General features: G+C 43.5%; 3 protein-coding genes and 1 pseudogene across 9 annotated transcripts; 1 reads left to right on the forward strand and 3 right to left on the reverse strand.

Moving 5' to 3' along the window:
• Positions 1-4,900: 4,900 nt before the first annotated feature.
• Positions 4,901-25,461, reverse strand: HGS (hepatocyte growth factor-regulated tyrosine kinase substrate). Of its 5 annotated transcripts, none has more exons than XM_083148724.1 (22): positions 25,236-25,461; positions 21,492-21,576; positions 21,154-21,229; positions 19,300-19,392; positions 18,809-18,932; positions 17,183-17,235; positions 16,746-16,814; positions 16,438-16,562; positions 15,884-15,962; positions 14,942-14,998; positions 14,449-14,547; positions 11,803-11,898; positions 11,654-11,692; positions 11,422-11,568; positions 9,568-9,781; positions 9,231-9,403; positions 8,535-8,675; positions 7,863-8,040; positions 7,649-7,776; positions 7,218-7,328; positions 6,480-6,579; positions 4,901-6,364 (listed from the first exon to the last, which is right to left on the reverse strand). In XM_083148724.1, the coding sequence occupies exons 1-22, from the start codon at positions 25,270-25,272 to the stop codon at positions 6,288-6,290; spliced, it is 2,301 nt and encodes a 766-aa protein (XP_083004850.1). In that variant the 5' UTR covers positions 25,273-25,461; the 3' UTR covers positions 4,901-6,287. The 5 variants fall into 5 exon arrangements, with proteins under 5 accessions (XP_083004850.1, XP_083004848.1, XP_083004849.1 ...); XM_083148722.1 differs by having other exon boundaries at positions 6,484-6,579; positions 25,236-25,458; XM_083148723.1 differs by having other exon boundaries at positions 6,484-6,579; positions 9,568-9,778; positions 25,236-25,454.
• ARL16 (ARF like GTPase 16) lies at positions 25,250-37,757 on the forward strand. Its single transcript, XM_083148727.1, has 5 exons — positions 25,250-25,541; positions 33,027-33,082; positions 34,150-34,266; positions 36,728-36,843; positions 36,999-37,757. The coding sequence occupies exons 1-5, from the start codon at positions 25,481-25,483 to the stop codon at positions 37,162-37,164; spliced, it is 516 nt and encodes a 171-aa protein (XP_083004853.1). The 5' UTR covers positions 25,250-25,480; the 3' UTR covers positions 37,165-37,757.
• Positions 37,758-42,603: 4,846 nt separating this feature from the next.
• Positions 42,604-77,298, reverse strand: LOC146008911 (uncharacterized). Of its 3 annotated transcripts, XM_083148730.1 has the most exons (7): positions 76,960-77,286; positions 76,218-76,851; positions 74,946-75,069; positions 73,184-73,221; positions 71,251-71,380; positions 50,888-51,058; positions 42,605-44,506 (listed from the first exon to the last, which is right to left on the reverse strand). In XM_083148730.1, exons 3-7 carry the CDS (start codon positions 75,039-75,041, stop codon positions 43,796-43,798), a joined length of 1,146 nt encoding a protein of 381 aa, XP_083004856.1. In that variant the 5' UTR covers positions 75,042-75,069; positions 76,218-76,851; positions 76,960-77,286; the 3' UTR covers positions 42,605-43,795. The 3 variants fall into 3 exon arrangements, with proteins under 3 accessions (XP_083004857.1, XP_083004856.1, XP_083004855.1); XM_083148729.1 differs by having other exon boundaries at positions 76,218-77,286; XM_083148731.1 differs by lacking the exon at positions 50,888-51,058 and having other exon boundaries at positions 42,604-44,506; positions 76,218-77,298.
• Positions 77,299-130,735: 53,437 nt separating this feature from the next.
• LOC146011690 (5S ribosomal RNA) lies at positions 130,736-130,854 on the reverse strand (annotated as a pseudogene).
• Between the last annotated feature and the right edge of the window lie 642 nt (positions 130,855-131,496).

The raw sequence follows: 131,496 nt of genomic DNA on the forward strand, positions 1-131,496 counted from the left end.
AAGAGCTGTCCTTTGCCATAATTATTGCTTATGTTAGATCATATGCGATAATTATGTTAGTGGTAGCCAGCGATGGGCGGCAGTAAGGGGGCGCGGATGTTAGAGCATCCACCCCACCGTAGGATCAGCATGCTGGAAGGGGACAGGTGCAAGAACATCTATGACAGTTTTCCCTCCATCTGTATATTCTGTAGAGTTTCATTAGGATTAGATTAGGATGCAACAATATAAGCACTTTTATTATAGCATGCATAATGATTTGTTTCCTACATGCAGCTTGTGCCTGTGTGTTTTAGGCAATTTGTGTAATGTGACCTTCACCATCCATTGTGTCTTTCAGTTACAAGTGGTTTCTCTCAAGCTGGGTACACACTATACCAGGACTGGCCAATCTGTGGGTCACCAGCTGTTGTGATACTACAAATCCCAACATGCATTGCCACCATTTCACTAATAGGGAATGCTAAAACTGTGGCAAGGCATGCTGGGATGTGTAGTTTCACAACAGCTGGAGAGCCACAGGCATGTACTATACAATATATTGGAGAATGTTACAAGCTGCAACAACTATCATATAGTGTGTACCTACAAGTCCACAATTTGTGGTTGTATCCTTACATCTGATACATATGCTGCACATTACATAGGACAATGTCACAGGTAACGGGGTGTGCGCTACATTGGTCATATTACAATATATTGGGTCCTCGTACAGCATCAATTAGCATGTATGGTGATGGGATCTATCATTAAATCTCATTGCATCATCATTCAGCTTTATTGTTGAGCCAAACAACAGCACAAATCTGCAGAGCCCCCAGCTGTATTATCATTATTTGAGTGAAAGTAGCTTAAATGTAGTTGTTCAGATGATATATGTGAACAATACTACCTTGGGTAAATACACTGTATCTGTATACACTAAGTAAATCTAAATGGGTTCGGTCTTCAAAGGCTCAATGTGGATGCAGGCTTCTGGAGCTATACAGTCCTCAAATGTGTTTGTTGGGATAAATTGTAGCAGCAGCAATAATACGATAATGTAGAAGGAGGAGTCACGCTCACTGCTGTATTACTGATCCAAACAGTGTCCAAGGACACATTATCGAACCATCTCTGACACCATCAGCCGGGTGTTTAGCCCATGGGGTAACGCAAGTCAGGCAGAACAAAACCTACCTAGAGGCTAGGAAAATCGCTGTCCGCTGACAGAGGTCCTTACCTTGTCCCTCCCCTATAGCAGTGGCGATATGCCTCGGTTTGGAAAAATGAAAACCAGCACTACCCAAATTCAGCATCAGACTGAGTCTCATGAAACATCACAGACCTGTACTGCAGATGCGCAGTACAGGTCTAGCGCATGTCTTTTGCTGCATGAGCCACTAGTCCATCCACAACCAAGTGTGGGCAGACTGTTGGCCATTCAATGAGTTTATAACTTTTGATCCGCTTTTTGTTTTAACTTTATTTCTATCCTCACTCAGCCTCATTACCTACTTTCTTCCTCTATGGTAATATAACTATAGCACATTGTACATTGTGACATTATCCCCACCCCAATGTATACCTTGACGGCGATAGCCAGAGTGCTAATGGAGTCATTAACAACAACTGATCCAGCACAACAGTTCTAACAGTAAGCACCACTCTCATATTTGTATTTGTTTCTTAAAATAAAAAGTATTGGGGATTACTTTAATGTACCTCGGATTCTTCTATTTTTGTATGTTTTTGTAATAGTTTCAGAACTTCCACCAAAATTGAATCAAAGACAAACAGATTAAAATAATGATTTAATTTATTGGTTATAGTCTGTTAAACCAATTACCTGGCAACAAGATTACATGTCCAACAGACCGATAATAGCGGCTTCATCTCGTCAATATACTGTTAAATTATTGTCCCAATTAGGTGATAAAACCTACTGATAACCAAAGGGAAGAAAATAGGCTTTTTATATACCTACCACTAAACACTTTTCTCTGAGTCCATAAGGGATACTGAAGATTCACTTAGTACTATGGGGTCCAAAGGAGCCTGTGCACATAAAAGGCTGTACTGCCTCCTCCCACAGCTCAATCTAGGTAAAACTGTGCCCTAAGGAGGAAGACATACTTGAAAGAAGGAAACTTAAGATACAAGTGATGAGACAAATTACCCAACACACCTTTCATAACTGAAAACAACAAGACAAGTTTTAACTCTACCTGCAGAATAGCGAACCACCGAGGAGAGTGCCCAGTATCCCTTATGGACTTCGAGAAAAGGATATTTTCTTGATTATCCATAAGGGATACTGGGGATTCACTTAGTACAATGGGGATGTCCCAAAGCTTCCACAACGGGTGGGAACAAGGTGAGACTGTTGCAGCACCACCTGCCCAAACTGGGTATCCTCTTTGGCCAGGGTATCAACCCTGTAAAACAGAACAAACATGTTCTTCCCAGACCAAGTAGCAGCTCTGCAAAGTTGTATGGCTAAGACTCCACAAGCAGCTGCCAAGAAGGAGTCCACAGATCTAGTTGAGTGGGCCTTAATCGAATTCGGAACAGGCAAAGCTGCTGCAGAATACGTTTACTGAATAGTCAATAATTTCCCGCAAGCAATTGACGGCTTTAAAGCAGGACAATCCCTTTGGTGAGCGTCCTACAACACAAAAAGAGAGTCAGACTTTCTAGTCCCAGACATCCTTTTAAGATAAATCTTTAAAGCACAAACAACAATAAAAAATGTAGGGATGTCCAAGGAACCAGACCGAGCTGGAACCACAATCGGCTGGGTAAGGTGAAATGCCGAAACCACCTTCGGCAAAAACTGCGGCCAAGTCTTGAGCTCTGCTCTGTCCTTGAAAAACTTCAAATAGGGGGACTTACAAAACAAAGCCCCCAATTCGGAGACCCATCTAGGTGAGGCAAAGGCTACAAGCATAGCCACTTTCCCCGTAAGGAACTTATCCTCAACGGAGTCCAACAGCTCAAACTAGGAGGACTGCAAAAAGGTCAATACATTCGACAGGTCCCACGGAGCCATGGGTGGCATGAAAGGAGGCTGGATGCGCAGAACACCTGATAAAAAAACATCTGAACCTCCAGAACCAAAGCCAACTTCTTCTGAAAGAAGACGGACAAGGCTTATATCTGTACCTTGATGGACATTAAAAATGTCCATTTTAGGACTGACAACTGCCAGCCAACCTTCACGCAATGATTTAAAATAAAAATTAAAAGATATGACAATTTAGCATTGAAAAATGTTGGTTGGTTTATTTTGTAAAATATTTTAAAAAAAAGTTATATTCAGTGCTCAAAGCACACATGCAGAAATGCAAGTGCAGAAATCACCCATGTGCTCCCCCCAGCCCCCTTCCCCTGCAGACCAAATCTCCCATGTGCTCCCCCTAGCCCTACCTGGATATCCCAACCAAGGAGTTCAAATTTCATCTGTGTTGGATGTTGCCCTGTCATTGCGGGTTGTGAAGGACAGTTCAAGCTTCAGTTTCCCAAAAATGTAGGCCAGGAACTATGTTCATGTCATTACAGTATTTGCAGGTTTTTAAGTGTATTGAAGTTATATTTTAAGATATACATGTACATACCTTACTTATAGCTGTGCTCCCCTTCAAGTTCTGAACGGTCTGTTTTATGTTTTTCACATACATTTATTCCAGAAGAACACAAATAACCCTAACCCTAATCTGGGAGGTATGGTATGGTGTGTTCCACTTCCTTGGGTGTTCTATATAGCTGGCCCTGTGCAGAGAACACATTTTCAGACAGTTCAGCTGTATTTGTACAGCAAAATGTGTACAGGGATGGTTCATTTGGATTCTTAATTTGTTCATCACTACATTATCCTTTTGGTTATAGCACTTACTTTACATGACTCTCACCCTAGTCTTCTATCACTATATAAGCCTGTTACAAGTATTCTGCATTTATAGATGACAAGCAACTATACCTCTAATCCTGGATATCCAGCTGCTTCTCTGCCATCTCCTCGTGGACGTCTGAGCACCCTCTGAAGCTCAACATAGGCAAAACATCATCTTTCCTCCAGCCAAAGTCTCCACCCCCCCCCCCCCCCCCCATGTCTCAGTAACCTTCGACAGCACCATCATCTCCCCCGTTCCAGACCTCTGCTACCTGAGTGTTATTCTTCACACTTGCTCTCCTTTGCCCCTCATTTAAAATCACTGGCTCAATCCTGTCTGTTCCAGTTTCATTGCTTGCGTCAGGCCTTATTTCTGGTTTATTAATGGTGTTTTTAAACACAATTACCAAATATATATATATATATATATTTACAGTATATGGCAGATCAACAGTTTTATATTTTGTTATTTACCGTATAGGTTTTATAAATGTGCAATTTATGCTAACTAAGGTGGACACCTATTTTACAGTTATCTGACAGTTTAAATAAAGTTATATATTATAGAATTAATGCTTGTCTGGTGAATGTGAATTCAGCCTATGATACACTGGGACAACTAGCGCTCTCCTTACCTGCCGCCTCATGTCGTGGCAATCCCTGCCATGCTCAATTCTTGCCTTCAGGCCTCCTTCACTGGTAAGAAATCTCCATATGTTTTTTTTTTTTAAAGCGGCAATCATTTACACTGCAAAACCAGTTTGATTTGGCAGTGTAAATGATTGCAGCTTAAAAAAAACCCTGGAGATTTTTTACCAAATCTCACTTTCTGAATCTCTCATCCTATTAAATTTCACCCAATATCTCAAACTTAAATGGTGGCAGATAAAAACGATTACGGAAAGGAGAGGAAACAGAAACTTCACATACTGCAGTTGACTTTATACAAACATATTCTAAGATCATGGATATCTGCAAGTAAGTGTAATTTCTACATAAAACCACTATGTTTGAATAACAAGAGTAATCAAAGTTTGAAACTTATTTATTGTCACTAATCAAATAGGTTAATACAAGCAAGAATCCTGTGGTGCAAACAGTTCCTCACCTTCACAGTTTACAAGCACATAAAGCAGCCAAACACGCCAAGGGACATCTGGAATGATAGGTTAGCCCGAGATCATACCAGTGCTCAATTTAACACCTTCACTGCCATCACAACACCGGAATTTGCAGTACAACTTTGACATACATATTTTTCATATACATTTAAAATAGACTAACTCTTAATCACTGAGCAAAAAGCCAAACAACTGAGAGACTGGCTTCAATGTTAATTGTAAATTGTTGGCGTAGTAATGTTGGGTTCTACAGTAAGATTTCACACCAGGACAGTCTTTATGGATTCCAATGTTCAAACAGGGACAGATGCAGGAAAGCAAATGTTAGCTGCAACTCCACCACTCACAAAACATAGCCAACAACCATGGTGGACATCCTCTAATCAGAAAGGCCATATACACATATCCCACTCTGGTAAGTTAAATGCTTTGCTGAAACAGACTTATGTGTTCCAGAACTTAATATGAGAATTAGACTAAAATATATTAGTCCATAGACTAAAGCATATATGTTAGAAGTAATAAAATAGCCAGACTGTATTACACATACATAGTGACAGTTTGTGATGTTTGTGACTTGTCTGTCTTGTCACCCAAGTGCTGCTGCACAGTTATTGCGTGACATGCATTGCATCATATTAACCTTCTGTCATTTATAACAGTTTGAGCAAAATATTAGCTTGTTAATATATGGCTTGCAGACTACAAACTTAATGTAAGCTTTGGATGGGAGTTTATGCCTTTTTAAAGTTAATATATATTTTGCCCATTGTCAGAGGCCTTTTAACCTCTATGCATAAGAGCAGGGCAAGGTGTAACAAAGATGGTTTCCAGAAAGTGACAATGCACTAGATTAAACATGATGGAATGTCCTTTGACTTAACACAGGAACACCAAAAAGTAATGAAGGCAAAATGTATCAAATTATGATCTAAACAGGATTTCCACGGGAATACTGGTTGCCATTAATCTTCTTGTGGTAGATCTCTTCTACGTATGAAGTCAGGGACTATGGAGAGAGACTGCTTATGGACAGTACTATAATAAACAGGTGTGCTACAAATACATTACAATGTTGGTTGAAAGCAGCATGGCAGTAGCCAGCTCCGGTGATCTGGAAGAGGAAGCGAGCAGACAGACACTAGGCACGGCAAGGCATTTACATAAATGTAGTGTTTTACTGCAGTGATGCTGGTAGAGGATACATGCTACACATTGGCAGGGAGTGGCAGCAGAATGACCAAAGAGCAGGGTGGGACGTGTCCTGGAATCAATCAAAAGAGATTAATTGGGCTTCACTGCCACCTGGCACCTGCTGACCATGTGTCACTGGCTGCTGTTGAGGTTGTTGCTGACCAGCACCCACTGGCATCTAAAAGAGAAGAACTTATTGCAGCTCACACAAAACACAAGTGTACTAAGTAAATTCTCACGTACACCACACCCTTAATAGCATATTGCACACATGCCACCCACTCAGAACTTACTTACTGGTTGATACATAGGCTGCTGTCCGCCAAGGAAAGGTTGCTGGGAGGGCATGTTGCTCATTGCTGGGTCTTGTCCAGGATGATTAGACATGAGGTTCTAAGAAGAAATTTCTTAAAATGTAATACTTATACAATTGCATATACTATCTTTGTTTAGACATGGTGCCCACACACGCACCAATTTCCGTGCTATGCGTTTTTGGCTGTACAATGGTTCTTTACAATTTTTCTGCCAGAATTAAGCATGACCCGATGTGATGGTTATTTTGCTGTCTGCGATGCGATGCTGTGCGATTTAAGCACATTTTTTCACTGGCTTTTTCTGACCTTTATTTTGTTCGAGTTCACGTTTTAAACCTTCAATATTTGTATGTAATTATTTCCCCCCAAAAAAAAAAAAACGTCGTATAGCATCGGCTCGTATGCCTGTATAATGCTGAGCCCGATGCTATGCGATAATGTCCAAAAAAGTACCTGCTGCACATACTTTTTTGGACATCTAAAATCGGCCCCCGGGAACGCGCATAGCACAGCATCGCGTCGCACACGCCACACGAATACACCCCGATAATTGTACGCACGATGCGTTTTGTACTTTAAAAGTACAAAACGCGTTCTAAAATCGATGCGTGTGTGGGCTGCATAAGAAATGTTTTATTCTATATTGACAAAATGTACTGTTTTTAAGAAGGAAAATTCGATGATTTGAAATGTTTCACAAGGAGTTGGACTAACCTGCATATTATAAGGCTGATAACCCAAAGGGACAGGCTGAGTACCCATGTAAGTCATCCCACTGGCTGGAGGATTCTGGGATATTGAAGGTAGGCTCTGGGAGGGCACATTCTGTGAAATAAAATTAACAACAAATCAGTTAGACCATTCTTTTAATTGTACCAGTTGTACACACACACACACACACACACACACACACACACACACACACACACACACAATGTAAATAGCAGTACATGTGGGCAAAACAATGTTCATGGGTATACAGCAAAAAAAGTACTAGGGATATCAACGAAGCAGATTGTAACATGCATCAGAGGCATATATTGTTCCAAATGCATATCGCTACACAGTATACAGTACCTGGGATTTCTAGGGAAAGAGATTAAAACAAAGCTAACGTGTATGCACAAATTTGCGTAGCTTCTTACTTGGTAGGGTTGCGTTGGTGTGGGTTGGTAGGATGTGTATGCTGGGTTGGTAGTTGGCACTGGCTGGCCCTGCTGAGTTGCTGGGGCAGATCCTGCTGGGTACATGTATGCATTCACCATATTGGGGTCTGTATAAAACAACACCAGATGAGATGGAATTAGGAGAACTGCAGACTTTAAACCCACACAGTAACAGCATGAGATTATTACTTACCTGTACCAGGTACTGGCATGGCAGAATACTGAGTAGGATTTGGTTGCCCTGGTTGGTTCATGTATACGCCATGCATTGGAGACCCTTCCACTGATCCAGAGGGACTGAAGGTGCCAGGATAAGCATTGGGTCCTGAGGGTGGGTACATGACACCACCAGATGATGGCAGTGACTGCAACTACATGGGAAACAGAAATGATTTAGAAGCTTATGGTATTCACGTACATTGTGTTACTTCTGGCAACAATGGAGACACTGAGGGGTAGATTTACTAAAGCTTCTAAAAATGAAGAGAGGGGATGTTGCCCATAGCAACCAGATTATATCTATCTATCTATTGATCTATCATTTCTCTATTGCATCCTAGAAGAATCTGATTGGTTGCTATAGGCAACATCACCTCTTTCCATTTTTAGAAGCTTTAGTAAATGTACCTCATATTGTAGAAATATGGTCTCTGCTGGCACACAAAGTATTAAATAACACCTTTATTGCACATTAATATCCTAACTTTCTCTTTTCTACAAATATTTATACTTACTGTATCATGAAGCACCCCGTATCAATAACTGACCTGTGATTCGTTACTACTACTTGAGCGTTATTATACTACCCTCAGGTGCAGAAGTTTTATGTCCCTTTCCCCCATTTGGATGAACCCCTGGGACACACCTGTGCATAAGGGAGTGAGAAAGCCGGCATCTGTGCTCTCATCTGAATGGTCTGTTTCTGCTGCTCCAGCCGCATCTGCCTCTCCTTTTCCTGTTCCTGCAGGCGCTGGATGGCAAGTTGGCGCTGCATCTCCAGATATTCCTATAAAAAAACAATGCCACAATTTATCAAGATCTGACGCAGTCGAATGTTTCCTTACAACATGTCATACAGAATGATAGGATACGGACATAATGGGTGAAATTTAATAGGATGAGCGATTCAGAAAGGGAGAGATTTGGTAAGAAATCTCCAGGTTTTTTTAAAGCGGCAATCATTTACACTGCAACACCAGTTCGCCTTTTAATTGTATAGGATTGCCGCTTTAAAAAAACTGGAGATTTCTTACCAAATCTCTCCTTTTCTTACTATCTCATCGTATTAAATTTCACCCATTATCTTTCTGTATAAGGTTACTCATCGTTACTGCTGCAGAAGTTTCTTGGAAGTGACAATACAAATGTATGCAAATATTATAGTATAATAGTATAGTATTTCCTAAATGCAGCTTTAAAATTAGGTCCTTTTTGCACATTTAATTCTGAACAGAATTAGAAGAAAAGGTTTAAAAAAGTTAAAGTGAACCATATTTTCTGTTATAATACCATTAATTAGTTTACTTTTGAATCCATTGTATTCATTCCACTGTCTCCTCACCTGTTTCTTCTGCCTCATTATCTCTAGCTTCTGTGCCAGCTGAATCTGCCTCTGTCTTTCTGCCTCCTCTGCTGCTCGTCGCAGCTTTTCTCTGTGCTCCTCGCGTAGAGCATTCAGTGCTCCCCGAGCATCTCTGATCTGGGCCAACTTGTCCTGCAGACCCTCATAGTATACTGTGGAAATAACAGTTCTATTGTTACATTCCTATCCATTATATACTCCTGCATTCATCTGAACCTCTCAACCAATTCTCTAGGTCCACCCACTATCACTCTTAAACCTTATGGATAGCCTCCCAAACACACAAGTCTGACAAATGTATCACAAAGGAACATACAGCGCCTCTCATCAAGCTGGTTTAGCAGTTCCAAAAGCTGTGGGTGCATGTTGTTTATAGACTGAAAGAGGGAGAGAACAGCGGAGTCGTTGGTGATGCTCCTGCCACGCATATGGTTACTCTTCATGCGGTTCACAAAAGTGGTGACTGCGTTCTGCAGAGCCTTCAAAAACTGCTCATGATTCTCTTCTGACTCTCCATTCTGGTACTGCTGCTGGAAGAATGGGATAGGTCAGTCCACAACCAATGGTACAGCAACATCTGCTACTGTTGTTTTAGGTTAGATCAATGATCAGTTTCACTCTACCATTATCATCATTACCTCATTTCATCACAGCTACAAAAAGTCTATACTAAATAGAGATATGTGGGTTTGGATTTACTCGGTTCTTATCGCCTAATTATCGCAAGTTCGGATTTTTCCGATTGGCTATCAGCTGTCACCTGTTTTATATAGCAATAAGATCCAGCTTTGAAACCGGAGTAAAACCGAACCCACACATCTCTACTACTAAATAGTCAATCTTAACACAGGCTTGCTTTCCTGTGCAATCCAGCCCAGAAAATCATTTCCAAAACAAAAAGGTACAGCAGCATATTGGGTATTCATGTTACAGGTTGAGTATCCCGTATCCAAAATGCTCGGGACCAGGAGAATTTTGGATAACGGATTATTCCGTATTTCGGAATATTTTAATATTTCAATGATGTATTTTGAAGTATCTTGCATGTATGCTGTATAAACACATAACATAAACACAAATATATTTTATTTGTTCAAAAAACAAGGTTTCAAAACATGAAACAAAATTTGTGTACTATCTCAGATATTGAATTTGAATGCCAAGCAGTCACTGTCTTGCACATATATAGTGCCAGTTACATATCATGTCCCCAGTGATGCTGTTACAAATGTCCCCAGTGAGTTTTTAGCAAAAAAAATATTTTTTTTTCACTTTCTGGAATGTATGGTTTTCGGAATAATTCGGATAACGGATACGGGATACTCAACCTGTACTTATATTCTCAGGTAGTGTAAAAGCCAGAAATATGGCCCATTGCCTGGCAGCTGTTTTGGTGGGATGACCACCTTCCTCAAGAGCACAAACTCAAAATATGCAGAATATACAGGAACATAGGTAAATATTGCATTTAGAACAAAGAAACTACTCAATATAGACCATCACCACAAGGGATAGTAATATCAACACTGTATTAAATATTATATATATATATATATATATATATATATGACTGAATGTCAACATGCATGAATGTCAACATGGGTTAGGTCGACAGGTCATTAGGTCGACAGTCAAAAGTGTTTTTTTTTTTTTTTTCATTTTCTTTGGCCCAAATGTCAACACCGTGCACAGCTCTGGAGCCCTATGATCTTTCGGCGGCCGGAGCTTGTGCTCCGCGCTCGCTATGCCCCGGGGCACTTTATCATCCTGCCATGCCCTAGTGGATGGTAGGGCATGAAATACTACCTGTCGGCACATGTCTGCCCCCCAAAAAGACTTTCCCCATTTCGACCTAATGCTTGTGTAGACCTAACCTTCAGTCATGTTGACCTATTTGCTTGTCGACCTAGTGACCATATCCCATATATCTCATAGTAACTATTCGTTGTGATTCCAGATCCAAGTCAATTACTGCAAAAGGAATCCTTTTACAAAAATGTTTTTCATTTTTTGGACTTGGTTAATCTATAATGTTATTTAAAGCATTATATATATATATATATATATATATATATATATATATATATATATATATATATATATATATATATATATATATATATATATATATATAAAAAGAGATTGCTTTTATGAAAAACAAGGTTCTTACCTCCATGACGCTCACCATGCTCACTGGTGGCACCTCAGCTACCTGAACAACAGGATCACTCATAGGTACTGGAGCAGAAGGGGTGGGACTCTTTCGAACCTCCTCCTGTTTCTTCTCCCAGTAGTTTCGGTTTAGGTAACGAGCAAGCTGTAACCAGAAGATCGATGAGAATTAGGATGGGAGAAGAGAGGAACAAACTTGACTTCAGTGAGTAACTACTCTGCATTTTTACCTCTGGGTCAATTTCCTCAGCAAATGGAGCAGAAGAGTTCTAGGAGTGAGGGGAAATATATTGAAATATAAAGGTTTTGCATGTACAAGAATTTCATAACAAAAAACTATAAGGACACGTCCATCTGTCACAAATCTGCAGCTACTCACCACAACTGAAGAGTATAGGGTACTAGCTGGAGGAGCAGAGGACGTGACCGGTGTGGGGTCTGCTTTTGGATACATGCCATACGTGGTTTTGTGTCGCTGAAAGGTAAAAATGGAAATGTCAGAAATCCAAGAGAAGCAACCTGCAATAGAATATGACTGCAAAGAACCACCTCTTGGCCCATCTAGTCTGTCCCATAATTCAGCAACAGATATAACATAGAGGCTGAGGCTGGGGATGTGCTATCAGATGTGACTATATTCTAATAACGTTCTAGCAAAATGCTGCTCTTCTACCGGAGCTGAACTGACAAATATTTGTTCCTTGAAATGTGGGTTAAAACAGGCAAGTGAAGAATCAAAGTAATGACAAAACAATATAGAAGATTCTGTAGAGTATACATGGGGAAATTTACTAAGATGGGAGTTCGATTTCACATGGGATGTTGCTATGGGCAGCCAAGCAGATACTATCTTCTAGAACAGTGGTCTTCAACCTGTAACTCGCTAGCTACCAGTAGCTCACGGTCATAGTTTGGGTAGCTCGCCTAGCTACAGTACTGCTGTCAGCCTGAATCCATGAGTCCCCACATGGCAGGAAGAGAGAACCTAGAAGCCACCAGCAGCTGCAGAGGGATCCAGTGTCATTGTCCCATAGCAGATTGGAGGCTGCTCTGTTGACCCACGAAGAAGCACACCACCGGTAGCCACTGGTGGGAGACTGCAGAACAGCTGACATTCCCACAGAGATAAGTGGGAAGGTAGTTGGGAGTCACTGTGAGATGGAGAGGGGACGGGGTCCGCATGAGAAATTAGCAGATTTTTCTAAAAACATTTTTAGTAGCTCTTCAAGCGGTTTCATTTTTCTTGAATAGCTCACATCCCAAATAAGGTTGGCGACCACTGTTCTAGAAGGTGCTAAAAAAAGTAGATTCTGATTGGTTGCCCATAGCAACATCCTATGTGAAATAGAACCTCCCCTCTTAGTAAATTTACCCCATGTGTCTTTCCACGCACAGAGCTGAGAAACCGCTACAGTAACTACCCATGGATCTACATCAGCACCATAATAAAAGAAGCAGATCATTGACCAAGATGCAGAGCAGCAATGCCCAAACTGGGTGTGCGGATGGCTGACAATGTCCAGTTCGACAGTCAACAGGTTGACACCATATGGTGGACATGACAATGGTGGTTTATGGTTTTTTCTTCTACATTTTTTGTATTTTTTCATACTTATCATCCAACAAATGGCTTGAAGTATGCAAGCGGAGCGAGCCATTCAACATTATTGGGGAGCTGCGTGCTCAGCTGCCCATAAAAATGCATGATGACCTTTTCATGTGGAGACCTATTCTTTTTTTACTTATATATTGTCTGTGAGGTATACCACACCCACACAGCTGTCATCAGCTGCCTGTCTCCACACTCGCTTACCCCACTTTAAGGGGTAACACCAGCGAGCTGGAGGGCACTGGCTGGGAGGATCCTCACTATAAGGAGTCCCTGTACAAACACCTAGCACAGAAACACCTGCTGAAAAAGCTATTGTTGAAGGCACTGAAAAATTGGACCATCAATATGTAGACTTATTTATTCCCGATCATCTGATGTCATCCCAAAACCTTAAGGTATGTACACACGGTCGGATTTTGGCTGTCGATTTTTACTATATAGTCAAATCCAAGTTCCAACCTCCACCTAGGTGCATGGAGTGTGGCCCAGTGTCTTGCTGAGAAGTGGACAATTCTGGCAGCTACAATGTGCAAGGAGGGAGCCCCAAGGGCCTCGTACAACAGCAAAGAGGTCACCAGCCTCGGGGAAGCAAATATAAGCATGGTGGAAGGACAAAGCCCCAGGCCTTCAGTGAGCTCACCAGACTCTGGAAACTTAAATTGTCAAATAAAAACTTAAAAAGTAAACTTTTGTCTCATTGCATTTTTTTGTTGAAATCTACAAAATGTTTTGTGGTTCACTCATCACAATTAAATTAATGGGGGATCATAGATGTAGCTGATAAAGGGGGAGGGGGCTGTACGCGTAGTTTATCTAGACTTTAGTAAGGCTTTTGACACTGTCCCACATCACAGACTGTTAAACTTGAAAGCTTGGGATTAGATACTAAACGGATTGAACAGCTGTGGAGTACCCCAGGGATCTGTACCTGGACCATTGCTCTTTAATATCTGGGTTGGTGACACTACAAATGGCATTTAAGGAAAAGTATGTGTTTTTGCAGATGATACAAAATTGCAACAGGGGTAAAAAAAATTATGGAGGATCTAAGTAGAATGGGCCAGACCGTGCTCACAAGCAGTCAATACTAAAATAACCGCCTATACAGACAGGTCTGTGTTCTAAGTATATGATTGACTTCAGGCCCACCCTCTCCAAAATGGAAAAGACATGGACATGCAGAACAATGAAGGTGCTAGAACTTTAGTCATTAGCTGATTTAAAAATGTAATCTAAGGATAATCTAATCTAAGGATCTCATTTGTAACAGAAAACAAAACACATATATAGGTAAAGGAGAGATTAATTATAGAAACAGATGATTAAATGTCCCCCATTTGCAGCAAGAAACGCAGGCATTGTATGGTTGTGTACAGCATAGTGTAAGGTCTTACCACAGGTTCCACTACTCACCATCCTCTCCTTCTCCTCTGCCTCAGATTGTGACAAGGCAATAGCCAGCTGCAATTCTTCTTCCTCCTGCAGTGCACTTTCATCTCTCTTAGGGGGCATCTACCACAAAACACTTCAGGTGTTAGTGCAAACAAAAAGCAGAGGGCAAAATGATCACACGTCAACATAGTGTCCAACCTGCAAGCACAGCGTCACGGTCACGCATCCATGGATAGATTACATATGTGTGAGCTGGTTAGTGAGAATGTGCTGCAAGTATGTCTTCAAAGATAATCATAATATGCATCTTATTCTTGCTGACCTTGGCATGAAGTGGATCACTACCACTAGGTGTGCTAAATGTTGAGAATTTGCTGGACTGTTATTATTAATGATTTCAAAAGTCATAGCACATGTAGAGTAGCCTGCATTGTACAGACCTTTCCTATACCAGAGCCTCCCGCGTGGGGCTCACATGAAGTTACTGCTGAAATCTGCGTGTTCCTGGGCTCACCTTTCTGTTGGGAGGCTCTGTCCCTGCAGCTGCCGGCTCCTCTTCTCCAGCCTGTTTCTTATTACAAATTAAACAAAGAGAAGAAGGAAAAGAAGGGAGACATGAGAGGAGCCGGCTGAGCACAGGACACTAAAGGAAAGGGTGTTTGGTCTTCAGAGACAATAAATAAATAATAAATATATGTCAGAAGTGTAGTTCTAGCACTTGCTGAGTAAGTATGCAGCATTGACAAGTCCTAACAGATCAGTCTGTCTATATATGGAAATGCTGTCTCGGTATGAGCCTGTGCCTTGCTGTAAATATACAGGGAGTAAGACCTATTAAATAGCCTGTCAAGCAAACATCCTTTTCCAAGACGTATATTCTCTTTAATATAGATTAATAGGACCCTGCTGTAATTTTCAGACTAATCGAGTTTTAGGCTTTAATTTAAACAATAATAAAAAAAAAAACCTCCCTCTACAATATGGATCATCAATAATAGGAAATCCATTTCAGTTGCCAGTTATACTTGCCTCAATTCTATCCTATTGCCAACCCAAGCAAGGCATAAAACCTTCAGATAACAATTTCCCTTTTGAGCCAAGTAGAAAACATATAGCTTTTACTCCAATATCAAGAAGCGGACTACACAAAACAGCTTGGTCAGTCGAGTACCAGATCACAATGTTACTATGTATCGTTAAAAGATGAATGCATAGTATGCCAATGATTCTTTAGAAAGAAATATGGATGGTCTATTTCACATTTAGACAACCCCGGGAGATATGGTCAATTATTTGCACTATACCAAATCAGAACTTGGGCACCTTGAAGAACACTAGTATTACGCTGTCCATCATTGCTAAACAGTCTGTTCCAATCCCCATGTGACAGTCTCTAAACAAAAAGAATCCATTTGGTTAAAACCAAAAACTGGACAAGCCATAAATGACAACTCACCTGTGACTGTTGGGACAGGGGGCTGGTCAAATACTCGGGGGGCAATTCACCAGTAGAGGTGGATTTCCCTTCACCTTTCCTGTAACGGTAAAAGAAATATATGGCAGGTAGGTATAGGTCAGTTAGTATAATGTCAAATGAGTAGGAGGGCTCAAGCGGTCTCCAGACTTTAGGTCAATAGGTCAACCACAATTGATCGACACTCATTAAAAACGACATGGCCAAAAAGGATAAACTGGTCAAAATGTCCTAACAATGGTAGATACAGCATATGGTGGACCTGGCTTTTCTCTCAATTCTCTTCACACTTTACCATTTACGTGGATCATGACTCAGGAATCTGCGCAGGGAAGCACCTTGCTGAGGAGAAGCGGTGCACTAATTGGGGGTCCATGTTCTACAAATTTCAAATCGACATCGCAAAAACCCTCATATCGACCTATCCATGTGTCAACCATTTTCATGTATACCTAATGAACCAAGCCAGGGCAAGCATGCAAAAGCACTGGTACCCCTACATCCTTCTATCATAAGTTCTGAGCAGGCATTCTTACTTGTTTAGCTGTTCATAGCAGGGCTCACACACACGAACTTCCTTCTCAATGCCAAACTTGGGGATGGTGGAATACTTGGAGGAACATTTCCCACAGAATATCTGCCCACAGGCTCTACAGTGATGCTGCAAAGGAAAAGATATGCATCATAGTACAGGTAATCCTAGGCGAGCAATAATCTACATTAACACTGTCAAAAACACATAAGGATCAGAAAACCGCACCACTGGCAAACTACAAATAAGGAATAATGTGGGAAAGAAGCCCATAATAGGAGATTAGCAGACTGGGGAGGAGTTTACACCAACCTTTCTTGTGACTACACCAAACTGAACACGGCAGCGGTGACACTCCTCAGCATCAACCCAATCAGGAGCCTGCAAAATAAATGCGCCAAGGTAATTTTCAAATATTTTTACCATGAAAGCAGTACATGAAATAAAAATAAAATAAATTAAAACATTAAGAACAAATATAAAAAGAGTAAAAACATACAGCAATGTAATAATTTTTTATTTATTGTTTTTTTTTAGATCGTTTAGCGGATCACTAGTACAAGGACAAAAAAAAAAGAAACAACAACTATTTATTACTCCACAAACAGTAGTTAAATGGAAAGTGTAATAGAATAGGTTTCGGTGGAAAAAAAAAAAAAACACATATGCATCCCCCATAAAGACTTTCATCACAATATCCGCTGCTTAATGCTATTGGCATACTGGCAGCTATTTCTTCAAACATTTACCCGCTCTGCTGCAAACATGGCATCACTCTCCTTGAACTCTGGGAAGTTGTGACCTGCAACCCAAAAAATATATATTTTTTTTTAAACAAAATATAATATAATTTATTGTAGTATCCACCTCAGAATATGATGCCACATACTACAGGTTGAGTTTCCCTTATCCAAAATGCTCGGGACCAGAAGTAGGAGAACAGATTATTCTGTATTTTGGACTATTTTTATATTTGAATGAGGTATCTTGCATTTATGTTACAAACACATGAAATACACACAAATTTATTTTTTTGTGCATGAGACAAGGTTTGTGTACTATCTCAGGTACTGAATTTGAATGCCAAGCAATCATTTTCTTGCACATATTTAGTGCCAGTTACATATCATGGCCCCAGTAGTGCCAGTTACATATCATGGCCCCAGTAGTGCCAGTTACATATCATGTCCCCTGTAGTACCAGTTACATATCATGGCCCCAGTAAGTTTTTAGCAAAATACATTTTGGAGGATATGGTTTTCAGAAATCGCTAAAAATATGGTCGCAGGCGACCATATTGCCAGCGATGGAAGTGTGCCCCTGCGATAAATCGCCGGGTGCGCTCTCCCATTTTCATCCCCATTCTAATCGCTGGTCGAAGGAGCTTGCTCCTGCGACCAGCTGATTACCTCTGCGGCACCACCGGCAGAGGTTCCCTTTCATCAGCGACCATCTCTGGTCGCTGATGGAAAGGAGAAACTGAGCAATATATTGCTCAGCCATATATTGCTAGCAATATATGGCTGAGCAATATATATCCCCCGTGTGTACGGGGCTTAAGACAGCACAGCTGTCCCCTACATAGTGATTATGGTTACCAGGTTATTATGCAATGGTAGAGGTCCCCGCCCCCATATAACTGGGTGAAGGGGAGTTAACCGGGTGACGCGAGGTCCTTTTAAAGTGGAGATAAATTGTTATTAGGGTGATGATGAGGGTAGTAGACAGTGCTTCAGTGTTAACTGATGCGCTGTCAGCAGGAGGAGGCGGCATCACCGGAGGGGGGAGTTAGCACTACCCCGTTCGGTGGGCAAGATGTTCATACATCTTGTCAGTCTCCCTGCCTGCTGCGCCTCTGTAATGAGGCGAAGCAGGAAGTGTTCGCTATAATAAATCTACCCCTCTGTGTGGAGACCTGGAAAACGAACTGTTGGGGGTCCTGATGACCAGGGTGGAGAACCACTGATTTATCTAGTGCATTATTTATTTACAGTTTCTTATATAGCTCAGCAGATTCCGTTGTACTTTACAATAGTAGACAATGATAAAACAAACTGGGTAACAGACAGACTTGGAGGTAGGAGGGCCCTGCTGCAAGCTTACAATCTATATATTCTAGAAAAGGATAGCTAAAATCTGTCTGGTTGTTATGGGCAATTGCTACAAGTTTCCAATCTACCCAGTGCCACTATACTAACATACAGTGTATCTCTACAAGCAGTTTAACAACTACTGTCCTTACAACTACATTAATACAATGAGAGCATATTTACATTTAATCTACATTCATATTGGATATGCACATTAAAAAAAAAAAACTAGATTACGCAATAAACATAAAGTACATGAATAATTTTCAATGGTTACATCTTTACCTTCTACTTTCATGATTTGATAGGTGTCCTGAACAACCTTATACTTTGGTTCATTACGGAAAGCGTGAGCCCAAGCCTGGATCAGATAGAGGATCTTGTTGCGGACATTTGGTTCCACCTGACGCTGGGAAAAAAAGTCTGTTATCAAGACAAATGGGCTTGATAACGGGTTTGTAGAATGCGCTGTAGTGCTTGAGACAACACAAGCACTAAGAGGGCTTTACTTTACAGATGAGAAAGGGTTTACCACAAGGAAAGCTGTACGAATGAGTCAGACAATTGCTGCATACAGTGTGAGCTCAATGTCACAGCTCACCTGACTAATCAGGAAGTGTGTAAGATTCACATGACAGACTATAGTGCTTTCCCTTGATCCAATCAGGCAGACTTCCTGGGTGTGGCTGTATAGACACTAAGCACCTGCACAGCCTACCAGAATCAGCCTTAAACACATATCTAATGCTTCCTAATTGTTGGTGACACAACTGTACCTTTTGAAGTTCCTTTAGTTCCTCCATTGTTTGTTTATTTGCAACTTCATCATGGACGGTTTGGCCACAGTTTTTCACCACAGACTCTAGAACCTGTATGATACACACACACATACCTCAACCAAAATGTATACAATGTTTTTATTTATTTTACAAATAATTACTAAAATGGTGTGTGGGAAATGCAACAAATCTATACATTTGTTGCAAAAGTAGAGTTAACAAAGTTAAATTCCTTTTTCATACAGGGAAGGATTCCACACACTAAGGGGGGTATTCATTCCTGGTCGTGCTCCCGCAGCCATCTCCCGACGGGGGAGATGGCTGCGGGGCCCTATTCAATGCTGTATTTCCCGACAGCATTGAACAGGGGTTCTCCACAGAACGAGCCCGACATCACAAGCTGTCAGGCTCGTTCTGCCGAGAAAAGCCGGAAATAGGCGAGCTTCCAGCCGGAGCTCGTCTATTTCCATCCTCAGCTCGTGGCCACGCCCCCTTCTCGCCGCTCAGTGGCCGGGACATTGAATCCCGACTGCCGAGCGAGAACGGGACAGGGGCACGGCTGTCGCGCTAGCTTGACAGCCGTGCCCCTGACATTGAATACCCCCCATAAACTGAACTTTTTGCATCATAATCATTGTTATCGCAGTGGTCCAAAAACCCAGGTGCTGCATGGCTTTTTGCAAGGGTGCCTTGGGTTGGTGGTCCATGACCAAGTGAACTTATTTACAGCCAAACTGATTGGCAGCCACTAGCACTGGTTCTGCCTACCAAACATGTCAATCAGAAGCACAAGTGTACACAGTCACATAACTAAACCTAAGGATGACAGGTAGGCACTAAGATTTCGGGAAATAATTATCTACAAAAAAAACAAAAACACTTCAACCCTACAGGTGCCAAGAAGACAATGCTGAAACTCTAGGGCGCCAGGATTCAAGATAGTTTGGGAAGCACTGGATTATAGTACAGAAAACAAATAATAATCAAGGCCTTTTGACCACAAAAGTGGCTTGTGTAGTATATTCAAATAAGTAACAGTAATTTGCACTTGCAGAGTATCTCATTATATTTGCAGTTTTTTGTGTTATTTGGCATAGATGGTTAAATCAGAATAACCTAGGTACTGATTGGGTCACCGGTTCTCGGGCATGGATTACTGGGCTGCTGTTGTGCTTTGGGGTCCGAAAAGGTCTGAAAATGCCTGATACAGGCTACATATATTGCACAAGCGTGACATTTTCTCATATATGCCTTATCTCCCACAGTATAACCATGGCTGGAGCAGCAGTGTATGGCTATCTGATCCCCTTAAGTGGTCCATTGACATGCGATGTACCACATGCCATCCCGTTCCCTGCGCTGGGAAAGGGTCCGAGTCAGACGTGCAGGAGGTCCGACCTCAGACTCCGGTCCGGTGTGCATGGGCCACGATGGGATATCAAACACATGCGATTTCCAGTGTTTTGGAGCAAATGTTCAGTTCTAATGCTCCCATACATTACCAGAGTTTTGTTCCTGACAGACGTATTGGACAGCTAAATCCGTAGGCGTGCATCCAACTTTACATCACACATGTCCGATATTTTTTTCCCACAATCAAGTGGTACTTCCACCAGTGGATCACGATAGCCCGCTACTCTATTCCCTTTTTGCCACACTGGAAGCTCAGCAGCAAACATGCGAGGCAATCACACTAGCTTTATAAATTAAGATTCTAATATTTTGGTTATGGAGTCCTTCAGCTAATGATCTTTGCAGTGCTCTAAAGAGATGTGACAATACAAAACTATTGTGGACTGGTGAACATAAGAAACTGAAATGAAAATGGTCTTTCTGGATGCAGAACCTCACCTCCAGTGCAAACAGAGCAACGTGTGGATTTTTGTCATTAACTTTCTTCTTTATGGCTCCCACAGCATATTTAGCTCTAGAATTAAGAGAAGGATAAAATGATCTAACAAACACAGAAATATCATTCACAGATTAACCATTCACAACGCAATCTACAATTTCCGATCTGTACCATCAACAATGATGTTTAACTAGCAACTCCCATACCACTTTATGCTGTAGAAGTCCTGTATCCTTGCAATGCTATTATTTATGGAAGATCCCTTTTTATATTTGTTCTTAAATGGAACTCAAGTACAGACCCACATAACATAAAAATGGTGTAAAACAATTCTTACTGGGTATCTCCTTGACGGATCATGTCACATATTTGCAGGATGGATTCCCAGTCTGTCTCCAACAAGAGTTGACTGGTTGCTTTATCTAGACAAAAAAAAAAAACATATATTTATAAACCAGAAAATATAGGAAAAAGAAAAAACGACACAATCTTGCAGTATGGATGGCTTATAAAGCTGTCCACTTGTACAGTGGTAAATTTGATAGAATATATTAAAGGGGGTATTCTGGTTGATTCACTCAGATGCGAATTTGCATCATTGCGAGTCAACCAGATCCCACCTTGTTATTGGTGGTACGCCCGCCCACCATTTGCAAGGCGCGTATGTTTGCACAGCATGCGAATGGATGATTTACATAAACATCCATTCGCAGTCTGCAGGGGGGGGGGGGGGGGGGGCACCCATATCATTCGATGGCCACCAACCAAGTAAGATCTGCGTGCACATTCTGAGAGAAGTGGGCGGGCAGCTGTCATCCGGTGATGTCAGCTGCCTACCCCCCCATACCATTGGCCCATTAGCATGAGAATGCCCATGAAACACTGGGCATTCCCATATGCTAATGGAATAAAGTCTGTGCAGCCCGTGCTTTTATAACTAGTTTCAGATTGCATCGCATTGAACGCAAACCGCATGCGATGCGCACAGAAATATTGTACCGCGTATGGACACCTTTAGAATTGTTTCCCTTCTGTCACTACCAATATGGACTAGTAAAAGTAAAGCTTTGCACATACTATTATATATAACACTTTCTATATAATTTACATGAAGAGCCAGGCATCCCAATCCTCCTTATATAACATTAATTCTTGCAAGCAAAAATCCCCCAGTCACACGGTAGCTCAAGCAGATTAAAAGAAGTACGGTATAGTAGTGTTCATTCTAGCACCCGCTATCTTTGAAAACCCATGCAGTTCCTCTTCCCTGCCTGGGGTGTTGCTGTCTGCTGTGGTGTTCCTAGCACAGGTCTGGTTTGCATATCAGTGCTGATATACAGACCACACTGTGCTAGAAGCACTACAGCAGACAGCGACACCCCAGGCAGGGAAGAGGAACTGCATGGGTTTTCAAAGATAGCGGGTGCTAGAATGAACAGCCCTTGTATACAGCCAGTTCAAACAAAGTATAGACTATAAATTAGTATTTATAGTCTAAACTATCATATACAAAATATATTGTAATAACATATAAAACAGGGAAGTCAAAGCATACATCATAATGGGGCAGATGTGGGTGATAAAGAGAGATAAATGTCCAGCCAATCACCTGCTAACTGCCATGTTACAGGCTGTGTTTAAAAAAAAGTCAGTAAGGAGCTGATTGGATGGACTTTTATCTCTCTTTATCACACTTAAGGAGCCCATAGACGAAGCGTTCTGCCGGCTCCGTTCTGTACTATGCGATACGCGCTCCCGCGCATCACATAGTACGGTACAAAAAGTATGTGCTGCACATACTTTTTGTACTAGGTACACATCGTATGGGATCGCAGTGCATGCACAATGCATGCACAAGGAATGCGATTCGATAAGATGTGTACTTTAAAAGTACAGAACGGACCGTGTATGGGGGGCCATTACATTTATCTCGTTAAGTCTTAATACATCTGCCCCAATGTATGTACATACTAGAATGATATCTGGATGATTTACCTTACTGTAAATCAGGGGTGGCCAAACCGGTCCTCGAGATCTACCAACGGTCCACGCTTTCCAGGTTACCTAGCTGGTGCACAGCTGTGGTCATTACGGTCACATTTTAAAACCTGTGATCCACAGGTTGCCTGGAAAACATGCACCGTTGGTAGATCTTGAGGACAGGTTTGGCCACCCCTGCTGTAAATAAACATCTAGTTTGTATGCACAATTGTGCAATCCCGCAGGTCCAATTGAACAACTTCTGTTGGCCATGCTGTGCAGCCAATCAAACTACATTGTATGCAGGGCTGTGTAATAAAGGACGGAACAATGTTTTGTTCCATCATTCGTTAAATCGTGTAGTATGTACAGCCAATCTTGCATGGTCTGGGCAGAAAGAATTCAGCCCAACTGGCCATCGTTATAGTGTTTACTTACCAATACATGTGGAAAAGGATCATTTCAAAGTTATAGGGTGGTATTCAATTGTTATATTGCACCCTATCTCCCATCTAAAACAACGTTAGATCATAGGGCGATATTCAATTTATATATATTTTTGAACATAGTGTGCTCATTAGGGTTAGGTTTAGCTAACCACACCTGGGGATAGCGAGCGGAAATGCTGGTGAAAAACAATTGAATACCGCTTAGTGTTCATTCTAGCACCATGCACCTTTCAAAATGGTTGTGTCTAGATCCACTTCGATTCTGTGACAAGGATGCAACGTTTTGTGAGGGCCGAAATTGCAGTTACCCTCACAACATTTTGTATTTTATCTCTAATTTCTGTAGGTTTAGGTTATTGCATTTTAGTGCAGCTTGATTGTTTGCTCGCCTCACTTCGGGCATGGTTGCTCAGTTTGTTCACTACACTATTATATTCCCCCTCCGGGTATACGTGGACACGGGCATGATGGGAAATATCACAATACTGAAGTGGTTCTAGCCGCAACCCTTTCAAAACCTGTGCATTTCCTGCCTGTCGTTTCGCTCTCTGCTGTGGGGTGTCTAGAAATGTACTCAAAGCAGACAGCGACACTCCAAGCAGGAAGGAGGAACAGCACAGGTTTTGAAAGGTGCAGGGTGCTCCTATGAACAGTAAAGGGGTGTACACACTGAGCGATTTTTGCTAGTGAGCGACTTTGACAAAGCAATTTGACTAAATGCACCAGCGATTTCATCTATACTAGAATTAACATACTTTGGGTTGATATTTAATTGCAGATCGCCTAGTGAATAACTCTCTCAGCAGTGAATACCAGCGATTTTGATTAGACAGCCAGTGAACTAGTCAAAATATTCTTGACTGGCAACTCTATTTTACTAAGCGTTATTATAGGGAGATTTGTGTAACTTTGACAGAGATCTTTACTAACCTTCTATGCAATTTTGACTATGAAGGATCGCTCCATGTGTACACCCCTTAAGTTCTGACGAGTAGGGCACGCTTCCCTAATGTGCTTTTCCTTCTCTTACTTTACAATCTTTGATTGCACCAAATCCTGTGGTTTTATGCCACGCTGATACTTATTCTATTGTCCTCTGCTGATGCTGCTATGGTTATGTACCCTGTAGTTGTCCTCTATTGTAATCAAATGTAAGTCACTATTTTGCTTATTGATTTATGTACTATAATTGGGTGCTGTGGATCCCTTGTGGCGCCAAAGAAGAATAATAATAACAAACATAGCATAATACTATACTATGTACAGAAAATTAACTCATTTCTAGACAATAGATCATTAAAGTCAGTGTCAAAATACACCACCCAATAGTAGTCCCAGTTTCAAGTGAAAAACTATGCAAATACACTTTAGACTCCGAGACAGCATTCTCACACCTTATTAAATCTCAGATTTATGCTCACTATGGGACATAGATAAGTGTGTTTTGCTTAATAAAAGTATGGAATGTATATAATTAGGGAAAGGAGAGTGGGTGTCAGCTGCTCGAGCAGGCAATGACTGTAGTGGTCAAAGGGCATCAGGTGATCAGGCGGCTCCGTGGCCTCCCCAGTGATAGCGATGTAAGATTAAAGCAAAAGCGGCAGCATAATTATGCCTTCCCCTCCCTCTATCCCTAAATCGGTGGTTCTCACCCAGCAGTCTCTCGAATGTGCCGCCTCCTTTTCCCATCGTAGCACCGGGCAGAGCCGAGACAGACAACCGCAGCAGCAACTACTTTTCCGCTTCCGTCACTCTGGGCCGGAAACTTTGGGGAGGAGTCGGCCTGGCATCCGGATGTGACGCATGAACACGAAGGTCGGTGTCAGGAGGAGCCGAGGTCGGCGTGTGGTAACCTGGGAAACGAGAGGCGCCGCGCTGCCGCGGCGACGTTTGGATCATGTGTTTGGTTCTCGGGCCCTCCGGCGTCGGAAAAACTCTGCTTATGAAGAGGCTGCAGAATATCCTGTTGGAATGAATTGTTGGTTAATGGATACATGGCTGCGGGGACTAGCAATATATTAACCCTAGCTTGTCTGTTCTGATGTGTGGCCTATGTAAAAGCTACACAGACCAAGTGGCACGATTGGTCCATGGTCTCTATAAATTGCGGAGCTTTTATGTGTCCTACTGTGTGCCCATCTCCATCTCTCGCACCTTATGTTACAGATACACAAAGCTGTCCATATACTACTAGGCAATGTAGGCATACCCGCTGGAGTACTGTGTGCAAGTCGGGCAGTGTGGACGGTGTAATGGTTAGTAGCACTGACGTCATGGGTTCGATTCCAACCATGGGCCTAACTTTGCGGAGTTTGTATATTCTCCCTGTGCTGTCGTGGGTTTCCTCCGGGTACTCCGGTCTCCTCCCATGCTTCATGGTTGTTCCGCATTTCCCAGCTTCCTTCTCCAAATGTGCCTGCACAGACAGATGCACTATTTAGTGCATATTAGCTGTACACTGTCCCTTTTAATGCAGTGGTCCTCGAGGAACACCAACAGTCCAGGTTTAGGCACAGGTGACTTCATTTGTACCTCAGTCAGCTTGATTATAACATCTGTGAATAAGCAGGGTTAGCCATAAAACCTGTACTGTGGAGGACCGCGGTGATCCCATTGTAATGTAGGGTACACACCAGGACGACCACCGTCGTTCACGACCGATAGACGACCATGGAACGATTTCCCTTGGACTTCCCGGGAGCTCCCAGGCAGTCCCCAGCAAACGATTAGCAAAAATTGTGGGTTTTTTTGCGGAACGATCTAGATCCGATCCCGATGTGCCCGCGATGGTCGTTAAGACGGTCGGATCGCTGGTTTTTGTTTTTTTTGCAAGAACACATGCGACCGTCGTCAGATGGGCCTTTGAAATTGTAATGAAGGGGCTGGACTAGCAGAGGGGGAGGACTAGCAGAGGGGGATAGGAATAGCAGCAGCCATTTTAAACCAGTGTATTTCTGCTTTGTTACTAGTGAGGCTTGGTTTATACCTGCTGGACATAGCTATTTACACATTACTTTGTTTTGCCTGCCATTACAAAGTGTCTTTTAACCCTGCACTATGGAGAATGCAGTGATGGGTAGTCACCAGCAACAGTACCTGCTCTATTATGCAGTTTTGAAGCTCAGGCGTCAGAGAGCCCAGCGCAGGAGAGAAAGATCATGCTGGACAAAGCAGTGGCTACTTCAGCGTCAGACTCGTTCGCACATGCCACTGCTCAGGGACATCAGGGAGAATAACCCAGACGATTTTCGTAACTTCTTGAGGATGGATGATGCCACATTCCAGGAATTGCTGCGTCTGGTGACTCCCCACATCGAGAAGCAGGATACCAAGTATCGCATGGCTATCCCTGCTGAGGAACGGCTGGTGGTGACCCTGAGGTTTCTGGCGACAGGACGGTCTCTTGCTGACCTAAAGTTTGGATCCCTCATCTCCCCGCAAGCTTTGGGCCTCATCATCCCGGAGACCTGCAAAGCCATTGTGAAGGTGCTGCAGTACCAGTATTGCAAGGTAAGGATGAAATATACACTGTACACTTTATTGTGCAAACAAAATATTTTTATTTATAATTTAGGCCTAGGACAGAAACAGGTTTTTTAGGCCTTTCATGGTTAAAACATGTAAAATAGTAAATAGATTGTGTCAACACAAATATATTATAATACCATATATAAAAGATATTGTACAAAAACACACACTATATATAAAGATTTAAGTATGTATGACCCAGTTTAAACTTTCCCAATAAGTACGGGCTACTGTGTGGCAGAGGATGTCTGCCGCAGATAAGTAAAGGCTGCGGCCCACATGGCGCATGGCGCAGATGCAATGGTCCCGGCCCCATTGATGTGCGCCATACGCCATGTGAGCAGTGGCCATCACATACCTGCAGCTGAGACCATGTCTGCCGCACAGTACCCCATACTATTGGCAAAGAAAAAAGGGCAATAAATGGAGTTTGCTATCCAGATTGAGGAGAATCCTGTTCTCCCTCTGGTAATGCAGGTACAGGTAGCAGCATATAAATAAACAAAAAAAACACACTCTGGTAACTTCTGGAACATGCCCTTACAACAGTAGGGATAAGGTACTGTGCGGCAGAGGATGTCTGCTGCAGATATGTAAAGGCTGCGGCCCACATGGCGCAGATGCAATGGTCCCGGCCCCATTGATGTGCGCCATACGCCATGTGAGCAGTGGCCATCATATACCTGCAGCTGAGACCATGTCTGCCGCACAGTACCCCATACTATTGGCAAAGAAAAAAGGGCAATAAATGGAGTTTGCTATCCAGATTGAGGAGAATCCTGTTCTCCCTCTGGTAATGCAGGTACAGGTAGCAGCATATAAATAAACAAAAAAAACACACTCTGGTAACTTCTGGAACATGCCCTTACAACAGTAGGGATAAGGTACTGTGCGGCAGAGGATGTCTGCTGCAGATATGTAAAGGCTGTGGCCCACATGGCGCATGGCGCAGATGCAATGGTCCCGGCCCCATTGATGTGCGCCATACGCCATGTGAGCAGTGGCCATCACATACCTGCAGCTGAGACCATGTCTGCCGCACAGTACCCCATACTATTGGCAAAGAAAAAAGGGCAATAAATGGAGTTTGCTATCCAGATTGAGGAGAATCCTGTTCTCCCTCTGGTAATGCAGGTACAGGTAGCAGCATATAAATAAACAAAAATACACACTGTGGCCCTTGTGTGGCAGAGGATGTCTGCTGCAGATATGTAAAGGCTGCGGCCCACATGGCGCATGGCGCAGATGCAATGGTCCCGGCCCCATTGATGTGCGCCATACGCCATGTGAGCAGTGGCCATCACATACCTGCAGCTGAGACCATGTCGATGGTAAATGATAAAGTAGCCTATTTTTTAAGACAGATCCTCAAAAACAGGACACTCTGGATCTTCTATCAGTAAAGAACTGTAGAATTGACGGTACTGGGGGGGTTGAGAAGGCTGTGTAGGTGTTGACTGGGTATGTGTTGGAATTGTGCTCGACTGGCCTGCTACGGTGGCAGGCGGAGTAGGCACTGGTGATTCTAATGACAGTGGTGTGTCTGGTGCACTACCAATGCCAACTATTTTAGTGCCACTGTTGAGATACCCTAAACTGCCATTATACACCAACTCCATGCATAACTTTTCAAAAGTAAGTTGCTGGTTAGGAGCCATGTTGCGAACACACTCTGCCACATAAGTGAAGTAGTTGTCATGTTTGTCCGGGTTTCTTTGCAGGACTTGATGTGCCCGCATCATAAATTCTTCATGTGCCGCTGCTTCTCCTTTTTTTCCTTTGCCACGCATTTTTTTGGCACGGGGGAGTGGTGGAGTGGGTTCCAGGGTGGGTGGCGGAGTGCGTGCCGGAGTAGGAACTTCGTTCGATGTGCATGCATTCTCAGATAGGACAGATAGGTCTGGGGTTGCAGGTGGGTAGTCACCAAGCTGTAAAAAAATTGAACATGTTTACTAATCAATTCTATTTACTTCTAATTTCAGTTCCCTACCAGCGTGAATGAATGGAAAGTCATCGCAGAGGAGTTTGAACAGCGATGGAACTTCCCAAATTGCGGTGGAGCCATTGATGGCAAACATGTCCGCATAGCCCAGCCTATCAATAGTGGTTCCTACTATTTTAATTACAAGGGCTATTTTAGCATTGTACTAATGGCTGTTGTTAATGCGAACTATGAGTTTATCTTCCTGGATGTAGGAAGGAATGGCCGTGCATCGGATGGTGGCACTTTCAAGGACACAAAGTTCTGCGAAAGGCTCATAGCGAACACCCTTCACTTGCCGTCTGTCCAGGAAACTAAACAGGGGCTTAACTTTGTTTTTGTGGCTGACGAGGCTTTTGGCCTGCACGAGCATGTCATGAAGCCATATGCGCAAAGGGGGTTGAACCATGACAAAAGGATCTTTAACTACAGGCTATCCAGGGCACGGCGTGTTGTGGAAAATGCTTTTGGCATCCTGGCAAGCCGGTTTCGCATTTTCCACACTGCCATTAACCTGAGGGTGGACAAAATTGACTGGGTTGTCACGGCGTGCTGTGTCCTGCACAATTTGCTCCGCAGAAAAGCCACACAGCAAAGGGCTACAGGCACAGCACTCCAAGAAGACCAAGAACTGCCAGAGGAGGTAGTGCAGATATCCTCCTTGCAAACCCCAACACAACACTACACAGGGAGTGCACGAGCCAAACAGGTGAGGGAACAGTACATGGCCTACTTTAATGGGGAGGGCGCTGTGGATTGGCAGGAGGAATCAATTAGATAGCCAAAAAAAATAGACTCACCGATGCAGACTGCGAATTCTCCTCCTCCTCCTGCGCCGTGACTTCTTGGTTTTCATGTTCTACCATAAGGACTACTCCTGTCCTCATCGACTCCTGGCTGAGGGTGAATGTCAACCGGTCATAGTACCAGAGCGATGTTTGATACATCTCGTCGACTCCAGCACCAGACTTCTTTGCAGCCTCCACCTTCTTGTGTTCCTTTAAGAACACCGTGCGCAGATTCTGGATGCGTTTCCTCACCCATTCAACATTGGCCTCTGGGTGAAATGGAAGACTGTAGCGTGCCAAGTCCTCCAAGGCTTGGTTTCTTTTCATTTTGTTTGAATACTCCTTGGATTTGGTTCGCCACAGGCATTCGTGTGAACGATATTTTTCAATAAACCCTTCAAGAAACTCTTGTTCCTTTGCGTTGGACATTGGGACTGTAAAAAGATAAAACCATTTTAGTTGTTATAGTTATACCCATGTTTTGTTTCATATTTAAATTTTTATAGTTATAGTTACCAGTTTACCTAGTTCTTATGTTTTAAGTATTTAAAATGTTAATAAACTTTTATGAAAACCACTATACATTTTATTGTGCAGATTGCTATTCACACACACAGGTGAATGGGGCCTAGCAGAGAGGAGTGCATGGAATACTGCAATGGTGGACAATGGTTTATGTATATATATCTATATATACACAAACACACACACACAGGTGAATGGGGCCTAGCAGAGAGGAGTGCATGGAATACTGCAATGGTGGACAATGGTTTATGTATATATATCTATATATACACAAACACACACACACAGGTGAATGGGGCCTAGCAGAGAGGAGTGCATGGAATACTGCAATGGTGGACAATGGTTTATGTATATATATCTATATATACACAAACACACACACACACAGGTGAATGGGGCCTAGCAGAGAGGAGTGCATGGAATACTGCAATGGTGGACAATGGTTTATGTATATATATCTATATATACACAAACACACACACACACAGGTGAATGGGGCCTAGCAGAGAGGAGTGCTTGGAATACTGCAATGGTGGACATTGGTTATATGTATACACACACACATGGGGCCCACCCAAAAAAAACAGTGACATGGTCGGGTGCACGGTTGCCAAACCAGTGCTTTATACACACTATATACATTGGTGGCATCAGTGGGCATGCATAGAAGAGCATTGGGAGTGCAAACATACCAGGTTGTTGTTCTGGGAGATGAGACAAGAAGGAGAGTCCAACTGCTGCGCCAGCGCTGTTTGCTATGTGGAAAAACATGGCGCCGGGGGAGTGTTTAGGAAATGCCACTCAAATAGGCTGGATCAAACGACGGACGCACCGACGGACGACGGAGGCGGCAAAAAACACTCACGATCTGCATACGATTGACGGTCGGTCGGCCTGGGATTGACGGATCCTACCTGCAGCACGTAGGACCAAAGATGCGACCAAACGAGCGGCGTGAACGCGCATTGGATCGGAATCGGATCAAATAAATGTCAAAAACACACGATAGTACATACAATCTGCATACAACCGGTCGGAATTGGATCTAAATTGACAGAATCGGGCCCTAGTCGTCCTGGTGTGTACCCAGCATAACTTGTGTTGCTGGCCAACAACAATGTGCTGTATTTGGCAGGTGCGCTGGAGTTAAATCAGGGTTGCCTACCCTCCCGGAATGGCCGGGAGTCTCCCGAAAATCAGGTCCCCCGGAAGGGTGGGTAGCCCTCTCGGATTCAGGGGGGACCCCCCCTGTGCCCCCGATCGCGGCATTTAAATGCCGCCATCCGCGGGTCTCAGAGGAGTGGGCGGAGCTAAAATGGCAAAATCGCATCATTTTAGCCCCGCCCCCTTCATGGAGATCCGTGAATTCAACGGTTTAGCATAATGGGGGCGGGGTTTGGTGACGTCGCACTCGAGCCCCGCCCACCGAGCAGCTGCTGAAACTCTCCTCTCCCGGGCCCTTATTCTGATTCGAGCGGTACGGCCCGCGTGCGGCCGTACCGCCGATGTTTTCCGTCTGCACATGCGCAGAGGTCAATCTGCGCATGTGCAGGCGAATTCGCCGCACATAACGTTACTACGCCGCAAAGGGGGCGTATAGGGGAGTGAGGGGCTTCATGCCCTCATTTCCCTATGTATACGCCCCGCGTTTCATGGGCGTTCCCATGCAAACGCGGGGCGTACGCATGCTAATGAGGGTATGACGCCAGTGATGGGGGCGGAAAGCTGACGTCGCCGGATGTCAGCTCTCAGCCCCCATACAAGCTATCACACGGACGATTGTCCGTGTGGTCTCAGCTTGCGGGACCTGGTGGGGCGTGCGGCCCTGCCTTCGATGGTCGCCGACCATCGAATGCAGGGGGCAGCTCCCACCATGGTGGAGGCGTACGCCCCACCATTTTCGTGCGGATCGCCAGCCGTCCGTGTACGGACGGCCGTGGCGATCCGTAGTGTGGGCGGGGATTGGTTTGTGCGGCCGGAGCACCGTGTGCGGCTCTGGCCGCACGAATCAGAATAAGGGCCCCGGAGAGGAGAATATTAAAGTCGGCAACCCTGAGTTAAATGCAGGCTACTAGCTGTTTATTTGCATTAATGTGGTCTGTATTGCAGTCAGTGGTGTAACTATAGCTCCGCAGCCCCCGCAGTGGCGGGGGGGCGCAGAGAAATTGTGGGCTGCGGGGCTATAGTTACCCGCGGTCTGTGTCTCGCCCGGCTCTCTGTCGGGACCTTCCTGACGTCACGGTCCCGGCCGGCTCCTGCTGCAATGAAAACTGACAATTAGAAAATGGCTGCCCCCATACTGCAGACAGTTTTCTGTCTGCAGTATGGGGGCAGCCATTTTCTAAGAGTCCGTTTTCATTGTAGCAGCAGGAGCCGGCCGGGACCGTGACGTCAGGAAGGTCCCGACAGAGAGCCGGGCGAGACCCAGACCGCGGGTAAGAAGGGGGGGCAGGTTAGGTGTGGGTGGGGGGGCGCCGAAGAAACGTGCGGCGGGGGGGGGGGGGCACTAAATAGTTAGTTACACCCCTGATTGCAGTCTCTATACTAGATGTGTAATGAATACATTCTTATCAAAAATTGTTTTTCAATATATGTATGCAGTCCTTAACCTACACTTCCACAGTTATGCTCTAAAGATTCCACAAACCTGGGAGACCCTCCACCTACTCAACCCACTGTGAGTTATTGTTAACAGAAACCTCCTAATATGACCGTCTCCAGGAGGGACAGAATGCTCTATTCTTGGGTTTTCCTCTAATTTATGCTTACCATCACCTGTGCTGAAGCACCTTTCTTATCCATTAACCTGTTTTAAAACAGGTAATGGCTATCATAATGTGAGAGGGATGTCTAGAAAAATTGTGACTGGAATGGGTCATGGTGAGAAGTATGCAATAGAGAAGCTCTGGTGACTTTTAAACCTGTATCTCTCTACATGTTTAAACATGTAAACCTCAATCTCTGAGGTGTGTTGCCCAATAAGCTATCCCTTTTATTATTGCAATGCTGGCCACATTATTGCCCTCTGAAGGGCGGTCGGGATCCCGACGCCGGAATCCCGACCGCCGATATCCACGACACCCCTGGAGGGATAATAAATTAGCATGCCGAGCGTAGCGAGGCACCGGGCCCGCTGCGTGGCGAGCGCAGCGAGCCCGCAAGGGGGGGTGATCCACGTCCCCCCCCTTGTCGGGATTCCGGCGTCGGGATTTTGAACGCCGGGATCCCGACTGACGGGATTTCATACTGAATCCCTCCGAAGGCATGTTTTCCAATAGGCAGTCTTAATTTGTGGTTGTCAAAAGGTGTGTTTAATTGCTATGGGCATTACAAGAGCATTAATTTGAATGAATTTTTTGGTACTTTCTTATCTTTGCGGCCACCGCTACCCCAGTTACGTTAGCCACTACTTAACCGATACGTAAAGATTTTTGGCGTGGAAGTATGCCACCCTCCTGTGACCTCACCACCATCTATTACCTTTAGTAAAGTCGTGGAAAGCAGAGCGAGGCACTCAGCCTGAAGTGTGGCGAGCGGACAATGGTGCTACGTAAGTTCCGTAGCGTAAGCCGTGGCTCAAAGAAGAGGAAGTACCAATTTTATTTTTATTTGCAACATTTGGGCTGCATCTATGCATTACTTCTTGAGCATATACATTTCCCATGTTCTTTCTCACCTCATAATGTTAATGCTCATCACATTTTGGTTTTCATTGACACTAATTTGTGCAATTCTCTGCTGTAGGTTGGAACGAACCTGACAGATCTGACAATACAGAGGACTCGTGTGACTGTCCGAGAGGTGGGTGGATCCATGGGGCCTATCTGGCCCAGTTACTACAAGGACTGCGGGACTGTTCTGGTGAGTTACTATCCAGCTATCATACTACCAGCACCTCTGATGTAAGTAATTTCATCAGCTGTCTGTCTTTCTTTTTTAAGCAAATTATCATCTTTATTTTGACTATTTCTTGATAGAGCGCTATATTCCCTTGCAGTTTAGTTTCTATCTTTTTTTTTTTTTTTTTTAAACAAGTTTATTGGCTGGAAAATACTTTACAATAAAACTAGGTTTTCAACGCATTAAATCACATACACATATTATAGACATAATAAAAAAAGGAGGGAGAACACAACATGCATAATCCTATTCAGACATTGGTATAATAACTCGCCTATATTTAAGGGAGGTCCTTTACGAACCATCCCTAAATTATACCGCTATTCCGGAGAAAGGGGCGGGCAGGGGCCGGAGCAGGGGAACTCCCAATGTTTTATGGGCGTACAATGAAAACGCTGGGCGCTCCCCTGGGAACACAGGCAGGCTAATGCCTGCCGGGGGCGGGTGGCTGACATCATCGACCATCGAATGATTGCTCTCCCCTCCGGCCACTTGTGAGAGGATCTGTTCGCGTACATCCCCTCGCATGTTACCGAGGGGATTCGGCAGGGGGGGGGCGGACTGAGTTAAGCTGCTTGCAAACAACTGTGTGAATATATGGAAGCCATATATTAAAAAATGTCTCCGTCCATTTCTCTTTGCATAAAGAGGTCTGAGCTCAATTCATAGAAAATAAAACGGTAATTCTAGGATGTGCTAGGTGCAATAGGAATGGATCAGGCGATATCCATTGCAATAGTATAGTATTTTCATAGCAGCAGCTAGTTTTCTGAGCAACACTCAGTTGCCTTTAGACAGTTTACCCGTATCTTCCTTAAATTGTACACCCCAAATGGCCCATTGTTTATCAAGCATAAAACAAATCTTGAAATGAGTAGAGATGTCGTCCTGAAGAGCAAACCATAGGGCCTATACTAGTGGACAATTCCAAAGGCAGTGGGATAGATGTATTAACCAGTGTTATGCTGCACTTAACGCTGGTTAACTGAGGGAATTATGGGTTTTCTTAATGTATGATCAGCACACCTAATGCGCGGTAGGGACAGCTCGTCGATTGACGTTGGTGTGGCTGTCTCCCTTCAATCCCGGCCAGGCAGGCAAAGACAGCGCATCCGTCTGAACTGACGCGCTGTCTCCTGGAGGGGACATCGCCGAAGGGGGGAGTTTACGCTCCCCCGTTTCGGCTGACAAGATGTTAATACATCTTGTCTGTTTCCCTTCCTGCCTCACATCGAGGCAAAGCAGGAAGTATTACAGCGCTGCTATAATACACCTTCCTCAGTGTATGAGATCTGCATCTGTACTGCCACATTTATAGCTTGCAGAGGTGCTATAAGAAATTTCATTTTCGGGGTAAGATATGATCTATGTTTAGATAGAGCCATTCTCATTCATCCTGACAGTGCACCGTGTATTCCCTTCCCCTTTTGGTACCCATTGCCGTGAATGGGGCGCGTGAGCTTTTCCCGCCAGTGCGCAGAAAGGGAACACATGGCGCACCATTGGGATGAATGAGAATGGCTCCATCTGTAATACTTTATGATGCTTTTCAAAATAAGTGCTAGAAATGATCTGTTTATTTAGAGTCATATCAGCAGTGAGTATAGCTTTCATAGACATTGAAGGAAATGTATTCTTCCATTTCAAAGACCTACATGATCATAAGTAATATCTAATAAAGTAATAAGAATAAATAATGTAGGTGGAGAGTGCTAACTTAGTTTTTATATTTTTAATAGCTTAATTACCTCTTCGTCCTAATTACAAATATATTACATATATGGGGCGGTATTTAATGCTATGACAGCGAGCAGTGCCGATAGCTTGCCGTCAGAGTATTCCGCTGCCTCCCCTTCACTTGCCGTTTTCACCTTGCTGGTTCTTTCGAGCGAAGTGGAAACGGTGAGTGTGACCATCAAAATGGCGGGGCTCGCCACAAAATGCAGCGAACTCCTTGCAAAAACAGCCATTCTTGCCGTACGAACCCCCCCTCGCCTCTGCATTGAATGCACCTCGTAGAGGCAGATTCAGTTAGAGGTGTGATGCCTGCATCAGCACCTGCTGCGCTTATAAGCACCATTATGGTAGCCTGATTTCTGCTTGCAATACTATAGGCTGCAAGCAGAAATTGGCTACAAAGACACATTCCACAAAGTAGCTGAGAGACATTCTGACAGCAGCTTGTGGGTAATTGAATCTGGTCCTTAGAAAGCTAGTGACAAAGGTTTTGTGGGTGTTCTATGAGAACCAGGGTAGGTATCTTGGAGCAATAGAGGTGGTTGATTTATGTTGTCTGTATGCACAATATAAAGGGAACTGGAGATATGACACAGAGTATGATCATCTGTGTGTGGGCAATTATCTCCCCAATGCTTCTATATTGAGATATTTATGCAAATACTTCAATTCTACATGTTTTCAGTTCATTGTGGATGCTGCTAACCCAAGCCAAGTTTCTGCATCCTGTATCCAGCTTCTTGCTGTGCTCTCTGCTCATGATCTTGCCGCGGCGTCAGTGCTCATTATCTTCAATAAAATGTAAGTACTGTAGTTCTGTGAGGTAATGTCATTAGTTACACCCATGGGGAAACTTCTCAAAATACACACATGCTTCAGTCATGCAATGGTTATGTGCAGGTCAGGCCCCCAACTGCTTGTGAGCGACTAATGTGTGTGGATCTGTTTACTTACAGGGATGTGCCATGCTGTATGTCATTGGTGGAAATGAAATCTTTGTTCAGATTGGACGACATAATAGCCTGTGCTAAGCAGCCAATCACGGTTATGGAAACAAGTGCCCTCAAGGGCACAGGACTGCAAGATGTGGTGCAGTGGCTGCATTCCTCTTGTGGCCACTAAGTATACGTCTTACGCGAGTTCTGTCTTGTCACCCTCCTCACTCTGAACTTTGACAAAGTTACAAACATTTTAAAGCAGAGACACATGGTGCATTTAGAAGTCTTGACTACTTTTTTAAAGCAGCATTACAGCTGTGATGCATATGGGCAGATGTAATAAGCCTGGTGTAGAGAGAAAATCAAAGGGATAATGCATCAACCAATCTGTTCCTAACTGTCAAGTTACAGGCTGGGTTTGAAAAATTACAGTTAGGTGCTTATGTATATTTATTTATGTATATGTACCTTTTGGAGAGATCACATGTGTGAGCTCTGTCTGCTCACAAGTCCACCTCTGACATTTCAACATGTTCACAATCTGACATTTATACAGTCTGTATCAATTTTATCCTGATGAGGTTCGTGAAGGTTTCAAGTGCAACGTCTACATATTCAGCTGGAAATCTTATCTACCGTGAGCACCCCATATTGGAGATCTAAATGTACAGGTATAAATTTCGGCATATTATGTGGACTTGTGTACATGATATTAATTTGTAACAGGCAATATGATCTGAATTATTTGTTTTTATGAATTAATAAAAAATTTTTTTTTAATAATGATTGTTATATCTTTATCTGTGAAACCATTGCTTTGTAATTTGGTAATACATGTAATGGTTAGTATTACTGCCTCACAGCACAAAGGTCATGGGTTAAAATCCCACCATGGGCCTAATTGAGCGGATTTTGTATATTCTCCCCGTGCTTGCGTGGGTTTCCTCCTGATACTTCGGTGTCCTCCTACAATCAAAAAAATTACTGGTAGTCTAATTGGCTCTCAACAAAAATTAATCCTAGAATGTGTGTTCATGTGGTAGGGAATATAGAGTGTAAACTCCATTATGTGACTGTTCAAATAATCTCTGTATAAAGCGCTGCAGAATATGTCTGCGCTATATAAATAACTTGTAATAAATATATAATCTAAACTCCTGTAGTGGCTGGCAACACCCCTATGCATGGGCCCTTCCCCTTCATGGAGAGGCAAGTTGATTGATAGGAAGTCGTCATTTGTGGGTGTTACCCGGCTGTTTTCTCGGAGTGTCTGAGAAAATACAGGCGTTCCCAAACATTTGCAGGGAGGGTCTGTATGGTCAGCTCTGGCCTCGATCAGCTTGTTTCTATCACAAAATAATTAGACAGTGATTGAGTTGTGGAAGTATTTGCAGCTATTCACCGGCCTACAATATTTTTGCAGGAGTCTGGATGTCACTCTGGAGGGGCAGCCGCTTCTTTGCAATTTTGCAGAGAAGCGATCAGGTCTGAAATCTCCCTATGTTTCAGAATATAATAATCATTTTATTTATTTAGCGCTTTTCTCCCATAGAACTCAAAGCCGCTTAAACTACATCAAAAACATGGTACATTGAACCAAGGCATTAGAATTGCATGAAGTTGGAAAACAGAGAGAATTAAGGACTTAACGAAGAGAGCATATTAAGCATACTGCTGGGTTGGTGCAGACATTTTGGGTAATAACTTCTATGGGTTATATATTCCAACCATAAAAGGTACCAGGTGCGGCAGCCATCTTGGGCACACAACGTAGGATTACCTTGGGAGCAATAGGTCACGCCCAGAAGAGATAACACAAAATGGGTGGTTTCAGCGTCCTAGTGTCCCACCGTATGATATGATATAATGTAGTCAATAAAAGAAACATCTGTTGATAATGTAATGAAACAGCAGGATAACATTATAGGGCTGTCTTTGAGTTGTAGACAGCTATGAAAGCCAGATGCCCTACCTTTATGCTAATGTGAGATTGCATTCAGATAGTGCAGGCATTTGTGCATCTGCAGCAGGAACCTATGTGGCAAATTGACTTCATATAACCTGCTCTAATTATTATGGTTATTAGCACCTGCATCAGCCCCATAGTAGGTGCAAACGATACCTCAGACAGGCTTCCCTATAGACAGTGCTTAAAGTGGTCTTGGAAAGGTGGTGGAACTCAACCCTTGCCCCCTATTGGTTCTGAAACACACACACATTGGCAACACAAACAAGGGAAGTTCAAGATCAGGGGGTAAAACATATATAACAAGGACAACTACCATATGCAACACTGTTATGTATACAGTACGAAATGTAAAGTGAATGGCCTTGGGGGCTGCTTAGGCCCCCAGAAGCTGTAGAGGCTATAATAGTATGAAATACATTGTAGATGCTTCCCCCACACACATGCTTCCCGCACTTCAGTTTACTTTATTTTATTATTTTGTGTTTGATGTTTGGGACTAAACAGCATTCCTGCTTCGTGGGAGCCAGGGGTAGGGTCACTCACTGGCCCTTCAGGTGCAGGACCACTGTCCTGAGTGGGTGCTTGTCACCACGGGCATTGTGCTGCAGCAAGCACACTCCCAGCATGCCAGACACCCCGGGCATTAGTCCGAAAACATCTGTGGTGAGTGTTACCCAGGTTAATTGTGCGGCAAAATGGCGATGACAGTGTTCCTACACAGGGACTGCGCAGCACCCAGCTCAGACTGTATGTTACTGTACTGTCACTGGGCATGTTACACTGTAAAAACGCAGTTACAGCTAAAAATTCCAGTATAAAGATTAGGTTTGCTCAGAGCAGGACCAGAGCTCCCTTGGTGCATTTTTCCAGTTTCCGTCTTCTCCCTGCATGCTGTAATCGCCATTAATTAGCACAAGGCACTCCTCAATGGTGTGGTTGATGAAGGGAACCCTTTGCAGCAGAGAAAGCAAGTGGAAAGCACTAAGTAATGCTCATTGGGTGTGTTAGCCCTGTTTATACAGACAATTGTATATATATACATACAGATAGTGGTAGATGCTCAAATTAGTTCAGTAAAACTTTTCAGGTGCATGCAAGGGAGGGGTTAATACTAGTAAGTAACAAGACATTGGTTCCCCCGGCACACTGAATAGTTTTAGCAACCAATCTTGAACACTACATGATAATAGAATTCAGAGATATTGGTTACATATACCTGCGCAGGTGTATGATATGCCCCCAAGCCGCGTCAAGGCTTATCTGTATATTGGGGGTCCCTAGCGCTATATCTAGGTGCAGGGTGTGGCACCCCAAAAACTATCATAAGCTAGGAGCCCCAGTGCGGCATATGATATAGCGCTAGGGACCCCCAATATACAGAGAAGCCTTGACGCGGCTTGGGGGGGCATATCATACACCTGCGCAGGTATATGTAACCAATATCTCTGAATTCTATTATCATGTAGTGTTCAAGATTGGTTGCTAAAACTATTCAGTGTGCCGGGGGAACCAATGTCTTGTTACTTAATTGTATATATATTCCTGTCATATAACCAGCTCCTCAATCTGGGGGCTCAGGTTAAGGGTGTACTGGTCCCCCGGTGTCTCTGAGTCCTATCCTCACGTGCTTGTTAAGCATTTCACACACATTTATACAGGTTATAGACAGCTTCACATAGCTATTCTATACACTCTCTGTGTATTTTACTCCTGTTTGTGTGAGTGGGGAGGTTACAGCTCTCTAAAATGGTGAGAAAAATAACCCGCATGATTTGCAGTGCAAAATTCTCCCCTGCACAGGTCACTTGTGAGCAGTGCATGTCACCACAGCTCAGTGGTGTGTCCTCGACCTCCAATGGATTGGGATAGATGATTATTTGTATCCAAGTTGGAAAATATGGTAATGGATCCAGATGGGGATGCCCAGGTCTGCAATCCAGCAATGTCCTCCTTACGTGTTTCACTGGTAGCTTTATCAAAGCTTTAATCCAGGCAGCGCGGTCCGTGCTTGGGAGGCAGCGGGGTCCGTTAGGAGAATGTGAAGTCAGCGGCAGGGTCCCTGCCACGAATGGGAATTAGCTAGTTCCCATCTGCAGCAGGTACTCTGCCGCTGACGTCACATTCTCCTAACGGACCCCTCTGCCTCCCAAGCATGGACCACGATGCCCGGATCCCCAGTGCGGGAACCAGTGCCCAGCTACAAACTGCACAGCCAGCCCGCATACGCTGCAGCCTTCTCCTACCATGCATCAGCCGGGCACATGCTGACTAGAAGCCCCGGCCCTGGCACGCCGGCTGGACTACTATGCTTACCTAGCTCTGTGTCCACACACAGTATTGCAGTGAAGATGAGGACAGCGCGGACCGCTCTGCCCTGATCCACGCACGCTGCCAGGTACCAGGGGAGAAGGGGAGCGCTGGCAAGAGGGACACGGATGTGGGATCCAAAGTATCGGTCAGACCCGTTCACACTGCACAAATAACGAGTCTGAACCGTGTAGGATACTTCTTTTTACCTGTTTTGAATTACTGCTTTTCTTGAACCGGTATTTTAAAACTGGTGCTTTCACACTTCAGCTCTACTCGTTTAAAAAGGCTAAAAAAACGTCAATTTACCGTTTAAGAGCTGCAGTGTGATAGGGGTATAAGTTAACAATATAAATTCCTCATGCATATGAAAGTAGAAAAAGTGGATGTACTTTACTTTCAAAAATAACTGCGCTTTTATAGAATTTGGCTAAAAAGTTATTAAAAAAAACTTCAATAGAGTAAATTGAAATTATAAGAGAACATTTTAATCTCACAGCGATTTATTAACAGTACAAACAATAAAAAATAACCACACTAATAATGCTGCTCTCCAAAGATCTTACAGAAAATAAGTCCCTAAATTTATATACAAATGTAGAACAATGAATAGTTCTTATATGTAAAAAAAAAAAAACCACAACAATATAATAGTGTCATATTGCCAGAAAGATCTCTGAACTCCACATTATTTATTGTTTATTTACAGTTTCTGTTACACTTTACAAATGGGAACCGTTATAAAACAAACTGGGTAGTAACAAACCGACATAGAGGTAGACTTGTGAATGTCTGAAGGAATATGTTGCAAACTGTCCAAGAGGTCAAGATTCCCAGATTCCGTTCTAATAGCACCCAAAGTATGGTGGATGATAAACACTTGGCAAATTCTTACATGTATGCTTATTTGAACAAAGTCGGTGCTAAGCACAGAAAGGTTTATTTATAATTTCACTCAGTGCCCATAGATAGCGGGATTAATAAATATTGTTCTTGTTATGTATAATAAAGATGGTAAAAATAATGCTGTGTACACACGGCACAATCCAGCATGAGATAGTCAAAATCGCAAGCAGATCGTATGCAGATCCCACAGGTTTTTTACCTTGCAATCCCGATGCGCGCTTCCGTGGCAGCACAAATCAAAATCTAGATAGACAGGGCTGCAATGACTATATAGAGCAAATCGAATGTAGATAGCATGTAGATTGCCAATGTGTTGTAGTTGGAACAATAAAGTTGTTTCTCTTGATGCTATTTGATGTAACGAAGTATATATATATATCTATATATATATATATATATATATATCTATATATATATAGATATATATATATATATATATATATATATATATATATCTCTATCTATCCTGAGGTAGAAGTGTCAAACACTATGTATTATGCATTATTGTTGTGTATAGCAATAGAATGGTATATTAAAAACATTTCTCATTGTGCCATTTATATTATCATCCTAATCTAAGAAAGTTCTATGTTCACACAAGGAATTTGATCCTGCTCAAATTGGACTGTAGCGGAAAAAAACTATTTAAAGGTTTCTATATTTGATGCCGTGATGAATATTTTTCTTACACAATTACATTTTAATTCTTTACTTCTATCTAAATTTACATATGAAGAGTGCCCACACAAAGGACTCTTCTTTTCTCTGCATTCTTGCAGGGAAGCCTCCAGGATATTTGGTCCACAATTAGACAACAACTTTAATATGCACTTTAAAGGACAGTTTTATATTTGTGCATCCAGCCCTTTATCTCTGCACTCTTATTAACCGGAATGAATAAGCACAATTCATTGTGTATGTCTGCATAGGTGTGCGCAGCACATTAAATTAGGGGGTGTGCCATCAAAGGGTTGTGCCTAGCACCACCTTTTGGACATGTCTGTCACCGCCCATTGGGTGTATCGTATCTAACACCACCAATTGGGCGTGTCTACAATCATCTATTGGCACTCGCTACAATATATAACGTCTCTCAGCCACACCATAATCTCCTGCCTATTTCAGTTTTAATCTTATAATTACTCTGTGTAACAGTACATGCAAATAAGGTAAAAAAACACGTATGGAGGATGCAGGTATGTAGTGATATGACAATGGTCTAGTACAATTAGCAATGCAAAACACACATGATTGATTTATGGGCACTTCTTTTAATGTTTTACAGTTTTAAAAATCAAAAGTCTTTGGTAAAAGGTATTGCTGGTATTGCTAGCGACAGGGAGGAGTTCATAAGGGTGGTCATAGCATTAAGGGGTGCCTGTGCACCCCTAACACTTAACGTGTACACGCCTATGTATGGCTGACAACTGTTCTGTCTGCTTAGATTGCAGGAACTGTATTTTTGCCAAGTGAATAATCCACATTGTATATTATATATTTTTTATTATATTGTATTAGTTTTGTACACTGTACATGTGGGTCATCACCAATGCCAGGTTAGGCATTAGACACCCTATTAAGTGCACATAACATAGCTGTAATGGAGAACTCATGTAGATGTAATCTTACAATGTTAAACAGGGTTAAACAGCTGCCAGTCTCCTGAGATCAACTTGAAATTTCGAGAAGCCAGGAGCTGTTTTAATTTCTTTTTCTTTTTTCCCTCCTGCTCATCTGTGAATATATTCTCTATCCCCTTCCTATTGATCAGCTTGCTCCCTTCCTCACTGACTGTATGAATGGCCTCGCTCACATCTGTGTTACAGAGCAGAAGCTTGCTAAGTGATTCATTTTCAGCACAATTTCCACGTGTATAAATTTTCTTTGTGTCGCTTACCTGGTCCATTGGCATGAAATTGACAACGTACATACTATTGCATAATACGCAAGGGGGTTTTTCCTTATAAACACGTTTTTTGGTATCAAAATCGTAAGCTTTACAGTGCACATAATCTGGGAATTTAATAGGAGGGTCCTTAGCCTCACAACTCACTGCATATGAAATTGCCTTGTCCCATACAAATAAGACAGATATATCGATCATTATATTCCGTTGTGTTCTTCCACTGCATGACATGGATGCTCCAAAAAATGGTTTTTGTAGAGCTCTTTCATTCTTGAGATCTTTAATGCAGCTATATGCGATCACTGAGGCAGAGAAGGCAAAGCTATTGGCCACAGGTAGGTTTCCTTCTTCATCAGTCATTTTCCACAATGACTGATTTACAACTAATAGTTCTTCCATGAGTACATATGGGTTTTCCACATCCATAGTTTCAGTCAACTGGAGTAGGGAAATAAAGTAGTCAGGCTGAGTAGATAAAGAACACACACACACAAGCAGCCATACACACACATACACACACATGCACATACACAAACACACACAGCCTCATGCAAAGGAAATGTAAAATTTCCCTAAAAAAAAGACTCATTTTGCACAGCTAGCAGAGCTGACCTATAATATTCGGAGGATATGTCCATATCCAGAATAATAATAGCATACTCCCCACCCCCCTCCAACCTTTATTTATGTCTTACAATTATTTCAATATATGTTTTGGACAAATTCTTGCTATATGCTGTATATATTTAAAAAAAATCTCAGAACCTGTTGCACAGTTGATTGCAATGTGGGTGAGTGGAATATTAGATGGACCAAATGACTGTTTTGCTATAAGTGATTCTCCAACCAGGTCCTCATGGAATCCTAGCAATGCATGTGTTCCAGATCATCTAGCTTGTAGCATAATAGCTCTACAGTATTCCTGAATATGCATTGAAAACAAGCAATGGTAGGGTTCAATGAGAAACACCGTATATTCACGAACTTTAAGCTCTGAAGATACTTCATTTTTTAATAACATCAATAATTTGCATTGGATAAAAGAGAATTTATCTGGGTAGAAGGGGGCGGGGTACAGAAAAGAAAAGGGTTAAATATGGTAAAATAGGGTAGGAGGGGGGCAGAACATCAAGATTTCTAAAAAAAGATAAAATTACATATTAAACATACTGAGCACCAAAATAATAATCAACATTACAAGATAACAATGAAAAGAAAGAAGACAGAAATGACATATTCAATTGTAAGGCCCTGAGTTACCTCTGCTAATAAATGAAACATTTAACTTTAAATAGAAAAGTGGTCAATTCGGAGAAGTGGTGTCAGAGGGAGTCTCATTTAAGTTAAATTGAAGGGGGTCACACCGAGATGGTTGGGAGGAAAATTGTGCTCCCTCGCCTCCTGTCATAAATAGGTTCCCGGGATTCCAATTTTTCCATAAGAAAGTGGGAGTTAATTTTCTGGATGGCCTTCAGTAAAGTAGGAATGCTAGAATGTTTCTATAGTTGTGCTAATGTTGAACGAGCTGCAATAAGGATCTGGTTTAGAACTTGTCTTTTGTGTAAGTGGATATTGGGCCAGATGAACTAAGCTTCAAAAGTGATAAAATGGAGAGTGATAAACAGCCAGCCAATCAGCTCCTACCTGCCATGTTACAGACTGTTTTAAAAATGTCAGGTAGGAGCTGATTGGTTGGTTATTTTTCACTCTCCAATTTATCACTTTTGAAGCTTAGTGCATCTGGCCCACTGTCTAGTATAACATATAATAGTGCCAATGTAGGATCTGTAGAGATAGAGATTTGCAATACCTTATTTATCAACTTGAAAATGTATTTTCAATGAGTACGTATTAGTTGGCAAGACCAACAAACATGATAAATGTGTCCTATATTGTCACATTGTCTCCAGCATGCCTGCAGCATGAGGGCCAGAATGAGTACGGTCAGATGTCAAGTATAGTCTAAAAATTAGTTTTATATGCATCTCAGTATGATTGAGACATTTGGACATGGAGTAACATGAAAGGAAAATTTTGCTCCATTGGGTAGAGGAAAAAGTTATATCTAAGTCTGATTCCCATTTCCTTTGAGCGTCGGACTTGGGAACATCTACTAATTCAATTAGAGTCTTATACCAATATGATATATCCCCTTTGGAGTTGAACTGGGATATTTGAGTAAAAAAATTTGGGATATTGTGTCCATGGAGACAATCTGATTGGGGGTGGATTTCCACCATTGTTCAGTTTGAAGATAGTGGAGGAGTGTTCAGACTGCGGTAAAAGGAATTTTTGTTTTAGTAGTGGAAATGGGAAGAGAGAACGTCCTTCTAGTATATCCCCAAAAACCTCCACCCTGCTGATGCCCAGTGTGATACATTTCAGTTGGGAATTCATTTCGTTAGAGTAAGAATTTGTATAGCAGGTATGCTATGATTGGGGGAGGGTATATTAGAAATAAATTTGTCCCACACTTTGAGGGAAGCTTGGGTCTTCGATCGGGATTGTCACGTTAGCAGGTTTTTCAATATCGATCCTGCCAGTCACATAGTTAGTATTCAAATAATACTGTAGTTGAGCAAGCATACATGCTTCATGATATAAAGTTAAATCTGGGAGGTTTACGCCTCCCCCGAACCTACTGTAGGTAAATCATCCTAGAGCAAGTGTCACAAACCTGGATATTCCATCTTACTTGGTTTGTGATATTGTCCTGTTTACTAAACTTAGTTCAGCTTTGCCTTGCTCTGCTCCATGCTGCCAATCAGTCCTGTGTAGCTCTGAGCATTGCTGACTGATGGCAGCGCCTGTGTGAGTTCAGCCTGCAGCAAGCGATCTGCAGTAACCATTTGGTGCTCTGTTCCTGGTTTTCCATCTGGTTAGTTCTGCCAAGTCGCAGCTCAGTTGCCATCTGGACTCGTCATTCATACTCTGCAACTTAGTCTACAAAACCTCCTAGTTTCCTGCTACCTGCCAGTCACAGTGTGCATGTTAAGTACCTGCCAAGTTAGCAGTTATTACTTTTGATTTGTCACCTTGTGTTTACTGCCAAGTTGGCTATGTCCTGAGCTCATTAAAGTAATTTCGGTTGTCCTCGTATTCTGTTCCTTAGTTATTATTTCTATCAGTTATACTCCAGCATCCCTGGATACTGCCCTATTGTTACCTCCGCTATCAGCATATCTCTACAGGACCACTCCCTATTCTCCACTGCTCACCACGGTCATAACTGGGTCCGCAAAACCCTAAGGCGTTACAGCAAGCTTCTGTAACTTAGGGGGCTTGTTGGACCATATATATATTATTAAGACTGGGGTACATGCATCTAACTCTTTTTTTGGGGAAGGAATAAGGGATTGTACGAAAAAGGTACATTCATTTCGGTAGTAATGTCATTTTAATAGAGGCCATAAGTCCCATCCATGAGATATCAAATGCCACCCCCCTTTAGGGGGGGGGTTAAAAAGTGGCTGTAGATTACCTCAAAAACTGTGGAATTTTGCAGTAAAATTTAAACCCAAGTATCGGATCAATATTTGCTGCCAATAATACGGTAGTTAGCTTTAATGTGAGTTACTGAAGTAGGGAAGTTGATAGGGAGAGGGTCTGTTTTCGTAGAGTTTAGTTTATAATAAAAAAACTGCACTATAAGAATCTAAAATGGAGTGAAGGCAGGGGAGTGCATCAAAAGGTTTTGTTATAAAAACTACAAACAAACTAAGTTTGCGGTGGGAGTAGCCTAATTCTAGTCCTGTGAAATTAGGATCATTTTGATTGGTGACCGCAAGAGGTCTGCGAACAAACTAAGTTTGTGGTGGGAGTAGCCTACTTCTAGTCCTGTGAAATTAGGATCATTTTGATTGGTGACTGCAAGAGGTTCTACAGAAAGGACAAATTTTAATGGGGATAGAGGGCATCTTTGTCTTGTGCCATTGGAGATAATGAAAGGGTCAGAGAGAAAACCAGTCCAGGCTGACCAAGCAGAACAGATCAGCCATCAGCGGACACAAAGAGAAGCAGACATAGCTTTCATCGGGCAGAGTGGTACTCAGATTAGATCTGGGAGAATGGGAATAGAGTCATTAGGCATTTCAGTTAATAGTGGTCTAATACTGAAATCCACTCTCCTCAACTAGCTTGTCCTGGGGTCCTCCAGTCTCCGCTAGTCTTTGCTGCCTCCTCTTGCATGCTTTGCTAACAGTCTTCCTTGCTGAATCCTGCTGGCTACAAAGGAAAGGGGACACCATGTTGGAAATGATGGTCAGTTGACCCATTTGCAACGATCATGCAGGAGGCATCAGAGACTTGAGGACCCCAGGACAAGCTGGTTGAGGAGAGTGGATTCAGTATTAGACCACTATTAACTGAAATGCCTAATGACTCTGTTTTCCAATTCTCCCAGATCTAATCTGAGTACCACTCTGCTCGATGAAAGATATGTCTGCTTCTCTTTGTGTCCCCTGATGGCTGATCTGTTCTGCTTGGTCAGCCTAGATAGACTGTGTTAATTACATTTATGTCCAGTTCACTGAGATTCAACCAGTGTGTAATCAGATGCTGAACTGTAAGGGTGCCGGATGACTGCCAGACAATCGGGATCCCGACATTCAGTATATTGACATCCAAATCCAGACAGCCTGACAGGCGGGATCCCGACTGACAGGGGCTATTCTCCCTTGTGGGGGTCCACGAACCCCATAGAGGGAGAATAGGACCTGTGTCGAGCGAAGCGAGCCACCGAGTCGGCAGCGTGGCAAGCGCAGGGAGCCGGCAGCATGGGGAGCGGCTTCTTTGTGCTCGCCCCCCCTGTCGGGACACTAGCAGTCGGGATCCAATGTCGGTATACTGACTGTCGGGACCCCGATTGTTGGAGCAGTCATGCCACACCCGAACTGTAATGGGATGGCAATGCACACTGTGTTGACCCTGCTCTCTAATCATGTGACACCTAGAAGAAAGGGCAATATTCTATAAGAAGTAGAGCACTGTCTGGGGCATCTCCACATTCTGCAGTTTGCCTGCCCAAAATCCCTTGGATGCTCGGGAGCTATGCAGTGGCTTTAATGGCTGTAGTGTACCATTCCGGGCACTGGAAGAAGTGATGGGACTTCCCCAGGGTCCTTTGCTTTATGTGATGGCACTGCTCACATACCCTAGTTATGACCCTAAGCCAGCGATTCAAAAACTTTTTTGAATCACGGCACCTTAAAGCATCAAAATGTTTTTAAGGCACCCCTAGGCCAAATGTTTCTTATTGAGAAATTCAGAGAGAAAACAATGAAATTAAATATATTACAGTTATGTGGTGAGAGACAGTTTGTGCTTCTGTTTGATTGGCAGTCACCAGCACTGGTTTTGCCTGTTACATTGCCCATAAATAATATAAATTGATCCGGGTCCACCAACACAAGGCACCCATGCAAGTGTGAGGCACCCCAGGGTGCCTAGGAACACATTTTGGGAACCACTGCCCTAAGCAGGTGTATGGCAAGCATGTAACTTACATTTTTCCTGTATTGCTATAGGACTCCAGCCTAATGTGTATATATAAACACATACAGGGGCTGGCTGGCAACTTTTAGCCTGGGGGGCGAGTCCAGAGCACTGGCCCATAAGTAACAGCGCATCATTAAAATGGAGGTTTTTCATTAAAAATATATGTATTAATTAAAAAAAGATAATATCGACACCACAGACTGCTGCCCTGTATAATAACAGGACACCACAGACTGCTGCCCTGTATAATAACAGGACACCACATACTGCTCCCCTGTATAATATCAGGACACTGCAGGCTGCTACCCGCACAAGGATCAGGGGAAGCCGGGCACTGGCACACACAAACTCACGGTAGCCGGCGGAGGGCTTTTGCACATACACACACACCCCGCCATGCTTACAGCCGGCTGTGGGTGCTTCCGGACGCTGTTACTGTCATAGCTGGTCAGCTCCGCCTCCTTGAACAGCTGAGTAGCTGAGGGAGGTGGAGCTGCTCACCTATGGCAGTGACAGTGGCCGCAGCTGCCACATGGACAGTCTCCTGCAGCCAGCCTAATATATGATGCAGGGGACTAGTGACACTACCCCCTGGCCTAGCACATTATTGTCATGTGGCTCCAGGTTAACTGAGATTTTGCGCAAGCGCAGAAGTTCCAATTGTGGCAGCCAAGGTTTTGTATGTATCAGCCCGGCTTGGTAGGAGAATGGCCACTGAGAGGGGTGCGGGACACGGCACACTGAAAATTTGCCTGGCTTCCTGGCGTCCCAATCCGCCCCGCCACAGGGCTGCTCACCTGCATAAATAAAGAACAGGACACTACAGGCTGCTCCCTTGCATAAATGAAGAACAGGATACCACATGCTGGTGCCTTGCATAAATAAAATGGACACCACAGGCTGCTCTCCTGCATAAATAAAGAACTCTATACTCGCCACTACATTACTGACCCCTCTATGCCCACCACTACATTACTGACCCCTCCATACCCACCACTACATTACTGACCACTTTATACCCGCCACTAAATCACTGACCCCTCTTTACCCTACACTACTGACTTCTACATACCCTACACTACACTACTGACTTCTCTATACCCGCCACTACACTACTGACCCCTCCATACTCGCCACTACCTTACTGGCCACTACATTATGGACCCCTCTATAATGCCCCTGAAAACATAACTTTAAAGTAACTTGTAATCATTTATTTTCAGAGTACTGAAAAGATATATTTTTATATCATTGGATATATAGTTATTGTGTAAAACAGCAGAAATGAAACACTAGAGGCCAGCTGTCCAAATTTATACTTACGTATTCTAGTAGGATGGAGTACGGGGTGTGGAGTGGTAAATGTGTTTTGTATTCTTGGAAAGGCTTTGGAAACGCTGCCTGGTATCGTTCCAGCTTTGTTTCAGGAATAAATTTGTCTGGTGAGATTGGTGGGTCATTAATATGTCCAAGAAAGAAGATGGAGTGAAGAACCTGGTGAGACATATATGTTAATATATGTAATATGCAGACTTACATTTTGGTTTCCTTTGATGCACCAGATTCTCTACATTACTGCAAGTCTCACTGGGACACTGGGAGTCTCACTTAAAATTTGGCATTTTATGTGTCATTTTAAATCGCATCCGATTATTGCATATAAACTCCCAGAGAGCTGCAGTGCTGATTTGCGGGACAGTCAGCGGCGGAGTCCAGGCGGTGGTGGGGAGCTGGTAGCAGCAGGTGCAGGGCAGGAAGCGGCAGCTAAATTTAAAAATAAGACTAGCAGGCCGGTTGTTGGCTGAGAGAATTCTCAGCCTGGACCCCGCCCCATGGCACCGCTGCTGTCTGCCCCTGCACATAGGTGTGTGCCAGTGGTGCTTCACCGCTGGAACACACCTATGGATTGAGCCCAACACATCGTGGATGCTAAAAAGTGCTGGTAATGGGTCAGATTCTATAGATTGAACCTGACGAAGCTTACTGGCGAAGCGTACGCCGACCGTACACTCCGCAGTGTGCTCCCACTTCCCTCTCCCCCCATGAATGCATTTTGATCTGTTTCTCTCCATTTAGCGGTATCCACAGCGGCGTGCATCCAAGCACTCATACGGCAGGCAGACGCGGTGCGCACCGCAGTTCTGATGCCCAACACACCGGCTGACAGTCCCACAGACTGACTCAGACCCCCACGTGCAGTACAGTGCGAGCCGGCTGTGTCATTCTCAGCCGGAGTGACGAGAGCGGGCACAGCGCTTCTCAATTACACGCTGTGAATCCCGCTGTCCCAGCTCACAGACCGGACTCAGAGCACTGAAATTACCGCTCGCTTAAGCACCATCCTGGTATTGCAGTGGCCACACAGCTTATTGCTGTCTCTGGCACTGATACTTTTTTGAGCATACTACATTTGCATATGTTTTAATTATACCAGCCTGCTGGGTGAGACCATAAATCTTTGGTTACCCTCACACCACAGACAAAATTGGTATACAGGCACTCCTGAACCTAATAGGTGCTTAAAGTGATACCGCTATTTAGTACTTGAAAACTGGGAAAATATATATCAACCAGTTCCTATTCTGGAAACAGTGAATGCACTAAACACATATTAAAGTGTTGACATTTATACGTATAAAAACATTGTGAAGTGGGACCCCACGGAGTCAAGGATATCTTCATCCTTTTTTACTTGTATATGTTTAATGTGTGTATTGTGTCTTTTATATTTTTGCCAAAAGTTTAAAAAAAATTATAAATAAAGGTTACTTATTAAATTTTCTCTCTCTCTGTGCATCACAAAGTGACATCCTTTTCTTTTCTTGCTTTACAAGAATTTGTATTTTGCCTCATTCTGTAGGGTCTGGCCCAATGCGTAAGGGACCACGCATCGGGTTGGAGAGGATGTTAAACACATCCGATTTGGGACAATTGGACCGAGCCTTAAGCTGTTTGCTTTTTACCCTACATCAAAGGTGGTGGTAAACAGATCCCAGCTACAGCTTGCAATGGGACACCTCTTGCCAGGGCCAGATTAACAAAGGGCCTGATGGAGCTACAGCTCCAGGCCCACTCTCCAAATAGGCCCATTTTGTGGATGAGAACTGGGGCTTTCCAACGAGCCCAGCCACGCGTCGCTAGCCCCCGGGAACTGGAGATACCGCCGGGCAAAGCTGGAACGTTTTCTCCATAGGATAACATGGGATCCGCTAATTCCAACCCCCATCCAGTTCCAATGGCTGCCAGTTCTCTCTCCAGCATCACAGAAGCTGGTTCATATGGGTTAATTGGTTCCGGAGGTATTGCGGGTAAACCAATTTATTGTTTCTGAAATATAATTTGATGGCTGTTCATGTTCTTTGAGGGCAGATTTCTTTGGAAACAAATGGCCGAGTTTCATGGGACCAAAATAATTCGAAGACCACTTAAAAGTTCTTCAATGAGACTTCCGGTGGGCGGGGCGCCTAGAGCGGCCGCTTTTTACTGTGGCTCCTTCTAGCTCTCAGAGAATCTGCCTTTATCACCTCCCTAAGGCACTTTCCCAGGCTGTAATATACCCCCTTGCGTGCCTTGCACTGAGGGGATTGCGGTACTACCTTTTTTGAGCCGACAACTTGAAATTCCACCGGAGTCAGGCCTTTAGTGTGGAAGGCCCGCATGACCGCCTGAGTTCAGGCGCGAAACTCGGCGCCGTATTGCAGGCGCTACACGGGACCCAGACTCTTGCCTGAATGTGGCACTTGGACTATTGCTGCCGGGAGGTGCTGTGCTCTCTCTGCCTTGGGTGAGTCCTACAGCCTACAACATTAGCCCGGTGTCCTGGACCCCTGGGTGTCGCCGCACGTGGTGACAGACTGTGTGGATATCCCAGGGCCGCGGTGGTGTCCTCTCTGCTGGCCGGCGACACTCCTTCACACATCCCGTTGGCTCACCTAACCTGGCCTTCTTACCTGCGAGGGGTGTACTATCTGAGCTTTCTCCTTCCTTCCTGACGCTGCTGGACGGTGCGGAGTCTCGGTGACAGCTGGACCTGCCGGGACGGGTCCCCCCTCTGTCTATTATCCACGGCAGTGGAGTCGGGACTAGGCTCGGGTTGTGCCTGCCTGCACCCGGACCGCTTCCCTCTGGAGGGGCAGCGGCACATCTGGAGCGCATCACCTACCTCCTACTTCTGCACGAACCCTTGGATCCCTCCAAGGTTGATGCCTGCGGTGTTGGACCGGCGCTGATTTACCTGCTGTTTGGTGGGACTCCGTCCTGCTCCCCGCCTGCACGCCCGCCCTGACCTCTTCCCCAGATCTGTGGCTCCCCGGCTGGGGATTGCTTCTGCTTTCCGGCGGCTGCTGGTGCTTGGGGTGCGCGGAGGAACGGCCCCCTGTGTCCCTGGGGCCGCGGGTCAGCGTGAGATCTCAGCTTCGGACTCCTGCTGCCTTCTCCCTGGGTTGGGGCTACCTCATAACCTACGTCTGGATCACATGCCCCCTGCAGAGGATGACACTGAGTCCTGGCGGCTACCGGTGACCGCGGAAGACAGACTGGGACATCCCTCTTCTTTCCTGACGCCGCTGGATGGTGCGGAGTCCCGGTGACCCGCTGTGGCACAGGGGAGCTCTCCCGTTGATTATCTTTCAAGGCTGGTGAGTGACTTGAGGAGTTGGAAGAACCCGACCCAGTCCACTCATAGCTCCCCTGCTCATTAGAGGAACAGAGCTGTTAGGAGGGACTGAACCCTCGGGATGAGCTATTAAACCCCACTGACTATACTTAACTAATTGTTGTGAACCACCTCTAATTTTCCTGGAGCATCCTATCCCGCTCAGAACTCCACCTACCCGCCAGATCTGTTATCCCTGCGCGGCTCACACCCCATCAGCCAGGAACAGCTCCACGCACAGGAACAGTTGGGATTGACTTATCTCTGTTTGCTACCTACTGATCCCACTGACTATCCCCCCCTTTGCCCGGGCTGTACTACTTTTCTATTATAGGACACATAATTTGAGGTGGACCACCTCTAATCTCCCTGGCAGTTTTTGGGCCCCATTGGAGGCTCATTTTCCCATACCAAAAATTATTGTAACCTGTAAAATAACCTGTAAATTCAGTGCACCCTCCAATATCGCCCTGGTTGGGGGACGCTGGTAGCCATTGGACTGGACTACTATACATTTACTTGGAGGGCTTTGGTTTATGTCCACATCATACCCTGTTGACTGCAAAATTACTCATTAATAGGGTGTGCATCATTATTGTTGTGCTCTTCTAACGTACAAGCTTTTGCTTAGTTTATTGTTTCCTTAATATATTTTGATAGGGAATATATTGAGGCTACACATTTGTGTGTATCAACAGAAATTTTGATAAGAATCTGTTGGGATGTAAATGTTTTTAGTCTATATTTATACATACCACTACAGTGATACCCATACCTAAGTCAATAATTCATCAGTACAGTGGATCATAGAAATATTATTCTGTATATGTCTGTTTTTCATTAAATTTGCTACCTGTGCGGCAGTAACCTCCCACCTTTCCCCTTTTTCCTTTTTAGAAGTACATACATACCTGTATTTCTCTTGTAACGAGAGCCTATATTCTTATCCTTCAATATATGGGAATGTAAATGCAAGCTATTGCCCCTAATGATGTTTAGTGGTTAACACATATTAGAGGTATTACTGTATTTCTGAAACAAGACTCTCTCTTTGTATAGACACCTAGAGGCACCCTTTATTGTTGGCTTAGTGTACCGATTAGTATTGATACATTTCAACACATCACTGAGACGGATTTAATGATGCTCTCTTTTGATTCTCAGTTTGCTACTGAGCTGGCGAAAGCTATAACTCAGACCCTTTTGCCACACATAGATCGGTGGATAGAAAAGCTAGACGCATCACTCCATGTTGCCGACCATAAAATTGAATCGATATCCACAGGTCTTGGCGAATCAGAGGATTACACCACACCACACCAGCGGCTTAGTATACAGCGGAAGCGGACTGGCTCTCAGCTAGGCCAAAATCCTTTACCCACATCTGCAGAAGATGATATTTACCATAGTCAGGATCTCAAGACTTATTTCAATACTAAGATCTTGGACTCCCTGAGCGAACAACCTGCCCACTGCCCTAAGTCAATCTTAGGGGATACCCTAAATATTGAAAAAGTTTGACTACTCTGTCAACTTGATAGGGGTACTCCATGCTGTCCTAATGTCCCCAATGCTATAGACACCCCGTATCCTTTAGTTATGAAAATATTGAGTACCTGGGCAACTGGCCATACCTCCATGGTTAATAGTGAGAGACCTTTTATTTTTTTGCATTTGAGCAATCCTCGGACTTTGGGATGGCTTCCTGCGCCCCCAGGCCTCCTCTATTATCTATTGCCCTTATTCCAGGGCCTCTTTGGCCCAGTGACTTGAACATTAATGTTATGTTCAACATAGGACTGCTTATTAGGTTACGATCCCTTTCAAATGCAGTAGCACATTTTCTTGGTATACTGTCTAATATATTAAAACACACTTGTAAGCTTCAGCTCTTATTTCAGTGAGCTATTTTATTTCTATATTGCCCATGCTATAGATACCTTGGGACATTGTCATATAACACATTCTTAGATTCGCATTAAGCTGATTTTGTCTTGACTGTTACTTTAGTGATATGCTATCAATGCAATCTTATATGCATCTTGCACAAATATGGCCTTCCCAACCCTACCTGGTATAACATCCTTTAGTTTGTTTAGATTTTTCACTAGAATAAATATAGAACTCAACATGAACCGTAGGAAAAATGGTTCCTGTTCATATATTAAGGTTTGGAAAATTTAGAAAATGTGATGTGGAAGCTATGCATCATTTCATATCCATATGCTGAAACATTGTATCTCTTTATTTTATACTTTGACTCACTAGGAAGGTATCAAACCATTTTTATTGAAAGTAATGCAACAATTGCGACTCTCTATATTTCAGATACTGTCATTGTATGGTTTCAACTCTTAAATTTGTTTATACCTTCTCTATGTATTCATGTTATCTTCACCGAAGTGTATTCTGATGCAAAAGCTTCAATAAAAAGATGTTTAAAAAAAAAAAAAAAAGTTCTTCAATATGGTACTGGTCTCATGTAAATGGTTCTGTTGGTTCCGAAGATATAGCCGGTTAAATGATATAGCCGGTTAAAGGGGGGTGGTGGTTTTCTCTCCCCTTCACACCGGAAAATGCAGGGACTTACTGGCGGTTGTAAAAGGGGTCAGTAAGTCCCTGCATTTTCTGGTGTGAAAGGGTTAATATTTCAAATAGCCGGGGGACCTGCAGTGCTCTGAATACAGCCAGGCAGCCCCCCCCCCCCCCCCGCTCTGTGCCCGGATGTCAATAGCTGTCACTTCTGCCTGGCGGTTGCTGTCACCCATTTACCGCGAGCATGTATTCCCCCTTGGCAATGAGCATGTAATCCCACATGGCAACGAGCATGGAACCCCTGGCAATGAGCATGGATCCATGGCAATGAGCACGTAGGTAAGCAGCACTTAAGTAGCATAATTTTTAATTGGCATTATGGTGTTTGGCATAATACATAATGGAATTGTTTTTGCAATAATGGAAATTATGGTGTGTGATGTATCATGTAATGGGCATTATGGTGTAAATTTTTTTAATAGGCACGCAGTGGCCCTGTTTGAGAAGCATTTTATGAATTTTGGCTTAATCCATTTGGTATAGTGTGTAAAATTGAATTTTGCCTTAATCTGTGTGGCATAATGTGAATTTTTACTCAGGACGGGAGGCAAGTACAATATAAGGGGGTTACTATTGTGTTGCATGATTTGTATAAGGGGTATATGGTGTGGTAAACTGGTCATGCCCCCCACATTGTTAGGTGCTGGCCACAACCCCTATTATTGCGCATAATAGGCCCTTGACCATTTTCAGCTCCAGGCCCATTTAGACCTTAATCTGGCACTGCCTCTTGCCCAGTTCAGCCAGATTTCATCACAGAAACAGATTAACATGCACTCATAAACCAATGTCACTAAAATAATCATAATATACTTTGTACAAATGAATATTACAGTAGGCAATAGTAAACATTTTATTTAACATTTTTTTAACATTTTATTTAACATTTTTATTGATGAAGTTTATTAACCCTTGAGTGCCAACATCTCAGTGAGAGCAGAATATCCGCTAAAAAATGCCAGCGTTGTATATATTCAAATTTTTGTGTAAAAAAAAAAAAGATGATATTTCCTATATATTGAAAACACTACAGGTCATTATGATGAATAAAAATGTTTGTTTACATGGGTCAGAGGTTTTCAAACTCTCTGAGAAGATAATGAGAGCCCCAGTTCCTTTGATCCACTATTCTGGTGGTTTCACCTCTCCCCCGCACCTTTCACGAGATACAAAATAATCTCTGCTATGCCATTTCAATAATGTTGCTAAATCAGTCATTCCAGTGAGATGGCACCCCTCCTCTCCTCCAATGATTAAAGACTGGTTTAAGAAAATTGATTTCTACATATAGATGGAAGATATCCTGTCCTCAGCGCACAATTCAGAGATACATGGTCCAGTTGGACGGACTTTTGGGACTCCGGGAACTATAAAGACATCATGGCGTCCCAACCCTCTTAGGACCTACTATCCTTCTATCCCTCTATATATATATATATATATATATATATATATATATATATATAAATGTGGCCTACATGTATGTGAGATGCTTGCCATCTTCCTACTCAGAGTGATCCGGAATATTACCTCTTCTACCCCCCCCCCCCCCCCCCCCCCCACCCTCTTTATTCTTTCTCCTACTCTCTCTCTCCTCTATACTACTTTTGTCTCATAATTTCTTCTTACTTTATTCTTGTACATTTTGGTATGCAGATATCTCGAGCCACAATACGGAAGGTAATAGTAAAACCAAAGACTGTTTTTGTACTTGTTATATTTAAAACCAATAAACCTAATTTGTAATAAAGATGTTTGCTTGGAAATTTTTACACCTATTTCACTTGACAAGTGACAAATTCACTTGGCACTCAAATAATTGATAAAACACAAATACCATGCAGGATGCTTTCACATACATAGAAACATAGAATTTGATGGCATCTAGTCTGCCCCTTTTTTTGTTACCTCAAACCATATTTGATCCTTATTTCTTTGTAAGGATATCAATAGGCCAATCCCAAGCATGTTTAAATTGTTCTACTGTATTTGCCTCTACCACCTCCGATGGGAGGCTATTCCACTTATCTACTACTCTTTACGTGATGTAATTCTTCCTCAAATTTCCCCTGAATCTCCCTCCCTCTAGTGTCAGTGCATGTCCTCGTGTTCTGTTGCTCCTCTTCCTGTGAATAATGTCTCCCACCTGTACCTTGATAAAACCCTTGATATATTTGAAAGTTTCTATCATGTCCCCCCTTTCCCTTCTCTGCTCTAAAGTATACATATCAAGATCTTTTAGTCTTTCCTGGTACATTTTGTGATGTAGGCCATGCACCATTTTAGTTGCCCTTCTTTGTACAGTCTCTAATGTATTTATATCCTTCTGGAGATATGGCCTCCAGAACTGGACACAGTATTCTAGATGAGGTCATACCAATGACCTATACAGTGGCATTATTACTTCTTTATTTCTACTGCTGATACCTCTCCCTATGCAACCAAGCATATGACTTGCCTTCTTCATTGCTTTGTTACATTGCCTACCCGCCTTTAAGTCCCTTGAAATAGTGACACCTAGATCCCTCTCTTCCTCTGTAGTTTCATATATAGTGCAATTTATACTATATATAGTCTTTGGATTTTTGAGACTCAAGTTCATGATTTTGCATTTTTTTTGGCATTAAACTGTAGTTGGCATGCTCTTGACCATTCCTCTAATCTACCTAGATCATCAATCATTTGTTTCACCCCTCCTGGTGTGTCTACCCTGTTGCATACCTTTGTGTCATCTGCAAAAAGGCACATTTTATCCTCAATTCCATTTGAAATATCACCAATAAAGATTTTAAAAAGCACTGGTCCAAGTACAGATCCCTGGAGTACTCCACTTGTAACCTTTCCCTCCTTTGACTGTACTCCATTTACTACAACTCTCTGTTTACTGTCCTGCTACCAAGATCGTATCCATTCAACTATCTTAGAATCCAATCCTAAGATTTCAAGATTATTTAACAGTCTGCAATGTGGGACAGTGTCAAAAGTCTTACTAAAGTCTAGATAAGCTACATCTACAGCCCCACCTTGTTCTATTACTATAGTCACCCAGTCAAAAAAAATCATAAAAGATTTGTTTGATATGATCTTCCCCCAGTAAACCCATGTTGTTTCAGATTCTGTAAATTGCTGGTTTTGAGATATTCTACAACTCTTTGCCCTGAGGAAGATGTGCGAAGCGTACGCCGGCCAACACAGCCGTGCGGTCGCCTTGCATGCATACCTCCCTCTGTGTCCAGATATAGTCCTTTTTAGGACTCCTAATACTACTATTGTTGTGTCTGAATTACTAGTCCTTATAAGGACTCTAATGATTTAATGTTGTAGTGCTATTATATGCCGTATATGTACTAGTAACCTGACCACTCAAGGGACTCCGTTGAGCACCCGAGAGGGTTACAGGACTCGGTCCCTAACCCTAGACAGGAGACAGAGTCGCCCCATTTTGGGTGCACGTATTCCACCTGATAAGGGCAGCAGGACAGGAAAATATATATACCTGTCCCTAAATATTGCTGCAGAACCCCGGGACGAGCAAGTGAACACCCCAGCAGCAGATCACTAATTTAAGGAGGTCGGAATAGGTCAGGCTACCCGCACAAATGCTAAAGCACTTTATACAACATAAAAACTACTGTCCGTATAATTGTGGAACAAGAAGCAATCGACTAATCTGTATGTTACAGTCATAATGTGATGAGATAGTGCAATAAACACGTCTGTGGCTAATTGTGAGAGGGGACCCGGCTGGGGCATTATCCCCCCAAATAAAACCTCAGACTACACTCACGAGGTAACAAATCATTGGCCCACACTATTACCAATGACATATTAAACGCATATATGTACAATGTGAATGTGCACAAATCCATACACACTGAGAGAGCTGGGATTGCAATTCAATCCAGCCCACCAATTGGGAATTTTTTAGATCAATCAAGCCATACACATTTGGGAGATTTGAGATCAGTACCCAATCTTACTGACCAACCAACAGAACCCAATAAAGGCTTTATCTCCAATTTGGGTGTGCACCAGTGCTACGTACACTGGACGTTTTTGGGAAATTAATCCAATCTGCCCCAGAAAACGTACATCAATTTATACACACCAGGAGATTTGGAAATTGATCCAATTCGAACTCACTACTCTCCACAATAAGGAATTTCCCTATTAAAATATCGACTGACTGCTGCCACCCCTAGCACGGACATAGGGACACTACCATACTTAGCACGAATACAGACACCCAGAGGCACGAATACGGATCACCCAGTATATCAACATAAGCACCCCTACCCGCTGATATCGGTTACAAAGGCTATATCAAGCCATCAGATACGCTAAGGGTTAGTACTAAGAGGTGATATCTGTAGAAGTGATCCACACACTAGGAGATATTGCATGTCAATACCGCACGTGCAGTTTTTAATAATCACTGTATTCACTGTTCAATGTTTCATGTTAGTTTGTATATTTCGCAGTTTTAAATAAACCTAATAAAAGGTATATTTTAGAGTCTAGAAGTTATTTTCTCTTGTGGTGCACCACACCCGTGACAATCCCTACCCTGTCTCCAAGTATATTCTGCCTAACTATTGTCCGTGGTTGCACACCCCTGCACCCCTATTGTTACTTAACAATATCAGTACCTGCAGGGGGCCTATCTCAATTATTCTATATCTCTGTGCTAAAGTCTTGTGCGATTGAACCCCCAAAACCCTATCTCGTCTAAAGTCTAGATAAGCTACATCTACAGCCCCACCTTGATCTATTACTATAGTCACCCAGTCAAAAAAATCAATAAGATTTGTTTGACATGATCTTCCCCCAGTAAACCCATGTTGTTTCAGATTCTGTAAATTGCTGGTTTTGAGATATTCTACAACTCCTTGTTTTAAGAGTGTTTCCATCGGGGGGTGGTGAATCATGGCGTGTCAGATGTAGGACGGAAGTCCGGGGCTCTCTGATGTAGCTGCATGTGGAGACGCAGAGAGTAAGATGCACGCGGCCTGGAGATGACTCCCTGACTCGTATCCCCCACCGCGAGTCTACCCAGTCCTGGAAGGCAGACCTTTGGCAGCGGGTAACACCTGTCAGAGGCGAGGGACCGTGACAGATCGGAGGTGACTCCCGTATCCGGCTATCCCAATGCAAGCTTACCTGGCCCTGAAGGCACCAAGTATCACCCAGCAGAAATACAGTATTGCGGCTGCTTGGAGGTGACTTTCGTGTCCGGCTTCTCACTGCGGGCTTAAGTTGGCAGGCAGCAAAGGTGGCAGGTGCCTCACTACACATGTGGCCTGTAAATGTATGTGATAAGGCCTGCCTGGAGATATCTCCCAGGACTTGGCTGCCTACTACCAACCCTCCCCCAGTGAGGTGCATGCAAGCAACTATTCCTCATACATCCGATAGAAGCTGATGGGAGGTGCACATTAACAGGGTATATGGAAGTGATAAGCAGTGAGATCCTTTTGTCCAGCTGTGTGTTACACATCTCCAAAAGCCCTAACACTTGCTAGTGGCCATTTGAAGCACCAAGGACTCCTGGTTCCTGGCCGCACATGAAGACTGACCAGTGGTGATTTCTACAGGGCCCAACACCAGGTCAGGCGGGTGAGTGTCTGCTCCTGGCTGTGCGTGTCTGCTCCGGGCGTAGGCTCTCAGTCCAACAGAGCCGTGCCGGTTGAAGCGGACTAACAGGTCAGGCAGATGAACGGAACATCTATCTCCACAATTCAGAGGATGGAGCTAAGCGCTGCTGTGCGTGTCTGCTCCAGGCGTAGGCTCTCAGGTCATCAGAGCCGCATCGGTTGAACATTGCAGTATTGATTAAATTGTGTATGGTGACATGGGGAAAAAAGTATGCGAGAAGTAACCCCCAGACAAGAATGGTAACTGGTGAGGCCCGACAGTCCCTATCCCCTCATAGATCTGGGTTATCTAGTACCAGCATATGTGAACCAGCAGCTGAGCCTACATTACAACAGCTTTTGGAGGCAAATAAAGGCTGCGAGCAAAGGCTGGGGGAAAAAATTGAGAAAACCCAAGTCGATATAGGCTTACTGAGACAGGAGGTTCAAAGAGTAAATATAAGAGTGGAAGAAGGTGAGACAAGGATATCTCACTTAGAAGATACACAAAACTCAGTAACAGCCCAAATCAGTCAACTAAAAGGATCTGTGGCAGGGATACAATCTCAGATGTCCGAAATGGAGGGTCGGCTACGGCGTAATAACATCAGGCTAGTGGGGATACCTGAAAAAGTTGAAGGAGACTCCCCAGAGGTGTGGCTTGAAAACTGGATAATAACAAGCTTTGGGAGAGAGGTGCTGTCCCCACAGTTTTGTGTCGAAAGAGCCCATAGGATACCAGAAAGGCCGCTACCACCTGGTGCCCCAGCATGGATGCTCATTGCCAAAATAATGGACTTTAGGGATCGTGATGTTATTATTCAAACAGCTCGGTCAAAAAGTCAGTTGGAGTTTAATGGGGCCAAGATTATGATATTCCCTGACTACTCAAGAGACGTACAAAAGAAGCGATTGAAGTACAGTAACATCAAGAAGAGGCTGAGAGAAATAGGGATTCAGTACTCAGTTATGTTCCCAGCTAAGCTTAGAATTATAGCCAATGGAGAAACAAAATTATTTGCTTCAGCTGAGAAAGCCTCTATGTGGTTAGATAGTTACAAGAAAAAAAGTAGTAGGAACATGAGGCTAAGGACTGAGCTTAAGTGAAAATATAATGGGCAATGGTATGGGCATACTTGAGGGTTGGGCTAGAGGTATACATGTCTGCTTGGATGCCTTTTTTTCTTTTTCTGATATTAAAATATAATGTAGAAAATGTGTTAGTAATAAAGGTAATATACACAGAATGGTTAAGGTACTATATTGGAATGTTTGAGGGTTAAATGATAATATTAAAATAACCACTGTTATGAATCAAATAAAAAAATATGGTGCAAAAATAATATGTTTAAGTGAAACACACCTAATTGGGGGGAAAGAAGGAGTGTTGAAAGCCCAAGGTAGGCTCAATATATCACTCAACGTTCACAAATTGTTCACGAGGGGTTTCGGTCCTGATCCATAAAAATGTGACATTCCAGTACAAAAAGGAAGGAAATAGATAAATATGGGAGATATGTTTTCATAGAGGGGAAGTTATATAGAACCAAAGTGTGTATCCTAGCAATATACATTCCTCCACCATTTCACTATGAGATAATAGAAGGCATGGCGGAGTTGGTATCTAAAGCCACAGGGGCAGAAATAATATGTCTCGAGGATATTAATAATGTAATGGACCCTAGGATAGATAGATGGAACCGTGCAGGTGGAGCAGGAAGTGTAGGGAATAAAGGGCTTGATGGGTTCATAAGGGATATAGGGTGGAGAGATGTGTGGAGAGAGAAAAATCCAGACAGGCAGGCATATACATGCTATTCAAGATTCCTGGAGGCCTTATCCCGGATAGATATGGTGTTTGTTGATGACAATATGTTTCCAAAAATAGAAAAAGTAGAATACCTACCCCATGGGATATCAGACCACTCCCCGATACTAGTAGAGATAAGACAAGAGGATAAGGGTTGTAATTTGTTGAAGTGCCATCCAATATGGATTGAACAAATGGGGGCAGATATATAATTAGAGAAGGAATGGGAAGAATACTTCAAGGATCATTTGGAATCTGCACCCCAAACGGTGGTATGGGAAACAGGAAAGGCAGTTATCAGAGGGTCACAAATCAAAAGAATAGCACAAATAAAAAAAAGTACTAGAGAAAAAAAGACAGGAGCTAGAAGAAAATAATAAAACACTTGAAAATCAATACTGGCAGAAAAAAATGGAAAAAACTAAGGAAGAATGGATGCAAGCGAACAGAGGCCCTTATTCTGATCGGTGCGGCCAGAGACGATTATGCGGCAAGGACCGTGCGTGCGAAACCCCGCCTTCCATACGGATCGCCAACTCCGTCCGTATGCGGTAAGAAGCTGGCCGAACGGACCGCACGTGTATTTTTCACGGAATACGCCTCCTCCATCTCAGGGAACCTCCCCCATCATTCGATGGTCGCAGACCATCGAATGCAGGACCGAGTGCTCCACCAGCTCCCGCAACCTCAGACCACACGGACATTTTTCCGTGCAAAAGCAGGGATCTGGGCGGGCAGCTGACATCCGGCGATGTCATATGTCCGCCCCCTACATGTGCGTCACGGCCGCATTACCATACGTACGCCCAGCGTTTTCATGGGAACTCCCATGAAACGCGGGGCGTATGCATATGGTAATGAGCCCAAATAGCCCTTCACGCCCCTCTCCACCCCCTGTTCGGAGTGTTCACATATCATGCGGGATTTGGCCGTACGCCCCGCTCGCACATGCGCAGAGACGCCTCTGCACATGCGCAGACACAAAACATCGGCGGGCCGAACGCACGCGGATATATCCGCACCGATCAGAATAAGGGCCAGAGTGTGGTTAAGTGAGCTAAGAGAGGAAGCAGTAAGACAACAAAGGTTTACAGCTCATGGTAAATATATAAATGATGATAGACCGGGATCTACTTGGCTCAATTAATTAGGAACGTAAACCCAAAAAATCATATTGTGCAGATAGTCAGAACAGGGGATGATAGTAGATACAGCAGTGGAAATTGCGCAGACCTTTGTCAAATATTATAAAGGGCTATACACATCCAAGTCAAAATGTGAGTCAGAGAAATTAAACAATTTCTGGCCAGGATACAGCTCCCAAGAATAGGTATAGAACAGCGTGAAATAATGGTGAAACCCATATCTAATGAGGAAATAAAAGATGCTATCAATCAGTTATCTGTAAATAAAGCACTGGGATGCGACGGATTACCGGCAGAAATTTTCCAAAAACATAAAGAAAAGAGAGCCCCCTGGTTAAAGGCCCTTTTTTATGATAGCTTAATAGAGGAGAGATTGCTGGAGTCAATGGATGAAGCATTGATAGTGGTAATCCCTAAAGAGGATAAAGATCTGTGCAAACCAGAGTCATATAGACTGATCTCATTAATTAATATTGATGCAAAAATATTAGCAAAAGTCCTGGCTCAGAGAATGGAGGGAGTAATGGATGATGTCATCCACCCGGATCAAACGGGGTTCCGGAGGGGTATGAGCACAAAGAAGAATATTAGAAGGCTATACATAAATTTGCAGTCAGAACAAGAACAGGCAAAAGGAAAGGCTGTAATATCTGTGCAATCATATAGTAGAAATACCGGTAGTCCTATCGATAGTTGAAAATTTTGGAAAATACTCCGGGCTAAGAATTAATTGGAGGAAGTCTAATATATCACCTGTTAGAGGAAGTAGTGTAGAGCAGGGGAACAAGGTTGGAGCTTTGAGCTGGGTGGATGACACTACATACTTGGGGATAAGAGTCACCAACAAGGCAGAGGAATTTATAAAATATAATATCGAGCCATTTATTAAACTATACCAGGGTAAGATCCGAACATAGGTCAGGCTAACAGTGTCAGGAAGGATAAACCTGATAAAAATGGAGATATTACCCACATTTTTATACATCTTTCAAAACTCACCAGTATATTTACCAAAAATCTTGTTTAAAAGAATAGATAGTATTACAGCCTCATTGATATGGGGAGGAAAAAGGGTAAGAATAAAAAGTGACACCCTGATTAGGCCCAAAAAATCAGGAGGCCTAGGACTGACACACTTCCGCTTGTATTACATGGCATCCCAATAAACCCAGATCCAAACATGGATGAGTAAGCAAGATAATACTATAGTAAATGTATTTATTAATATAGCGCACACATATTCTGCAGCGCTTTACAAAGTATAGTTGAACATTCACATCATTCCCTGCCCCAGTGGAGCTTACAATCTATATTCCCTACCACATGTACATGCACACACAGACTTTTTAGGGTTATTTTTTGTTGGGAGCCAATTAGCCTACCAGTATATTTTGGGGGATTGTGGGAGGAAACCAAAGTACCCAGAGGAAACCCACGCAAGCACGGGGAGAATACACAAACTCTGCACAGTTAGAGCCATGGTATGAATTGAACCCATGACCTCAGTGCTGTGAGGCAGTAATGCTAACCATTACACCATCCGAGCTGCCCTAAACTGCCCTAAATAAACTTGTATCACAAAAATGTGGTAAAATGATCATGAGACAAGCTATCATTATAGGGAACATCCATAAAATAAATAACCCAATAATAAAACAGGCAAAAAATGTATGGGATTGGGTAAATAGAATAGTGGGATATGAAGGTATAGACCCTGAGTATGGGTTAAAGGGGTAAAGTAGAAGAAAGATGGACTAAGTGAAGAAGAAACTAGGATCTCTTGGGGGAAAGTAGGAATAACAAATATTGGCCAAGTATATCAAAATGGGATTCTGAAGCCCTACAATCAGTTATAACTGGAATATGAGCTACCTAAAGGTTATTTTTTGGGGGGTATTTACAATTGAGAGGGCAATTAAATAAGAGACATGGTGAATGATATGTAAATATTGAAGATTCTCCAGTGAAGAAAATATTGGATAGGGAAAAAAAGGTGAAGGCGGCTGAAATATACAAGGAATTAATAAATAAATTTAAAAATCCCCAAATAGAAAAAATAAAGCAAGAATGGGAGCTGGATCTGGGGCAAATTAATAATCAAGCATAGAAACGTGCCTTAGCTTCACCAACAAGGGCCATCAGATTCCAACAGATCCAGTTATACATCCTGCAAAGGGTATATGTTACTCCAGAAAAAAATAAAAAAGTTTGACAAAAATAAAGAAGACATATGTCTCAAATGTAGAAAGACCCAGGGAACCTTTTTCCATATGATATGTCAATTTGAGAAGTTAAAAGATTCTGGGATCAGGTGGGCCAAATATTGGGTGAGCTGGGGATGGCTGAGAGGAACTATAACGCAAAGGTTTGCTTGCTGGGTATTTTGGATGATCCCAGAGATAGAGATATAAACAATCAATTGCTAGAGAAGTTAACAGCTATGGCAAAGGTGATAATAGCAAGAAAATGGTAGGCACCAGAGGGACCAGAGTTGAACCAGTGGATAAAAAACACATGTATATAAGAAAAGGAAATAATATAAATAAAGTTAAAAGAATATGGTCAAGATGGATGAAATCGGAGCACTATAGTGAATAAATTAAGATAGGAAGAGAAAAAAAAGTAGTTAGATCACATACTACGTAGTTAAGTGGAGGAAATATTTAGAGTGATATATGCAACCAGGGGAGGGGGGGTGGGTAGGGTAAGTGTTAAGGGGATAATGTATGTCAAATGTTAAGTATAAATGTTGATATGGTATTATGAAGGATTGTATTATGAATTATTAATGTATTGATAAAGTGGAAAATGTCGATACTTATCTGGAATAATGATGTGTATGATTTTTATGAATTTGAAATGAAATAAAGAAATACTGAATTTAAAAAAATAGTGTTTCCATCAATTTCCCTACTACTGATGTAAGGCTCACTGGTCAATAGTTGCTTACCTCTTCCTTGCTTCCACTTTTGTGCAGTGGGACTACATTCGCTGTTTTCCAGTCCTCTGGGATTACTCCAGTAGCTAGTGACTGGTTGAATAATTCTGTTAATGGTATTACCAGCTTCCCTTTTAAGCTCTTTTGGTATCCTTGGATGTATCCCATCTGGCCCCATTGATTTATCCACTTTCCGTTTTGAGAGTTCTGTGAGGACTTGCTCCTCTGTAAATGTACTTGTTTCTCCCTCATTTTTCTGACTATGCTTGCAACTTAACTGTGGCCCCTTCCCCTCTCTTTCAGCAGCGAATACTGAGCATAAATAATTATTAATTAGAGCACATAGTATAGGAGGGAGCACCAGTGGATAACCTACTGGGCATATGGGTACTTTCACACCTAAAAATGTGCTTGGACTCAGTATGTATGTATGTATGTATGTATGTATATGTGTACACACATACATATATAGCCATCATCATTAGTATCTTGACTTGCAGCTGCTCAATCATAGCTGTAAATGATCCCTATCTATGTCTGAACGCTACAATCGCATATGGAAGTTACATTTCTGGCCCATGACACTGCAACTAACATTAATGAAACCACACAGTAATTAAATCCAGATCCTGTCAGGAACCTTTGCATATTACTTAAAATATTTGTTTCTTTATTGTAAAACTTTAAACTAAAACAGCCTGGTACTCTGTAACCTATATTGGGGCTTATTCAGGTTGGACAGGATAAATGATGCAACTCGCAGTTCTGCATGTGCACATAGCAGAAAACAATATACTTTGAGCGCTGTGGGCCAGTGTTTGAATGCTGTGTGCAAATGGCTGCCCTCTGGGAGGGGGTTGCCGCCCCCAAAAAGTAAGAAGAAAGAAGGAAAAATACCAGTGGGCACCTTATGCACACAAATAGAACAATTTATTGAATGGACATATCATATAAAAAATTAAAACTAATTGGACACAGAATACACACACAGAAAAAATTAATTAATTATAAGATAAACATAAAAAGGTTAAAAAACATGTGCAATAATAAAGTGCTGATTCAGTATGGTATATAGTTACCAAGTCCCGGTAGGTGTTTTTCATATGCGCATATGAAGCCAGGTACTATTGTCCCGATGTAGAAGGTAAAAATACCAGCGCTCTGTGGGAGTGAATGAATATTGTAGGATCTCACCACAGGGTTTTTGTAATCCACAAAGGATGTTCCTTACAGGGCTTTGTAGCAGCAGACAAAATTGCAGAGTTGATGCAGTCAACCCTTTTCTGTGTCGATGGAGACGACAGCCGCAAATCTAACTTGCAGGTCAGATATTTTCAGCAGATCCCAGTTCGGGTAGATAACTGCGCCAATCCGCTACACGCCTATCAGTGTTAGATGGTAACAGAGCAACTGCACCGGCCAGCGAGCCAAGTGCAAGCCGCTAGACACTGTGGCGGGCGGAGACTACCTTGTATATGGGTCTCGTGCGCTCTGCTGAGATCGTGGCAGCCGTGTGCCGCAAGGTGGTAGGGTGGCTGTATGTCGTCTTCAGGGACACTCCGCTGTTGCGCTTGTGAGGTAGTGACAGGGACCGAGGTGTACTGAATGTCGTGGAGCTCAAATGAATGAGAAGTTCCTCCAGGTCCACTGTCTCAATGGCGGCAACAGGAATTCCTATTCAAGACGCGTTTCGCCGCGCTACGGCAGCTTTTTCAATTGAGGATCTCAATTGCAAAAGCTGCCGTAGCACGGCGAAACGCGTCTTGAATAGGAATTCCTGTTGCCGCCATTGAGACAGTGGACCTGGAGGAACTTCTCATTCATTTGAGCTCCACGACATTCAGTACACCTCGGTCCCTGTCACTACCTCACAAGCGCAACAGCGGAGTGTCCCTGAAGACGACACACAGCCACCATACCACCTTGCGGCACACGGCTGCCACGATCTCAGCAGAGCGCACGAGACCCATATACAAGGTAGTCTCCGCCCGCCACAGTGTCTAGCGGCTTGCACTTGGCTCGCTGGCCGGTGCAGTTGCTCTGTTACCATCTAACACTGATAGGCGTGTGGCGGATTGGCGCAGTTATCTACCCGAACTGGGATCTGCTGAAAATATCTGACCTGCAAGTTAGATTTGCGGCTGTCGTCTCCATCGACACAGAAAAGGGTTGACTGCATCGACTCTGCAATTTTGTCTGCTGCTACAAAGCCCTGTAAGGAACATCCTTTGTGGATTACAAAAACCCTGTGGTGAGATCCTACAATATTCATTCACTCCCACAGAGCGCTGGTATTTTTACCTTCTACATCGGGACAATAGTACCTGGCTTCATATGCGCATATGAAAAACACCTACCGGGACTTGGTAACTATATACCATACTGAATCAGCACTTTATTATTGCACATGTTTTTTAACCTTTTTATGTTTATCTTATAATTAATTATTTTTTTCTGTGTGTATATTCTGTGTCCAATTAGTTTTATTTTTTTATATGATATGTCCATTCAATAAATTGTTCTATTTGTGTGCATAAGGTGCCCACTGGTATTTTTCCTTCTTTCTGCATGTGCACATGACCCATCCTGTGCATGTGCAGGATGGGTAATGCGCTGGCATGGCACAATAATGAATGGCTTCACCTGATTTGCAGGCAGGGACGGCCGGGTGTGATCAGAATTTCCAGAAACGAGGGCTGGCCTTGGCCTTGCAAGTCTCAGGCTGCAGAGGGATATCTCAACCGATGGTCCCAATATACCTCTAAACAATCACAGTTTAATGTGGCAGGCGGTGGTACGCACCTTCTACTACATTTGCATTACTTAAAGATCAGTTTAACATATGCTATCCTTACTGAATCACATCCATTACACATAAAAAAAAAAGTTAGATTTTTTTTTCAAGACCTACCCTTTGCAGGTACTCCCAGGTACTCTTCTGCGGAGGTTTTTTCTGAAGCAGGTTCTGAAATTCCTTAATAAAAATCATTCCACTTGTTGTCATATCTGCTTTTCGCTCTTCTTTATTCTTCACAATGTTCCTACAAGTGATATTATACAGTGCTGTTTACTGTGCAAACCACTATAAGAGGAAATATTATTCAGTATGTTTCAGATTATACACATGCTTATACCATTTTTGATGTCCGGTACCTGTGTATAGCACCCGATGTTCTACATCTGCCCACCTCTGCATCGGGCCCTATCAGGTATTTACTCAACTTTCTTTCTTGCTTTACCTGGTGGCAGTTTGACTGTTTTTAGAATTCAACTATTTTTTTTTAGTTGCAATTTTAAAACATCAGTATTATTACATGAAAATTGTTTTGCATTGAATAATATTTGCTGATGCAGAGCTGTAGAAAATTATTATCACTACCCCCAGCACCCGTGTGCGCCTTCCACCCGCTATTTTGCTCAGGGGTGCGCTAACATGATTTCTGCTCGCAGCCTCATGAGGTGATGAACAGAATATTTTTTTTTCATGCCGAGTACTGTTGGGTTTATCTATTTTGCATGGATCAGTAATGTAATAGGAAATTATGTGCGTCCATTAAACAATTGAATTGCCCACACTCTGATTTGCTCTACTTTTTTGCTCCTTTGCACTCTTTCATTTTTGTTCATTCATTGATTTTCTTGCTCTTTTTTTCCCCCTCTTTTTACCTATATGGGCATTCTTGGGACTGTGACATTCTTATTTGTGGGCTCTGCCCCTCCTTCCCATTGACATCAGCTTTGTGCCGAGTGAACCAGAAGTTGGGAGGTATGTAACCCGCATAGGAGAGTAGCGGTGAACTTTTGCCACATGGACTGCGTCGCACTCAAAGGTGAGAGAATGACATTGGGTCAGTTGAGCACACTGTGTTTCAGAAAATTCGGTACTCTTTACCTAGAAGGGCGGCCATCGCGGCCATCGCATGCACTAAAAAATCGCATGCGATGCGACCGACGCGATGCCCGCGATTTCCCATAGGGAACAATGTTAAATGTCCCAATTGACCCGATTTTCCTGTTCAATGTCTCAATTGACCCGATTTTTCCATAGGAAACAATGTTAAATGGCCCACAGAGGCCAAATAGGCACTCTGAAGTGTGAAATGTCCCCCACAATTGTTAACGCCACCCCACGATCAACGTCAACCCGAAGCGTGGCGAGCGCAGCGGTACGCGTCCTACGACCTTTTCATACCCCCACTATCCACGTCGGCGTGGAGTTGAGAATAGAAAGCGTGGCGAGCGCAGCGTGCCCCGCGAGGGGATGCGGACACCTTCACAGGTATACGCGTCCCCTCGCGGGCTTCACAGCTTTTCTCATCCGCTCGCCACGCTTCGGACTCGGTGGCTCGCTGCGCTCGCCACACTTTCTATTCTCAACTCCACGCCGACGTGGATAGTGGGGGTATGAAAAGGTCGTAGGATGCATACCGCCGCCGCTCGCCACGCTTCGGGTTCACGTTGATCGTGGGGTGGCGTTAACAATTGTGGGGGCCATTTCACACTTCAGGGTGCCTATTTGGCCTCTGTGGCCCATTTAACATTGTTTCCTATGGAAAATCGGGTCAATTGAGACATTGAACAGGAAAATCGGGTCAATTGGGACATTTAACATTGTTCCCTATGGGAAATCGCGGGCATCGTGTCGGTCGCATCGCATGCGTTTTTTTTGGTCGCAATTTTTTTTTACTAACTATGCCCACGATCAAAATCGTGGGCGCCCTTCTAGGTAAAGAGTACCGAAAATTCATGTCTGTATCCACTTATTGCAAATGTGCTGCTGCGGTGTACTCTTATACATTCACTGGGAGAAGCATTGTGTAGTCAGATAATGCAAACAAACTTACTTTTCCTTTACTTTCTTAGCATCCAAATTAACGTTTACCTGTGAACGGAACAAGATAATGTCATATATTCACACATATAACAGTAAAGTACCATTTACAGGTCAGATGTATCCTAAGGCCCTGATTCAACACCGTTCAGAAGAGGCCCAATGTGGCCCTTTCCAATGGTGGGGGGTCTGCACATGCGCAAGCGCATATTTGCCCATGTGGAGACCCCAGTAAAGAACGGCTCTGGTAAGTTACACACTCAGCGGGCTGTTTGTTTGCGGGGAGGGAGGGATGGGGCTAGTCCATGGGAATCCCCAGCATTTTATGGGCATCCCCATGAAAATGCTAAGCATTCCCATGGGGATGCAGGCGGACCAATGCATGCCGGGGGTGGGCGGCTGATGTCACAGGACATCAGCGCCCAGCAATGGACACCGAAGGAAATAAAAGTCAGTTGAGACTGACTTTTATTTCTAAAGGCAGAATAAATCATTCAATAGTCGGCTACCAGCAAATGATTTCTCCTGCTAGCGAATGTACGCGAGGGAATGTGTTAGCATTAGGTATTGGAGTGTGCCCACAAGCACTATCTATTACCCTGAGTGCGCTAGATGTTATCAGCTATGCCCAATACAATGTGATTGTTTTCACCATTTCTGGTATTGCCAGTGTGCCTTCTTTATTGGATTATTTTATATATATCATATATCAATGTTGGAGGTCCGGCACTCCGCTCATTCCTGTAACTGCTCCAGTGCCCTTCGCAAGAAAGTAGGTAATAGATGGAGGTGTAGCCGCGGCACCCCAGAGACTGTTTAGTTAGTAATAGCCTTTATTAATTTATTAATATAAATAAATAGTGAAAAAGATCTCAGGGACCGACGTTTCAGAGTCACATGCGCTCAGTTTTCAAGGTGATAAAACAGGTCATGTCACCCCCGAAACGTCGGTCCTTGAGATATATATAGATATACATATATCTATATATATATCAATTTGAATGGCTGCAGCACTCCTCAAGTCAGCTGTGTACAACAACGCACAAATCGGTGCCCCCCCCCCCGACAGTTGTGCCCAGCAGCGTGAGATAAAGTATACTTTTCAAGACCTTGCGGTCCCTTTATCAAGGTGCCAGCTGATTGTGGGCTCAGCTTCCTCTCTGCGCAATCAGACCCTTTGAGTGCCGCCTCACAATGCCACTGTCTAGATAGATAGATATATTTAATATGGCATTACTTAGGGCAGCAGGGATGGTGTAATGGTTAGCATTACTGCCTCACAGCACTGAGGTCATGGGTTTGATTCCCACCATGGCCCTAACTGTGCGGAGTTTGTATATTCTCCCTGTGCTTGCGTGGGTTTACTCTGGGTACTCCGATTTCCTCCCACAATCCAAAAATATACTGGTAGGTTACTTGGCTTCCAACAAAATTAACCCTAGAATGTCTGTATGTACGTGTACATGTGGTAGGGAATATAGGGCCAGATTCTCTAAGCTTCAAAAGTGATAAAATGGAGAGTGATAAACAGCCAGCCAATCAGCTCCTGTCTAATATTTTTCAAACACAATCTGTGACATGGCAGGTAGGAGCTGATTGGCTGGCTGTTTATCACTTTCCATTTTATCACTTTTCAAGCTTAGATAATTTGGCCTATAGACTGTAAGCTCCACTGGGGCAGGGACTGATGTGAATGTTCCTATATTCTCTGTAAAGCGCTGCGGAATATGTGTGCGCTATATAAGAAACTGTTAATAAAATAATAAATGACTCACATTGTGCATTACTGTGTGATTATCATTTGATGTCTGTGTATCCGTGGGCTCTGGCTCTGTATCCATGGGCTCCGGCCCTGTGCCACTTCTGTTCATAATGATCTACTATCTACTAATGAAATTCCTGAAAAAGAATAATAACAATTAGGACATTTTGCCCATGCTATTATGACTTTGGGGTTAGGTTTTGCAGTGTCAATTGAAATCAGTTAAGGCCCCATACAGGGCCTTCTGAGCGATATTGTGAACAATATCACCTTGTTTGTACACTGTACATCGTTAAAGACGCGCACTCCTGCGAGTCGTTGGTGACCCTATCCCTCATCCAAACATGTTCAGATGAAGGAGACTTTGTTAACGGCATTCGTGCTTTCCCCCAAAGGTCGGCATGCAGCATTGGCAAATGTGTATGCACTTGCCGATGCCTGCCCCCCTCCTCAGCTGTCACCAATAGCAGCGTAGGCGGGGATCTTCTAGTGTGTACGGGGCTTTTTATTCAGTGCACAAGTCAGTGCACCTATATTCAGTTGTGATTTTCCTTGACAGAGAACTTTATACGTATAGGCCATTTCTGCAGGTACAAGAATCTCATCCTGAATATACAGAAAATATACTGTATATTCTTCAGTAACCACATTGGTAAGGAGATTGCATACCAAATATTACCATATTTCTGTAATAATGTGATCTAGAGGAAGCTGGTAAGATGCTTCTGTGAACAACCCCAGACCAGCGGCCATAGTTAAAATTATAGTAAAAAAACTGTAAAAAAAGCAATGTTATATCTTCATGTAACCATTTTTGTGTTCAATACACGTAAAACTGTCACGCTACAGGCTGTGTTTGAACTTTATATCCACCGACTTTATTTCCCTCCAAGCCCCGTACACATAGGGCGATGGGATCCCTGCGCTGAGTGAAGTACTTAAACACAGATTGCTCAGCACACATGCTATGCACCAGCGATGTGTGCTAAGCAATCTGTGCTGAGCAGTGATTTGCCTGTGCTTATAGGAAAAACCCTGCAATCTAAGCAGGATAACCAGAGCATGCACTGTCTATCTCTGCGGGTGATGGTGACACGCTGGCCCGCACATCGCCATTGTTATAGGGTGTACACAAGGAGCGATCCGTGCTTCATTTCTAAGAGATCTAGTCAGATCGCTTAGAAATAGGTATGTACACTGTATGCCCATTTAGTACATATAGCCCTTATTTTCATATGCAGTCCCACTATACCTTGCAATTATAAATTAATGATACAATGTTTACCTTAAGTAGTGCTGCGAGACCTCTAATCAGCCAGTCTGTCAGAGAATAGAAAGTAAAACTTCTGGAAGCTGGGAGTTGTCCACAAGAGAACGTCCGCCTTGTACTTCCTGCTTGAGTCATTTTACCTCATTGTGTAGGCAGCCTGGAACTTCCACCCCCTCCCCATCCCACTGTGCTGTACAGGGGAGAGGCTAAGATACTGTATCACTGACTGACATGCAGTTACTGTAACACTGTTATGAGGCCTACACGTCACACATAGAGATTTACAGGCATTTTGTAAGAGATCTCACTAGGGGCCTTATTCTGGTCGGTGCGTACTTTCCCGAATTCTTACGGAGCGGTCCGCACGCCACGCTGTGCAGACATCGTCCGTAGAAACGCCCACGAGCCTCCGCATTCGGACGGACTCACTCTTTAAGAAGAGGGCGTGTGTACGGACGACATCCAAACCTTGCGTGTGCGGTGGACACGAACAGATTCTGCATGGTCTCACAGCGTAAGCACGGTCTTACCGCGTCAGAATGGACGGGAACCTGGCCGTACGCACCGATGCGGTGTATTTACGCTCAAATCACCACTATTCTCATAAGACCCAAATCTGTACCATGACCCGCTTATGCAATTAGGCAACCTCATTAAAAAGGGATTGTTTTTAATGGTCATCTATTATTTATCTAATTGATAATTAAACACATAAGACCCAAATCTGTACCATGACCCGCTTATGCAATTAGGCAACCTCATTAAAAAGGGATTGTTTTTAATGGTCATCTATTATTTATCTAATTGATAATTAAACACTTTAGTACCACTTTAGATTAACCCTTTCATCATGCTAAGTTCACAACATTCTTTCTTGCCCCTTTACGCCCATGTGTTATGTATGCATATGTATATACCTTTTGCACCTTACATAAATAAACACCATTATTTATACTTATATACTTAGGGCTGTTTCACACAGTACGGTTCCTGCCGCACGGTGAAATCCCGTACGGTCAGGGAGCCGCGCCGCACTCAGAATTTTATAATGGCAGGGATGGCCACAGCCCGGCAGCCGTCCCTTCCAGTGGGGGGATCCGGCTGCAGCCGTGCGGCCGGGCCGTGGCCGTCCTGTGTGAATGGACACAATAGTGTCCATTCACAACTGCTGAGTGCGGCACGGCTCCCTGGCCGTACGGGATTTCACCGTGCGGCAGGAACCGTACTGTGTGAAACAGCCCTTATAGTTATACTTATACTGTAAAATAAAACAATAACACACAGACCACTTCGAACTTTTAACACAAAAATTTATTATTAAATAACAAACTATTAACCAAAAATAAAAAAATCACAGCAGGAGGTCACAAACGGTCTGTACCTCTGCGGCCATGTCCAGAAGGTGCTGCCGCAGCCTGAGTAGGGCCCCTCTTAACCCCTCGCCTTCTTGCCTCTGGTGATCTGTGGGCATGTTAAAGGGGGATCAACATTAATTATGCTATTCAGGTTTAGCTTGTACAGTCAATCCTAAGTACCTACAGCATGAGAATTCATACATACAAACAATTACATAGCCAATACTGTTTGTAATGGAAAAAATAAAAATGGGCCCACACACACACAGTGGCTTACACTACTGAATATGTGAGTGATAAAATTGGCAATGTATGTATCAAAATCATAACAACACTTGAGCCTCACTCACAATTCTCCTGCCTTAACACTCACCAATCTACTAGAAAGCTACATCCAATACAACATGTCACATTTTGCCATACATATATACCTGCATGTCACTGCTTAATAGCTAAACTGCATGATAGATAGATACATAGATAGATACATAGATGGATACATAGATACATGGATGGATAGATACATGGATGGATGGATACCACATTTAAAGGCTAGCCTAGTCCCTCTACCCCTTACTTCCTGAATCATTGTCACATTGCCACATAGGTGAAACTGCAGCACTAATCCGCTTCCTTACACCAAACAATTTCTAAAGTCAATCCATCCAACCAAATAGCTTTGCAAAATACATGGCAACAACACGGGCCAACTGGCTAGAGGGGGGCCCAGGGGAACTGCCCTCTTGTGACTCCATTATAAATCACACCTGACCATACTCCATTGATGTTTTATTTGTGCTTGTATAGAAAGGCCCTCCATAAATAAACACTCCTCACCTACGTGAGCCTCCAGATTCCACGTTTTCTGCTTGGGCCTATAACCCCTAAGTGTGTCTGTTGTAACCCACTTTTGTTTATTAATTAATAATAGAGTAAAACACACTAGATTCACCAGTGGTACCTAACAAATAGTACTACCACCAATTATTAATGATGCCTTATGTTTACCTACCAATTCCTTCTACCTCCACCACCTCACACGCCGCCTCCTCGTCCAAGACCTCCGAGGCCTCCTCCTCCAGGCCCATGTCCTCTGCGGGCACCTCCTCCTGGGCCACTTCCTCTGCGGCCTCCTCCTCCAGGCCCATGTCCTCTGCGGCCACCTCCTCCTGGGCCTGCTCACGGGCCTGTCTTGCACGGTCACGTGCTGTAAGAAAAATCAAAATGCAGAGTGTTAAATAAGGCACATGATTTGTTCATTCATCATGCAGCAAAAACAATGACATATTAGACCCACATTACAGCATGTCAAACATGAAGTACCACACAGATAGTGTATGCCATGTTTAACTCATGATCAACCAGGTTACCTTATTGCCAAAAAAAAGGTCATGGAAGCATTAATGTACAATTGGCCATTTAATGTGTAAACACTTACAGCGTGCAATGCTGGCCCTTATTTGCTGGAGCAATTCGGGCTGCCGGCGCCTCAGATCAGACCATCGCCGCTCCAGCTGAGCGATGGTCCTGCGCACCTGGGTGTGCGTGAATATGCGCCTGCGGGCAGCGGCATACGCATGGCGCTTCTGCCAGTTCCTGATGAACGGGCCCACACGGCCCAGCCTGGTCTCCATAACGGAGACCAGTGCCCTCAGCTCCGCGGGAGAGAAGGGTGCTGCTCTCCCATAGGCCGCCATCTTAGCAATGGCACAATTCAAGCAATCATGTCCTGTAATTGGTTGTTCAGAGTGATATTTGGTATTAACTTTATTGTTCATTTTCTCATTAACAGCGTGTATGCGCCACAACAGACGGCTAACCCATTGCATCGCCAAACCACACTTGCTGTACCTTTGCATAGTTGAGCAGACCATGACATTACTTAGTATCTCCAAAACAGACAGGGTGAAAGAAGTTTGCAACCATTATATATAATATATTACATTCACCAAACATGGGTGAAAACAACAGGTGAAATAGTGTGCATCACTAGCCAGTTACACCTAACTCTACAAGGTACTAAACTAGACAGCTCTATTATAGTGAAAGCTATACAGCAGAAACATAGCAAATAGTGCAAGACCTTTTCCCAATATTAGGCCATGGTGCCATGTGTACACTTACCTTCTACCGGGCCACACTAGAGATGTGGAATAAAATGTACCTAGCATCAAGCCAGTATTTGGAGACCTTTCACATGTGATTTGGATGCAAGCACTGATTACTATTGCCTGAGTGGTGGACTGGATTTACATATGGAATGGGTTAGTGTCATTTGTAGTACATACCAAACAAGTGCACAGTTCAAATGTACATTCGCATATACTTTTCATGTCTGGCCACAGTTTGAGGTGTTTATTGGTGTACAAATCTGCAATTAGCTACTAAATCAGACTTAGTAAGTTTGCCAGGTTTTTTTTTTTTTTTTTTCGCTGGTATGGGCGCGGCCTATGCGCCGCACGGTCTACGCTGGCGTACGGAACGCTGCCGCACGGAACGCAGGGTGTCGCTGATGTACGCCAATTACATAAATAGGATATAAAGGTGTGATAGAAAAACTAAATGTTGTTGCAAACATGGCTGGCTCACAATCTGAATGAGACCAGGAGTGCCAGGAACTTTTCCAACGCATGGACTCCAGCACCTCCTATGTGCCCCTCAGCACAGACCAGCCAGGGGCAGATGAGCAGGCTGCTGGGCCATCCACATCAGCCCAAGCAGCAGCTGGCCATCTTCTGCCTCAGCAGAATCATTGGGAACACAACAGGTGGCTTCCCAACAGAGTAGCCTGGCCAACACTTCAAGTACAGCGGCAGGTGGCCGTGGCCGAAATAGGCCAACGGAGGAACCAAGCAGCAGAAACATGGCATTCGAAGCGCAGGAGCTTGCCATCCTGGTACCCCGCACACGGGATTGGATCGAGTGTCCACAGGACAGGTTGACACACACAAGGAGATGGAAGATTTGGGAGGACATAACTGCGGAGATTAATGCGGTAGCTCCACAATTTCGTGAGGCGGAGCACGTTAAGAAGACCAGTAATGTTTAAAATAGATGTTAGATGGAGTTGGGAAATGGCCAGTGACGTTGCTTGGAGCCACAGACATGTTTGCCATGTCATTTAATCGATAGTTATTGTAGGGTGAGTGTGAATGTATCTTCTAAGGGTTGTTTTTATATTTTCATTGAATGTAAGTTGTGTGTGATGAAGCACATGTTGTAATCTGTTGCAGATTGCAATGGTTGGTACAGCAAACATGAGGAGTGACATGTAGTAATATGTAAACTTTGATTGCAGGTGGCACGACTTCAAAACCAACCTCAAGAAGAAATTGACCAAGCGGTGGGAACACAGCCACACCTCTGGGGGGCTGGCCCCATGCCAGGCCGGCTGAAGCTTACCCCCCTGGAGGAGATGGCAGAGTGCTGCATTGCAGTAGAGGAGGTCCGGGGGGTGAGCACCATGGATAGCGAGGCCCCAGCGGAAGTCTTTGCTGCTTTTGTTGAAGGTAATTAGGTACTTGTTTCCTAGCACGGCCACACCGATTTACATCGGGGTGGTCGTGTCGGAAAAATCGCATCGATCGCATCGCATGCGATTTGGTCGCATGCGATGCGATCGACGCGACCGACCCGATTTTTTGATTGAATGAAATGTAAATCGGGTCCCTGGGACCCGATTTTACATTGGATTCAATGTAAAATATTCCCTAGACCCCCAAATTTTACGACGTAAACCCCACCCCACGATAGACGCCAACCTGAAGCGTGTCGAGCGCAGTGAGCCCGCGAGGGGCGGCGGTGCGCGTCCTCCGACCTTTTCATTCCCCTACTATCCGGCGTGGAGTTGAGAATATATAGTGTGGCGAGCGCAGCGAGCCACCGAGCCCGAAGCGTGGCGAGGGGACGCGTATACCTGTGAAGTTATACGCGTCCGCTCGCCACGCTTCGGGCTCGGTGGCTCGCTGCGTTTGCCACACTATATATTCTCAACTCCACGCCGACGTGGATAGTAGGGGAATGAAAAGGTCGGAGGACGCGCACCGCCGCCGCTCGCCACGCTTCGGGTTGGCGTCTATCGTGGGGTGACGACGGGGACATCTATAATGTGAAATGGGTCATATTGGCCCATTTCACATTTTTCACATTTTTTTCAAGGTGAGATGGACTTAATCAAGTCCATCTCATCTTGTGCCATTATAATGCCATTATAATGGCACAATACCGACGCGATCCTCACGATTTCAATGTTAAAAAATATTTTAACATTGAAGCCTATGGCAAAATCGGGGGCATCGCGTCGGGACCAATGTTAATGGTCCCGACCGACGTGATGCCCCCGATATTGTACCTTTGCCGGCAAAATGGACCTGATTTCAAAGGAAATCGGGTCCATCGTGTGGATCGTGTACCTTAACTTAAAGGTACACGATCCACACGATTGTGGCCGTGCTAGGAAACAAGTACCGGTAATTATTTGCCATGGCATAAGTAGTTGCTCCTAATTTGCTTGGAATGTGTTGTAATTGTAATTTTCTCTTTCACCAGCATCCCCACCGCTTGGTCAAGAATCTCTTGAGGAGGTTGAGGAGTCTGTGCCACCTGCCACCAGTGCCAGGCATGTGCAGCAGCAGCAGCCACCGGCCGAGCCCGAATACGACAGGTGGGTGCAGGTGCTTGGGCAGATTCACCAGCAGGGAGACTTAGCATCAGAGCGGATGCGTAGGACCGAGGAGGTCATGCAGGGTTTGGTCAGCACCCAGCACACAATAGCTGGGAGCCTGCAGGCTTTGGCTGAGGCCCAGCAGGCCATGGCTGCCAGCCAGCAGTCTATAGCTGCAAGCCTGCAGGTGCTGGCAGATCAAGCCCTGCGCCAAAATGACGTCCTCCTCCACCATAATGAGCTTATGGTGGAGCTATTTTCCAGCAATAGGGTCCTATTGTCATCCGTTTCTGGTGTATTACCACCACCAGCACTCCCTGCTGGCAGAGGGGGAACACCATCCCCCCCCCCCTCACCAGCATCTGCTCCACCTGGGCCACCATCCGAACGTGGCCGAAGAGCTGCTGCATGTGGCAAGGAGCCTACCAGGGCCAAACGTGCTCACAAATGAACTTGTGTCCGCATTAATCTCCACCCTTATGTCTTCCCAAATCTTTCATTGAGCTGTGTGTGTCAGCTTCCTGTGTCCAATCCCGTGCAGAGGGTCCCCACATTTGCCCTCGGTTCGAATGTCTTGTTTGGTTCCCCAGTTGGCCTCTTTCGGCTACCATTACTGTCTGCTGTACTTGAAGTGTTGGTGCTATACTTTTTTTGTGAAGCCACCTGATGTGTTCCTAATGATTCTGCTGTGGCTATGTATGTCAGAAATTCTTTTTATTTTAACATTTTTTTTTTTTCATTCCTGCCATGGTACCTTTTAATTTGTTACATGTGAGACATAACATGCTTTCCATTTTTTTTTTGAATTTATTGTAATAAATGTATATTTTTATCCCCAAATGTGTGGTTTAATTGTTACATGTAGAAGTGACATGTCTATTTCTATTAGTGATAGTAAGTTCTATCCATTGTTTGCAGTGTAAATGTGTGTGAAAACTGCAGTGTAAATGTGTGTGAAAACTGCAGCATATATGTGTGTGTTTAGTAATGGTCCATTTAAGCTGCAATGGTTCCAATAGAAGCACTGACAAGCGTGTAATTAATGAGTAATGAGTAAAGGAGTGGATTGTATTGTGTTCAGCTGACATTGGTTGAGGTGCGCCCATCCTGATTAGCGCATGAACGAGTGGTGTCTGCAAAGCAATACTTGCTTATGGACACCGCATATTTCTTGCCTTTTTGTTCGCGAGCATTCGGTGTGCTGTCCAAATGCACGCCTACCAAAATAAGTGCACTCCCCTGTGTCCGCCCATGTTTACGCCCAGTTTAGCCCACTTTGAAAGTACGCCCCTGTGTAGTTCCGAATGACGCCCATAATACGCCCATATTTCCCAAGTGATTGCGGTGCACATTTCTGTACGGTATTAGTGAGAACAAGTACGGAGACCATGCGTGGCACATGCGCATAGCGTTCCCCACGCATGCGCAGACGGCTAAAAAACCCCATCCGAAAGTATTCGGAAATTTACGCATCAACCAGAATAAGGCCCTAGATCACTTAGAAAATGCCCCTACATCTCTGTGTGCAGAGCAATCTGGCATCGCTCAGAACGCTCAGCTACATGTGTAGGCCTCATTATTCTGCTAACACAAACTAAATAATCCAACTTCTATGCTGCTACTTACTCCATTTTACAATAGGTATGTGTCATTGACCAATATTAAGTAGACATGCATTGGGTCAACCACTAACGGTCAACATGGCTTAGGTTGACACATTAAAAAGGTCGATATGGCTAAGGTCTACAGGGTTAGAAGGTCGACACAAGTATTAGATCGACAGTGGCAAAGTCGACAGTCAAACAGTCTACATGAGTTATTAAATTTTCCTCCCCAGTGTCCACGGCGGCCATTGGATTCCTCTTCAGCTGCATTCCCGGTCCCAAGGATGCATTGCAGGGCTGTGCCGGTGACATCATACATTTTACTTTATTACAGAGCTATAAAAGCAAACACTATATTGATTTTTTATTTTCCCATACAAATAATATTTTTGTGAAGGAATTTTATCATTCACATCTGTTTTCTAAAGAAAAAAGAGATACCAGTAGGCGCCTCTTGCACACAAATATAAAATTTATTGAATGAACATATCATGCAAACATTATTTGCATTATTCAAATTAATAGACACAGGATATACACAAGAAAATAAATATAATGAATAGATAAGATATAATACACCTAAAAATGGAATCAAATCAAAACACAAATAATAAAAATAAAAATAAAAATAAAAGTAAAAAATAAAAATAAATAAAAATGAAAAAAATAAAAATAAAAAAAGGAAAAAGGAAGAAAAAGACAATACAAAAATAAATATATATATAAAAAATGTTATTATTAAAAAGCATGTGCAATATTAGCAACTGTTTAAAGTGCAGTATATAGTTACCAAGTCCTGGTTAATTGATTTCTTTTCATATGCGCATATGAAGCCAGGAAATGATGTCCCAATTGGGGGATGAATCGCCAACCCGTCGTGGGGATAAAGGAAAAAGGCTGTAGAATGACCCAACAGGGTATTTGTAATCCACAGAGGTAATTTTCCAAAGGCTTTTAAATACCAGCAGGGTAGGTGGTGTGACACTGTGGTCGACACTTGTGTCGATAAAGTCGGCAGCTTACGATCTCTGCAACAAAGCTTGGTAGGGGAAAAGTGGACCACGCCAAATGCCCTGCGTGCTGTGTTAGATGTTATCGGAGCGGCTGTGTCGGCCAGACAGCCAAACACAAGCCGCTGGACACTGACGCGGGCAGAGGCTGTTTAGAAGTATCGGTCTCCTGCGCTCCACTAGAGACACGGGGCAGCTGTATGTTGCCGAGAGTTCAATATCTGCTGCCGTCTTCCACAAAAAGCCGCTGTTGCGCCTGTAGGTAGTTGCCAGGGACCGAGGTGGGGTGGATGTAATAGGACTCAGTAATTGAGATTTACCTCCAGGTCCATTGGTTCAAATGGCGGCAGCGGGGCTCCTGTCCAAGACGCGTTTCGCCGCACTACGGCAGCTTTTTCAATTGGGGATAGGGAGTGCAGCTCTGTGGGCTGGTTTTATACCTTGATTTTGTACACAGGTGTGTGTGGCCAGTTGTCTATGGCTACACAATTAGCAGCTTCATTTCAGTATTTCACTTTAAGACTCAGCTGCAGCAATTATTACAGCTTTCCTATTTGACTATTTTCTGCACAAATAGCAATATATTCTTTTAGCACATGCTTACATATATAATATATATATGATTACAATAAAGAGAATAAAATCAACAAAAAAATATTAATAAAAAATAAATAAAGATGAAAATAAAATAAAATAAAAATAAAATAAAATGAAATAAAATAAAAACAAAAACAAACAATTATAATTATACAAATAAAAAATACATTTAGAGCAACAGCAAATAAGATTGCTGATACACATAAGTCTATAGTGTATACAGACATTTCGAGGGGCGCACAATGCGTTTCCCATTATATTTTGATGTGTCCGTAAGATACACACCTCGAATATTTATTCATATCCTGATTTAAAAAAAAGGTCACACTGACAGACTGTTAATGGGATCCTTAATCATATAGAATGCACCTTTAATATAATATTAGATTGTCTTGTATCCGACTGTGTTCAAACCTATATATAATAATATTACTACTATAGGTAGGATGTATCTTAAACAAATTGATATGACTAGGGATAGAGTAACAAAGACTTAAAAAGCGAGGTTAGACACCCCGCATAAATAATACACAGACAATGCATGATAACATATAAATATCAAAGTTTTCCTTATTAAAGTCGCGATATATCGCTAAGATGTGCGCGCAGCCTACAATGATATTTAGACACAGAGGCACACAAAGCAATTACATTAAATCATACATACACATTCGATGTGTCAAGATAAATGGTGTATGCACATATATCCGTTCTGGTATATGCGAAAGAGAACATATCAGCAAATATATATATCTCTCTCTATACGTGTGGGATACAATGTTTAATATTTGTGACAATGCATTAGGTGGAGAGAGTACGAAAATCATTCATTATTTCAATGGAACATTTTGTTGTGAAATAACCTTTTCTAAGAAATTGTGTATCCCTCTCCCCACAAATTGCTAAAAATTGATAAAAACCGCTAAAAAATTTGTTATATATATATAAAAAACTGTTAAAAACGTAAAAAATCGTTTAGAATCACATAAAATTACTATATCGGTCTCTGTACTAAAGAAGAAACAACTCCCTATTCTTGTGTATAAACATACAAAAAGAACTAACTTAAAAATGTTCCATTGAAATAATGAATGATTTTCGTACTCTCTCCACTGTCTCGCTCTTGTGTGTGCTCCAAAATCTACCCCACCGGCATGCACTGTTCCATTATGTTATGGGATCCAATCCAATGTTGGGTGTATTCGTATATCTCGGATAGTGCACTGGTCTCAAATGTGGGATGCATATGCTCTAACATTCACCTAATGCATTGTCACAAATATTAAACATTGTATCCCACACGTATAGAGAGAGATATATATATTTGCTGATATGTTCTCTTTCGCATATACCAGAACGGATATATGTGCATACACCATTTATCTTGACACATCGAATGTGTATGTATGATTTAATGTAATTGCTTTGTGTGCCTCTGTGTCTAAATATCATTGTAGGCTGCGCGCACATCTTAGCGATATATCGCGACTTTAATAAGGAAAACTTTGATATTTATATGTTATCATGCATTGTCTGTGTATTATTTATGCGGGGTGTCTAACCTCGCTTTTTAAGTCTTTGTTACTCTATCCCTAGTCATATCAATTTGTTTAAGATACATCCTACCTATAGTAGTAATATTATTATATATAGGTTTGAACACAGTCGGATACAAGACAATCTAATATTATATTAAAGGTGCATTCTATATGATTAAGGATCCCATTAACAGTCTGTCAGTGTGACCTTTTTTTTAAATCAGGATATGAATAAATATTCGAGGTGTGTATCTTACGGACACATCAAAATATAATGGGAAACGCATTGTGCGCCCCTCGAAATGTCTGTATACACTATAGACTTATGTGTATCAGCAATCTTATTTGCTGTTGCTCTAAATGTATTTTTTATTTGTATAATTATAATTGTTTGTTTTTGTTTTTATTTTATTTCATTTTATTTTATTTTTATTTTATTTTATTTTCATCTTTATTTATTTTTTATTAATATTTTTTTGTTGATTTTATTCTCTTTATTGTAATTATATATATATTATATATGTAAGCATGTGCTAAAAGAATATATTGCTATTTGTGCAGAAAATAGTCAAATAGGAAAGCTGTAATAATTGCTGCAGCTGAGTCTTAAAGTGAAATACTGAAATGAAGCTGCTAATTGTGTAGCCATAGACAACTGGCCACACACACCTGTGTACAAAATCAAGGTATAAAACCAGCCCACAGAGCTGCACTCCCTATCCCCAATTGAAAAAGCTGCCGTAGTGCGGCGAAACGCGTCTTGGACAGGAGCCCCGCTGCCGCCATTTGAACCAATGGACCTGGAGGTAAATCTCAATTACTGAGTCCTATTACATCCACCCCACCTCGGTCCCTGGCAACTACCTACAGGCGCAACAGCGGCTTTTTGTGGAAGACGGCAGCAGATATTGAACTCTCGGCAACATACAGCTGCCCCGTGTCTCTAGTGGAGCGCAGGAGACCGATACTTCTAAACAGCCTCTGCCCGCGTCAGTGTCCAGCGGCTTGTGTTTGGCTGTCTGGCCGACACAGCCGCTCCGATAACATCTAACACAGCACGCAGGGCATTTGGCGTGGTCCACTTTTCCCCTACCAAGCTTTGTTGCAGAGATCGTAAGCTGCCGACTTTATCGACACAAGTGTCGACCACAGTGTCACACCACCTACCCTGCTGGTATTTAAAAGCCTTTGGAAAATTACCTCTGTGGATTACAAATACCCTGTTGGGTCATTCTACAGCCTTTTTCCTTTATCCCCACGACGGGTTGGCGATTCATCCCCCAATTGGGACATCATTTCCTGGCTTCATATGCGCATATGAAAAGAAATCAATTAACCAGGACTTGGTAACTATATACTGCACTTTAAACAGTTGCTAATATTGCACATGCTTTTTAATAATAACATTTTTTATATATATATTTATTTTTGTATTGTCTTTTTCTTCCTTTTTCCTTTTTTTATTTTTATTTTTTTCATTTTTATTTATTTTTATTTTTTACTTTTATTTTTATTTTTATTTTTATTATTTGTGTTTTGATTTGATTCCATTTTTAGGTGTATTATATCTTATCTATTCATTATATTTATTTTCTTGTGTATATCCTGTGTCTATTAATTTGAATAATGCAAATAATGTTTGCATGATATGTTCATTCAATAAATTTTATATTTGTGTGCAAGAGGCGCCTACTGGTATCTCTTTTTTCTTTGTAAACTCTTGCTTTTTGGGGGCGGCAACCCCCTCCTAGAGGGCAGCCATTTGCACACAGCACACACACATTAACCCACAGCGCTCAGAATCTCTTGTTGCTTTGTCCATTACATCTGTTTTCTAAACTGTATGTGCTGATGTGCTGTTTTTCCTGCAATACGGATCACTACTCTTAATAGCTGAGTTTGAAGAAACTCAGGGAGCCCGAGGTGTGCTCCCACCACCACCAGTGCTGTGCCTAAACACGTGCAAAGGGGGCAGCCGTACGAAAGTGTGGACCCTCTCCCAAAGGAGAAAGGCCCCATGGTTCCCCTAACCCCCCTCAACCATAAGGCAGAGGAAGGGAAAAAAGGGATTGGTGGGTCCTCTTCGCCGAAGCTCAGAGAGACCCGCGTTTCCTCCACCCCCAGAAGGGTTTTGGACAGTGGGTCCTCCACACCCGAAGGTTTGGAGAGACCCGCTTAGGCTTCCCTCCGCCTTGCGGCTCGGGGTTGCCCTCGAGGGGACCGGGACTCTCCCCAAAAGGTGAAGAGTCCCAGTCACGTTTGGGGAACGGAAGGCCCGTTAGGGACAGCCGCACTACCCAAATCAAAAAAACGTGACAAACTAACGAAAAACGTGAAGTGCTCAAAAGTGCAAATCAAAGAAAGAAATAAAAAGAGGCCCTAGCCAGAAGGCCGGGGTGGGGGTGTAAAAAATTGTCCTACCCCATCCAAAAGGACGAGGTAAGGACGTGTAGCCTAACCTAGAGGGAAGTGCGCGGTGCAAGTGCCATTCAGTGCATGGTGCTGGATATCACCAGTGTAAATCAGGCACCCCTGAGTTACCCCGGGGGCACAGTGCAGCCTCGGGCTCCAGGCAGCCGACCAGTCAGCGTCCGACCAAGTGTTTCTCCGTCTCACCAGCAGGCACTTTCCAGCCCCCGGCATGGGAATGGGTACTCCACTGGGCTTTTCGAAAGACTCCCTTAGGGGCTGCACCCCCCTCGGAAGAGCAATCTACTCAGTCCCAGTGTTTCTCCGCTCCCAAGGTTAAGGTACTAAGCTGGGCCTACGGGTAATTTGGTGGTGGGAGAGGTGGCCAATGTAAAGTTTGTGATGGCAATATGGGGCTCTCTGGCAATTTGCCATTTTGAGCACATATTAGCGCATCATAAACAATGCTTTTGAACCACAGACGTTGGAAAGGATCCATCGCCTGCAGTTCACTGGCGATGTTAAACCCAAAATTTTCATGCTCATCCGGGGGCTTCTGTAGGACTGCCTCTGCACGCCGCAGAAATTGTTCTGCGTGCGTCGGTCCCGAGCTCAAAGTCTTTGCAGCCACCCAACGTCTTCTGGTTGGTGGTGGATGCGTCGATGGAGGAGGAGAGGGTTCCACGTTCCCAAGTTCAAACTCACTTTGCTGACTAAAGGGGAGTTCCTGGTCACACTCCGAGTGTGTAGTCTGTAATAGAGAAATAAATAAATTAATGATGCCGGCCACAAATATGATGTAGGACAGTGATGGCTAACTTTGACACTACAGATGTTTCTGAACTACACATCCCAACAATAGCTGGAGTGTCAAAGTGATGGATAACATCACTGGTGAAGGGTGTGTTTGTCGTATGTATATCTACTTACCAGTTCTTCACTGCCCACTGACTCCTCATCAGGCTTGTCAGGCACCACCGACATCATGGAGCATGTGCTCTTCTTCCAGGGTGAAGAATAGCAGGCTGTAGTACCACAGTGTGGGCCTTCGGACTTCATCAGCCCCTGCTCCCGAACGCTGTGACTCCTTCACTCTCTTGTGTTCCTTCAGGAACACTGTTCTGAAATTCTGGATCTTCCGCTTCACAAACCGCAAGTCAGCTTCATTGTTTCTGTCCTTACAGTAGTCAATGAGCTGCTGGTATGCCTTTCCTTTTTTATCCTTATTTGCATAGTCTTTTGATGTTATTTTCCAAAGGCACTCATGAGACTGGTACATTTCAATAAATCCAGTCCAGTGGTCCTGTTCAGTAATTTCCAAGGACATCTCTGTAAAATAATCCAATTAAAACAAAATTATAACCTAATACCTTTTGAAAACAAAAACGCTAAACAAAGTAGATCATTAATACAAAAACTGCTCTAGCACCACCACCACATTACACATATGGCTACAGCGACAACATAACATGGTAACATGGTTACCATCGATGGCTATAGTGCAACGGGTCATTGATAACGTCTGGCATTTGATGACCATCAATCATTTAAGTATCGATTGACCATCATTATTTTTTAGACCAATCAAAACATGGAGGCATGGCTTCATGGGTGTTTGGGTGCGGAGATAGATAGGATCTGTCCCCCCGCCTCTTGGGGGAAATAAATTATGCTGTACATCTATGGTGGAAAACCCATCTACATCAGCCATAAACCATAAATGATTTAGAATCATCGATGGTTGATGGCCATCCATACCCAGCACACCACCCCAGGAAACATATATGCACAAACAGCCAGCCATCCATCGAGCATGCCCACTGTGCAAACTCAGCACCCCATACCAGGAAACATATATGCACAAACAGCCAGCCATCCATCCAGCATGCCCACTGTGCAAACCCAGCACCCCACCCCAGGAAACATATATGCACAAACAGCCAGCCATCCATCACCCCATTAAAAGCAAGACTCTGCTCTGCACCCGCCGCCACCACCACCCCCCCTGCCCCCCACCCCCGGACAACCCGTTCAACTCACCACAATAAAATATGGAAACTCCCCTGCCGTGTGCTGTGCTTCGCTGTGCTCCACTGTGCCTCCACTGCGTTGTGTGCTCAGGAAATGGCGCCTGGGCGGGTCCTGGGAGTGGCTAGGTCGTCCGCAGTCGATGGTCGATCATCGGTGACCATCGTTCAACATCAGTCGCCCTGCACGATGTTAACGACCATAGCCAAATTGACCTGCATGCATGGACGATGGCTATGGTTGTTAATGACCAACGGGTACGCGCACCATCGGTTGTCGGCCATCGTTGATGGCATACACAGTAGACGATGTATAACAATTCACCTCAAAAACGACTCTGATCGACGTCCTTCATGGTCGTAATGGGAGGTGAATATAATGGACTCGTTTATCGTCGTTTGCCTGGTATCGTCTAGTGTGTGCGGGCCTTTATTTTGCCAAATGTATCTTGGCATGCAAAAAGAAAACAAAAAAACAAGGTTAAGTTCTTTTATTTTGGGTTGTTTTATTTTGTCCAAACCAACTGACAGCTGCAAAATAATCACTATGCAACCCAACTCATGTTATCTCCTGCCACCCCAGGTATAAAGAAGTGGGTTGTTATTGAAGATGCCTTATCTGATGATTTGGGAGTTCTCTGGCTCCCCCATATTCACAGACTGACAATTGGCTTATGTTCACCCTTCTATCTACTTTTCACTGACGACCTGGGATACAATTAATGTTTTTCTCTCGCATACTACCCACCCCCTTAACGCCCCTGTGGAGACAAATTTTATGTCCACCAGGGTTCTCTGATAGATGGTCCACACCTTGGCTTTCATCTGAGGTTACACATTTTAGTTTAAACATTTCTGGTAATGCTGACCCTGCAACACGTGCAGACTTTCAGGAATGTTATAATCTTCCACCACTCTTCACTACCCCTATTTACAGATCAATCACTATGTACAGTCACAATGCCACTTAAGGCTTTTTCACCAGCCTTCCCCATTTGAACATTAGTGCTGGTATTCCATGTGACGTAAGGGGGCTATCTCTGTGCTGTATCATTCCATTCTAGCCCCTGAACATCCCTCTAAGGAAACTTTCAAAGTAGCATGAGAATGTGAGTTGGGGATATAACCAATGTTCTCTCTAATTTTATGAAGGCTGTGTGCGGCAAAAGATTTTGGCTGTGCAACTTTGGAAGGAAATTTTAATTTTTGTGCGTCAATTCTATATAACTGGAAAATGACGTCCAGCATTTGTGTTAACTTTACTTCAAAATGATATTAAACATTTAAACATACAAAACACAGCACACAATGTAGTTAATGGGTGAAACACACATTAATTGAGTCCACAAATGCAAAAAGGGACCACTGCTGCTTTGTGCGCTCTGTTGTAATGTCTGTGCGCACGCTTGTCGAGTTGTGTGCGCGCGCACGTGCGCACAGCTTAGAGGGAACACTGGATATAACTAGATGATGAGGATTGGTCTTGCACCCAACATCAGATTGCTAAAGATATCAGTATCAGGGAAACCTCTTATACAGTATGCACCCGATGGTACTTGACTCTAGAATAGCTACATAACATATCCACAGTCTTCTGATCAGTGTTGGCAGAGTTGTGGTATGGTGGGCACTTACACATTTGGTGGGAATGCCCTGTTCATCAGTTTTGGCATGACAATAAACATTATGTCAGTCGTTACCTCCTGCACTGTACTAATGGATCTGTTCTCTTGCTTCATGGTCCCTTGACTTCGGCATCAAAGTCAGAAAACAAGCTGATTATGCATATATGTAATGCTACTAAGCTCCTAATAGCTAAGTATTGGAAATCTCCACAATCACCATCCAAAAATGCTCTAGATAATAGGTTACAGTACATTTCCTCTATGGAATATATTACTGCCCTTTTAAAAAACAGTGTGTCTACCACGCTGCTCCCCCTGCACCCAGTTACACTGATGCGGCTTTACTGCACACAGAGCCAACTGCTGCTACGATGCTGTCTGCTTTGGACTCCTCCCACTGTGAGGGACTGAGGGTGCAAGGATGGGCGGATAAATCTTGGCCGGTCTGTGGTCCCCTCAGTGTCCTGCTCTCACTCCATTGACTGTCCACAGAGCCGGCCCTAGCCTAAATGACGCCCTAGGCAAGATTTTGGCTGGTGCCCCCTAGCACCGCCACTAGTTCCGCCTCTGACCCTGCTCCCCTTTCCCAGCACAATCAACCCTCATCATAGCAGTCATCATTTTGGCGCTCATACCCGCAATATTTTAAATAGAAACAGTGCACACATTCAGTGCGCAGCCCAAACATGGGTGTGTTCTTGCTGGAAAGGGGCATGGCCACACAATAGTACCCCCAATTCAAATTATGCCACACAGTAGTGCAGCTTTATTCACATTATATCATGCAATGGTGTCCCTTATTCACGTTACATCACACTTTACCTTATATACATTACTCCTCACATTATTCACACTATGCCCTTAGAAAAAAATCCTGAGAAAATATTGTATTTTAAGCACCTCCATGGCCACACTGCAACCCAGCACAAAGCAGTGTGTGCTGGGCAGAGGAGAAGAGCTGCAGCTGCTGCTATCACTTAAGAGGAGGGGGCCCGGGTCCCCCACTGGGCCCTTCCATCAGACTTTGGCCTGGGTAATTTGTACCCCCTACCCCTTTCTCTTGGCACTCCTAATAATGCCACACAGTAATGCCCCTTACACATGACACACATTATTAATGTCCATATAAACATAATGCACCTTACACATTATGCCAACCTTTATTAATGCCCTTCATACACATAATGCCCCTTACACAGATGTTGCACATTATTAATGCCCTTATACACATGACACACATAATGCCTGTTACACATATGTCGCACATAATGAATGCATTTATACATGACACACATAATGCCCCTTACACATATGCCAAACACTATTGCACAACCAACCCACCTTCAGACAGCACTCGCACAGCCGCTAACACTGTGACCTCTGCCTCTGCTTGGATACAGATGTTTCCTCATACATCTTGCCTCAATAGGCCATGCAGCTCCTGGCCAGTTCTGCTAATGTTGGGTGCCTTTTTTGCTGAAAATTCGTATTATTTGCATTGTTATGTGACCAGGACACACAAGGAGCTTCCAATGATTAAAATGATATGCAGCATGCTTATATTCTGTGTGCGACTGTGGCTGTACCTGAATACGGAATTCTATGTTACAGTGATTTCTATAAATAGACTATTTCATATGAAGATACAGCCTCACTCACACACAGAATATAGGCATGCTGCATATAATTTTAATCAGCAGAAGCTGTTGGTGCCCCTAGGCATTTGCCTAGTTTGCCTATGCCTAGGGCCGGCTCTGAGTCTGTCCGGCTTCTGCGATCGGTACTCAGCAGCTTTCTGATCAGACAGCAGTTGGAAATAGCTTCTGAACAATAAAGTGAAAGTAAATTGGCCTTCAATGGGCCTTTGTGGAGCCTGTGGTTCCGCACGAGGGAGGGGGGGGGGGATTTAATAGGATGAGAGATTCAGAAAGTGGGAAATTTGGTAAGAAATCTCCAGTTTTTTTTTAAACGGCAATCATTTACACTGCAAAGCCAATTTGAACTTGAAGTGGAAATGATTGCTGCTTTAAAAAACTGGAGATTTCTTACCAAATCTCTCATCCTATTAAATTTCCACCTCCTTCACTCACTAGGATTTCTGACTGAACAGTCCGCTAGGTCCAATCTTCAGCAGCACCCACCCCATCTTGCCTGCACGGGCCAGAGCTGCACAGCACTCGGCCAGACCAGCAGTGTGGGGACAGAGAGGAAGGGATGCAGGATCTACAATAAAGTGTTCCCACCATGTAAGGTGAGAGAAAGGAGGGGGTGCTATATGTGCATATTTATTTGGGAGGGGGTGCTATATGTGCATATTTATTTATGTGTGTGATTATGCGATTTGGGTATGTGTAAATAAGTCTGTCCCTGAAATACCTGCCCTGTGTTACACCCTCATCTATCTATTGATTAACTCACTACCAACCATTAGTCCCTTATACTCCTGTTGTCTACCTGCCTCCTGCACCTGTCCAGCTGCAACCTCTTACTGATCCCGTGCACCTTGAAACTGCCTTCTCTGCAACTGACATCCCTGCCCTTTCCACCTCTGCATCCCACAACTTCCATTCCTGTATTCTGTAACTGCCACTTCTACATCTTGCACCTTTCTCCCTACACCTTTTACTTTCCAACTTTGTAACTGGGTGAGGGGAGCCCCTTGTTAAAAATTGTTATGGGGCCCACAAAGATCTAGTTACAGCCCTGTCCCCGTGCCAGTACAATTCTAAAACTGCGGGGCCGCCAGCATAATTACAGACTCCGTACAGAATCTGGCTGAGCTGGAGCCTGCAGATGGCAGCATCTAGTGAGTCATTCTAACACTGTAATGCTGCGGCTGCCCATCAACCTCACACTACTGTCACCCACTGCACGTCACCCTCACTCACTGCCCCTCGCCCTCATGCTGCTGTCACCCTCTATCCGTCACCTTCACACTGCTGTCACCCACCTACAAGGGCGGGCTGGGCCGGGGGGCAGGATGCCACATGCCCCCCGGTCCGGTATGTAGTGGCTGGGTCTGGGCCGGGGCTGGCTGTGTGCACTCACACTGTCGCAGTCGTCGTCTGGTCCTGCTGCCGTACACAGGCCTCCATGGCGATGGCCCGTCCAAAAATGGCCGCCGCCTAGGAGGAGACAGACACTAGAGGTACTGCTGTACCTCTAGTGTCTGTCAGAGGATGACAGCGTGCCGCGGCCAGCGCTACCCGGAAGTGCGGCTTCGGGTAGCGCTGGCACGCTGTTTAAAAGGAACCTCTAGGCAACAAGCATTTACCTAGGGCTGCCAAGAGGGGGTGGGGGTGGGTTACAGTTTACCTGCGGAGGCCGCCGGCATGAACAAGGAACTGTTCATGCTGCATGCAGTGAGGGGGCCCTGGAGGAGCTCATGGAGGCTGAGCTCAAGCTGACCCTGCTAGGAAAAACTGCCTGTACTGTAAGTACATTGTTCTGCTTAGACTTTTACATGGTGTGTATGTGCAGGGCCGCCGAGAGGCAGGGGGGGCGGGTACATTTTACCTGGGCCCGGGCCCCCCTGGCAGGGGGTCCCGACACACACTTAAAAAAAATATATACTTATCTCCCTCTCCCGGTCGGCTCTTGGCCTCCTCCTGCAGCATTAGACACACTGGGTCTAGTAAGGGGGCGTGGCCACGGGTCCACGATTAGGCCACGCCCCCGAATTTGCCTAACCCAGGTCAGCGATGGCTGTCCTGCTCCTGCTCCAAGTTCCTGGTTTAAAAGGTAATGCCGCCCGCAATGCATGGCTATGGACAGGGGGAACAGACAAAAAGCGTGTGTGTGTGTGTGTGTGTGTGTGTGTGTAACAGGCTGTGTGTGTGTGTGTATGTATGTATGTATATATGTGTGTGTGTAACAGGCTGTGTGTGTGTATGTATGTATATATGTGTGTGTAACAGGCTGTGTGTGTGTAACAGGCTTTGTATGTATGTATATATGTGTGTGTGTGTGTGTGTGTGTAACAGGCTGTGTATGTATGTATATATGTGCGTGTGTAACAGGCTGTGTGTGTAACAGGCTATGTATGTATGTCTATATGTGTGTCTGTGTGTGTAACAGGCTATGTGTGTGTGTGTAACAGCTTTGTATGTATATGTGTGTGTGTAACAGGCTATATATGTGTGTGTGTGTGTGTGTGTGTGTCAGGCTATGTACTGTATGTGTGAAGGAACAGGCTATGTGTGTGTGTAACAGGCTATGGCCCTCATTCAGGTTGGTTCGCTCCCCCGCACGGTCACACAGGGGAGCGATGTTGTGCATGTGCAGCCACTTTGAGTGAGCGGGCGCTGCAAACCGATTATTTGCCGCCCCGATCGCATGCAGCAGTGTGGACGGAAGAGTGGGGTGGTGGATATGGGTTGCGCCCATGGGAACTCCCATGACGTGGGTGCTGGGGGAGGGCAGCTGATGGCACCGGTTGTCAGCTGCCCGCCCTCTTCTCGTACAGGAGCGCCACAGATCTAACACAGCAGAGACTGACTTAGATCTGCGAGCGCTTGAGAAATCATTTGATGGTCGGCGACCGCACTGCCCTGCACACAAGCTGCAAATCGGTGATTATGTAAAACATCCGTTCGCATGCGTGAAATCTGAGGAATTTAGATGACCTGCAATCAGAATGACCTCCAATGTGTGTGAAGGGAACAGGCTACATGGGGCCCATTTATGACGGATCATATATGGAATGCGATCTGGGTGGGACCATACTGCCCAGGATCACATGAGATTAAAGAGATTTAATGGACACAATCCCCCCTCTCCCTCCAGGTGCACATACCACTGGCCATCACAATGCAGCTGCTCTTGGCGCCGGATCTGTAGCTTTGGGGGACACAGCAGATACCGGCAGCTCAGCTCGGCGATACTGCAAGTAGTGGCATCTGCTGCTTCTTGCCAGCAGGTTGAAAGAACTGTTGCCGCTTTCCCTGCTGTGTGTGTGAGCTTGGGATCCTTATACTCCAGAGGCGGCGCTTCAAATGGGGATGATCGTGCCAGCCACAGATCTTGGAGAGAGGAGCCGTGGGCTGGCCACCCCTGCTGTATGGCATAGGGGTCTGGGCAGCGCAGGGGGGCAGAGGGTCCCTGTGACGGATGGGCAGACAGCAGTGGGGTCCTTGCGGAGGATGGGAGCTATTACCCAGTTCCCATCCTCCGCAGGGACCCTGCTGCTATCTGCCCATCCGTGGCCACGACCCCTTACTCCCATGGGCGCAACCCATATCCACCACCCCACGCTTCTGTCCACAATGCTGCATGCCAACAGAGCGGCAAATAATCTATTTGAATTTTGGCTCATTCTGTGTAGCATAATGTGTAAGGGGCAAGTAAAAGGGGTCTACTATTGTGTTGCATAAAGGGTATATGGTGTGGTACACACCCCTATATCCTTTAATGGCCACACCTCTTTTCTGTAGCTCGCCACTCCAGGGGGGCCCCGTGACGCTGTTGTACCGGGGCCCAGGATTTCTCTTGGCAGCCCTGTGTATGTGTATATATATGTGTGTGTGTATATATATGATAGACTATTTTTTGTCAATCACTAGTATCTTTGATTATATGCTATATATGATTGGTCTACAAGGGGGGCCCTTTTTCTGGCCATCATGTATGGTTCACATCACTACTCTATATCTTGATCCACTATTCTTTTAAGATTTGATTCCACTTTTCACTAATCCAATAGGATGTTAATCTGGTATTGTAACATTGTAGAATTTCTATGATTAATGTACATATTGTCCAATTACTTGCGATATCCTTGTTATGATAGATTGTTATGATAGACTATTTTTGTCAATTACAAATACCATCTGAATATATGCTGTATACGATTGGTTAGCAAGGGAGCCTAGTTACCCTAATTATATGAGACCTTTTTGTGAACTACACTATTTATGGTATTGTACAACATCAATTTTTTGTAATTGAAAAAAATATCAGCCTTCCACTATTAAATTTGCACTATATTCACTTTATTCTATATTGTTGGTATGGCTACAGATGCCAGAACACCACCTAGGATAATAGTTACCTACATATATACATTGTATTATTTCATACATCTAGTTTAATTTTACAGACTTTAGTAATAATGTACATACAATATTATCCACATTTATACACTTACACATATACATTACACACATACTATGAGGGTACCTAATACCCCATTGCACACTAATAGGTTCACTTTGGATGCTCTATGTCCACTAGCTTATAGGGTTCTACCTATGCCGGTTATAGCGTGAACCGCAATTGGAACACATACCGGAAGTAAATTGTTTTGTGAAATACACCTTACGGTATATAAAGTAAGGGCTGTTAATCTACATACCCCGACATATGAATTAGGGGCACCCGTTAGGCATTATTATCTTAGCTGCAGAGTTTTAAGTTAATTATTATACTTTTACACATACGGCGTTTCTTGCCGGATGTGACGTCCCCTGACCCGCTTATTGGAACGCACACGGGCACTGGAAAGGACGGCTATGGTATTGTTGGAAGTGACGTCCCCTGACCCGCGTATTGGAACGCACACGGGCACAGGGAAGGACGGCTATGGTTTTGCCGGAAGTCACGTCCCGTGACCCGCAAATTGGAACGCACACGCGAACGAGGCGATCTAACTCCCTCTAAGAAACAGCCAGCAACGCTGTTATTAAAAATATTCCCCCATCGGAGCCTTATATGTAGGGAATAATCCTTTTTGTACACTGTACACTTCATCCTAGGTGTTTTAGACCTGTTTATTATCGATTGGGGCAGTTCTCAGACAGGAAGTGACGTCTTCCTCCTTCCCCTATATATATATATATATATATATATATATATATATATATATATATATATATATATACATATATATACACACAAGTGTAAGGTCCGGCACTCCAAACAATGAAAGCAGTTGGCGGTTGGTGCCTCCACAGCTCAGTGAGAGCAAATATAGGAGGAGGTAGTGTGGCACTCGCAACTCTTACTCAGGAACAGGAATGTGAAGCCAGTCAAGTTTGCATCAACGTCTCAAATTTAATTTGTCATCAGGATGACAAATTAAATTTGAAACGTTGATGCAAACTTGACTGGCTTCACATTCCTGTTCCTGAGTAAGAGTTGCGAGTGCCACACTACATATATATATATATATATATATATATATATCCAGTGGCGGATTCAGGGGGGGCACCGGGGCACGTGCCCCCCCTGTCATTTATTTTGTAGCTGAGGACCAGGGCTTTCCAACGAGCCCAGCCCCGTGTCTCTAGCCCCCCGGGAACCGGAGATATCACCTGGCAAACCTGTAACGTTTTTTCCCCATAGGATAATATGGGACGCGTCAATTCCGACCCCCACCCGGTTCCGACGGCTGCCAGTTCTCGCCCTGACATCACAGAAGCTTTTGGTTGATTTTATTCAATTCCAAATCGCTGGGCCTTTAATATGACATCAGGCTGGTCCAAATCGGTCAATCGGTTCCAGAGATATTGCGTGTAAACTAATTTTTTTATTTTTGAAATGTAATTTCATGGCTGTTCATGTTCTTTGAGGGCATATTACTCTGGAACCAAACGTTCCAGTTTCACTGGACCAAAATCATTCAAAGCCCACTCAAAAGTTCTTAAATATAATACTTGTTTCATGTAAATGGGTCAGTTGGTTCCGAAGATATAGCCGGTTAAATGAGATAACTGGTTAAAGGGAGGAGGGGTGGTTTTCTCTCCCCCTCACACCAGAAAATGCAGGGACTAGGCTGGTGTAAAAGGGGCCAACCTGGGAATGCATTTTCTGGTGTGAAAGGGGTATTATTTCAAATAGCCGGGACCTGCAGTGCTCTGAATACAGCCAGGCTCTGCCACTGTCAGTGGCTATCACTTCTGCCTGGCGGCGGCTGTCCCCCATTTACCACGAGCATGTATTCCCCCTTGGCAATTAGCATGTAATCCCACATGGTACCGAGCATGGAACCTCTGGCAATGAGCATGGAACCCTTGGCAATGAGCATGTAGAGAAGCAGCACTTATGTAGCATAATTTTTAATAGGCATTATGGTGTTTGGCATAACACATAATGGACATAGTGGCGTGTAACTTAACGTGTAATGGATATTATGGTGTAAATGTTTAATGCGAGCCTTTGGTGGACAATGTCCCTGTTTATGAAGTTTATTGTGAATTTTGGCTTAATCTGTGTGGCATTATGTGAATTCTGGCTCAATCCATGTGGCATTATGTGAATTTTGGCTCAATCCATGTGGCATTATGGGAATTTTGGCTCAATCCGTGTGGCATTATGTGAATTTTTTCCCAATCCGTGTGGCATTATGTGAATTTTGGCTCAATCCGTGTGGCATTATGTGAATTTTAGCTCAATCCATGTGGCATTATGTGAATTTTGGCTCAATCCGTATGGCATTTTATGCATTTGGCTCAATCTGTGTGGCATTATGTGAATTTTGACACAATCCATTTGGAATTATGTGAAATTTGGCTCAATCCGTGTGTGTTGTTATGTAAATTTTGGCTCAATCCATGTGGCATTATGTGAATTTTGACACAATCCATGTGGCATTATGTGAATTTTGGCTCAATCCGTGTGTGTTATTATGTAAATTTTGACTCAATCCATGTGGCATTATGTGAAATTTGGCTCAATCCGTGTGTGTTACTATGTAAATTTTGACTCAATCCATGTGGCATTATTTGAATTTTGGCTCAATCCATGTGGCATTATGTGAATTTTGGCTCAATCTATGTGGCATTATGTCAATTTTGGCTCATTTCATTTGGCATCATATGTAAGGGGCAAGTATAATGGGGTCTAGTATTTTGTTGCATAATGTGTAGAAGTTGTATATGGTGTTGACACGCCCCCTGTTAAGTGGCCAGACACCCTTTTCCGGAGCGCGCCTTTGGCGCGTGCACAACTACATCCTTCACTTGTCGCCATGGTGGGCCTGCATACTTTAAATGCCAGGGCCTATTTTTAATTCCATTCCCACCCTCTCCTGCCGCTCTCTTAGCATGTACACTGGCACCACTAACACCGCCCCTCCCCCACCCAAACCCTTTTTTATCATGGTGCCCCCCCTGTCATTTTATCCTGGATCCGCCCCTGTATATAGCAGACCATTTACTCCTTAGATTCACCTGCAGTTTGGTCTGTAACCTTAACCTGCTGAGATGTATTCCTGAGGTATGTAGGGGGCTGATATTTTTCTCAAATATTCACATGGCCTGTATATTTATATTTCTGCACTTTTTCTGGATTTGTTTGAAGTAATGTTCAACTTCATGTAACATATTTTATGAATGCACCAGAAGTAAGCATATTTAAACCTGATAAAAATGGCTGATGATGGACCATTTCCCCATACACACAAGATTTACTGTCACCTATAAGCTTGTAGTATATCGTTCACTGTCACCTATAAGTTGTACAAGTTCTCATACATCATAGTGACGGTCATAATTTTTATGATTTTCATTACAATATGGGAATTTTGAAGCTATTACCTATTGATATTTTAGGTGTATATCCGATTTCCCTCAGAATTGGTGATTTCACCCATACTTTTTATAAGGACATCCATGGAAATTGGTATGTGTTCAATTCCTGTCCATTCCGTATTCATTACTATAATCTTGCTCTCCTCCTTATACATGTGTATATATATATTTTAGATTCAGGCTTGCATCCCTTTACCAGGATCTTCAAAGGATCCATTTTATGAGGCATTTAACTTCATCTATACCTGTATTCTGTATGCATTTGGGTATGTATTCCCAATAATAACACACTCTATGACAACAGAGTCTATCATATATGTACAGTAAGTAATTTGGCTTCTCTCCACCCATTAGAATATTACCCCTGAAGAAGTTGTTTATGACGAAACGCGTTGGGTCCTTTTCCTTGCATATATAGAACTGAATTTATTGAATACGCAAAGATGAAAATGTATTTTTATATTGTATTTTATGAAGAATTGTATTAAAACTGTTGATCAGTGATTTAAAAAGATTGTAAATTTGGTTCCTATATTGGAAGTTGGTGGTGGAAGTCAATCTAGGGGCGCACTTTGTTTTCTACTATCCATGTATATATATGCGTGTATATCTATCTCTAGCTCTATCTCGATCTATCGGTAATGAACAAACAGTGCCACTCCACGGGTTAAAGCAGGCAAATATATGTTTATTGGACATTACGGTGTGTGGCATTATGTGTAATGGGCATTACGGTGTGTGGCAATATGTGTAATCGGCATTGCGGTGTTGGCATTATGTGTAATGGGCATGATTAATTGGCATTATGCTTAATGGGCATTGCGGTGTTGTCTTTATGTGGAATGGGCATTACGGTGTGTGGCATTATGTGGAATGGGCATTACGGTGTGTGGCATTATGTGTAATGGGGATTACATTGTTGGCATTATGTGTAATGGGCATTACGGTGTGTGGCAATATGTTTAATGGGCATTGCGGTGTTGGCATTATGTGTAATGGGCATTGTTTAATTGGCATTATGCTTAATGGGCATTGCGGTGTTGTCTTTATGTGGAATGGGCATTACGGTGTGTGGCATTATGTGTAATGGGCATTGTGGTGTTGGCATTACGGTGTGCGGCAATATGTGTAATGGGCATATCGGTGTTGGCATTATGTGTAATGGGCATTGTTTAATTGGCATTATCTTTAATGGGCATTGCGGTGTTGGCTTTATTTGGAATGGGCATTACAGTGTAAAATTTTGCAGCGCGCCTCCGACGCGCGCTGTCCCTGTTTCGGGGGGGGGGGGGGGGGGTGTGTGTGTGTGTAGGGGAATGATTGTTTAATAATTGCTGCATACTACATAGAGGGGAGAGGGTAGGGTGGAGAAACGATGGTGATGGTGGTGGGCCACTTGCTTGTGTTGCCAGCCAGCCCCTGCCCACCTATATATATTATATCTATGTATATGTGTGTGTTTGTGTATACTGTATCAGGTAGGGGCCCCACTGCACTGCTTTGCCCAGTGGCTCATACTGCTGTTAAGAGGGCCCTGGTTTCACCACCTGGAAAAATAGGGGTAACTAATTCCACCTCAGACCTGCAGAGTAATTTCAACAGAAAAGCCTGTTTAGGTGGCATCCATATGTGATGTCATGCAGTCACCGCTGGTAAAGTAGCGCCACTAAGAGGAGTAGGCTATGTACATGTTGATGGCTAGCTGGAGGGACAAAGAGATTAGGGCAGTGGTTCCCAAACTGTGTGCCGTGGCACCCTGGGGTGCCTTGGGGGACTTGCAGGGGTGCCATGGGTTGGTGGTCTAGGACCAATTCAAGTTTGTTATGTCCATTATAATAGTCAAATTGTGGACAAACAGAAGTGATTCTTTCCATTACCACATAACTGATCCTAAGGATGAGATAGAAATACAATTTATTTAACTTAATATTTGTTTCTGACTTTCTCAATAAGAAACCTTTAGCCTAGGGGTGCCGCGAAAACATTTCTGATGCTTCGGGGTGCCGTGATTCAAAAACTTTGGGAATCCCTGGATTAGGGGAATCTGCTGGAGGGACAGGAGTGGTGAGCTGCCGAACTGACAGAGGCAGGTATGTGTATAAGGGGCACTTACTGTGGACATTTTACGTAAGGTTACTACTGTTGTGGGCATTATGCGCATAAGTGGCAATACTACTGTGGGCATTATGGCCCTTAGTCAGATCTGATCGCAGTACAACTTTGTTCTCAAAATGGGCAAAACCATGCTGCACTGCAGGTGGGGAGTTAGATTTGTGGGAGTTATTTTGTTTCTGTGCAGGGTAAATACTGGCTGCATTATTTTTACACAACAATTTAGATTTCAGTTTCAACACACCCCACCCAAATGTAACTCTCTCTGCACATGTTACATCTGCTCCACCTGCAGTGCACATGGTTTTGCCCATTTTGAGAATAAATTTGTACTGCGATCAGATCTGAATAAGGGCCGTTGTGTAAGGAGCACTACTACTGTGGACATTGGCCCTTATTCAGATCTGATTGCAGTTCAAATTTGTTCTCAAAATGGGCAAAACCATGTGCACTGCAGGTGGGGCAGATGTAACATGTGCAGCGAGAGTTAAATTTGGGTGGGGGTGTGTTGAAACTGAAATCTAAACTGCATCACGTATAAGGAATACTATTATGTAGCGTAACTTTAATAAGGTTTACTACTGTGGTCATAATGTGAATAAGAGGCACTATATATAAGGGTGTGCACAGCATAAAGGGGTGCCTGTGCATACATAACACTCAATGTGCGCATGCCTATGTTCCCTAGTAAACGGACGGGGCCAAGGGTGGGTGGGCATATTTGCACATGTGCAGACCCATGTGCGAACAACCTTTCAGTGAGTATCACACTCATTGTGTCGTTCACACGGGTAGGGGCGGGCTAGGTGGACACTGGCCCAGAGCAGGGACGGCCAGCGTTTTACAGGCTGATGCTTGCTCGGGGCGGGTGGCTGATGTCAAATGACGAGTGGTACTAATCGGGTCCAGAATATGTTCTTATAGATAAGTATTAATATCCCCACTACACGTCAGTTGCTAAACACAGTGAAGTTAATGGGAGGCTACAACTTGCACATTGTGGATTTGTTATTTTCCTCTTAGTGTGATTCATTTCACAGCACTAAAAATGCTAAAATCCTGTAGACCAGCAATGTTCATATGTCACAGCTGTAATTTATAACTGTAACTATGTTTGAATAATTGTTTATTTATTATTATTATTATTTATAACCAGTTATTTATATAGCGCATACATATTCCGCAGCACTTTACAGAGAATATTGGAACATTCACATCAGTCCGTGCCCCAGTGGAGCTTACAATCTAGGGTTAATTTTGTTGGCATCCAATTGCCCTACCAGTATATTTTTGGATTGTGGGAGGAACCCAGAGGAAACCCACACAAGTACTGGGAGAATATACAAACTCCGCACAGTTAGAGCCATGGTGGGAATCAAACCCATGACCTCAGTGCTGTGAGGCAGTAATGCTGACCATTACACCATCCGTACTGCTTAATATTTGTAGTCAAATGACTGGGAATAATGCACAGTATGGTGGAGATCTCTCATACCACTCCTGTGTGCATTCAGAGTAAATAGTGTGACAAACAACACTGTTGCAGAAATGTGATTCTATCATTTCTCAAGAGTACACACAGAATGTTGAATGCGTTTCGGCTCTATTGAGAGCCTTTTTCAAGACCTTGAAAAAGGCTCTTAATAGAGCCGAAATGTGTTGATACATTTGGGGACTCGACTGCACCTTGGATCCCATTCACCACGGAGGTAACGTTGAACACTTCTTTCACTGTGTCCGGACTTTTACAACTCAGGTGATTGTTTATTATGGTGTCCCATGTTGCCTCCTGGTTTTTGGGTTCCAGGTCTGCAGTTTTTATTTTTTCATTTTTTAAGTGTCTTTTTTAAAGAAACTATTTTGGGGATATGGTCATTAGGTCTACACCAACTAGGTCAACAAGCATTGGGTCGGCAGGCAGCAAGGTCGACATGTGTCTAGATCGACAGGTCATTAGGACGACACAAGCATTATGTTGACAAGGGCTAGGTCGACATGGGTTTTTTTACAGTTTTTTTGAGTCGACATGTGCCGACAGGCGGTATTTCATGCCCAACGATCCACTAGGGCGTGGTGGGAGAATAAAATAGTGTGCCCGAAGCATCGCGAGCGATGCAGTGCACTTCAAACTGTCACGTTGACATTCAGGTAAAAAAAAAAAAAACAGTGAAAAACCTATGTCGACCTTGCTCATATCAACCTAATGCTTGTGTTGACCTAATATCCTGTCGACCTAGACCCATGTAGACCTTGCTGCCTGTCAACCTAGTGGTGTCGACCTAGTTGATGTAGACCTAACAACCCACACCCCTATTTTGTATGTTTTGTAACAAATTGTTATTTTTAAGTCCAACTATGGACTGGATGTAAAATAAAACTGTTTTTGGACACCCATATTTTTCATCTTTTGGGATAACCTTACAATTTGAGTGTTAGAAGATTCACGCCTGTTATGAGACAGGGGAATCAAGACAAAAGAAACCTTGATGCGAGTATGCAGTTTATACATTGTGAGTAAGGGTATGCCTATTATTGGGAGAGCCATATGAACATTGAAGATAAAAAGATACCGTTCTAGGCTTTCTTTCCTTCCTTTTGGATGTGAGTGGGGCTACGCCAGCTAATGAATTTGAAGTCACTTAACTTTATAGGTGTGTAATATCCTGATAAAGAAACCTCGGTACTTATGTATTATCTGGGCTCCCATGTTAAATGCACCCCATTTTTTCATACCCCTACTATCCAACTACGCATGGAGTTGATTTTATATAGTGTGGCGAGCGCAGCGAGCCACCGTGCCCGAAGCGTGGCCTCATAAGAAAAACGGGAGCCCAGATATTACATAAGTACCGAAACCTCTATACGATTGAAACTAGTCTAATAGTGAGTGGGGTACGCCCTCTTATTCTTGGTTCCTAGTTTCCGAAGACTCTAAAAGAAACCTTTATATGTTTTATCACTACACCACCCATGAGATTGAGAGTACGCGTTTCTGTGGTACACCTTTGATGATAACCATATTTTAAAGAAACCTTTCAATACATCATAATCACGTCTTTAGTGTGAGTCGGGTACGCCATAGATCACGCACAAATCAAAGAAAGAAACAAGATTACTTTATTACACATTGTTTTTTGGGATTTTCACATTTTATACATCACTTCGGACCAATCATCTAGTACACAAAACTTGTTTCATGTTTTGAAACGTTATTTCATGCACAAAAAATATATATTTGTATGTATTTCATGTGCTTGATACCTCATTAAAATATAAAAATATTCTGAAATATAGAATAATCCGTTATCCAAAATGCTCGGGACCAGAAGAATTTTGGATAATGGATTATTCCGTATTTTGGAATATTTTTAAAAGGGATAGTCAACCTGTAGTATAAAAGACATAATGTGGAAACAGGGACGCTGAAGGCGTGTGCCAAAAAAGTAGGACATGGCTTTTTGGGAAAGGGGAGTGGCCACATAGTACCAATTCACATTACACCACACACCGTAATGCCACACACCATAATGCCACTTACACATTTACGTCATACACCGTAATGCGAGGGAGGGAAGGAAGAGAGGGATGATAGAGGAAGAGGGAAGGTTTTGCTGTCAGCAGCTGTGTCCATTCCTCCCTGCTCCTCTATGTGACACAGACTCACAGAGAGGAGCAGGAAGGAATGGACACAGCTGCTTTGTACAGAAAGAGGACTGCTACACAAAGCAGGGGCCAGTCACCCTGCACATACTCCTCGGTATGCTCCAGGACGCCTGTGCTGAACCAATCAGGATTCTGCCCCGTCCATTGTTTCTAGAACTAAAGAAAAGTACTGTCAGCAGCAACAGAAGGAATGGGGTAAGTGAAATTTCAGCACATGTCTATGGGCTCCTCTCCTACAGTCAGCTCTGCCTGTTAAGGGTTAACCCCTTCCTGACAGAGCCAGTTTTTGCGTTCCTGACAGAGCCCTTTTTTTCAAATCTGACATGTATCACTTAAGTGGGGATAACTTTTTTTTGCTTTTACTTATCCCAGTGATTTTGAGATTGTTTTTTCGTGACACATTGTACTTCAAATTAGTGGTAAATTTTCGTCGATACAGTCTGTGTTTTTTTGTGAAAAATACCAAAATGTCGGAAAAAAATGGAAAATTTAGCAATTTGCAAAATGTTAAATTTTCTGCTTGTGAGACAAATAATCATACCACTCAAAATAGTTAATAACTAACATAGACCATATGTCTACTTTATGTTTCCATCATTATTTCAACTTCCTTTTAATTTTTTTGGACACTAGGAGGCTTACAATATGAATAGCAAATTCTCAAATTTTCAAGAAAATTTCAAACACTGATTTTTTTAGGGACCAGTTCAGTTCTGATGTGACTTTGAGGGACTTGTATGTGAGACACCCCCATAAATGATACCATTTAAAAAACTGCACCCCTCACAGTATTCAAAACAGCATTTTGGAAGTTTGTTAACCCTTTAGGTGTTTCACAGGAATTAAAACAAAGTGTAGGTGAAATTTCAAAATTTCATTTTTTTTGCAGATTTGCAATTTTAATACATTTTTCTAAGGAACACAGTACATTTTACTAGAGAAATGTGACTAAAAATTGATTCCCCCAATTCTTTTGTTTTCATAAATATCCTATATGTGGCCCTAGTGTGCACGTTGACCAAACCACAGGCTTCATAATAGAAGGAGCACCTACTTGATTTTGGAGCCTCCTTTTTATGAGATTTTTTTTTAGGCACCATGTAGGTTTCTAGGCACCATAAGATGCTAAAAGTTAGGAACCCCCCCACAAGTGACCCCATTTTGCAAACTACACCCCTCAGGGAATTCATCTAGGGGTATAGTGTACATTTCAAACCCCCAGGGGTTTCACCAATTGTGGTACAACTGGGCAGTGAAAATGAAAAATTATTTTTTTTACACAAAAATGCAGTTCTGGCTCCAAATTTGTCATTTTCACAAGGAATGAAGGAGACCAAGCACCCCAAAATCTGTGCCCCAATTTCTCCCGAGTACGGCAATGCCTCACATGTGACCAAAAAATACCATTTGGGTGCATGGCAGGACTCAGAAAGGAAGGAGTGATTTTTGGATTTTGCAGCTCAGATTCTGGTGGAATGTTGGTGGGTGCTATGTCGCATTAGCAAGACCCCCCAAGCACCAATACAGTGGAACCCCCCCACAAGTGACCCCATTTTGCAAACTACACCCCTCAGGGAATTCATCTAGGGGTATAGTGTACATTTCAAACCCCCAGGGGTTTCACCAATTTTGATACAACTGGGCAGTGAAAATGAAAAATTACATTTTTTTACACAAAAATGCAGTTCTGGCTCAAAATTTTTCATTTTCATAAGGTATGAAGGAGAAAAAGCACCCCAAAATCTGTGCCCCAATTTCTCCCGAGTATGGCAATGCCTCATATGTGACCAAAAAATACCAGTTGGGTGCATGGCAGGACTCAGAAGGGAAGGAGTGATTTTTGGTGGTGGAATGTTGGTGGGTGCTATGTCGCATTAGCAAGACCCCCAAAGCACCAATACAGTGGAACCCCCCCACAAGTGACCCCATTTTGCAAACTACACCCCTCAGGGAATTCATCTAGGGGTATAGTGTACATTTCAAACCCCCAGGGGTTTCACCAATTTTGATACAACTGGGCAGTGAAAATGAAAAATTACATTTTTTTACACAAAAATGCAGTTCTGGCTCAAAATTTTTCATTTTCAGAAGGTATGAAGGAGAAAAAGCACCCCAAAATCTGTGCCCCAATTTCTCCCGAGTACGGCAATGCCTCACATGTGACCAAAAAATACCATTTGGGTGCATGGCAGGACTCAGAAGGGAAGGAGTGATTTTTGGATTTTGCAGCTCAGATTCTGGTGGAATTTTGGTGGGTGCTATGTTGCATTAGCAAGACCCCCCAAGCACCAATACAGTGGAACCCCCCCACAAGTGACCCCATTTTGCAAACTACACCCCTCAGGGAATTCATCTAGGGGTATAGTGTACATTTCAAACCCCCAGGGGTTTCACCAATTTTGATACAACTGGGCTGTGCAAATGCAAAATTACATTTTTTACACAAAAATGCAGTTCTGGCTCAAAATTTTTCATTTTCACAAGGAATGAAGGAGACAAAGCACCCCAAAATCTGTGCCCCAATTTCTCCCGAGTACGGCAATGCCTCACATGTGACCAAAAAATACCATTTGGGTGCATGGCAGGACTCAGAAAGGAAGGAGTGATTTTTGGATTTTGCAGCTCAGATTCTGGTGGAATGTTGGTGGGTGCTATGTCGCATTAGCAAGACCCCCCAAGCACCAATACAGTGGAACCCCCCCACAAGTGACCCCATTTTGCAAACTACACCCCTCAGGGAATTCATCTAGGGGTATAGTGTACATTTCAAAACCCCAGGGGTTTCACCAATTTTGATACAACTGGGCTGTGCAAATGCAAAATTACATTTTTTACACAAAAATGCAGTTCTGGCTCAAAATTTTTCATTTTCACAAGGAATGAAGGAGACAAAGCACCCCAAAATCTGTGCCCCAATTTCTCCCGAGTACGGCAATGCCTCACATGTGACCAAAAAATACCATTTGGGTGCATGGCAGGACTCAGAAGGGAAGGAGTGATTTTTGGATTTTGCAGCTCAGATTCTGGTGGAATGTTGGTGGGTGCTATGTTGCATTAGCAAGACCCCCCAAGCACCAATACAGTGGAACCCCCCCACAAGTGACCCCATTTTGCAAACTACACCCCTCAGGGAATTCATCTAGGGGTATAGTGTACATTTCAAACCCCCAGGGGTTTCACCAATTTTGATACAACTGGGCAGTGAAAATGAAAAATTAAATTTTTTTACACAAAAATGCAGTTCTGGCTCAAAATTTTTCATTTTCATAAGGTATGAAGGAGAAAAAGCACCCCAAAATCTGTGCCCCAATTTCTCCCGAGTATGGCAATGCCTCATATGTGACCAAAAAATACCAGTTGGGTGCATGGCAGGACTCAGAAGGGAAGGAGTGATTTTTGGTGGTGGAATGTTGGTGGGTGCTATGTCGCATTAGCAAGACCCCCAAAGCACCAATACAGTGGAACCCCCCCACAAGTGACCCCATTTTGCAAACTACACCCTCAGGGAATTCATCTAGGGGTATAGTGTACATTTCAAACCCCCAGGGGTTTCACCAATTTTGATACAACTGGGCAGTGAAAATGAAAAATTACATTTTTTTACACAAAAATGCAGTTCTGGCTCAAAATTTTTCATTTTCAGAAGGTATGAAGGAGAAAAAGCACCCCAAAATCTGTGCCCCAATTTCTCCTGAGTACGGCAATGCCTCACATGTGACCGAAAAATACCAGTTGGGTGCATGGCAGGACTCAGAAGGGAAGGAGTGATTTTTGGATTTTGCGGCTCAGATTCTGGTGGAATGAATGGTGGTTGCTATGTGGCATTAGCAAGACCCCCGAAGCACGGTGAAATTATGAACCTAATAATCCATAGATGTGTGGTATATTTTAAAACACTCCTTTATACATAGGCCGGGTTTGTCGGGGCAAGTGTCACACTGGAAAATAGTTTGCTTTCTTATTCCCTTTTTATAGCAAACTTTGCACCTTTTTTGTGTCCTGCCCTTTTTTCCAGTGGAGGGGATTTCATCAGGAAAATGCTGCCCTGGTACAATACGGGGGCCAGTACTAGAAGTACTGGGGCCCTCTGCCTGCTGGTTCCCAAATATTAGGCCCTTTATGACTTCCTCTTGAAAGTGCATAAATGTCCCCCTCTGGCCGGTAGAACGGAATAGCACGTAAGCGTTATACAGTGCCATCTGGATGATATACACGGCCAGCTTCTTGTACCAGATTTTTGTTTTCCGCAGGGCACTGTACGGCTTCAGTACCTGATCTGAAAGATCCACTCCGCCCCCATGTACTTATTGTAATCCAGGATACAATTAGGTTTGGAGGTGTGGGTACTGGTACCTCGTACAGGGACGGAGGTGGTACTGTCTCCGTGAATTGTTGTCAGTATAAGGACATCCCTCTTGTCCTTATATTTGACCAACAACATATTTTCGGTGCATATTCCCCTGCTTTCACCCCTTCTCATTACTTGGGCAATGTGCGTTTTTGGGAGGCCTCTTTGGTTCTTGCGCACAGTACCGCAAGCTGCTGTACCTCTTGAACCAAGGGCCTTAAACAGGGGGATGCTAGTGTAAAAGTTATCCACATAGAGGTGATAACCTTTATCCAGGAAGGGGTGCACTAACTCCCAGACAATTTTTCCACTAACACCTACGAGGGAGGGGGGGCATTCTGGCGGTTCAATTCTTGAATCCTTCCCTTCATATACCCTAAACATGTGGGTGTACCCTGAGGTGCTTTCACACAGCTTATACATTTTTATGCCATACCTTGCCCTCTTACTGGGAAGGTACTGGCGGAATTTAACCCTTCCTTTAAAATGTATAAGGGACTCGTCAATACAAATAAATTTTTCAGGGATGTACATCTCTGCAAATTTGGCACTGAAATGATCAATGACCGGCCTGACTTTGAATAGCCGGTCAAAGGTGGGATCATCTCTGGGAGGGCACTGTGCATTATCGTTGTAATGCAAAAATTTAAGGATCGTCTCAAATCGAGCCCGGGGCATGGCCATACGGTAAAATGGGTTGCTGTACAGAACATCTGTACTCCAATATTGCCTAATTTCTGGCTTTTTTACTATGCCCATATGAAACACCAGACCCCAAAACGTCATCATCTCTACTGCATCTACAGGGGTCCACCTAGCAAATGATGACGTGGGGTTTTGAGCAATAAACTGCTGGGCATATAAATTAGTTTGGTCCACCATTAAATTTATAAAATCATCAGAGAAAAATAATTTGAAAAAGTCAATTTCTCTGAGACCTGTGGAATCAAATTGGATTCCTGGCATGGCCAAAAACTCAGGAACCTGGGGCTCAAAATTGTCTGGTGGTGGGGTCCATACGAGATCAATTATTGGGGGGGGGTCTCAGCTGCTCTACGGGGGCGTCTTTGAGGGGGTCCCTCATCACTAGAGGAGGAAGAGGAGCTTAAGATGAATCCTTCAAATTCCCCGCTTGCCTCACTGGCTGTGTCAGAATCAGAGGCAAGCATGGCATATGCCTCCTCCGCTGAATACATTCTTCTGGATGACTGGGATGACATTTGGGATGACATTTGGGATGCAATTTTTATTTTTGTGTTACTGGTAGTGAAATGTTTCAACACGTGTATAGTGTAGGGGGGGGGGTACAAACTTTATTTCAACCCGGGGGGTATGTAGTGTGTAGTGTGTATGTAGTGCAGAAAAAAAAAATACTTTATACAGGAATTTGATCCCAATTAAAAAAAAAAAAAATTGAAGGGGTTAAAAAAAAAAAAAAAAAGCTCCTGCGCCAAAAATTGAGCACAGATGTTGGTCAGTAACGTCCGTCACTGAACAGCGCTCAAAGGCAACAGGAATTTGATCAAAAAAAAAAAAAATAGATCAACCCTGTGCCGAAAAAGCTGATCAGTGATGTACGTCACTGATCAGCGCACAGTGGCCACAGGACACCCACAAAATCACAGTGTGTGTAAAAAAAAAAATTAAAAAAAGACCCCACAGCAGCCTCAAAAAAAAAAAAGGTGATCAGTGATGCAACACTGATTACCAGTGAGGGGCAGCAGGTGCACAACCTTTGGTGCAACTGACAGTGCAACTGGCAGCAACTGACAGGTATATATATAAAAAAAAAAAACCTGCGCCCCCAAAAAGTTGCTGATCAGCACAGATATACTGATCAGCACAAAAGGGGGGGTAGCAGACACAAAATATACACTCTCTATCACTCTCTGTCACTATCTCTCACTATCTATCACTATCTATCACTATCTATCACTCTAGGACACTGCAGCAGCAGCACTGACAGTTATATGTATAAAAAAAAACCTGCACCCCCAAAAAGGGGGGGTAGCAGACACAAAATATACACTCTCTATCACTCTCTGTCACTATCTCTCTCTATCTCTCACTATCTATCACTCTATGACACTGCAGCAGCAGCACTGACAGTTATATATATATAAAAAAAAAACCTGCAGCCCCAAAAAGGGGGGGTAGCAGACACAAATCTCTCTATCTCTCTATCTCTCACTATCTATCACTATCTATCACTCTATGACACTGCAGCAGCAGCACTGACAGTTATTTATATATAAAAAAAACCTGCACCCCCAAAAAGGGGGGGTAGCAGACACAAAATATAGCTCTCTCTGTCACTATCTCTCTATCTCTCTCTATCTCTCTCTCTATCTCTCTATCTCTCTATCACACTGCAGCAGCAGCAGGAAGTCCCAAGAAGTCAGATCCAGGAAGCGTCCAGCACGCTACAAGCAGTGATCAGGTAATCAGGTAAGGTATTTGCAAGGATCAGGTAAGTATTAGCAAGGATCAGGTCAGTATCATGGCAGATAGGCACGGTGACCGCTCTGCACGCTATTCCAGACCGGAATGGCGTCTGCAGCGCAGTCACCGTTAGTTTAAATGTCACGCCTTGGCTGTGATTGGTCCGTGGGTCCCACGGACCAATCACAGCCTTGGGGGCAGGTGGGGTGAGGGTGGGGTGAGGTGTCATCGTCACCGATGACCCCCTCATGCCCCCTGACGCCCGGCGGTGATTGACACCTGTGTTACCGAGCGTCTGATTCGCTGGTAACACAGGAAAACGCTGTGAATGGTTGTTCACACTGAACAGCCAATCACAGCGATCGCCGACGGGGGGGCGGCATCGCAGCCCCCCCTGGGCATGCAGGGACATGTCTGCTGTCAGGGACAGCAGACATCGTCCCTCTGTCACTGCGTCTCTAGACGCAGTGACAGTTTAAAGTCATGACGTACATTTATGCCATGTGTCGGGAAGTACATCCCGGCCATGACGTAAATGTACGTCAAATGTCGGGAAGGGGTTAATTAGTGAGCTGCAGCCTCTCTGCCAGCTGTGCAGCGAGGAGAAGGGGGGACAAGCAGGCCAGTAATATCAGTCACCCCTAGGAGAAGGAGGTGACAGTGACACACAGAGCAGCACCACGAGGTAGGAGAGGAGGAGTGAAGTCTGCTAGTAATCAATCCCCATACATGACACACAGCCAGGCTTCCCTCAGTCACAAACAGACCACACACCCCCTCTTACCTCTACTTCCTGCCTGGGTTTTTTTGAGCCTCTTCCTCTTTTACTCCCCTGGTCTTGTTCCTAATCCTGCTTTGTCAGATCCTCCTGCACCCTGCACCGTCCTCACTGTCACACCCGCTCCATTCCCCCTGCTGAGCAGCTGCTTCTGGTGTTGGCTCCAGCTGTCATATTGTTGCCATTGCTGAAGCACAGATGCAGGAGGAGCTGGTGAAGGCACAGTGCAGGAGCCGGCTTCTGGGCACTGCTACCTATAACTCTGCTGTGGCAGGGCCCTTTAGTTTTCGTGCCCGGTTGATATGTGACGCGGCCATAAGTCACGCTTTCTCTTCTGCAGCCACATCACAACTAAGGGGGAAACAGATCCCTCTGACACACATAAGTAGGATCTGGGCTGAGCACGTTCCTGGGGATGCAGCCATGCATAAAAAAGGAGTCTGGTGCTCAAAAGCAGGTAATATACTTTGTATAGTGAGTATTTGTAAACCCGGATGTAATCTCTGCAAAGCACACTAGCCGGCGTGTACTTTGCAAAGCAGCTTCCTCAGGGCCAACAAAACTGTTTAAACACCTGTTACCTGTAGGTGGATAGGTTGTCCAATCGGTGTCCCCCTGCTCCATAACTTCCACCTTCCCTCTAGGTATTTATATAGCACACATTCCGCAGAGCTTTTCAGAGAATATTTGATCATTCTAATCAGTCCCTGCCCCAGTGGAGCTTACAATGTATATTCCCTACTACATGTACATGCACACAGACATTCCAGGGTTAATTTTGTTGGCATCCAATTAACCTACCAGTATATTTTTGGATTGTGGGAGCCGGAGGAAACCCACGCAAGTACAGGGAGAATATACAAACTCCACACAGTTAGAGCCATGGTGGGAAATGAACCCATGACCTCAGTGCTGTGAGGCAGTAATGTTAACCATTACACCATCCGTGCCAGTGGCGGAACTCGTGGGTTGTGGGCCCAGGTGCAAATATATAATCTGGGCCCCCTCCTCCACCCCAACCCAGGTTCACAATAACTCATTGATGGTTTTATGCAGCCGTGGGCCCCTTAGTTGTCAGGGGCCCCGGTGCAATGCACCTGCTGCACCAATGGTAGTTCCGCCTCTGATCCGTGCTGCCCATTAGTATGGAGCAGTCAGGTCATCAGGGAAGCCCAGAGCACATCTATCCATTCAGATCAGAGCCTTTTTGCAGGCTTTGCGTAGTTTTTTGCCCCTCTGCATTGCTGAACAGATGCTGTGCATAGTATCTATTCCCTTCAGGCTGGGGGGGCGCCTAACTGCCCCCCCAGAACGGGACACTGGTGGCCCCAGGCGGGATGCAGGAATGTCCCTAAAACCATGACGTTTCCACGGAAAGCGGGACAGTTGGGAGGTATGCATTAAATAATGTTCTTAAACAGTTCTTTTGTAAAATTTCTCATCAATTCTCTGTGAAATTACAAGTGTATATATTGTATTATCTGTACTGTATATTACAAAGTCATAACTAACATATAAACACAAGGGGACAAATATTTATGATATATCAACCATATTCAAGTATTTTTATATCTTTCTGATAGATGAAAATCAGTAAAAATTACAAATAATGTTGGAAAAATATTTAGTTCCTCTGTATATCATCCTGGTTAGGTTATGATAGGTTATAGGTTTAGTATTTAGAGAGACCCCTGCACACAATAAATATATCTAATATTTATAGCGGTATGAATTCCTAAATAACAGTAATATCGGAGGATACACCGTTGGAGATTTATATTCATATCTCTGTGTACTAGGTGAAAGGTAAAAATTAAGAAAAAAAGGGGGAAATACATAATGGGGGAAATTTACTAAAGGAAAGTTGTAAAAAATAGGTGTATTTGTATCCAGAAATACACTTATTTTTGACATTTACTATCCTTAAAACACGGCAATTCGTATTGATAGCACATCAATACGAATTGCCGTATTTTCGGGATAGTAAATGTAAAAAATAAGTGTATTTCTGGATACAAATACACCTATTTTTTACAACTTTCCTTTAGTAAATTTCCCCCAATGTGTCTAGGCCTAGGGAAAATAGAAGATGGGAGAGTGCCTTTATGTAAAATCGTACCCAGCCATGCTTAAAGTAAATGACCCCATGGATAATTGGGGATAATACCAAGGCCGTGTGGGCATAGATAGTTGGAATTTACAAGAGACTAAACAAATTAATCATAAGGGTATGTTATAAACCACCTAACATTTAAAAAAGTGATAAAGCAATTCTTTTAGAACAAGTAAAAATTCAATGTGGGATTCAGACGATCGGAATGTCCCGACAGTCAGAATCCTGGGCTGTTTCCGGCAGCTTGTCTGCAACTCAACAGGCAGAATTCAATGTTCCGCCTGTCAAGTGTCGAAAATGGGTTGTGTCAGTGAAAAGAGACATAGATTGTCCCGAAACGGCCGTGAATTCGACAATCCATGGCTGCTTCCGACAAAACAAATCCATAAAGATCCAGAGCAATAAAGGTGTATTTGTTTTGTCAAAATTCACCTTCAATGCTATCTAAAATGGCAGCATTGAATACACGGCGGGCGCTATTTCCGATGTCGGAAATAGTACCCGAGAGAATACTCCCATAGACTGGACAAAAAAAATAGTACTGGAGGAGTTTAACTATCTAGACATAGACTGGACAAATAAAACTGGTACAACTAAAAGTGAGCGATTTCTTAACACACTGAAGGATAATTAGATAACACAAACTGTAAAAATACCTACTCGCAAAGAAGCCACATTGAACAAAATGTTAACAAATAATGTGAATCTGCTATCAAATACCAATGTAATAGAACATCTATTTATTTATTAACAGTTTCTTATATAGCACTTTACAGAAAATATTTGAACATTCACATCAGTCCCTGCCCCGGTCATTAATGACATAGAGGATGGAATACTATATACTATACAAGTATAGTCAGAAAACTGAGGGAGAGCCAAGTACATTTACAGAGAAGAAAATCCTTACAGAACTCTCAAAAATGAAAGTGGATAAATCAATGGGGCCAGATGGGATACATCCAAGGATACTAAAAGAGCTTAAAGGAGAGCTGGTAAAACCAATAACAGAATTATTCAACCAGTCACTAGCTACTGGAGTAATCTCAGAGGACTGGAAAACAGCGAATGTAGTCCCACTGCACAAAAGTGGAAGCAAGGAAGAGGTAAGCAACTACCGACCAGTGAGCCTTACATCAGTAGTAGGGAAACCGATGGAAACACTCTTAAAACAAAGAGTTGTAGAATATCTCAAAACCAGCAATTTACAGGATCCAAAACAGCATGGGTTTACTGGGGGAAGATCATGTCAAACAAATCTTAATTTACTTTTTTGACTGGGTGATTAAAGTAATAGATCAAGGTGGGGCTGTAGATGTAGCTTATCTAGACTTTAGTAAAGCTTTTGACACTGTCCCACATCGCAGACTGTTAAATAAACTTGAAAGCTTGGGATTGGATTCTAAGATAGTTGAATGGATAAGAGCGTGATTGCAGGACAGAAAACAGAGAGTTGTAGTAAACGGAGTACAGTCAAAGGAGGGAAAGGTTACAAGTGGAGTACCCCAGGGATCTGTACTTGGACCGGTGCTTTTTAATATCTTTATTGGTGATATTGCAAATGGAATTGAGGGTAAAATGTGCCTTTTTGCAGATGACACAAAGGTATGCAACAGGGTAGACACACCAGGAGGGGTAAAACAAATGATTGAGGATCTAGGTAGATTAGAGGAATGGTCAAGAGCATGGCAACTACAGTTTAATGCCAAAAAATGCAAAATCATGCACTTGGGTCTCAGAAATCCAAAATCTAAATATAGTATAAATGGCACTATAAATGGAAACTACTGAGGAAGAGAGGGATCTAGGTGTCACTATTTCAGGGGACTTAAAAGCAGGTAGGCAATGTAACAAAGCAATGAAGAAGGCAAGTCAGATGCTTGGTTGCATAGGGAGAGGTATCAGCAGTAGAAAGAAAGAAGTAATAATGCCACTGAATAGGTCATTGGTACGACCTCACCTAGAGTATTGTGTTCAGTTCTGGAGGCCATATCTCCAGAAGGATATAAATACATTAGAGACTGTACAAAGAAGGGCAACTAAAATGGTGCATGGCCTACATCACAAAACGTACCAGGAAAGACTAAAAGATCTTAATATATATACTTTAGAGCAGAGAAGGGAAGGGAAAGGGGGGACATGATAGAAACGTTCAAATATATCAAGGGTTTTAACAAGGTACAGGTGGGAGACATTCTTTACAGGAAGAGGAGCAACAGAACACGAGGACATGCACTGAAACTAGAGGGAGGAAGATTCAGGGGAAATGTGAGGAAGAATTACTTCACAGAAAGAGTAGTAGATAAGTGGAATAGCCTACCATCAGAGGTGGTAGACGCAAATACAGTAGTACAATTTAAACATGCTTGGGATAAGCATATTGATATCCTTACAAAAAAATAAGGATCAAATATGGTTTGAGGTAACATGTTTAAAAAAGGGGCAGACTAGATGGGCCAAGTGGTTCTTATCTGCCGTCAAATTCTATGTTTCTATGGCCCTTATTCTGATCGGTGCGGCCGGATCCGAATATGCGGCCAGGACCGTGCGTGCGAAACCCCGCCTTCCATACGGATCGCCAACTCCGTCCGTACGCGGTAAGAAGCTGGCCGAACGGACCGCACGTGTATTTTTCACGGAATACGCCTCCTCCATCTCAGGGAACCTCCCCCATCATTCGATGGTCGCAGACCATCGAATGCAGGACCGAGTGCTCCACCAGCTCCCGCAACCTCAGACCACACGGACATTTTTCCGTGCAATAGCAGGGATCTGGGCGGCCAGCTGACATCCGACGATGTCATATGTCCGCCCCCTACACGTGCGTCACGGCCACATTACCATACGTACGCCCAGCGTTTGCATGGGAACGCCCATGAAACGCGGGGCGTATGCATATGGTAATGAGCCCAAATAGCCCTTCACGCCCCTCTCCACCCCCTGTTCGGAGTGTTCACATATCATGTGGGATTTGGCCGTACGCCCCGCTCGCACATGCGCAGAGACGCCTCTGCACATGCGCAGACCCAAAACATCGGCGGGCCGAACGCACGCGGATATAACCGCACCGACCAGAATAAGGCCCTATGTTACTAAGCAGAGTATCCATCTTTGCGGAGGACACAAAACTATGTAGGGTGATTAGAACAGTTGAGGATGTTTCCATGCTACAGATGGATTCAAATTAAATAAGATAAGTGGATAGACAAATCGAAAATGAGGTTCAAAATAGATAAATGTAAGGTTATGCTTCTTGGGAGGCATAAATGGTTGGGTTTGCACTTGCGCTGCCAAATCTGGATTAATCACCTGCGAACCACACTGAACAAAAGGACACCTGGGCACATTTTAAATAGTATAATTACATTTTTATATACGAAAAAAAACACATTATAAAAGTTTACATACACATAAAAAATATACACAGATAACAAGGCGGATACCATACTGTATATCAAATTGGGCTTCTCATATGCAGATGAGGCCCTAGAATAAAGTTATATAGAGTAGCCAACACCAAATGGGTCACGTGTTAGATGGTAGAAGATAATTTCAGGAGCACAATAAATGTCAGTAAGAGGTTAGCATCAGCCAGACTGTTAGTAGCAGGGGACAATGGGTTAAATGAATGGGGAAAGGTAGAAGCCAAAGCACTTTGTAAGCTTTTGTTTAGGAGCGCACTGCAGATCGCCTGATTAGCGCATGTAACGCCAGGTGGTAGATGTCAGGTAACGCAGAGTCTCCTTAGAATATGCTCACCCTCTTTGATGATTGGATGTGGAGGGGCGGGGAGCCCGATGGCAAATGGCTCAACCCGCTGCACGTTGTGTGCTGGCGTCCTTAGTTTACCTCCGGTAAGAGAACTCCTAGGAGCTCCCTCTACACTCACAGACTTTCTTCTTGGGAGGCATAACCTGGGGGCAAATTATAACCTTAATGGGGTAAAATTAGGGAAATCAGAAATGGAAAAGGATGTAGGAGTTCTAATTGATAACAAACTGGGGTGCAGTACACAGTGTAATGGAGCAGCCAGGAAGGTTAACAGAATACTAGCATGTATAAAAAGTAGTATGGAACTTAGAAACTAAAATGTAATCATGTCACTCTACAAGGCACTGGTTAGACTGCATTTGGAATTTGAAGTGCAATTCTGGGCTTCACATTACAAAAATTACATGGTTGAACTGGAAAAAGTTCAGAGAAGGGCAACCAAGTTAATAAAAGGGATAGCGTATTTAGCCAAATTAGGAATTCTTACACTGGAAAATAGATGATTAAGAGGGAATCGGTACATCTGTCAGACCACACTTAGGTCTACAGTCATTAGGTCGACCCCACTAGGTCGACTGGCAGGAAGGTCGACCTGACTTAAGGTCGACATGGGCCAAGGTCGACATGACTTAAGGTCAAATTTGCATAAAGGTCGACATGAGTAAGGTTGACTGGTCATAAGGTCGACATGGGTTTTTCACTGTTTTTTGACCCGAATGTCGACACAGTCGACATGGACACAGTTGGCAATGAGAATCGGACCCTCGCTTCGCTCGCAATGCTTCGGGCGCGGTGGCTCGCTTCGCTCGCCACAGCTTTAATAACCTCCTCCCGCCCTAGTGGATGGTAGGGCATGAAATACCGCCTGTCGGCACATGTCGGCTCAAAAAACAGTGAAAAACCCATGTCGACCTTATGACCAGTCGACCTTCGTCATGTCGACCTTTATGCAAATTCGACCTTAAGTCATGTCGACCTTGGCCCATGTCGACCTTAAGTCAGGTCGACCTTCCTGCCAGTCGACCTAGTGGGGTCGACCTAATGACTGTAGACCTAAATTCATTCTAATAGATGACCGCTTCCCATTAAGAGGCATACTTGCCTACCTTTGAAAACTAGTTTCAGGGAGATTATAGTTGGTAATATAATTTTGCAAAGGGCCCCATTGAGAGGTCATGTCTTGCTCCACCCAGAGGGCGTGTCTACTTCCATGTATGGAGAGATTGTGAACGTGGCATCTAGAAGCGTGGGTGTTTACTGCTACATCTCATGGGAATCTTATTCTGTACTTGTTTCCTAGCACGGCGCCCACGATTTTAATCTTATGCCATCGTTTTGATCGCATCTCATGCGACCAGATCGCATGCGATGCGTTCGATGCGATCAAAACGATTTTTTAATTGTACATGCACCCTGATGGGTGATTACTATGTTATATGCACCCCCATGGTTAACGCCACCGCCACTATGAACACCAACCCGAAGCGTGGCGAGCGAAGAGAGCCCGCGAGGGGCAGCGGTACGCGTCCTCCGACCTTTTCATACCCCACTATCCACGTCGGCGTGGAGTTGATTTTATATAGTGTGGCGAGCGCAGTGAGCCACCGAGCCCGAAGCGTGGCGTGCCCCGTGAGGGGATGCGGATAACTTCACATATATTCCGCGTCCGCTCGCCACGCTTCGGGCCCGGTGGCTCGCCACACTATATAAAGTCAACTCCACGCCAACGTGGATAGTGGGAATATGAAAAGGTTGGAGGACGCGTACCGCTGCGCTCGCCATGCTTTGGGTTGGCGTTGATAGTGGGGGTGGCGTTAACAATGGGGGTGCATTTAACATAGTAATCACCCATCAGGGTGCTTGTACAATTAGAAATCGCATCGCATGCCATTGTAATGGCATGCGATGCGATGCGATATTAAAATTGTACAGTGCGGCTCTTATGCTGGCCACACATCAGACCAACTTTCATCCAACCAGCCAACTAGTTGGTTGGATGGAATAAAAATATGGTACTGGATGGGAACAAATGACAAAGAGCAATTTGCTCACAAACCCAGGAAAATGGACAAAAACATTCACTGAAATTAATTTAATCAAACAGATCAAACTACATTACTTTGTCTGAGTGACAGGTTTTGTCTCTTTCCAAATTTTTGGACCAAATTAATGAATTACAATTTACATTTGCACCTATCCAGTACCAGATTTTTATTCCATCCAACCAACTAGTTGGATGGTTGGATGAAAGTTGGTCTGATGTGTGGCCAGCATTAGAACCCGAAAATCGGTTCCCATCGCATACCTTAATTAGTGGTATGCGATGGCATAAGATGGGCGCCGTGCTAGGAAACAAGTACCACATATTCAAATGTAGATCCAAAGCAGTTAGTAAGAGCTACTATACTTGCTAAAGTGCTGGGAAATGGTGCTGATGAATCAATGTAAATGTATCTATCTCTCCTTTTTCCCCCAAAAATGTAAGAGTATAATGTGGGCTAGGTGAAATGAGGGAGATTGTTAGACTAATGAGGGAGATTGCTGATATTTCAGGGAGTCTCCTGCAGAATGCAGGAGGGTAGGCAGCTATGTTAAGAGGTGACATGCTTAACATGTTTAACTATATCAGAGGGGAATGGGATAATTCGTCAGACTGCATTTAGGTCTACACCATTAGGTCGAATTGCATTTAGGTCGACCTGACTGAAGGTGGACATGGGTTAGGTGGATAGGGTCTTTAGGTGGACAGGGTCATTAGGTCGACATGTGTTAGGTCGACAGGTATAAGGTCGACAGTGAAAAAGTCGACATGTTTTTATTTTATTTATTTTTCATTTTTTTCAAGCGTCGACACAGTCAACATAGCACCGCGTCCCCTCGCCATGCTTCGGGCACGGTGCCTCGCTACGCTCGGCCCACTATTTTATTCTCCCACCAAGCCCTAGCGGATGGTAGGGCATGAAATACCGCCTGTCGGCACATTTCGACTCATAAAACAGTCAAATGACCCCATGTCGACCGTTTGCCTGTCGACCTTTCCCATGTCGACCTAATGACCCTGTCGACCTTATAAAAGTCGACCTAATGACCCTGTCGACCTAATGACCCTGTCGACCTAAGTCATGTCGACCTTCAGTCATGTCTACCTAAATGCATGTCTACCTAGTGGTGTAGACCTGATGCTTGTAGACCTAAATGCTGTAGACAATATGACCGTATCCATCAGAGGGCAAAACACTGAACTATCAGGCAACCTCTTTGCTTTGAGTTTGGAGACTAGTGTAGTAACACAGCAAAGAGAATGACACAGCTTGCGGTTGTCGCACTTCTGCTTCCCAGAAAACACTGGTATGTAATGTACTGCTCTCCCATCATTGTTTATGCTGCGAGTGAAAGGAAATGCTTGTCTGATGTAGTCTGAGGTAACCTATACGAATGTTGTCCTGGAGGGAGAAGAGCAACATATTATACTTGATTGCTGTGACAACACTTTTTGAATTTTAAATAAACTCCTTGCTGTTTGTGAGGAGATGGCCTGGTGTACCATTTTTTCTTCACTGTCATACCCAGCACTGCCTGGGTATCACACTAGGACAGATGGCATGCATTCAGACTAGAGGAGAGAAGATTCTGTACCCTTAAAAAGGAACGTTTTTTCACGTTTAGGGCAGTAAAGGTATGAAATGTTCTTCCAGAAGGGGTGGTGAAGGCAGACACATTAAGCACATTTAAAATAAGGTTCGACAAACATTTATTTATATTTCAATATTAAAACAAAATACATATTTCAAAGAGGGGATGAAAAATCTAGGTCAAAGGTTGAATTGATTGACGTGTCTTTTTTCAACCTCAACTATGTAATATGCAAATATTGCATACAGAGAAGATTGTGCATCATAATGCTGAAATCCGAATAAACACTTGTATAACAAAACCAAAGGAATGATAGGGTGTTGGATTCCAAAATGGGGATTTTTGTAAGAACTTACCATTCGAATCCCTTTCTCTGAGTCGATCCTGGTGACACAGCTCAACTATGGGATGTAGCAGGGTCCGCAGGAGCCAGGCACCTATAAGTCTTTGAGAGGCAGGCTTCTCCCCTCTGCCTCCCAGCATTCCTCAGTTCAACTTCCAGAGCACACTAGGATACATTACTCAGCACAACGCCTGAACATATTAATATGCATAAATAATAACCATATAACATGACAATCACATGAAACGGTATAAACTTATGGAGCGTAAGGGAGGGATCTCTGTGTCACCAGCATGGACTCAGAGAAAGGGATTTGAACGGTAAGTTCTTACAAAAATCCCCTTTTCTTTTTCGGCCATCCTGGTGACACAGCTCAATCATGGGACGTTCAAGAGCCGGTCCTTTGGGAGGGTACGCTCGCCCAAGTGAAGCGTCCTCCAACGCGAACTCATGGAACCTGTAAAATTTGGTAAAGGTGTGAACAGAGGATCAGGTGGCAGCCCTGCATAACTGCTCCTCTGTATCCCTGTGACGCACAGCCCAAGAGGAAACAACAGACCTGGTGGTATGGGCATTAATCCTGGAGGGAACAGGTCTACCCACCTTTGTGTAGGCAAAGGCAATGACCGACCTTAACCACCTAGCAATGGTCTGCTTAGAAGCTGGCCACCCTCTCTTATGTACCTCATACAGTACCAATAACAAATCAAATTTTCCACATCCACATTTCTCAAATTGTCCCTATTTCTTGCCTCCTCAGGAGGACAAAACACCGGAAGAACAATTTCCTGATTCAAATGAAAGGTTGACAACACTTTTGGCAGAAATTTAGGCACCGTTTGTAGAACAGCCCTATCCTCATGAAAAATCAGAAAAGGAAACATGGAAGACAAGGCCCCCAATTCTGACACATGCCTCACCAAAGCGATAGCCAATAGAAACGCCAGTTTCCAAGACAGGAACTTAAGGTCAGCCCACCTTAACGGTTCAAACACCAGCGACAGATCCCAAGGCGTCACTGGTTGTCTATACAGAGAGGAGTAACCACTTGGAGGAATGTCTTAACCTCCGGTAGCAGAGCCACTCTCCTTTGAAAGAAGATGGACAAAGCAGACAGCTGTACTTTTCAATGACTGTAAGCCTAAACCAGCTGAGAAACCATCCTGTAGAAATTCCAGAAGTCTAGTAACCTTGAATCTAGACGTGTGAACTCTCTGTCTCTCACAACACCTGATATATGTCTTCCAGACTATAATAATTTTCCGCCGATACAGGTTTCCGCGCACTTATCATAGTTCTGACAACTGCCTCAGAGAAACCTTACTTCTTTAAGAGGGAGGTTTCAAAAGCCAGGCCGTCAAATTTAGACAAGATAGGTCCTGGTGAAGAAACAGGGATTTTTGTAAGAAGTTACCGTTCTAATCCCTTTCTCTGATATGGTCCTGGTGACACAGCTCACATTGGGATGTAGGAGGGTCCGTAGGAGCCAGGCACCTATCCTAAAGCTTTTCAGAGGGGTATGCTCCTCCCCCTGCATCCCAGACTCCTCAGTTCAACTTGCAAAGCCACTGGAATACATTAACTCAGTACAAACGCCTGAACATATTATATGCACAATTTAAAAAAAATAATTTTCAACCATTATAACATGAACCATCATGAACACTGGCATACTTACTGAGCGTAAGGGAGGGATCGCTGTGTCACCAGGACCATATCAGAGAAAGGGATTTGAACGGTAAGTTCTTACAAAAATCCTTTTTCTCTTTCAATGGTCCTGGTGACACAGCTCACATTGGGACATTCAAGAGCCAGTACTTTGGGAGGGTACGCTCAGGTCTGCAGCTCTCATTACTGCTCGCCTGAATGATGCGTCCTCCGACGTGAACTCATGGAACCTGTAGAATTTGGCAAAAGTGTGAACAGATGACCAAGTGGGGCGGCCTTGCATACTTGCTCAGCTGTAGCCCCATGGCGAACAGCTTAAGAGGTGGTCACAAAAACAGAAGTAAAACTTAAAGGTTCTGCGCCAAAAGGTCGCTACAGAAAATAGGTATGGAAGGACAATCCCAAAATCCTTCAGATATCACAATAGTAGAAAGAGAGGGTATACCAATTTCAAACAGCGCCCAAAGAGCCCAGGGTGAGTGGGTCTAATACAAAGTGCAGTATGGGGGAATAAAAAATTAATACTTCCATATATTAGTGTTCCACCTGCATCCAGTAAAATCCTCTGATGGGTAAAGTGCTCCAGTACATGTAAACAGAGAAGGGCTTATAATAGTGAAGCCTGTTTTATTAACATGTACGGATAAAATCATGAAACACAATACAATACATGAAGAATCTTAAAACATAAAATCCAGACTAGTAGGGGGAATAGGTACAAATTACCAAGAGGTGGATCAGAACTGGGTGTTAATCAGTTCGAAAGCATTCAGTCAGATAATCACCAGTCCGGTCCCGGGTAACAGGGCTGGGGGTCAGACACTTCCTCTGGTTGTTCCTTGAATCCTCCTCTGTCTGGGATGCTGCCAACAGTACTCCGCCAACGCGTTTCGACCCTTGAACCAACGGGTCTTTCTCAAGGCTTGTGTAATTATGGCAGGTCTTCTCTTCTTTATTTATAGGTCTATCAATCTGGGGTTACGCGGCAACAGCTGACGTTTGCCGTCTCCGTCTGTACACTTCTGGGTTGGTGACGTCGCAGTACGTCAGTTCCGGTAATTGGAACGCATTGTGCGCTCCATGTCGTTCTATTTCCTGTAGAGTTTCTCTGGAGATTCAGCTAGTATACGTAATTCCGGTTTTTGGAACGCACCATGCGTTCCACGCCGTTATACAGCTTTATTTCCTGCTTGTTTATGACCATGTTAATGCGGAGAGAGTCCCAAATATAAATGGATATGTATAAATTCGCCTGCAATATCTATTAACGTCCTTTGGATCTACAAAGGGAGCATGAAGGAATAAATAATGCTTAGGACCCATATTCATAGTGAATCAATTAAAAATAATAGTATATATATATATATATATATATATATATATATATATATATATATATATATATATATATATATATATATATATGAAGAGTATGGGGAGAATCAAGGCGCCTTACAGTAGACTAATATATTTTATTTTTAAAAATAAATATGGACGTATATACAAAAATATACTGTAAAAATGTATTTATTAAACCAAAGTAAAAGAATATATATATATAAAAAAGGATTTTTTTGTATACACTTAATTCATACAATGCACAAAGACAAACACATGACACTTGTACAATGGGTTGGGATGGGCAGTGGGGATGGGAGAGGAAAAATGGAGATGACACGAAAGTGGGTGGAAAATGACAAAAATGGTATTAAAACAATATGAACATATAAGAACAATAGGTCTATCCCCTTTGTTAAAAAGTATGGTTAGTACTTAGCTGGATATGGGGTAAGTAAAAAAGTCAAAGTCTTTTTCGTGGTTGGAGACCGGGAGGTAATGCTGCAGTCTCTTAGCTCAGTGGCAGAAAGGATTGGAGGGTGGTCCCGACGCGTTTCGTCCACTTATGGACTTCAAGGGGAGCAGAATATTAGGGTGTGATCAGTAAGGGTATTTATACTGTCTGTGATTACATGGGGGTGGGATTAGGAACCGGAAGCGGAAGTGTCCGATTTTTCGTATTTTCAATAATAGTAAAGTACTGAGGAAACATTTATAGCAGTTACTGATAGATTTGGAGACTCAGTCTCTGTCGATATTATCAGGTTATTATTGTTGTATCTGCAGTAAATACTGCTGCGATCAGTAAGGAAATTTTTTTTCCCGCTGGACCGGAAGTGCGTCATCGCACTGTCCGTCCGTGGAACGCGGAAGTGAATGTAGTTGGAGCGCACAAAGCGCTGACGCTGGAACGCGGAAGTTGAAGCTTGTGTTGAGCCGATGCTGGACCGGAAGTGCGTCTCCTTGCTGGAGCGCACGTAGCGCTGACTCTGAAACGCAGACGTTGAAGCTTGTGTTAAACTGACGATGAGCCGGAAGTGCGTCTCCTTGCTGACTGCCCGTGTAACGCGGATGTCTGTTGTATTGGAGCGCAAGCCTTCTATTGGAATGTAGTCTTCTATAGGATCTCGATCGTCATACTTATGGGGGCGGAGTTTTCCACTATGAGACACAAACGTTGTCATAGTAATCCTCTAGTGGAGGCATATTTAGCTCTTTGTGATATACGTACTAAGGAAAAAGTAAAGTATAAATGTTAATGAAAAAGGACACTTATTAAAAGTTCGTTTGCCGCATGATTGCATTTTTCATTCTTCATTGTCATATAGGTGACATTTTTGTGCTTGCGTGCAGACGATGGTGATCCCATGTGTTTTGCTTAATTCTATTATAAGGTGACAAACAAGATAGTCCTGTACATATTTACATTCAACTGTGACATTAATATACAGTTATAACAGTATTAGTGACAGGGTTCACATAATGTGGGTATAAGTGTGTGATAATAATATTTACAAGTGACAGAATTTTCATTCTGAGTAAATCATATATATGAGTGTTTGTGGTTAGGAACCCTATAGTCGGTTTCGCCATAAAGGTGTAGTGAACATATTTGTTCTGTATAGGTATAGTCCATTTTTGGTAGTACTCTGAGTCCATTAACTGTATTTACAAAGGTGATTATTTCATTTTCATTTTCTTCCTTTTGAGAATTTTGTGTCGGAGCTTGCTGAAGTATTTAGAATGTCTTTGTTGCTAATCACTCCTTTAGTTTGTAGAAGAATGGTTCCGATACCAGGTATTTTTGGTGTATGTTTCAGGTTTTTAAGAGTTCATGTGAGAGTGGAATTTTCAATCATTCGAGTTGTTGCCTTCGGAAATGGTGTCCTTTATATCTTCTGAAGTCCCTTCATTTACAACTGCCATCAGAGGTTCTTTAGACCTGTTGGTGTCCTTCCCTGTACAGTTTTGCATGCGATACCCAATTTTCCCTGGTGGTCTCCCTCCCAAGTACTTGTTGGGCCCACTGCTTTTTAACTTCCGAGTTCGGATGGAATCGGGTTTGTGCAGAGTGGGATGGTCGCATTTTTTTGTATTGGGGTCACTTTCATACAGGCTAAGACCTCTGTGGCGTTGTTTCTTCAGAGAAATGGGGCTATTTCGTAGCTTTCATTTAGACCATGGGGTGACAGGGTGTTGAGTTCGTAAATCCAGAACATTTCACGTTGCGAAAGTCTCTTTGCTAGGTCTCCTCCCCGTGGTCCAAGGGTAACGTGTTCGATGGTGGTGAATTTGAGGTTTTCTACGGATGAGTTATGATTATTTAGGAAGTGTCGAGATACGGAATGAGTTGTGAGTTTGTTTTTGATATATCTGATATGCTCCTGTATTCTGAGTTTGAGTGGGCGTTTGGTCTTACCCACGTATTTAAGACCACATGGACATTCAATCATGTAGATAGCTGATGTGGTGTTACAATTGCAGAAATGTTTCTTTGTATATTTTTTGGTGTTGTTGTAATTCTGAAAGGTTTTTCTATCCGGATGTACATGTTTGCAGATGTTGCAGTGACCACATTTGTATGTACCTGTACATTTGGTTAGTGATATTTGCTGAGTGGGGTTGCTTTCAAGCAGGCTAGGTGCTAATATCTCTTTGAGGTTTCTTGATTTTCTGAATATGACATGAGGTTTATTGGGAAGTATATCTTCTAGAATGGGGTCCATTTTA

This window comes from Crinia signifera, chromosome 6 (genome assembly GCF_055691185.1).
Source record: "Crinia signifera chromosome 6, ASM5569118v1, whole genome shotgun sequence".
Classification (NCBI taxonomy): domain Eukaryota; kingdom Metazoa; phylum Chordata; class Amphibia; order Anura; family Myobatrachidae; genus Crinia; species Crinia signifera.

Bases quoted from the DNA above. Each gene is read 5' to 3' on its own strand.
- ARL16 (XM_083148727.1), top strand. From the start codon at position 25,481: ATGTGTTTGGTTCTCGGGCCCTCCGGCGTCGGAAAAACTCTGCTTATG. The intron at 33,083-34,149 runs GTGAGTTATTGT...TCTCTGCTGTAG, and splicing joins CTCCACCTACTCAACCCACT to GTTGGAACGAACCTGACAGA. The intron at 36,844-36,998 runs GTAAGTACTGTA...GTTTACTTACAG, and splicing joins CTCATTATCTTCAATAAAAT to GGATGTGCCATGCTGTATGT.
- LOC146008911 (XM_083148730.1), bottom strand. From the start codon at position 75,041: ATGAACAGAAGTGGCACAGGGCCGGAGCCCATGGATACAGAGCCAGAG. The intron at 71,381-73,183 runs GTAAGTTTGTTT...TATCACTTGTAG, and splicing joins GCTAAGAAAGTAAAGGAAAA to GAACATTGTGAAGAATAAAG. The intron at 51,059-71,250 runs GTAGGTCTTGAA...ATGTCTCACCAG, and splicing joins CCTGGGAGTACCTGCAAAGG to GTTCTTCACTCCATCTTCTT.
- HGS (XM_083148722.1), bottom strand. From the start codon at position 25,272: ATGGGAAAAGGAGGCGGCACATTCGAGAGACTGCTGG. The intron at 14,548-14,941 runs GTGAGCCCAGGA...GTTTTGTGGTAG, and splicing joins CAGAGCCTCCCAACAGAAAG to ATGCCCCCTAAGAGAGATGA. The intron at 11,899-14,448 runs GTGAGTAGTGGA...TTTACCTTTCAG, and splicing joins CAGAGGAGAAGGAGAGGATG to CGACACAAAACCACGTATGG.